The following is a 121896-nucleotide window of genomic DNA, read 5'->3' on the forward strand; positions in this document are numbered from 1 at the left end:
AAATGAGCTCCCAAGCCACAAAAAGACAGAGGAACCTTAAATGCATATTGCTAGGTCAAAGAAGCCAGTCGGAAAAGACAATCTGCTAGACGATTCCAACTATGTGTCATCATGGAAAAGGTAAAACTATAGAGACAATAAAAAGATGAGTGGTTGCCAGAGGTTATGGGAGAGGGAGAGATGAATAAATGTACACAGAGGATTTTTTAGGGCAGTGAAGCTATTCTGTATGATATTGTAATGGTGGATACATGTAGTACCTTTGTCAAAATCCATGGAATGTACAAAGCAAAGAGTGAACCCACTATAGACTTAAGTCAATAATAATGTGTCAATATTGGCTCATCAATTGTAACAAATGTACCATAGGAATGCAAGATATTAATAATAGAGGAAACTGAGGGGACAGTAGATAGAGGTGGCGTATGGGAAATCTCTGTACTTTTTGCTCAAGTTTTCTGTAAATGTAAAACTGGTCTTAAAAATTGTCTATTAATTTTTAAAGTCCTATAAAATTAGAAAAATAGGTAAAGGTTAAGAATTAGATTATTCAAATAAAAGTATCAATATAAGTGGCTGATAAACATAAAAATCTTGAATGTTATTAGTATTACAAATGATGCAAATACACACACACACACACACATGCACACACACACACAAAAAGGGTGGGGGGAGAGTTCCCTGGTGGCCTAGTGGTTAGGATTCAGTGCTTTCACTGCAGAGGCCCAGGTTCGATCCCTAGCTGGAGAACTGAGATCTCTCAAGCCATGTGGCATGGCCAAAAAAAAAAAAAGATGCAAATACAAATGACTGTGAAATACCATTTCTCCTATTAACTTTAAAAAAGTATCTTAAGTACAATGAGAGTTGTACTTTTGTACATAGTTGGTAGAAATGAAAACTCATGACAGCCTTTCTGGAAAGCAATTTGGCAAGAATCTCAAACATGTTTATTTTCCTTGACTCAATAGTTCTACCCTAGGAATCTAACTTCAAAAGTATGTGTGTACAATTTTATAATAATGAAAAATCAGAACAACAAAGAAATGATTAAATAAATTGTTGGACACTCATATGACATGAGTCATCATATTTTATTGCACAGCCAATACAATTATGATTTTGAAGAATATTTAATAATGGAAAAATGTCCAACCCAATATTTCTAAACAGGAATATCCTCATTGATTTTTCTATGTTGTTTAAAAGTTAAACTAATGCCAATAAGTGGAGCAATAAAGCTTTCATAAGTTTTAATAAGTGGATCAATAAAGTTTTGTAACATGCCTTTTTCATCTAATAATATATATGATGGGATTCCTTCCATGAAAGGATACATGCATATAGATTATCTACATCTACCTTTCACCGTTTCAAAATAGTTTCATAGTATTTCATTGTGTGGAAGTATTTCATGCTTCATAAATCACTTTTTATTTACAGTATTCCATTGAATGGATGTAGCAGTAAAATAGTACCACAGAAAACACTTTTCAGGGAGCTGCTGGTTGATTTTGTGTATGTCAGTCTGTCCATCTGTATGCATGCAAGATTTTTTAGAAGTATATACACCAAAATGTTAACAATAATAGTGGGATTAGGGAGAACTTAAAGTTTTTCCTTATACTCAGTTGTATTTCCCCAGCTATTCTACAAAAATATATATAACTTTTCTAGTAAAGGAAAAATTTTAATGAGGTTTCTCTACCTAGTCGACTAAAAAAAATTGCAGGCATTAAATATCAGCTTTAGCATCAAGATCATTAGTAAGGTGCTCTGTTGGGGCAGCTCCACTTGGCAGACTCATCCTTTTCCTGGGCTTTGCTAAGCCTGGCATCCTCCGGACTGTTCTTCCACTCGGGATGTCCCCTCCTCACCCCCCATTCTGCTTCTCTAAACCCCGTCCCTCCTTCAAAGCCCAACTCACCTCCTACTTCCTCCAGGCAGCCTGTTGGGATTATTCTAGCCTTATGTGTGTCTTGTTTCCTGGTTTCTTTTCTCTTCATTCCAACCTACCATAAGCACACCAAGGATAAAACTCTTGATCCTACCTATTTGTATCCTTCACAGTGCCTAGTATTGGATTGGACATGTAGTAGACATAATAAATATCTGTTTGTTCTTAAATGAGATAATAAAAGTGAAAACACCCAGCACAATGCCTACCACATTGTAGATAACTGAAAAATGTTTGTTGTACCTGAAAGGATAATTTCTCAACTCAAAATTAACAGATCAGGGAAGGAATATTCAACCACTCAATGGCAGATAAGGCAAGAGCAAGAACCCTAAGGAAGAGCCACAGCCCTCCCACCTATGATGGCTATTAAAGCATACATTTTGCGAATTACCTGGCGGTCCAGTGGTGAGGACTTGCTGCTTTCACTGCTGGGGCCTGGGCTCAATCCCTGGTTGGGGAACTAAGATCTCACAAGCCCCTCAGCACCGCCAAAAAAATAAATTAATTAAAATAAATAAACATATAAATAAAGCTTATGCTTTGAAGGAATGTGAACACGTAGACATAGAATGAAAATAAACACTTTCAACTCACTAACAGCCAGTAGGGACGTTTTAGATTAATTCAGTCTTCACACAAAAAACATCTTCAAACTACCTTAGATTGAAAGGACATCTTTGATCATTTTAATCAGTTTGTTTGCCAACACAGTGTTTAATCTGCTCTGTAGACATTTGCATTTTACCTGTCCTTCTCTCCATATGCGCTAACTGCCTCCCAAGAAGATAGCTAAAAGTTGCTTTTATCATAGAGATTTTAAAAATATCTTTCACGTCTTTTTGGTTAAATTTTCAACAAGCCCAGCAGGATCCACCTATGTGGCATATTTTAGGGACATTTCTGCCCAATTCATAAGTTTGCCCACCTGCTCTAAAACCAGAAAGACTTTGCTCAGGAATCAAAGTAATTTATTCTGTACTTAGACAAGACTTAAAAGACACATCCCCAGAGAAAACCAAAGCATTTATTTAAATCCACTCGAAAATATTCTCTTCCCAGGTGCTCTCATCTGTACTCAATTTCTTCATCACTATCCATACAGAAATAACACAAATTTATATCTCCAGCCCAAGCCTCTGTCTCCTCAGGCTTCAAACCTGATTATACAACTGGCAAGTTTGCCCTCTTGGGATTCTCAAAGGTGCCCAAGCTTAATGAATTCATGCTCTCACCATTCCCCATACCCACCAATACTCCTAACCTGGTTTCCTTCCTTGATTCTTACCTCAGTGAACTTGTCATCCAGTGGAACCAACCTGAAAGCCAGAAGTCATCCACAACACCTCCTAACTAGTCTACTTGTAGCCCTTCTAACCCCAGTCAAACTTATTCACCATATTACAGCAAAAGCAAAAATGTGATATAGACTGTATCCCTTGACCCTTCACTATTACAGAGCCTTTGTATATACTATTTTCTTGACTTGAATCACTCTTTCCTGCTTGATTACTCCAACTCCTTCACATTTCTGTTCAAGCATCACTTTACATGGAAGCTTCCCTTGGCTTTTATGACCAAATCCAATCCCCCGTCTCCTAGCACTTTATACATCTCCTTCACAGCACTCCTCAAATTGTTATCTCACATTTACTTGTTTACTATATTGTGTCCCTCACCAGTCTAAGCCATAAAGGCATGAATTTGTCTAATTTTTTCTCCCTATTATATTCAAACACCTAGTATAGTGTCAGGTACATAGTAGTTTCTCATGAATATTCACTGGGTAAATAAATGCATAAACTAAAATATAAATAACCAACATCAAATCCCTTCCCCAAAAATAAGTTTTTATGACAGATACCAACCAGAAGTAGAATAAAGCATTTCCCTGAATGAAAGAACAAATGAAAAAAAAATGAGTGGCACATAATAGGTACACAATTTTGTAAAAATTCACCTACTCTAAAACTCTCATAGAGCCAATACCTACATTCTGTTCCTTTATGTATTTATGGCGAGCAGGACCAAAGCAATGCAATTTGCTTCCAGGATGGTAATAATGAAGTGTTTTTATCTGTCTGTTTCTGCTTCCTGAACACGCTCTGCTTTGTGTAAATTTACTGTGACTACACAAGACATATCAGGCCAAATGCAAGAAAGAGTTGCAAGGATTTCTGCTTTGCAAGTTGGGCAGAATGCCTGGAAGGGACAAAATTTAGGTCTTCCTGTTAAATGGATACCCAGCTGCCTAGTCTTAAGACTCAGATAAAGAATATCTACTAGAAAGAGAATCATCTCTAAATATGGGCCAGAGAATTCAAGATTTCAAGTTTAGCTTCCTCAATCTGTGAGTGAGACACTCAAAGGGACAGAAGATGAAGTGCCTCTGTGAGTTCAGTTAAGGACACATCCCAATAAGGAAAAGCTGTGGGGTTTATGATTGTTTTATAAAACAGTGTGAAGAGAATTGTTTGGCACTCGTTTGCACATGACAGACTCACAATAATTCATTTCTTTAAATATGAAGCCCCAAATCACGCCATCTAAAATTATGTTTCCTACTAACATTGCTTAGTAACTACACAGAGGAATGAGCACTGGCCTGGAGGCAGCACCCACAGATCTCCTGAGATAATGACACACTCTTCCATTTACAAGAATCCTGCACAAGACACTTGGGTTCTTGTCCCATTTCTCTGGCATTAATTAGCTCTGTGGCTCTCACACAGTCTCAGTTCTTCACGTATAAAATTAGAAGGTTGTATTTTTTAAGTCTTTAAAGTCCCTTCCAGTTCTAAATTCTTTGATTTGTGCCTGAATCTCTGCCAGTGGATAGGAGTATTAAGTCACCGACCTGGTCTTCGGAGTAGCAGGAGCATTGCAGAGGCTCCCTGCTCTTTGGAATGGTTGGTTCATAGGAGGAATTTATACCACCAGGGCAAAGTGAGCAGAAGAGAAATCTGTTCTTTCTTCACAGGGGCATAAGCAGCCCTCCAAGTTGGGCTGACTGCAGGGCTCAGGTGGGAGAAAGGAGAAGGCAGGGCAAAGCCGCCATGATGGTGAAGAGGCAGTTTTGCCCCCAGATGGCACTGGCCAGATCAGATGTCCCTTAATCACTACTCTGATCTCAGACACCAGCCACTGGCCTCACAGGCCTCCCCTTCTGCAGCTGTGCCTCCCAGGACTCAACCGAAGACTATCAAGACTTGTCATATTGTCATGTTTATTGAGCAGCCCTCCCTGCATTAAAAAAAAAAAAAAAAAATGTATTCTCTCCAGTAGCCCTCTGGCAGGGTTATGCCACAACAGAAGGTATCTGAGGCAAAGAGAAATAGCTGTACAAGAAGGACTTTTTCAAAGAGGAGGCATAAATTCAAGCTACCTCAATCACTTTGTGTTTCTGTCCCCAGGAGAGAAGAGGGACATTCCTTCCCCCCACCCCCCAGATTGAGTCTTGTCCCATTCAAAGCTTTACCATGGGCAGGAAGACCACTGTCAACTTCTAGGTCTATAGGAAAGTTTTGTTTTTTTCAACTAACCTACCAGAAGAAAATTCTAAGTTCAATTTCTTTGCTTTGTTTTATAGATGATAAATATACTGCCTTGCTTAGGATACATTTTTTGAAATGTTACCCAAAATAGTATATGTCAAAATAATTTTCAAATTTCATTCTTATAACTATATAATCTGAAATGTAGCAAGATGTTGTCAAAGTATAATTTGCTTAAGAATAATATTGTAAATTGAGATTTGTTCTTAGCTGTACTATACATTTGTCACTTCTTGGCTAAACTTTTTTTTAACCCTCTTCTGAATTATGTTTCTCAACTCCCTTCTGTTTTATTTGAATCAAAACGACTTTCATCTTAAACAGATATGACAAAAGGAATTTCTCTGTTCTGAAAAGTCTACAATACAAGCTCATTCTTTTACCACCCAGTCCTGAAACCTTACCTTGAGTATTTTTAGCCTAAGCCAATCTTTCAGTATTTACTTTATGTATGTAAATAACACATGTTCCTTTTAGAAATGCTACTTACATTCCAAAAAAGCTGTGACTCTGATTGCCCACCGCTGTCATTCAAGTCTTAAGGGTTCTAATTCAAGTTCCTGGGTGACTGGAGACACCACCCTCATCCTATTGGATTCATTATGAATAACACAAGGATAATGACACTTGTAATTACTGACAGACAGCTTGCTACCCTCTTTGAAGTTCCCCAAAGCAAGATGCCCCAAATGTATGCTCATACTTGTTTGTTAGTTGGTCAGATTGCAAAGCAAACCTTGGCTTACTCAAAACAAAATGGCATTTTTTTTCATTATTTAACTTGAGTTACAACGTTTCTAAGTTAAACACAGAGTATAAATACTCATACACATAAATACATGAGCTGTTTGCATGAAGGTGCCCTCATAAATAGAAGTCAACCTGTAACAAATTCTGTTTTAGTAGAATTATTACTAATGTTGAAAATAGTCAAATCCCACCAAATAAAAATAGATTATTTCCCTTATAAGGCAAATACATTGTGTGTTTCAGTGCTGATGATTCAAAAATGATCATTTCAGATTGCTTATCTTAAGATTTTGGAGAATCTAATGTCTAAAGTTCTGTCTGCTCTCTGGCTTTCTCATCTCCCTTACATTACAGGTTAAATCTCATAATGTTGTTTTGAAAGCTTTTGTCCGCCTTCCTTCTGACTCCACATCCTATTTTTATATAGTAAATTTGTTGACAATTTGACACCCCAAAGTCTACGGCCATTTTCATCTGTCTGCATAGTAACTACACATTCAGCACAATGTAAAACGTTAGACCAAAGATAAAAATATATAGCCAAGAAGAAATTGTTTTCGAAGTACTGACTCTCTGAGCCAGTCTAGTATGTTTGCTATGGATTCCATCATCAAATCTTTATAATGGAATTAACTGTGCTTTTTAAATCACCAATTTTGGAGAAATTATATGAAGCTGATATACAAAACTGTACATTCTCCTGAACGATTGCTTAAGATGTAGGCAAAATAAGATGTAGGCAAAATAAAGGCAAAATAATTGCCTAGGCTATACTCCAAAGGGAAGGCAAATTATGAGGTCAGGTGTGGCTTCCCCATGACTTGAGCAAAACTATTTCTTCCATGAAGGAAGTAATTTCCCTTCCCAGCAAGAAACTCACCGCAACTCCCCTGAGTCACCTGCAAACTGTGTTGTTATAGATTGACATCAACTCACAGCCACAATCATAGTCCCATAATTTTTCAGTGTAAACATTTAAAGCCATGATGATCTCATGGACCTGCACATTGCTTTGATAGTTAAAGATGACAGACTCCATATGATATTTAACCAAGTGACAGCAACCCTGTAGCTGCCTACCTAGAAGGCTGACCACCACAGCACAATGACTTACATGTTTATATGTCGGTTTCCCCAGCACCCGTCATTATAATGTTCAGGTGTTGTAACACATCAAACATTACAACAGAAGAGACTGCCAAAGGCTTACCCAAACTACAAAGCCACGCTCTTGTTGGTGAATGATTCAGATAATTACAATGAAAATAACATCAACAAGGTTCATAAACTGAAACTAGTATTAAAGAAAACAAGTGAAGTTTTACTGCGTGGAAAAAGAACATAAGATCCTGGCTTAGAATCGTACAATCCTATAGTTGGAAAGCGGCTTAGAGGTCATCTAGCTCAGCCACCCACCTGATGCAGAGATTTCTTCTACAACATTCTTAACAACGGGCCATTCAGCCTCTCCTTTTTCATGTCCAGAGCCCAAGGGTGCACTATTGCTACTGAGTCAGAATTTGCCTTGCTGAAACTTCCACTCATTGATTCTCTTTTCTAGAGCTTTTAAATCAATTCTGCCACTCCCTATACCAGTTAGTTGGCTTTTTAAAATACATAATAATAAAAATAAAAGTAAACATTTATTGAGTACTTACTATGTGCCAGGCATTGTACCGGTATTTTATATGAACTAAATTATTTATTTAGAGATTATGAGTGTAAACTCTGGAGCCAGACTGTCTGAGTTAGAATTCTGGCTCCACCATTTACTAGCTGTATGACGTTAGAAAAGTCACTCAACCTCTCTCTGTGCTTTGGTTCCTCAACTATAAAATAGGAATAATAATAATAATAATGCCTACATGATAGGGTTGTTATGAAAACTAAATGTTAGTATACATAGTGTTTAGAACAGTGCCTAGTACACGATAAAGACTGTAAAAATATTGTGCTACTCATTGTTATCATTTCTATTATAATCCCATTTTATAGATGAGCAGACTGAGGTTTAGTAAAGAGGTTAGGCAACTTAAGTAACAATTATTGTTAAATCACATCTGGAATCAATTCATTATCCACTGTTTTTGCTATTGCTTGTGTGTTTGCTATTCCATTTAGCTTTGCGTAGTTTTAAATAGATTCAATTCTGGGAACTCTTTTCTGTTCTAAGAGTTTGGAACCAATAGTATGGCTTCTCCAAAAGAAGTACTTTTTTTTTTTTAATTTATTTATTTTTGGCTGTGTTGGGTCTTCGTTGCTGCACACGGGCTTTCTCTAGTTGCAGCAAGCAGGGGCTACTCTTCATTGCGGTGCGCGGGCTTCTCATTGCTGTGGCTTCTCTTGTTGCGGAGCACGGGCTCTAGGCACGCGGGCTTCAGTAGTTGTGGCTTGTGGGCTCAGTAGTTGTGGCTCGCGGGCTCTAGAACACAGTCTCAGTAGTTGTGGTGCACGGGCTTAGTTGCTCTGAGGCATGTGGGATCTTCCCAGACCAGGGCTCGAACCCGTGTCCCCTGCATTGGCAGGCAGATTCTTAACCACTGTGCCACCAGGGAGGTCCCAAGAGGCACTTCTAATACTATATTCTCCCATGAAACAAAATCATCCAGTGTTAACTGAGAGATGGTAAAAGTGCTTTTGGAAAACAATATTACAAAATGTATCGAGAATCATAAAAATTGTTCAAAAAGACTTTGATTCAATAATCCTACTCCTGGAAAGTTATTCCAGGGAAATAATTCAACAAAACAAGTAAGCTGCTTACTTCTGAATCTTTCTTATAGCATTACCAGCTCCATCCCCTGAAAAGATATTAGGAGTAAACATTAGGGGTATAGTTAGATAAATTATGATAAATAAACATGAAGGAAAATTATGTAGTTAATTAAATAATCATTATAACAAATTAAAGCTTGGAAAGAAGTTTATGGCATAATATTAAATGGGAAGAAAAAAGTATTAAATGGGGAAAGAACCCAAAATTGAGTTATAATTGAATTATCACTATTAAAATACGTACACTTGAATATAAAACTGGGAGAAAATAGCCCACAAATGAAAATAATTCTGTTAAAATGGTACAACCACTGGTTCTCTTCAAAAAGAAAATTTTAAAAATATTTATACAATAGAATACTATACAGTCGTGAAAATTAACAAACTACATGGACCAATATGAATAAATCTTGAGAAAAAAGTTTCAGAAAGATACATATGACATAATTCCATTTATACAAAGTTTTAGAAACTTATAAATGCCATACCATATATTATTTAAGTTTACAAACATACATACACATGTGGTAAAAGTTTAAATATTTGGATTGGAACAATAAACACCACATTTAGGCTAGTGATTACCTCTGAGGCTTGGGAGGGAAATGTGACCAGGGAGAGATTCACAGGGAGAGATTACTTCTTAAGCTGGTTGGAGAGTAAACTGGTTATTTAACAATATTATCTTCTACCGGTGGTCCTCGACTCATCTGAGGAGTTCATTAAAAATACGGTTGGGGGCTTCCCTGGTGGCACAGTGGTTGAGAATCTGCCTGCCAATGCAGGGCACACGGGTTCGAGCCCTGGTCTGGGAAGATCCCACATGCCGCGGAGCAACTGGGCCCGTGAGCCACAGTTACTGAGCCTGCGCGTCTGGAGCCTGTACTCTGCAACAAAAGAGGCCGCGATAGTGAGAGGCCCGCGCACCGCGATGAAGAGTGGCCCCCACTCGCCGCAACTAGAGAAAGCCCTCGCACAGAAACGAAGACCCAACACAGCCATAAGTAAATAAATAAATTAATTAAAAAAAAAAAAAATACGGTTGCCGGGCTTCCCTGGTGGCACAGTGGTTAAGAATCCGCCTGCCAATGCAGGAGACACAGATAGATAGATCTATCTATCTATCTATGTGTGTGTATATATATATATTTATGTATATTTATATATAACTGAATTGCTGTGCTGTATACCTGAAACTAACATGACATGTTAAATCAACTATACTTCAATTAAAAATAATAATAAAAAATTTAAAAAATTTTTAAAGAAATAAGAAAGTAAATAAAATCAATCACCAAAAGGAAAAAAAAAAAGAATCCACCTGCCAATGCAGGAGACACAGGTTCGAGCCCTGGCCCGGGAAGATCCCACATGCTGCGGAGCAATTAAGCCCGTGCGCCACAACTACTGAGCCTGCGCTCTAGAGCCCACGAGCCACAACTACTGAGCCCACGTGCCACAACTACTGAAGCCCACGCGCCTAGAGCCCGTGCTCCGCAACAAGAGAAGCCACCGCAATGAGAAGCCCGCGCACCGCAATGAAGAGTAGCCCCCGCTCGCGGCAACTAGAGAAAGCCCGCGCGCAGCAACGAACACTCAACACAGCCAAAAATAAATTTATAAAAAAAAAAAATAGGGTTGCCGGGGCCCCACCTTACAGATTCACATTCAGCTGGTTTAGAGTGAGGCCTGGGCCTCAGTAATTTGAAAAGCTCCCAGGTGATTCTAATGAGCACCCAGTTCTCTCCCACTCAACGAGAGATGAGAACTAATGTATTTTTTGTATAGCTAAAATAGTTAATAATGATTAAAACTGATCTTCAATGTTGATATATTGTTCTAGCAATAAAAATATGAGATTTTAAAAATATGCATCTTGGACTCCGCTTGATTCGTAAAATTAAAGAACCCTGCAGCTCTCCCAGCCCAGGTACCTGTGGGCACTCTGTTATCCACAGTACAAAGAACCCAGCATGTGCATTATGCAAGAATGGAAACCAAGCCCAAACAGATCAGGGAAACAGTACTGTTCAAACTGTCATGCCAGCGACAGACAACACAACTGAAAACGACACCCCACAGTATTGTTTTCCCTGCAGAGCGAATTTCACAAGAGCTCCCTTGTAGAGAGCGACTTCTATGCCTGCGGCCTCCTCCTCCTCTGGGCCTCTCTCTGACTGTAATAAAGGAAAGAAGAGACAGAAGCCAATCTGTTATGTCTCTGCAAGGCAGGCTTGTCAGATTTCCATGAGGCCAGGCCAGCAGGTACAGTGGCAGAATCACCCTGTGGGCCAACAAGGAAGATAACCAATTGCCCTCTAAGGCAGTCAGCCCGGAGGAGGGTCTTCAAGTCAAGCGCAGAAGCCAAAGGAAGCTGCAGAGGCCAAGTTTTGGCCTCAGGTTAGCTAGATGGGGAAGAAGGTGCCCTGAAGTGTTGAGGGCAGCTCTACCCCACCCACTCCCCAGCCTCCCCATCTTCTTTGTCCCTTTCCAGAAGTCCCTGGGCTTGGACCTCCATCCTTTTTCCAGGTTTTCTTTAGAGACCAGAGAGGGGTGTGTGAAGAAGAGGATCTTAGAGTACAGCAGTAATTTTGTGGCAGAAAAGAATAATGAAATAAATGAAATGTAGGCATATTAAGGTAAGAGCCAAATTCATAGAATAACGCCTATAGACTGAACTGTGGTTCCTTAGCAACCTAAAATCAGTGCTCTTAAAGAGAAAAGAAATACCCTCTTTGGTTAAATAAATAAATAAATAAAAACAGTAACTCACTATCGAACTATTTATTGCACAATCTGTCATCAGTGGAACCTAAGTTCTAACAGGACATTTGTCACTTGAGGTCCTTGTGGTCCAGGATCCCAGCATCCCAGACTGCAAGAATATTTTTACTAAGGGACCTGAAAATCCCTCTGAGTCACAAAGGGTTAAGCATGGGATTAAAAAGGAAGAAGAGACAGAAGGAATGAAAACAGCATTGTTGAAATTTATTTTTATTAAAGAACCCAAGATTTTAAAATGAGGATATTTCAATTAAGTATTCTGGCTAAGAGAGGCTAAGGAGTGGCATCTTAAAAGCAGTGACTTCCTTAGAAAAGGGAATTTGTGTCAGTGAGTGTGGATTTTATGGTCCGTTTGTAGGAAGAAGTTCATTTATAAAGGCTCAGAAATGAGACTTCTCAATTTTCTCTAGACTGGAGGAACAGTGATTAATTCTGAGACGTTACAGATGGATGTGCGTGTAAACAAACGTGGGCTGAAGCAGGAAGATTAAGGAATGCTACCACTGCTATTATGCCTGGCATACAATTTTTTTTTTAAATTTATTTCTCCAGACCTAATCATCCTAGCATCAGAAACAAAAGCTGAGGGATTGAGCTCTGTTCCAAGAACAGTTTTGATAATATTAATTATGTTGCGAAACAAATACAGAAATAATAAAAATAAATCAAGCCATAGTTCAGTTCCAGTGAAAAAGCAGTGTCTGCCAAAAAGGCCCTAATAACAAGGGAGAAATGATTTTCAAGCTTCTAAAAGAAGTCTAGCCGTGAAGACTAAATAAGAAAAATTAAAACCTCTGGAAAGGAAAGAAAATAAAGCAATTTGCTATTTTAAAAAGTATTGTAGTTACTTTAAAAGGAAAAAAAAATAACTTTAATGACCATCGTGTACTAGTGATTCTCTGGAACTATGTGACAAAGTTATCCAACAAGAATTTGCTCGCACTTAATTAGTCATTTGTGCAGTCATCAAGCAAGGAATGCCAAGACTTTCGCACAATCTCATGTCTTCAGTGGCAAAGACCAGTCAGACAAGTTTCCAGATAGAAATAAAAATAAATGCAAAAAAAGTAGAGACCAGGAATACATGGAGAAGATAGGGCTTGTCAAGAAAGAGAAGACATATACTTCTTGGTCCCTTGTGAATTAAAAACCCACAGTCCAATTAAAAACTCAAGTTAATTTAAAATTCAACAAATCAAGCAAATAAATTAAAAACTCAGCACAAACTCTTCATTATCATTTAGGTACCTAAATGTACTACTTCATCAAATCATTCTGGATTATAAACATGACAGTAATAGTTTATACATATGAGTTTCTTTCACATCAAGATGTAAAATGGTTAGCTCATTAATCTTACACCACTGTGAGGAAAACTGAAAAAGTGATGGCAGCCTCATCAGTAAGTATAAACACACTAGAATATTATTTTCTAAACTGGGTCACAGGTCTTTGGTCAAAGACCAGGTTCAAGTTGTTTGTCTTCCTGCAAGGACATTGAAAGCATCTCTTGAGTAATCATTATAATGCGGACTTCTCCAGCCTAGGGATGTCGACAGGTAAAGATGATACATTAGGGGCTTCCCTGGTGGCGCAGTGGTTGAGAATCTGCCTGCCAATGCAGGGGACACGGGTTCGAGCCCTGGTCTGGGAAGATCCCACATGCCGCGGAGCAACTAGGCCCGTGAGCCACAACTACTGAGCCTGCGCGTCTGGAGCCTGTGCTCCGCAACAAGAGAGGCCGCGATACTGAGAGGCCCGCGCACCGCGATGAAGAGTGGCCCCCGCTTGCCGCAACTAGAGAAAGCCCTCGCACAGAAGTGAAGACCCAACACAGCCAAAAATAAATAAATAAATTAATTAATTAATTAAAAAAAAAAAAAGATGATACATTAATACCCATTTTATATTGGATCACTCCATCTCAGGTCCCATTCTGAGATTCTTTCCTCCCCGTATTGCTTGGCGGTTGTATCCCAGTGGTGGTGTCTACTGCAACAAAGCTGTAGCTCTACCGTCTTCATTCATTCACTCAGCCCTTCATTCATTCACATATTCATTGATTCTTGATTTTAAGCACTGGCGTGAGGGGACATTAACCACACACCTTTAATCATTTCATACAGCAAACACAGTTTCAATTCAAGCTCCCTAATCTCCAATCTCAACTAGATGATCACCCCCAAACCATTTCTATATCCAAATCCTAGAGATCTCACAGTATTAACCTTCACAAACATTTCTGTTTCAGGCATTGGGCTGGCACTGGAGATACGGCTGACATCATGCCCGGCTCAGGTCTCCATCCTCAGAATTATAGAGTCGGGCGAGTATCTGCTTGGCCAAAGGTAGGAACAGGATGGAGTTAGAGAATTCTGATTTCGCAAGACTCTTAAGCTGGGAGAGACCTAGAAAAGGATCCAGGATGTAGACATCCCTAAATATTCTAATTTAGCAAAGCTAAAAACTATCACTCCACTAGATACTCATAGTGTGCCTTTCAGAAATAATACTTAATAATAACTGAACACCCAAATACATAAATGGCTCCTGATTTACACGCATCCAATACTGATTCTGCCCCTAATATAAAGAGGAACACTCTACAGACACGTTGAAACATCTGCAATCAGGTTAACTGTGACTTCACGGAGAGATGGGATAACTTGTCTATGATTACACTGCTAGGAAGTGGGGAGGACAGGATTCCAGCCCTGCTGGTCTAGCCCCGGGCCCGTACCCTTAACCACCACTCTGGATGAGCTTTTGATGCAACTAGTTTCACTTGTCCTCCCGTTCTGGAACCCTTTGCAATGTAATGACAGTAATTTATTTGGAGGAGTCGTCGTCTGTGATTTAAAGTAAATATTCTTGACTGAGAATCCTGTTCTTGCCCCAGCTCTGCTAATGAGCCCCATGAACAAGGGCGAGTATCTTTCACCTCACTACCTCTCAGTTCCCTCATCGAAAAAATGCTGACATGGAATGAATGGTCTCAAAAGACTTTTTCATTCCTAAAATGCAAAGTTTTAAGAAAAATATATTTAAAATTAAGAGTATATATTTTAAACTAAGATGTAGGTCATAATTTAAATTATCAGTCTATAATGATATGTTTGAACTTGAGTATACCGTAAGGAAAATTCCATAGGATTTTTGTTTGTTTTGTGGAGAGCTTTATAACACTGTATTTTGATAAAATCTCAACTTTAAAATGATTTTATTTCACTTACCCTTTTCCAGGATAAATCCAGCTCTGGCAGTGCCTTGACTCATGAAGCTCCTCTCTGGAGGCGGAGTAGAAATAGGCAGTTTCTGCACTGGCATCTGGATACCTCACTTGACATTATGACATGTCGGTAGTGGTGACAGCCAGTGTTGATGGGAAAGGAGAATAACGGAATGCAGGAAGGTAGGAGTGAGACAGGTGGTGGCAGAGGAGACGGTGGGACCCTCCTGGCAGGGTGATACCTCCAGCTGTCTAAGCTCATCATCAGTGTTGACTTTGCATAAGGGAAACAAGCTTCGTATTTATTAGTACGTAAGTGGTTGCCAAGTTATACACAACTTGTACTAACACACTCAGCCCTTCATCTGACCTTAATAACCCCTTCTTCCTTCTTGCGCCAGCTCTTGCCTCCACCTGCCTGAATCCCTGCCTTGACACTAGCTGAGAGTTGGGGGAAGGGCTGCTTGGGTAAGAGTGAGAACAGAATGGGATTACAAAAAGAATTCTTATTCCTTGAGCCTCTTAAGCTAGGAAAGACCAAGAAAAAGGATCCAAGATGATGACTTGTCTAAATATTCTCAGTTGTGTAAAGTTGGACCACACTAATATGCATAAAATACATAAATAGTAAGAACGTGCTGTATAAAGAAATAAATAAAATTTAAAAAACCCAAAAAGTTGGACCCTGAAACTGTACTAGAAACCCATAGCATGTAGAGCTAATATTTATTGAGAGCTTACTAAGTGCCAAGCACTATTTTATTTTATTTTATTTTATTTTAGGCCATGTGGCACGCGGGATCTTAGTTCCCTGACCAGAGATCAAACCCGAACCCCCTGCAGTGAAAGCGCAGTCTTAACCGCTGGACCGCCAGGGAAGTCCCCCAAACACCATTTTAAAGAGCTTATATGTATCAACCCATCATTACCCCAAAGCTGTGAAAAAGAAATTAATATCCCTGTTTTACAGATGAAGAATATAGGCACTGAGAAGTTAGATGACAACTGTGTTACAGACTCAGGTGATCTGGTTCCAGAAAAAATACTGCTAACTGCCACCCTATGCTGCCTTGGTGTAGAAATTGTTCCCTGGAAATCCAGAATCCATCTTACAGATAAGGAAACCAAGATCAGCGATGTTATGAGGCTTACTCACATCCACACACCTAGTTAAAGGAATAGCCAAGAAAATCCTAAAACTCCCAACTTCTAGAACAGTAACTCTTCTCCCATCTTTTGCTGACTCTGACGGGGCTGGGAGTTGGGGATATCAGAAGGAAGTGTCTTGAGTTTCTTATTCTTGCTTCATATAGAAGCTGTTCCATGCCCTTGCCAGTTCTGTTGCTCTTTTCTGAGAGGTTCTGCCTTTCCTGAGATGCAGCACCCAAAAACATACTCTGGCTGAAAATCTCCATTAGCAAAGGCCCACTGTCCTTCGGAAGACAGTTTATTACCGAACCAGGTTTGCCCAAAGCACAGCAAGCCAAATGCTAAGATGCTGAGGTTTGCAGCAGAGAAAAGGTTTATTCACAAGGTAACCAAGCAAGGCGACGGGAGAGCAAGTCTCAAATCTGCCTTCCTGAAGGCAAGGGGCTCAGAATATTTATGGGATAAGGAAGCGGCATGATCTGAGGTGTGGGGAAAGATGACTGGAGTCAAGAAAAGGTGAAGTGACTGGTGTTCTGTGCAGGCCTATCTGAGTTACGTGCTTCTTCATGGGATGCCTGTTCGGAAAATGGCAGCGTTAGCATGATCTGAGGGTGGGGTTTTTGGACCTCTGACATCAAAAGATCATCCATTGGACACTTAGGCAGACCCAGATGAATGGTTGGCAGTCTTGAGCTGTTTGATCTGGGCAAGAGTAGCTCCATGTTCCTGAAAAACAACTTAAGTAACCATTACTATAGCAACCCACACTTTAGAGGCATTATCTATAGAGGGCAGTTAAAGGAGATTTGTGGTACATTGTCTAAGCTACATGAAGCTTGGAGAGTATGCAATCTGCAAGAACATTTCAGGCGAGTTTGATCAGTGAAGGCAAAGTTACAGGATTATTTATTCAGCAAGTTATGGTTTAAAGGATCTAACTAATGACTGCCCTCGGTTTCAAGTTTACACACTTTTTAAAAGAACCAAAAGAACATTCACCCTCAAGGACAACAACTGCTACCGTGAGCAGAACGTGCCCCAACTTTGATGAGGTTTTCTTTTTTCAAAGTATCACACACACACATGCACACGCGTGTGCACACACACACACACACACACACAGAGTAAAGGCTCATGACCCCTGACCCAGACTGACAAGGGCCTAATCCCAGCTCTACCACTTACTTACCATTGGGGGAGCTAAGCAAAGTTACTTAGTCTTTCTGTGCCTCAGCTTCTACTTCTGAAAAATGAAGCTAATAAGCCTCACAGCATCATTGTGAGGACCTGTTGTGAGGTACTACTTAAGCATTTGTTAGCTGTTTAGGTAACATTAGTTCTGCACAATTAACCCACCCTGAAAGATTATTTATAAATGTCTTGCTAAGGAAACTTTAAAAATCTCTTAAGTCCAATCAATGTGTGGCAGTTATATGTTTGAGTTAGTCCAGGACAGCCTGGTGTGAGCTTCAGTATTCCAGGATCTGGACTCCCAATGTAACCTGAAGATATATCCTTCATTATTCTAGATCATCCTGGAGGTGAATATTAAATCACACACGCACACACACACGATACCTTCTAAGGAAATAATAATTTTCAAAAGTAGTATACTTAAAGTATATTAAGAGAACTAAATAGCCCTTTCTACATAAGGTGATCAGCTCAGAGGCTCAAATCCACAGTGGACATGGCACACCACATTACTGCTTAGCCATATTAACATGCTTTGTGCTTGTTTTAAGCTTCTAAACTCACCTAGCTCATTATCCTGTACACAAGCCAGGCCAAGACTCTAAAATTGCAGCCTTTTTTTTTCTTCAAGCAAGATTAGATTCCGCAGCAAGATATCCCTCATGCCCTGTGTTAATTCCTTCAAAGGAATGATTGCAAACATGAGTCTGCATTATTTCCTGTGCTGTACCCTGGCCCCAAGGAGTCAGGGAGCGGGGGTGAAAGATTTTTTTCTCCAAGTTTTGGGAATTTCAACATTATTGTGTGTCTTTAGAAATTTTTCAGCATGTTTTGTTTTAATCAAATAAAACATTTATGGACATGTACATTGTTTTGTGTATTGTTTGATATACTGACACGTAAAATGTGTCAAACAAAATCATGATTAAACCCATTGACTCAGAGGTGTTTAACCCTCTCAATGAATTTACATCTATTTGTTTCAAATGCTTCATTTTCCTGATTAGACAGTAAAAATAATTTGAGAAATTATCAAACTCAGTCAACACTTGAAATGTATAGCATAGGTCTTCTAAAAATGAAACTATCTATTTACCAGTTGAGAACCATATTATGGTTAAATCAAATAAGAGATAGGAAGCTGCAGTCGAAGTTATTACATTCCATATTCTTGGGTAGTAATTTAAATTTAAATACATTTTATTTAAATCAATTCCACCTTAACTTACGTGCATCGATGCAATCATTATGAATAGTAGATGGAGCAGATTTAGATAAATAACACTCAGAGATTAGTAGGATGAATAAAAAACTGTCATCTTGCTCCGATTAGTCAAAGAAAACATTAAGGAATAAGTAACAATTTGGGGATGTCTGTGATATGAAAAGTGACTTTGTGACTTCATGGAAGGGACATAATGAAAAGAAGGTTTTGCAAACTAATTTTTGTCCAATCAACGCAACCAGATTTTCCAGACTTTATATCGATTCAGTTTACTTGGTGCTAATCAACTTAAACTTTTTAAATGAGGGTATATAAGAGGAAATCCAAATATAAATTTCTAGGATGTCAAATGAATTATTAATCAGCATTATAAAATTTCAGCTTGTTTCCACTTCATCAGCCTATTTTTCAAGTTCATGTTTATCTTACAGTATGCTTCAGGTTTTTATTCTAAGAAGCCACATCGTCAAAATCAATAATGAATTCTTATGAAATAGTCATATGAAGTTCTGACTCGTAGAAAATATTCAGAGAGAAATTATTTTGGCATAAAGAAATCATTCTTTGGAGGCAACAGAAATTCAGATTTCCACTGTGCCACAAGCTACAGACTGAAAATGGATATTTATTAAATTAAAATAATATAATGGCATTTTTCTTTATGATCAGCACCAGAATCTTATTTCATCGAATTTACTTTCATTCTCTTGCCTGCCTGTGACCTTATCATTCTCTGATGGCAGAGACAGTCCTTTGTTTGTTCTGGGTGTAGCCTCATCCATGTTGGGTAGAATAGCAACACAAAGCAGGATGCACGTGTATGACCAAAACAGAGGAATGCCAGGAATTTTAGGGGTTTTATTCTCAGTGGTGCTTCATATTAATTTCCTGTGATTTATGTTTTAATCCTTAATTGCTCCATTTTGAAACCAGCCACCAGCTGTAGATAACGCAGTTCACAGCCACCGGATTAGTCAGTCTCACACTCCTGAAGCCATTGTGCACATTTGCCAACCGCATTCAGAGCAGAAGCCACCACAAGGTCACAACAGGCAGATGGCTGGGTAAAGAAAGTTGGTTTAGAGCTGCGTTTCTCAAAGCGTGATCCCTGGACCAGCAGCTTCAGCATTACTTTGTTAGAAATGCAGATTCTTGAGCCCCACCCCAGGTCTAGTGAATCAGAAATTCTGAAAGTGGGACCCTGCAATGTGAATTGTAACAATCCCTCTAGGTGATTTTGATACACACTAAAGTTTTTGAACCATTGGGGAATTCCCTGGCTGTCCAGTGGTTAAGACTCCACACTTCCACTGCAGGGGGGCACGGGTTTGATCCCTGGTCGGGGAACTAAGATCTCACAAGCCGAGTGGACAAAAAAAAAGTTTGAGAACCACTGGATTAGAGTGATTCCCCAACGTCATGATTTTTTTTAAATGTATATGATTTTATCACAAAGCTTCAGGAAGGCCCAAGATATTGTTCACATTACATTGTCTTGTATCCAGCTATGAAAAATTAGGAGAAATGAAAATTGGAGATTTATGGGTAGTCTAAAGAACACAATATTTTAAAACACAACCAACTTTATATTTATAGGGGTGGAGTTTGGGTGGAGAAAGGGCGTGAATCCCCTTTCCAACACCTACAACCCACTGAGGCAAAGTCTCTCAAGGAAACTGCTTCCCAGAGTCCCCCGAGATAGGGCTACCATCTCCTGGCAACAAAAGAAACTTGGGTGTGAGGGCAGGAGCTCAGGCCGTGGGAGACTTGGATTGCCATCATCAGAGTGACCTATAACACTGACTCATTTTTTTCATTTATTCATTCATTCCCTAAATATTGAATAGAAAACCTGAGCTCATTGGGGCCTGGTAAAAATCCTTGCCCTCACAGAGTTTATGTCATTTCTGAACCGTGCCAGGAAGAGTCAGGACTGGCCAACCAAGGCAGCTTAAATTGGTGGGCACACATTTTGAGTGGATCTAGGACACCTACCGCTCTCCCCACTATCATTCTTTTCCTCACTCTTATCCTTTCCTGGGATCTCCCAAGAGGTTATAAGTGCCAGCCTCCAACACGGAGTTTTGCATACCTAATGTTTACTATTGCATTTAGAGAATCAATGAATTTATCAAAACTTCAACTGCTAGGAATGAATTTAAGAATGAATAAATGAAAAAATAAATGAGTCCTTCTACTCTTTCTTTCTCAGACATTTTTATTTTTAAAATTGTTCCTTGCCTGGGTATAGTCTCTTGCTCTTGTTGGGGTTTTGTTGTTATTTTATTTTTTCAAATGAACATAGTGTTGCTTTTATGGAAGTATTTTATGGCAATATAAATTCATAGCCCTACTTTTTCTAAAAATAAATTTAGGCCTTACAGTAACTTCCAGTGAGAGATGCATATAGAACACATTTATTGGGATGGAAATATAATACCAAAGTCATAAAAAGGAGGAGGAAACATATACTCTAGCCCCAAAGGCTAACATGGTAACTGTGCATGATTATTAATTCTATTTTTGCCAACCAGAGAAAGAAGAGCTATGCAATGTATTGCTCTTAGAAAGGCAAATTTGGAAGGCAGTTTTTTAGAAGGGATTTTTCCCCTAGTACTAAACTCTAAAATAAAATAAACCCATCATGCAATGTCTTATGTCGGAGACACTGCTAGATGTTTTAGTCAACAACTTCAAAAGCTTTATAGCAAATCTGGTCTTTGCACTCTCTAAAAGATAAACAGTAATGGTGATTCTGGAGAAGACTAAGTTAATGTCACATAAATATATAGCTCTACCACGATCTAATGTGATACCAGGACAGATCTTAAAAGTCACCAAAAAATAGATGGATAACATGTCCCTTAATCTTTACTAAATGTCACTTTTCTCTGCTTAGCTTTTGAAAAAAGGAAAGTAATTGACAGTTCAAGGTCATTCTCCAACCAGAATGTAGTGTTAGGATTTTACGTTGTTGACTGATATAAGATACATAAATCTTGTACATCAAGCAAGCAGGTAGCAAGGCTGACATTCTATTAAGCAAGTTGAAAATGCTGCCCTAGGTAGTCCCCTGGGGGCCTAGAGGTTAGGATTCTGGGCTTTCACTGCCATGGCCCAGGTTCAATCCCTGGTTAGGGGACCAAGATCCCGTAATGCACACGGCCAAAAAAAAAAAAAGAAAATCCTGCCCCAAACTCTCTGTTCTGAGGGAAGATGGACTGTAGAATACCTGAGCCAAAGCCCGAATTTTCCCTGACGAAACCATTGCCTCTATTCTAGCACCTGGGTGAGCTCCCTGGAGAAACATACAAATCTGCAGAATTGCGTGGGACTCATCTTCCTAGCAAGCATGCTTGGGCACAGACTGGTATACATAAGCTTGACCTGGAAAATTTTCAGAGTAGGTATCATCAGTTTTGCCACTCAGCCATAGAAAAAGTCCAGTAATGTTCCTGTGGAACATTTGATTCTGAACAGCATAATTTCCTGACATGCCTGCCAGAATGAATTAGCTACAAAATGTACAGCCAGGCACCTGCATAACTTGACCCTCTGCACGGAGCTGTTTGAATTCTGGTGATGGCCATGGAAGGCAGCAATTGGAACTTGAGCCATTCTTTGGGGTAGAAGTTGGATAATAGAAACGACTGCTTATAAAGACTCCTCCCATAATACGTGTTATTAAAACTATATCATATACCACTTATATGTGGAATCTAAAATATGACACAAATGAACCTATCTAAGAAACAGAAACAGACTCACGGACATAGAGAACAGACTTGTGGGAAATTCCCTGACAGTCCAGTGGTTAGGACTCCAAGCTTTCACTAATGTGGGCCTGAGTTCGATCCCTGGTTGGGGAACTAAGATCCTGCAAGCCATGCAGTGTGGCCAGGGGAAAAATAAACTAGAGAACAGACTTGTGGTTGCCAAGGGGGAGGGGGTTGGGGGAGGGCTGGAGTGGAAGGTTGGGATTAGCAGATGTAAGCTATTATATATAGAATGGATAAACAACAAGGTATAGCATAGAGAACTATATTCAATATCCTGTGATAAACCATAATGGAAAAGAATATTAAAAAAAAGAATGTGTATATATATAAAACTGAATCACTTTGCCGTACAGCAGGAATTAACACAACATTGTAAATCAACTATACTTCAATTTAAAAAATTATATCATAAGCATACAGAGGCTTCATCTGTATGATTTGCTATGGCAAAAGGGCTTGGTTCCAGCAAGAAAAAGTAGCTTCCTTGAGAGTGCTGTTTGCTCTCATCATCTTTTCTTGGGTCCCTTAAATTTTGAAAGGCCATCAAAAGAAGGTTATTTAAAGTCTTGGGATCCATGTTAAGCCCTGTGAAGGCCAACAGTAAGGATTGTCCAGTGAGTGAACAGGTTCAAACTGGTTTGCAAGGCAATGAGATTTCCCCTTTTTTCAGTGGTAATTCACAAGATCTCCAGGTTCTGGGCAGCTATTGCCTGTGTTCAACCGCTTTGTCTCAAGGTGCCTTCTTGAGCCATAAGAGAAACTCTCACGCTTGCTGCATAAGACAGGAGGGTAACAGAGGTCATGGTCCTTCAGCTGGTGTACAGTCCCCTGGTGGGCTCAGCCATATCCCAGTCCAAGCGTGCCTCTCTGCAAATGCTGAGAGACTGGGAGACACTTACACCTGATAAACCTGCTCAAGAGAGGTGCCCCCTGGTGTTTACCCCAAGCCTATTGTGAGACAAGGCTTTACAAGCCTGGCTCCTATCTGAATTTTGTCCATAAAATCAAAAATTGAATAGATTTCAGAGAATGTTGTAACAGTCATTTTCTTAGCCAAAACACAAAAGGAATCCCCTGCTCTTCCCCAGAGCTACAGGGTGGAGGGGGATAAATCTCTGTAATTCACCTCTGACTCATTATTATTAATTTTAATCCAGTTTTCCGTATTTCTCCCCAGCTCCTTTTTGGGAAAAGGAAGTTAATTGTTTTGTTGTTCCTATAGTTGCTATGTTTAAAAATTTGTTGTTAGTTGTGTTATTTTAAATACTTGCCTAATTTGGGTCCATCTCTTTTGTCCATTGATTAATTTACATTAATTTTTGAATAGGCACAAAAGTCAAAGGTACAAAACAATGTAATAAAAATGTTTTCTTCTTATCCAACTCTCCCAAATATCTAGTTTTGATCTCCAGTAGTAGCTGTCGTTATCAGTTTCCTTATGTATCTGTCTTAAAGATTTTTCTATGAATATACGTTGTTTTTTAAAAACAACAAAAAAAGCATACTAATTAATAGCACATTTTTCTGCATCCTGATTCTTTTTACTCAACAGTATATCTTGACAATCACTTTATATTAATACAAACAAATCTGCTTCATTCATTTTAACAGTGACATAGCATTTCATCTCATGGTCCAGAGAGGACTGTAGTTAGGGACTAACCAAATATATTATCAAACTTCTTTATCTTTGCTAATTTGATAGGTGACAAATATTTTATCTTTATAATTCTAATGAAAAATTTACTCCTCCTTTCCCACTTTTATACCTCTTATATCTTTTCTTTTTTCTCATTGGCTACTAATTCCAGAACAACATTAAATAATCATGGTGAGTATGGATGTCCTTGACTTGTCCTTGACTTTCATGGGAAGGAGCTTGATGTTTCCCATTAAGCATGATTCTAGCTCTTGGGTTGAGATATAGGTACTTTGCCATGTTAAGGAGTTATCCATTTATTTCTATGTTATTAAGAGGTTTATTTTTATTTATGTATTTTACCAAGAATGAAGCTTGAAGTTTTTCAAACGCCTTTCAACATCTAATTTCACTTTTTCAATCCTTCTCACCAACTCAGCAGTGTATTCTATCATTCCGTTATTCAGTACTTTACTTGTCCTTGGCCATCCAATTAGCAATTGCCTCACCCTCATACACACTGTAGTGGATACTGTGGTCTTCCACCCAGATCCCTTCACCGTCCCTGCAGGTGCTAAAGGCTCACACCTGCATTCCTCCCTGGGAATTTCCCTAGGTAACAGGCACGGCTCCACCTTAGACAAAGGTTGTAATCTATCTGGCTGATACATGGGTGCAAAGGGCTACCCCTTGACCTCAGTTTGGGGATGACTCTGAAAAACCATCCCAGGTCCAGAACTCCTGATAGAATAGTCTGACGCCTTGGGTTGCACCTGCATCGTGAGTCAGCTTCTCCCTCTGTCAGAGTCCTGCCTCCCTCGCTTCCTTAAAGCTGTATTTCCTGAGTGAAATCCTTAATAAACGTTCTGCATGTGACTCTTCGTCTCAGAATCTGTTTCCAGGGACCCAGTCGAAGATACACAGAAACCTGTGAACCCTTTTGTTATAGACATTTTCCATGTGTCCCTACAGATCTCCGCTCTCTTCCACCTGGCTTTCTGCCCCTTGCAGCTCACTTGTGTGAATTACATTAGCAGGACTCTTGTGCCCCTGTCTTCATGTTGGATTTAGTCAGCAGAGTGCCACCGCAGAAGATCCAAGGGAGAGAGGACAGTAAGGTGGGATATTTATTCCCTGATAGAGGTTGGCTGGGTTATTTGATTGATTGAAAGTCAATGCTGCTCTCCGATTGGCTTGGTCTACATGACTCTGTCCTTCCATGTTCTGGCAGCATCTGCCTCTTTTGTTCTCTCAGACCCAGGGAAGGTAAAAGCTATTGCTACTATCACTTGTGGTTCTCCTCCCCAGCCACACGTGTTTAACTAGCCTCCCTTATAAATAAATGCTCCTCAAATTATCCAGGTTTGATTAATCAATTTCCCTTAGGGACTAAGATTAATACAGACCCATCAGGTGTAAGGAGAAAGCTGGATTCCCCCGTTGCTTCCTGCCTATACTGGCAAAGTTTTAGCACAGGACAGAGGAAGAGGATGCAATGAAATAATAATAATAATACTAGCTAATATCTACTGAGTACTTACTATGTGCCAGGCACTGTCAAAAAACAAATCCAGATTTAGTTAAGGAGAGACTTCATGTGAAAGGATTATTTCAGGGATGGGAGGTGGCGGGCGAAGGGGCTATGGCAATAGGAGGAGGTGTCTCATGTAATGGGGAGAACACTCTGATAATGAGACCTGCAAGGACCTCAGAGGTTAGGTAAAATGGGTTATTCTTTTATAGGGAGGACTACACAAGGCTAGAAAGAATGTAAAGCGGGATAGTGGGATGAAAGTGTTGGGGTGGCCGATCTGATAGTAGTTCAGAGAATGTTTTACCCCGAGGTCAACCTACTTTCAGGAGAAGCTGTTAAGGAGGGGCTGCATGCCACCTTAAGCTGAGGACGAGTCAAAGTACAGGGGCTTGAGGGAAGGAGAGAATCCTAACCAAAGTTTGTTTAACAAATATTTTGTTCCGATTCATCAGTGGGGACAAAACAGTTCAGCTCATCATTTATGAGTCAAAGAATAGGAATTTGGAGGGTCCCTGTCTGGCCTTTATCAGGGGTAAACAAGGGAGCACCCATGAGTCTTATGTAAGTCATATGGGGAAGGATGGGTCTTTGCAGTAAACCATTTTCCAGAACACAAAGGGTGGGGTGGGGGGGTGGTTTCTTTAACCATAGCTATTTTCCAGGATCACAGGGCTCAAGGTAAAATTCAACACTGTCAGCACTAATCTAAGAGCTTTACATGCATTCTCTTATTTAATCCTCTCCACATCTCTACTTGTTAAGTATAGTAGTACGGTTAAGAGGGTGCCAATAACACAAACTTAGACAAGTTACTTCAGTTTCATCTCTGTCAAAGGGATTAATAACAGTTCTGACCTCATAGGGTTGTTGTGAGGGTTAAACAAAGTAATACACACATAGATGCTTCTGGGGTAGAGCAAGTGTTCACTATACCACATTAACTATTATTACTATAATTATCCCCATTTTTCAAATGAAGAGAGGGTAGGTAATTTATCCAACTAAGTAGAGATTAAAACCCCCCCAAATTACACACTTTTATCCTCTCTCCTCTACTGCACTCCCCATGTGGGGAAAAAAAAAAAGATAAGGTGGGAGAAATGTTAGACAAAGTTGTCATAGATTTTCCAGTTACTGCCTACAATTCAAGAAGGAACAGAAGCACTTTTTTACTTTTCTCTAACCTGAGGGATTTTGAGGCGGTAGCAGAAAGAAAACACTCTTACCTCTTAGAATTGTCATCATGCTGCTAGCAGAGTCTGTGATCACCCCAGGCTGGTACTGGGGCTACAGCCAAGAGCCCCTCCCTCCCTTCCAAGTTATCAAGCCCTCCAGAGTATCCCCATTCTAACTGGCGCTGTCCTTTATTTCTAGATGCAAGAAGGCTGTAAAATTCTGGAAAACTGTTGTGATTTATTTTCTGCTAGACCAATTAGCAAAAGCTCTCTACATACTTTATCATTTTGGTGGTTGTTTTGTTGTTATAATATCAGTAACCTTTAATAATTTTGTTTCTTCTCTCTTGCTCTACCTTATTTTCTAGGGGGAATAAGTAGGAATATCAATTATCCTTCTCCCTCCTCCTGGATCTGACCAAGTTCTGGAAAATCTAGAGCCTGAAATGTTGGTTGGATTTTGATAAGGATAGGGGATTATTGCTAACTTCTTAGGCATGATCACTGGCATACCTATTTTATTTGATATCTGGAGCTGATCATTTTTAAACTCCTAACTCTCTATACAACAAAAATGTTTCAGTAATCATCATGAAATCAAATTGATCATAATGGCCAGAAAAAGCAACAGTGTATTTTTCATTTATTGAACTTTGTATGTACAAAACATGTCAGTAAAATAAAGAAATAACAAAACAAAGATTACATACCCAAAAATGTAACAAATTAATCCTATTTAATTACATTAATTTTAAGGGAAAAAATTATACCAACATATTGGTCTTTCACAGTAATGAATGATAACATTACATTACCCCAAAACTGGATTAGCCTCTTGGTGGGTGTGGAGCCAAAAGACTCATCCAAGCCAAAGACTGAGAGAAGGAAGGAAGGACATAGCAGGTAAGGAGAACACTGGGGATCTTTCCCAAAGCAGTGCCTCCCAGAATAGCAAAACTGGGTAAATTTTAAGCTAAGGCTATACACATATTCATGAAGGGCCTTGGGCGGTCTATAGAGTCCAAGCTTTAGTGGATTGAAGTTCCCAGGGTCAGAAAAGGTCAAACATCATCATCCCTTAGGTTCCAGCTGACCTGGTGATTGAGCACTTCAAGCTAATCTTTACCGTTGAAACAGAACTGGGAGCCTTTACAACTAATAATATTGTCTTTGCTGTTGCTACTTCTTTTGCCTAATAACAGTAGTTTGTTTCTGCATTCTTTTATCCCCTTAAGATCATTAATTACTGAGATCTGTTCAAGGGCAAGCATTGTGACCAGGCTTAGATAACACAATGACTTAGGCTAAAAATGGTTTCTCTTATGTCAAGAAAGCCGTGCCTGGTTTTCTTTCTCCAGGAACCCCCTATTTTATCTACTTACAATTAGAGATTAACTGCAATTAAATAAGAAGCATTCCAACTAAAATAGTTTCATGTATGAACTAAAACTCGTTAGTTTTCTGCTCAGGAGTTCCAACCTGCTCCAAGTCACGAGTTTTAGTGTCTGTCCCAAACCCTTTATGAGATCAAGTCTTTATGAAATTAGACCTAACCCATATCTGAATTCTGTCCACAAAACTAAAAGTTGTTTAGGTATTAGAAAATGTAAAATTACCAAACAAAAATATTTCACCTCCCTGTTCAAACTGTTTCACTGTTTTAAGTTTTAAACCCAAATAACGACTCCAAGCAGTCACACAGAATGACGGAATTGTAGTAACTCAAGTTCTCTTTATCTTTACAGTCATTATGCCATCATTGTTCATCTACTGTCTAGATGCAGAAGTATTAGTACCACTGGGGTCTCAGACACGAGCTGTGTCTCCCTCATCCACAACCCACCCCATATAGCTCAATAATTCAAAACCTTTAGGAATTTACAAAATGAATGCTTGTAGTTCAGGGCCAACTGTGTAACTAACAATTCTCTAACTGCCATTAGAATACAATGTTTATTTAAATATAAGCAATAAAAGGTGCTAATTTGAAGTTTATATGTATTATTCAACACTATAAAGCAATTTTTTACAACTAAACAAAAAAATTTTTTTAGGGAGAAGTATTTTATCACTGACATCGTTTAGAATTGCCAGTGCATGGTCAGTTTTTTGTTTTGTTTTGTTTTTAATTTATTTATTTAGTTTTTGGCTGTGTTGGGTCTTCTTTGCTGCACGCGGGCTTTCTCTAGTTGTGGCGAGTGGAGGCTACTCTTCCTTGCGGTGCGCGGGATTCTCATTGTGGTGGCTTCTCTTGTTGCAGAGCACAGGCTCTAGGCGCATGGGCTTCAGTAGTTGTGGCACGCGGGCTCAGTAGCTCCGCGGCATGTGGGATCTTCCCAGACCAGGGCTTGAACCCATGTCCCCTGCATTGGCAGGTGGATTCTCAACCACTGCGTCACCAGGGAAGCCCTGTGCTATTAATTTTTAAAATGTCTCAAAGTGGGGTTTTTTGACCAACATTTTAGGATTTAAATACTAGGCAAGGAATGAATAAGAAAAAAAATAACATATAAATAAAGGAGCATAGTTTTCAGGAAGTTGAGAGCTGTAGTCTATTATTAGGGAGTCTTGGTTCCATGTTTATGTTAAATCTAACCACAAAGACAGGGCTATATGAAACCTCAACAAATTGATTTTAAGTCAGTGGAAAGCTAAGTGATAAAATTTTGCAACTTTGTTCAGAGTTAAAACAAAGGGAGAGAGAATTTCCTGGCATCATGCCACAAAAACTTGATTCGACTTTTTTTTTTTAAATAAATTTATTTATTTATTTTTGGCCACGTTGGGTCTTCATTGCTGTGTGTGGGCTTTCTCTAGTTGCTGCGAGTGGGGGCTACTCTTCGCTGCGGTGTGCAGGCTTCTCATTGTAATGGCTTCTCTTGTTGCAGATCATGGGCTCTAGGTGCACGGGCTTCAGTAGTTGTGGCATGTGGGCTCAGTAGTTGTGGCGCACGAGCTTAGTTGCTCCACGGCACATGGGATCTTCCTGGACCAGGTCTCGAACCCGTGTCCCCTGCATTGGCAGGGGAATTCTTAACCACTGTGCCACCAGGGAAGTCCAGGACTCACACATCTTGCTTTCTACTCCCAACTCAGCCACATAGAATTTGTATGGCTTTCTCACCTGTAAAATGAGCATGAAAATACTGACCTCATGTTTTCATAAAGATTAGCAATACAGTGCACAAAACCTCTAGGCCAGGGAATTCCCTGGTAGTCCAGTGGTTAAGACTCTGAACTTCCACAACAGGGGCATGGGTTCGATCCCTGGTCAGAGAACTAAGATCCCACATGATCCGCGGTGTGACCAAAACAAACAAACAAAAATCTCTAGGCCAGTGTCTGGTTCACAGTGGGCAATAAAATATTATGCATACCTGGGAATTCCCTGACAGCCGGTGGTTGGGACTGAGCGCTCTCACTGCCGGGGCCCCAGGTTCGATCCCTGGTTGGGGAACTAAGATCCTGCAAGCTGCATGGTGTGGCAAAAAAAAAAAAAAAAATGTATATCTGTTTATTTTTAATTATTTCAGCAGGATAAAAGAAGGATGGAAAAAAGAGGAAGGATAGTGTTTGGAAAGTTTTTCATATAGCAGAGGAAATAGACTATTCTAAGCCTGTCTAGATGGCGGACAGAAGTTGTAAGAAAGCATATCTCTGCCCTTAGGAAAAAGTGTTTATTTTGTGATTGAGTAGGCAAAGAGTGGAAAAGTTGCTTAATAAAATATTGAGCTCCTTATCACTGGCCACCTTTGAAGACTGAGAAGTCACATAGTAAGGATGTTGTAAATTAGATTCATAGTGGTAGAAGATCCCTTCCAAATCCTGGGTTTTGTGATCTGGTATCACAGACGTACCTCCTCTCCACCTATACCACATTTCAGAGGTTCAAAGCCCATAAAAGTGAAGAATTACTGGGTACTGAACTTTTACCCATAAAGCCCTTGCTTACCTCCCAAACTGGGGAGAAGAGGACCATTTACAGACCATGCCTACCAACTAAGAAGAGTTGGTGGAGTTAATCTAACCATTTGTTTCTTTTGTTCAAAAACATTCAGAAGCGTGCCTCGAACTATTGTATTTAACTTTCTCTCTCCTCCTGGTCCATTCTTTCCTTCCGCTCACCGCAGGCCAGGGGTCCCCTTCTACCTCTGAACCATCCCCAACATTCTACTGTAAGTCAGGACACTTTCATCTTCCCCTAACTTTGCCACCTAATCACAGATACAACTTCTGACAGCCCATTTTCCTCTACAACTTCTAGTTAAAATTACCAAGATGGTAGTTTCACATATTAAAATAGAATAAAAATGTTAAGAATCAGTTGAGAAATATGAAGACTTAAAGAGGATATGACTGCCATGTTTGTGGTCATGAAGTTTTGGAAACAAACAAGAATTCATCAAATTTCACATTATGAAATAAGTTATGTCTCATTGAGCCTGAAGTAGTTCATTTTATGTCTAAAAACTTCTCAGGACGGCTTTATGCAAAGACGGACGGATGACTGTGATGTAGACATCTTCTATATCTCTCCCCTTCCTGTAACCCCAGACCACTGGCCTCCCTTCTCCAGGAAGCGGACCTCTATGAACTGCCACCATGAACTCTCCTACCCTCTGGCTTCCTGTTGGGTTTGACCAATGCAGAGCACTGGCAAGAGATAAAGGAAGGGAAGAAAGCATGGCCTGGGTATTAATCTCCTGCCCCAGCCCCCATGTGGGGGTCACTAGAGGCTGGGTGCCTCCTTCCACCAAAGATCTCAACTCCTGTCAACTGGTCCTCTCCACACAGCCCTCTCTCCATCTCCAGTTCTAGGAACCAATCCCGCCTCTTGCCATTAGGGATGGCTCTGCTACTAGTATCTATGTCTTGTGTTTCCCTACACCTGTCTTACACCTTTGTTCATCCTCCCTTCCTTAAACTCTTCTTGAATGATCCCAAGTTGAATATGTAATGTTTTTCATATCAGAACCTTAACTAATATAACAACCATCTCTATTGCTGAGTATCATCAATATGGTACTCACCCAGTTTGAATCTTTTACCAGTGAGACACTGTGCTGAGTTGGATATATGATAGGGCATGGAAGAGAGTGCAAAAATAAGGGTGAGGCCTAATACATGTTTAGCACAAAGCTTGACATACTCCTGCTGGAATGTGGAAAAGCTTGGCCTCTTGAGTTTATGAGTGAGCACATACAGAGCAATAAATTCATCCTCAAGGCTGAAGGGTAACCAGGGGAAAGCATATTTAGTACGGACACTTTTATGGACAAGGCTATACTGTAGCAGTGATTGATTGTAATCATCGCTGGCTTGCTTAGCGTTCATTTAGCCTTTTAATTGTTTCAAACATATCACGAAAACTTGTAATATTTGAAATAGTGTCTTGAACTCAAAAATATCAAGAATCTCTGGGTTTAGTGTTTAAGTCTTGGGTAATACTTATTGCATAAGGTCTTCATAGAAATTAGGATTAAAATGCAAATTCATTTGGAAGAAGTAACACTAAGGGATTAAATGCATAAGGTAATGTTTCTCAAGTTTAAGAGTACATAGGATTACCTCAGAAGCTTGTTAAAAATATAGATGGCTGGCCCCTACCAAAGATAGTTTTTTTTCATTCAGATGTGACCTGAGAGTTGCATGTTCAATAAGCTCTCCAGAAAATTCTGATACAGACCACATGTATTAGGTATCTATTGCTGCATAAGAGATTACCCAAATTTAGCAACTTGAAACTACACACGTTTATTATCTCACACGGTTTCTGAGGGTCAGAAATTCTGGAGGGACCTAGCTGCATGTTATTGCCTCGGGGTCTCTCATGAGGGTGCAGTTAAACCGTTAGCAGAGGCTACAGTCATCTCAAGGCTCAACGAGGTTGGAGAATCTGACTTTCAAGTTCACTTACGTGGTTGTTGGCCAGAGCCTTCATTTCCCTGCCATGTGGGCCTCTCCATAGGGCTGCTCACAACCTGACCACATACTTCCCTCACAGTGGGTGACTAGAGATAGAGACAGCCCAGGATGGAACCCTCAGTCTTTAATAACTTAATTTTGGAAGAGACATATCATTACTTTTGCCATATCCTATGGGCCCCACAGACCAGTCCTCAGAGAATGTCAGAGGGGACTAGACTAGGGTGTGAATACCAGGAAGTGAGGATAAATGGGAGCTGCCTTGGAGGCTGGCTACCATACTACATTTTGGGTAATGCTGGCGAAAGTGACTAATATCATCTACAAGCTGCTTCTTTATACAGATTTAGATAGAACCGATGATCCAGTAAGAAAATAAAACACAGATCCTGACCAACCCAGCGCCGGGTCAGCCCCTGTGAACCTAGACTCCAGGACCCACCGATCAGGCAGCTGAGCAGTATGCCCAGTGTCAACTGTCACACTTGATGCTAATGCCTGGTATCTTGTCTCCTGTTGGCCTGGTCCCTTTTTTGTCTCCCATTTTCCTGTCTTGAGTTTCTGGTCGTGGAGTCTGACATTGCTGATCTGGACTTGCTGCCCTGACCTGCAGAACCTCTCTCACTTCTCACTCCTGCTCTCACTCCGCACCCAGAACTGATCTCTCTGGATCTGACCTCTGTCCTGCCTGCCTTAGGCACCTGCATGGAGACTTCCTCCTGGTCTAGCTGAAGTATCTCTCACCTCACACCATCTGGCCTGGCCTGACACAATCTGTCTTGATGTAGAATATATCTACTGCTTCCCTCAGCTTCCCTTTTGGTGCAAAATTGAATGCAGTCAGTCTCTACCATTAAATACATTCCATTTATATAAAAGGGTATTTTGTTGTCTATGTACTGTCTGTATATTTTAAAATATTTTCTGTCCTACGTTTTTTATTACTCTATTCATTCAGTTGTTCGTTTGTTCTTTCATTCAATCACTCAGTGATTCCAACTGATATTCTTTGTCTACCACATGCACATTTTCCCCTGCTTGAAACCTCCCATCCCTGTTCACACATGCCGTTCCTCGCCATCCAGAGTGGAGTCTATTTCCTCTCTCCTTGAATCTGGCTGGCCTGTGACTTGCTCTCACGAACAGAATGTGGCAAAAGTGCACCCTGCTGGCCAAAGGCCTGGGCCTTAAGAAATCTGACAACCTCAGCTTTTGCTCTCTTGAGGGCCCCAAGCCACTATGTAAAAAATTTCAACCTCCCCATTGGAGAAAAAATGAGGCAGCTGAGGCACCAGACATGTGAGTCAAGCATCATAGATCCTCAAGCCCCAGTTACACCTTCCCAGCCAACACCACTTGGAGCAGATACCAGCAGTCTCCACCCAGGCCTGCCCACACTGCAGAATCGGAACAAAGGAATGGTTTTATTGTTTTAAGCCACTAGGTTTTGGGGTAGTTTGCAGTGCAGCAGTAGATAACATACATTAACAAACATGAAACTTCGAAATAAACAAATACGAAAAGTAAACTAACACGAAAAGTATACCAGGGGCAGAAAAGGCAACTTCTGGACTTATCACCTACTCTCAGGACTGAATGGTATTGCATTTGATTTTTTTTTTTTAAAGTTAATGGTTTCAGTAAAGCAGAAGACTCAGAGTCCAGTTTATAGGGAATTAAGGAAAAAACAATTAGTGAAAAAGTAAAAACATGCAGGTCTGGAGAAATCATTCCAGAAATTAGAGCAACACAGTGGTTTTCACCCTGCCTGTATTTTAAAATCACCTGGGGAACTTTTTTTTTCTTTTCTTTTTTTTTCCTTTGGCTGCGTTGGGTCTTTGTTGCTGCGCGCGGGCTTTCTCCAGTTGGGGCGAGAGGAGGCTACTCTTTGTTGCAGTGCGCGGGCTTCTGGGCTTCTTATTGTGGTGGCTTCTCTTGTTGCGGAGCACGGGCTCTAGGCACGCGGGCTTCAGTAGCTGTGGCTCGCAGGCTCTAGAGCGCAGGCTCAGTAGTTGCGGCTCGCGGGCTCTAGAGAGCAGGCTCAGTAGTTGTGGCGCACAGGCTCTAGAGCGCAGGCTCAGTAGTTGTGGCGCACAGGCTTAGTTGCTCCGTGGCATCTCCGTGGGATCTTCCCAGACCAGGGCTCGAGCCTGTGTCCCCTGCATTAGCAGGCAGATTCTTCATCACTGCGGCACCAGGGAAGCCCCACCTGGGGAACTATTGAAAGTGAAGATTCCTGGGTCCCATGCTTTAAGATCCTGATTTCAATAATTTGGGGTGGGGTCACGGATATTGTTCTGAGATGGTGCTGAGGTTTGGAAGAGATTGTGAAGAATAAAAATAAACTTGTAGTTGAAAGATCCAACATGGCAAATAAAGATTTTTGGGAGATTGGATTATGTTGGAAGTTTTAGGAAAAATAGCTGGTGAAGAGAGTAGATTTGAAGAGAAAGGGAATAATTGAAAGAATTGCAAAGAGAGAAAAGGCTCAAGCACACAGGATGTCTTGATTGGATGGGTTTCTAAAGAACTTCCAAATGTTGCCTGAAGTCTCAAGAATGAAACATTGCATGCATATAAAAACATGTGAAAGAGTGTAAGTCAAATCGGAACATGGAATCTTTTAAGAGTGCGGTTTAGAGGGTACTTTCACTTACTTGATTTTATTTTTCCACAGTGAGAATATTACTTTTAATAATTAGACACACACACGCACAAAAAAGAAAAAGATTAAAAAAGCAGCTGAGAGAACTTTTCATTAAGCACCTTTTAACAATCATTCTGTACCTATTAAATTTTTTAAAGTATGTTCAAATGTGTAAACCCAACATTTTTAGATCTAAGATAAATTGATATAATACTGGAATATGAACTTAGAATCACAAAACTATTCATACCTTTTGGCCTAATTCCACTTTAGGATTATACCTCAAGGAAATGACCAGAAAGAAAAGAAGTAGCTTGCACAAAGATGGTCATAGAAATGTTATTTATAATACTGGAAAGTTGGAAAAATCTCAAAACTTCAACAATAGTGGTAAGGCTAAGTAAACTGCAGTGCATTATCAAGATGGAAACTATGGAACACTGACTAGTGTGTGGGCCAAGTGGATACACAGAAATGTTAACTGGTGTTAAATAAAAAGACAACACCAAAATCCCTTTGCAGGGATCAGAAAATAACATGGAGGGTGCAAATAGTTATAACTTAATATCCTTTCTCCATAAAATTGTTTAAAATCTGGATTTTTTAATGAGGGAGAGGCATAACCTAAGACTTGCCTACCTTGCTTCTTCTCTTAACTTCCAGTGCCTGAGTACACCAGTGATTTTGTCCCACTGCAGCAATGGAGTTTAACACCCACAAAAATAACTGGACACATAAGTACTGGGGCACTTGTTTTTAATCAGGGACACTAAGTCAGTGTTTTGAAAAAATGGGTACAGCAAAGGATATACCAGAAAAAAATGGCAATTGGAGATTTATAGAAGACACTCTTTTCCTTTCCTTTTCAATGCCAACCAAGTGATGGCATATACTGATGTGGTTATTTTCATTATAACCAGAGGGAAAGACCAATCAAAATGGAATGTTTAAGTTTTTAAAAAATATGAACTATCTCAAGCATACCAAGAAGCACAGAGAGTCATACAATAAATAGCCATGTAGTCAACACTGAGATTGAGCCAATGTGAATATCTGGAAATCTTCTTTGTATTCTTCCCCAGTCCTATTCATCTCCTTGTCTTCTCAAAGGTAAAACTATTTGGATATTATTGGTGTGTGTCCTGCCCTTGCATTTTAAAATACTTTTACCACATGAGTATAGATCTATAAATAATATAGAATGTCATTTTGCTTATTTAAAAATTGAAATGGGGGACTTCCTTGGTGGTCCAGTGGTTAAAACTTTGCCTTCCAATGCAGGGGGTACAGGTTCGATCCCTGGTCGGGGAACTGAGATCCCACATGCCTCATGGCCAAAAAACCAAAACATAAAACAGAAGCAATATTGTAACAAATTCAATAAAGACTTTAAAAATGGTACACATCAAAAAAAATATTTAAAGAAATAAAAAATAAATTGAAATGGCAAAAATGTATAAAAAAGAAAAAAACAACTAAAAAAGGAAAAAGAGAAAAACAAAAACAAATTAAAAAATAAAAAAAAATTGAAATGGCATCATCACGTATATACCCAACTGCAAATTCTTTTCTTCATTTAGCATTGCTTTTGCAATATATCTATGTTAATGTGTGTAAGGGTAATTAATTTTGCTTTAATGACTGCATGGTAGTTTTTAAAATTATTAATTTTATAATGAAGTTGTTTTAACACAGAAAAAATAAATATAATAAACTTTCATGTACTCAAGACAACATTTCATTATATAATAGCATTGTGCTATAATGCCATGTTAGTTCAGATCTTTTTTAAAGAAACCAAACTTCCAGATATAATTGTAGCCTCTGAGCCCCTTTCCCTGATCCTAGTTCCCACCCTCCCTTCCTAGACACTATGACGAATTTAGTGGTTATGATCCTGATGAATATTTTATTACTTTTCCTATATATTCATGATCCATAAACAAAATATAGTTGGGTTTTGAATGTTTTTAAATTTTACAGAAATGACAGGCATGCTTTTTTCTGCACATGCTTTTTTCATGTAACATCATGTTTCTGAGCTTTAACCATGCTGACAGACGGTGACTCTAGTTCTTGACAGATGTGGTGTTAGTTATTCATTGTCATTGCTGTATGTTTTCTCATCATGTAGCTATTCTACATATATTTATTGATTATTGTATGATGAAGATTTAGGTTGTTTCCAGGGTTTTTTTGTTTTGTTTTCTGGTTTTTTGTTTTTCTGTTTTTTTACTCTTATAAATACTACCACTAGGAACCTCGTGGAAGAGACATGGAGAGGCACAGCCCAGATCCTCTTCCAAGGAACGGCTCGTTGCCTCACCTGCTGAGAGAGTTGCCAGTGTACAATCTTCATTCAGTCTTCACCTTTAGGGAATTATTTCAGCTTCATCCAGGGTTATATACCCTTCCAGGGACAACCCACATCCAACAACTGGGTGAATGCATAAACACCTGGCCCACTGCGGGAGCACCTCAGCTACAATGATCTCCATGGACTCAGGGGTATCAGGCCCCCACCACAGCTTGAGACCTCCTTCTCCTTACTCCTGCTCCCTCCTCTTTCTTTCTGAAGGTCTTGATCCCAAGGGTGTGTCCTAGTAAACAACCTGCATGTTAAACGCTGCCAACGTTAACAGATTAAAGAAGAAAAATATGATTATCTCAATGCATGCCACAAGCTACTCTGTGGGAGAGAGTCCCAGTGGAGGAGTACAGAAGCCCAGACATGTGAGGGAAGCAGCCATATTGGACACCCAGCCTGCTCAAGCCTCAAAAAGAGAGAACCATCAAGCTAAGACCAATCAACCTGCAGTAACATGAGAGATAATAATAAATTGTTTTAAATCGTTAAGTTTGGGGGTGGTTTATTACAGAGTGATATATAAGGAGATCATAGCAATAGAAGACAACTTCCTTAATATGATAATGTATAGCTACCGAAAGCTAGGAAAAATATCCTAAGAATGATAAATCTTTAGTTTCATTCCCATGAACATCCAAAAGATTAATAAATACCAGAACTGTTTCCAACAGATATTGTTTCAGAGGCCTTAGCTATAAGATGTATGGTGGGCAGAATAATGCCCCGCCCCCCAAAGATATCCACATGATAATCTTCAAAACTGTGACTATGTGAGGTTACCTGGCAAAGGGGAATTAAGGTTGCAGATGGAATTAAGGTTGCTAATCAGCAGACATAAAAATTATCCTGGATTATCCTTGTGGTCCGATATAATCACAAAGGTCCTTAAAAATGGAAGAGGGAGGTAGAAGTCAAGAGTCAAAGGAGATGTGACAAGAGAAGCAGGATCTGCCTCTGAGAAGAAATGTCATGTGCTGTGGGAAGAATTTGGCCCACTATTGCTGGCTTACAAGATGGAAGGAGAGGCTAGACACCTGTGAATGTGGGCAGCCCCTAGAAGCTGGAAAGGGCTAGGAAATGGATTCTGCCCTGGAGCCTCTAGAAGAAACGCAGCCCCACAGACAACTTGACTTTAGCCCAGTGAGACTCACTTCAGACCTCTGACCTCTAGAATCTTAAGATAATAAATTTGAGTTGTTTTAAGTCATTAACTTGGTGGTAATTTGTTGAAGCAGCCATAGAAAACTAATACAAACCATATATATATAAAAGAAGTAGAAGGATAGGAAAGTAAGTATGTATTTGGGAGAGGTATGTTGTTCTCGCTCTCAAACATTTTTTGGAAATGGCAGTTACTGTTTCAGGTTCTAGTTTAATTTATTATGTAAAACTCACCCAGGTTATCTGCATCAAGTGATATGAATACAGGACTGGGTCTACGCAATGAGGAAGAACTCAAACCCCATTTAGTATTTAGCTTTGAATTTACCTTAGATCCTGAAAAATCATTTCAAACAAGATAATGAAGCCATACCTTGAAGATCTTCCTCAAGAGAGTCTGGAAATCTACTTCTGTTTCTAATTTCTAAAAAATTATTTGTGATGATCCACTCAAACTGAAGCCAATTACCAGAATGTGAGCACCACATTGTACTCTATTTGTGCACTCGATGTGTCATGAATCAATGAATGAATAGTACCAAGTTTTTGTAAAGCACAGATGGTGTTTGTGGCAGCCATGAGAACGTGCATCTCAGATCTCCAAGCGTAATCCTGACAGCCCGGGTTGCTGCATTATGAATCCACCACATTTCCTCCAGGCTGCTCCCAGCCACTGACTGAGGAGATGGGGAGTATGGCAGGCCTGTTGCTGTGAAACACGAAACTCCTCTGACAGGTAACTTTGGCTTAAGGATTCCCCATTGACCTACAGAAAACACTCTAAACTGCACTGCACTTCAAGATGCTTTCTATTGAAACTTCCTTTCTTCCCCACTCCTTCACCACCACCAGTTCTCCCCTTTGCTCTGGCTCCCTCCCCATTTTTCCCTTAGAGGTGTTTCCCTCCAAATTCTCTTACACATCTAATCCCATCATTCTATCTGCTTATTGGAGGATCTTAATACTGTGGTTAAGGGTATGGGTTTCAAAGGATTCCCTAGATGGGACATTGAGAACAAAAGAGAAACAATTCAGTAGTTGCTCAAAGATTTAGGACATAAAGATATAGGATTAGGATTTACCTCAAGGATGTGAGTGATGACAACTTAAATCTGGTTCTGAAGGGACTGATAACATACATTATTATGTAAATATACACAATGGAATTCTTTTTTTTTCTGGTTTTCACTTTTTATTGTACTTGCATTTAAATTACCATTAATACTAAGCATAAGTATATGCTCATCTTATGTCCAGATTTTTGAAATTACAGATAAATGGATGGATATCTTAAAGGATATTATACATTGTAGAGTATATTAAACAATTGCAGAATAAGGGTGTCTCTATACTCTGACACATTTGGTGGTACAACTCCATAGGGGCAGGAAGATAAATATGAGACTTCAGCCTGCAATTGGAGGAAAAATCTGTTCAGGACTGAGTGAGGAGCTTCTTGCACAATGGAATTCTTTTAAAAACAGTATCAAAGATGTATACTTATTAACATTTTCAGGAGACATTATTACGTGAAAAAGATAGTTTACAAAGTAGTATTTACAGTGGGATCTCGCTTTTGTAAATAAGTATAGAAAAAAAGTATAAAAATATCCATACCAAGGTTTTAAAAGTGGTATCTCTAGGTAGTATTTAAAGTTTCTTGTTTTGGTTTATCTGCAGTTTTAAATTTGTCTACAATGAACATGGGTTGCTTTTGTAATAATACCTAAGAAAGTTTTTTTAAGGTTGAAAGAAATATTGAAGTCCTTAATGAAGCATGCTACTCTTAGGTACTGTCAAACATTGAAAGCAGATTTGTATCAGATGTAAATTTTGTTCACCTTCTCAGCTCCCCTCAATTGCTTTTCTTTCTTTTTGCCACTGAGAGGCCCTGGCAAAAGGTGAGAGTCCTCTTTCTAAAATTTTCACTGGGGGTGAGTTGGGACAACGTACCAGTGGACATGTACCAGTGGCTGGTGCGAAGATTTAGGCATTTGAAATGTAAGGGTAACGATAATATATAAGGATAATGGAAGTGGAGGGTTGTTATGAGATTGGGCTGTCATCCTAAGACTGATAATGCAAAAGCTGTGGGTAACTAACATTGTTTATAGACTTGAAGGTCACTCTCTCAGGACGAGAGAATTTAACATCCAAGCTAAGACCCTAGTGGATGTTGAAAACTTGCCATGAGGGTGACTCCTAGAAACCTGGAAAAAGCAATGAGCCTCCCAGATCCTGAATTGAAATGCTTGAATTGCCATGGTGTACAAAAGAGGAAGGGAATAAAAGACTCAGGGAAGTGGGAATGCTGGAATGGGTATGTTATGTGAGGCCAGAACAAATATGTTTCCCAGCAAGGTCCCAAGAATATGCCATTCACCAAGGGTGTTTGTTAGAAATGTGTTGGTGAGAGGGGCCCCAGCATCCCCATGAAGTTCATTGTGGCTCTCCTTTGTAGGCCAGGGTTAAAGGCAGGAGAAGTGGTCACAGAATTTGGCTCATTGATAGCAATGGGGATGAGAAGGCCCTGGAGCAATAGAGGCCATTGATAGCATTTCACCATCAGAAGTCAGAGGGTCACAATGTCCACAGTTATGGGATGGTTAATAAACCACAGCATCCCGAGGGGCAAAATAGCTGAGCAGCCAATAGACACTGCTTAATATACATAGTCAAAATAGAGCCAGAATGGACGAGCGGGAGGTTGAGGGAAGTACTCAAAGTAGTCTCTTGCCCAGTTTTCAGTTTTCAGACCTGGTACCATTGACTGAAGAGATGACTGAGTCCCAGTGCAAAGAACTCTGCAATACATAATGATTTCCCCAGTGCTTCCCCAAAGGGATCTAGGCTGTGTACTTGAGTGACTGTTCACTGGGGAAAGGGAAATTCTCAGACATTTCAAGGACTACTGAGGACAGGGTCTAAGTTGACAACCAGAGACTTCATCGTGGGCTCTGTGGACCAGGTAATAAGTGGAGTCTTGACCAAAGTCTGGGTCCACCAGGTCTGTTAAGTCACCTGGTACCCATTTCCCTGGTCCCCAAATACATATTGGGATTGACATATGTGGCAGTTGGAGTCACCCATACACTGAGTCTGTTGATGAGAGCTATCATAGCAGGGAAGTTCAAGTGGAAGCATCTGAAACTGCCTACCTCCCACCAAGATAGTGAATCAAAAGCACTATAACCCTGGAGGGGATAGCAGAGATTAATGCCACTCTTAAAGATGTAGGCATGGTTGTCCCTAGAATAGCTCTGTTTAATATGCTGGTCTGGTCCTTGCAGAATCCAGATGGATTCTAAAGACTATTGCTAGCTCAACCAAGAAACAGTCCTGATCACAGCTGCCCAGCCAGATGTAGTTTCTTTGCTACAGCAGATAGTATGGTCTCTGGTACTCAATATGCAGCCATTGATTTGGCGAATGTGTACTTTTCTATCCTAGTCAGGAAAGAAGATCAGAAACACTTTGCTCCAGGGCCATGTTAACTCTCCCACCATCTGCCATAATTTAGCCTGAAGACATCTGGACCACCTGGACATATCACAGAATATCATATTGATACATTACACTGATGACATCATGGTGATCTGGCAGGATGAGTAAGAGGGTGCTGGCATGCTGGAGACATATGCACTCCAGAGGGAGGGAGACAAACTCTACAAAAATTCAGGCACTTGCCAACTCTGTAAAGTTTCTGCACATCCTATGGTCAGGCGTATGTCAGGACATTCCCTTCAAAGTAAAGGACAGATTGGTGCATGATGCAGCCACTACCACAATGAAGGAAGCACAATGACTGTTAAGCCTCCTTGGGCTTTGGATGCAACACATTCCACACCTAGGAAAACTGCTCCAGCTCATATATCAGGCAATGTGGAAGGTGCCAGCTTTGAGTAGGGCTCAAAGTAGAGAATGGCTCTGCAGCAGGTCCTCACTGCAGAACAAGCAACCCTGCCGCTTAGAACAAAAATTCCAGCACACCCTATGGTATTCGAGATGGCAGTAGTAGTAAAAGATATGGTGTGAAGTTTTCAGCAAGTCCCAGTGGGAGAATCACAACCCAGTCTCCTGGGGTTATGGAACAAGGTCAAAATGTAGATTTTTGTAGCTTTACTTATTCCCAGGGAGTATTTATACTCTCAAGAGATCTTGCTTGACAATCAGATATAGCCCTAAATAAAGAATTGTAAAGTACTACAGTAACCTGCCATGGGAATTTCAGTTTGTTTTTTTTATTTCTAGGATAACAGTTACTAAGATAGAGGAGAATAGAGGAGACCAGAAACATTGAAACAACTTTTTTGACAAAACACAGTTGCCAGAGTATTGGGGGAAAATACTTAACACCTGTGTGAACACAAACAATTTTTCTCTAGCACTATAAGACATAAGACATGTTGTGGATAAATATTGCAATTTTAATATACATGTAAATAAAAATACTTCCCATAAACATATTCTTTTGGCATTCATTCTTAGTATTTATACTTATCTATAATGTATTATAAGAAGAGAGCTACAATTATCTCATCACTTTTTATCAGAAAAACTGTTAGTAGTAACTTTTCCACAGAAAAGAGTAAAATTTTCTATAACGTGCTATTGTTTGCTTAGCTGGTGATACAGATTTGCAATGGCTTTTCTCTCTTTCTTCCTGCCTTTCAAAAGGTGTTATTTCTGATTTGCATTTGAGAGTTGCCACAAGTTCAGTTACAAGCTTTGAAAATTTATGGTTCACATAAAGAACTGTAAAAAGGTTTAAAAACCAGTCCTTTTCCCTTTTCGCTCATCCTGCCCTGCCCAAAGTGCCCCCAATTTTTTTTTGGTCAGAGCAGATCTACAGGTCTAAAATGTCCAGCTGAGTGACAGGACTAAAGCTTTTGGCTGTTTATTCAGATGTCAGGACAATACTGAAGTAAGTATGGCTAACAATGCCAGGTTAATCCAAACGGTCTCGCATGTATTTTAGAAATATGGATAAAAGTAACAAATAATTCCCATTGTACTTTACTGTGAATGCAGAATACCTGCAATATGAATTGGATACTAGCAGGAAAAAAGAATGCCAATAATATAAACTAGATTATAAGATCCACTAGGCAATTTTAAGAATGTGTTTCATCATAGTTCAGTATGAACAGAATTCTTCAGATTTACATGATTTTTTTTTTTTTGGTATGTGCATTCTGGTAACTCATAATTGAATACTGTTTCAAAAGACTCAAGTCAGTGATCTCACAACGAGGTTCACAGAACAGCACACAATGATGAATCCTGAAGCAATAAAACACTGATGAACCCAGATGTAAACATTCATACTATTGGGACATGACTGAATTTTCATTTAATTTTATTTTGTTTTGGAGTTCTACTGGGTTGTCTTCAGACACCTTCCTTTCATATCTTAAACTGTATCGCAAGGGTACTAGGAGAGAACCCAATAGTCTAGGGGATCCCAATAAAGTTTAGCACATAGTTCACATAACGTTACGGACTACTTTCTGAATATAGGAGTTACCCCTCCGGGCGGATGGAGGAAAATTTACACCTGAGGGTACATTTGAATGACTGGAGTTCAAAAATTCTCAGCTCCTCCACCTTCGTTCCTCTTTTCCTGGGTTCGGAGGCCACCTGTCCCGCAGGGTACACCTGCCTCTCTCTCTGCATGCGGGTCACTGGCTCCAGACCGCCGGAGAAAGAGGCTGAGTCGGAGGAAGGAAAGACTCAGGCGCGCGGCCGCGAGAAGGCGGGGGCGGGAGACGCAGAGGGGCGGGGCCGACGCGCGCGAGCGGGGTGTGCGCGCCTCCGCCGCCGCGTCACCAGCGTGCGGCACGTGCCCGTGTTTACGTCCCTCGTGGAGCCGCGACGTCAGCAGCCGAATGGCAACATTGTGGCGATACTGAGGCGCAGAGTTTAGGAGACGCGTCCCTCCGTCACGCCGGCTCCAGTGGGTCGGGAAGAAGAGGAGGAGGGGCGGGGAGATCGGTCCGGGCGAGCGGCGGAGGCTCACAAGCCCCCGGTCCCGACCACCTACCCGCCTGCCCGGCGCCAGGCAACCCGCGCCTCACCTCCGGAGCGCCGCAGACGCAGCACCGCGGCCTCGCTCGGGGGGCGGCCCGGGCGGGCGCGAGGCGCTGCCGCAGCGCAGGGCTTGTAAACAGATCCGGCCGCACGTGACCATGTGAACTACCTGCTCCTGCGACGCGTATTGTCTTTCCCGCGAGCCGCACCACAAAGGAGCGCGGCGGGTGCGAGTGCGAAGAGCCGGGCGAGCGAGCGGGGAGAGCCGGCCGGCGCGCTAAGATGGCTGAAGGCTCCCGGCGAGGGTGAGCTGAGGGCGCGGTGCAGTCAGCCGGTGAGTCCTCGGGCGGGCAGGGCCGGCGGCGCCTTCCCCGCGGCCTGGCGCCGGAGCCACCATGTCGTTCGCGCTCGAGGAGACGCTCGAGTCGGACTGGGTGGCCGTGCGGCCCCATGTGTTCGACGAGCGCGAGAAGCACAAGTTCGTCTTCATCGTAGCCTGGAACGAGATTGAGGGCAAGTTTGCCATAACCTGCCACAACCGGACGGCCCAGAGGCAGAGGAGCGGCACCCGGGAGCAGGCGGGGGCGCGAGGGGGCGCTGAGCCTGGCGCACCCGCGTCCGACGGGACCCGGGGGCCGGGCAGCCCGGCGGGCAAGGGTCGCCCCGAGGCCACTGCCTCAGCGACTCTGGGCAGGAGCCCCGGGTCCCGGAGGCGCCTGGCCTGGGCGGAGGGAGGCTCTCCGCGGAGCGCGTGCAGCCTTCGGGGGGACCCACTGCTGCGGAGTTCGGCCGGCAAAGGGGCGGAGAGCCCTCTCCGGAGCCCAGTGCGGGCCAACTCCAGCCCGGTCCGGAGGACATCTGGAGGCAGGGATGTGGCGGGGGCCGCCGCTGCGGCAGCCCCGCCGGCGCCCAAGGAGGCCCCGGTGTCGTCGGTGCGGGTAGTGAGCGCCTGCGGGACGGTCACCGAGGAGATCGAGGTGCTGGAAATGGTGAGGGAGGACGACGCGGACCCGGCGGCGCTGGCGCTCTCGGACGCTGGGCAGCCGCAGCCCGCCGCCGAGCTGGAGTCCCCGGCCGAGGAGTGCAGCTGGGCCGGGCTCTTTTCCTTCCAGGATCTGCGCGCGGTGCACCAGCAGCTGTGCTCCGTGAACTCGCAGCTGGAGCCGTGCCTGCCTGTGTTCCCCGAGGAGCCCTCGGGCATGTGGACGGTGCTGTTCGGGGGCGCCCCGGAGATGACCGAGCAAGAGATCGACACGCTGTGTTACCAGCTACAGGTTTACCTGGGTCATGGCCTGGACACCTGTGGCTGGAAGATCCTCTCCCAGGTACTCTTCACCGAGACCGATGACCCGGAGGAGTATTACGAAAGCCTTAGCGAGCTGCGGCAGAAGGGCTACGAAGAAGTGCTTCAGCGGGCCAGGAAGCGCATCCAGGAGGTAAGAACGTAGTCTGGGCTCCACTCATCGCTTTTGGTTCCTCCTCACTGCCGGAGGCTGGAGCCTCGGTCTAGGCTGTGCGCATTTGGGGCGCTTGTGTTTCTAGTTAGACAAGGGAAAAGGAATGGTTCCTGACCTATCTCTCCCCCTTTATTCCTTTCAGTAGTGGGGAAAACCGTGGCTTTCCTTAATTTGCCCTCTGAAGGAACTTTGATAAGTCTTTAGATTTCCGCCTCCCACTTATCACATAGATTCTATAAAGTGCTCTGTTTGCTACTAAGTACTGGTAATAAGATTAAAGCCGTTTAGCAGAAAGCTGTCCCATAAATATAAGCTAAATGAGCGTTTCTCTTTGTCCCTGAAGTTGTTTCCAGCAATAATTACCCAGATTATTAACCTTACTTTCCTGGGGTCATGTTCATTTATTCAAAATGGTTTGTCTTATGGAGTAAAAACGGTCAGTTTTTTGTCTCCATATGTGATTTGGCAACTTAGGCAAATTTAAAAATCATTGTCCTCCAGATGAGTGGCCTGTCCAAATGAAAAAGCCCCTACTGACAATTGGATGCAAATGGACTTTGAAAGGTTTTATACACACTCTAGGAATGTAGCAAGTCTTTAAAGAGGGCTCATGTTTCAGTCTTGTTTTAGGCAGAAAAAAGGCCCTGGGCAGGAATGTTTATTATGCTTTTGGACTTGAGGAGTAAAAGTAGTGCAAACACTTTTTCAAACGAATCTTTAAAATAACAGGAAACAATGGGAAAAGGTCTGAATGGTTATACACAGGGAGCTCTACGATGTGGAAAAGATACGTATAATTTGAGGTCATGTGTACTTATCAGCTTCTGCCGAAAAAACTACTAAAGAAGTACTCTCGTTTTCAAAGCAATTTATTATTTTTAGTATTAGTATCAGTTGAGGTTGGAGTTGAGGTGGGGAAATGCCCCCTTTTATCATGTTTATATTGCTCACATTGTGTTGTCATCTGTCAGCCTTGCCTATGTTTATGTACTACTTGAATCCTGCTATTAGTGCTACAAAGCTGGAGCCTTCTGGTTTCTTCATAGAATATTACGAGGTCTTTGTTAGACTTAAGGATTTAGGAAATAATACTTTATCACTTATCCCACAGTGCTCTCTTAAAACTTAGAGTGAATCTAGGTTTTGACTTCTGTTAGTTTACTTTATGTTAAACATCACCCATCATAGTATGATCCTGTAGTTCCAGGAATCTCTTTTTATTTCCCTTTTTATCATTTTACTTCTGGAGTCTGTGTTCTACCTTGAATCCTTTCTGGAAGGAAGTGACAAATCTTAAAATGGTCACATTCTCTTTAGAGTTTTAATAGTGACCGGTATTTCTTTTAAACTGCAAGGACAAAGTTAGTGCTTCTTTCACTTATTCATTTTACAGGTATATATTATCCTTTTTTTTAAACTTTCTATTTTTTAATCCCTGAATGATGTAGGTATGTCTGCTTTTAACTTTACTGATACTCAGAAAAAATAATTCTTTCTGGTTATTTCATTCAAACTGGGTCAAAAACGAAGGCTGCTGAAAAATATAGTTAAAGTTTTCTAGAACTCATGTACTTTTTTGAAAAAGAGTATTTTTCCTAATTAAGGTTATATTGACCATAATGTTTTATTCTCTTCAACAGAGAAAATTTAAACTTTTAAGGAGTATTTTGTTTTGGGAAAAACTCTAAATGAAGTCTATTATAAATGCATTGAACATTAAATACACAAATTTTTGGTTCTTCGCTTAGTTGAACAGTATTTGAAAAATAGCTATCAAGGACAAAAAATAGTTTCAGTTAAAATGCCCACCCTGATTTCTACTGGAAGGTTATTTTGGAAGAAATTAAGCTCAGTAGGGGGAAAGGATTGCATGATTAATTAGTGATGTCTGCCATGTGCGTGACAGTGGGAGTGTATAGCGTAACTGCCATATATTTTTTTCTTCCCCATCTGCTTAAATCTTTTGCTGTCTTAATAGTTTGCAGTACCATTTTTTTAGGTAAAATCGTTGTAGAAGTTGTGTCATTTTTGTTTTATCAATTCTATTGAGTTAGTAATTATGTCTAAATCTTTTTTTTTTTTTTAATTCCCAGTTCCACAATTCTTGTGGAATTGGCTATAGGTTTTTAAAAACTAGGTATATGTGGTAAATCAAACATATTCTTAGGTATGTGTTGCTGGAAAATTTGATCCTTTGGTCATGTTTTTCCTTTAATTTCTCTGAATCTGTTTTCCGGTTCTTTTTTCTACAGTCTTCCTTTTCCTATCCATTTAAAGGTTTCAGTTTAGAGACCACACCTATTTGTGCAAAATGGTCAGTAAATTGTGGAAGGAGGGTTTTTTTTTTTTTTTAAATAGACTGTACAACGAGACTGTAAACTTCTCAAGGTCACCAGCCTTGACAGTATCATGGAATTCTCCTCTTTGCTACCCCTAGTTCAGGGCCACACATCTTGTGAGCACTCTTAATAATAGTGGACAAAGGACACCAATTGTTTGTTGTTGTTGTTGTTTTTTAGTGTTGCAGGAATTTAAAAGATTTAGAAGTGTCATTTTAATGTAAAGTTGTGAGTAAATAAAAATTTTGAGCTGATAAATGTAAATTCCTCAAGGGACCATACTGTTTAAAAACTAGGAGAAAAATTTCTTAAAACTGTAAATACTGTACGTAACTTCCTAAATAAGGAGTTGTTATCTGGGGTTGGTGAATTTCCTATAAATTGAGGGGAGCTATAGATGGACTTTAATGTAGAGTACCTTAAGTAGAATGCATAGGCGCCTGTATATGCATAGGCATAGTCACAGTTTTGGAGGGAAAGGCTTAAAGGTGTTCTTCAAAAAGAGCCTTAAAACCACAATTATGAATTATCTGCTTTGTAAGCTTAGGACATAACCTCTATTGGAATTTAATTTTTGGAATATATTTATGATTTAATGGGGTTATAAGAAGCAGTCCTATATCTGTCTTGTGGAGTATTGAAGAATTAAACCTTAAGTTTTCTGCCAGAAGTTTTTGTTAATGGTTTACAAATTTGGTCAAATGACTAGTTTGTGAGGTGGTACAATTTATACAATACTAATGAAATTATTTTTAGATAACATAAGAATTGTAGATTGTATACTACTTAGGGCTTTAATCTTGAGTACAAATGAAATGTGAAATTTATTACATGGTAGGCTTGTCTTGGACTTTTACAAGGATTTACTGTAAGTAGTGCTATTTATATAGCAAGCACTAAATCCCTGAATGAATCAAGTGCCACCAAGACCTCTTGGAATGGTTTCAGTAGTAGCCTTGGTTGTTGGTTAAAGCTAAGTATCATATTATAAGCCATACTGTGGTTTACCTTTGATGACGTGGATTTTGTAAATAATGGTTTCAGTATAAGGACAACTATTGAAATGATTGTGGTCCTTTAGATAGTAAACCTTAACTATGATGGTAGGCTTGATTAAAATCTAAAAATCATTGTTCACTTTGGAATTTATGATGTTTATAAAACTGCTCAATTCTAACTTTTCCAGTTGAAACCACTGAGAGAAGCATGTGTTTTCAAAAGTGCCATGTAAGGCACACAGTAGACAGAGCGTACTCTGTTTGGAGTCAGAAAAATCTGGGCTTGAATTAGTACTCATCACTTCTGTGACCTGTTTAGTTATTTAACCTCTTTAAAACAGAGAAATGGGGAAAATGCTTAAAGGATTTCTGAAGACTTAAAGACATGAAAAAGTACCTAACAATGTGTTTGGCACTTATAAAGGAGGCTTCCAGAAAGTGTTGTTTCAAGGCAATGTAAATATTGGCACTACTTAAGTATTGGGGCGCTTCACATTACCTGTCCCCTTTCATCCTCCACTCTATCTTTTGAGACAAGTGGCGTTTTATACATATTTTACTGAAGCAGAAGTTGAGATTTGGCCAATTTTAAACTGCTGAGGAGTGACTAAACTCAGAGATTCAAACTTGATTTGTCCTAATCCAAACATAGGCCTTTTCTGCACATGCCTTGTTTCCCTGATGACATTAGAAAGGATGTCAGTCTCCGCTCCTGAGAATGAGAGGGTGGCATCAGTAATTTAAAATCTAGTCAGGTCAATAATGAACTTTTAAATTAAGGTAACTTGTTTGTTTTACTTCAAATTAATCATGATAGGCATAGTGTAGGGCATAGTCCACACGTTGTGTTTTAGAAGAAGTAGGTTGCCTAGGGTGCAAGGATGGGTTTATGTTAGACAAGAGTGCCCAATCACTGTTTTCCTTTGTATTTTAAAATGACTATAAACAACTCCTGACTTGAGTTGTTTAAGAGAAGGGGCAAGGAGCTCTGTGAAGATTGTTTATTTATCACCCCTCTTCCCAATTATGACTTTACTAATTTTCCTGGAAAACTAAGATTAGCTATAAAACTCCAGAGCACTGCTGAAGCCCCAACTACACACAGTCCCCGACTTAATGTGGTTCAGCTTTAAGATGATGTGAAAGTGGTACGCATTCAGTAGGAACCATATTTCAAATTTTGATCTTTTCTGGGTACCTTACTCTTGTAACACTGGGCAGCACACTGCAGCTCCCAGTCAGCCACAGGATCACGAGGGTAAAGAACCGTTCTGTGCCCATACAACCTTTCTGTTTTCACTTTCAGTACAGTATTCAATCAATTACATGAGATATTTAACACTTTATTATAAAATAAGCTTTTGTTAGATGATTTTTACCCAAGTGTAGGCTAATGTGAGTGTTCTGAGCATATTTAAGGTAGGCTAGGCTAAGCTGTAAAGTTCAGTGGGTTAGGTGTATTAAATGCAGTTCTGACTTACAATACTTTCAACTTATGATGGGTTTATCGGGCAGTAACCCCAGTGTAAGTCAAGGAAGATCTGTGTATACATTAGAGAAATGACAGTTGTTTAGGCGTCCTAGGATGCTGGTCTTTGGGCCAGTGAGCCACAACGCATGATTAGGTATAAATAGTAGAAGCAGTCTCGGGAAGGACATAATATACTTAGTTGCAGAGGAGAGAGCTGTTCTGCCTGGATATTTCCATAAACATGGTGCAAACTGCTCTTTTACTGTAAAACAGTTAAGGGATAATGAAGCTAAATGAATTTTGTGGGATTCTTGAAAGTTGTGATGAAAGACAACGTTATTTTAGCAGCTGGAAACTGTTAAAATAATGACTTAGATATTTATCTCTTTCTTCAGTCCTATGTCCCAATAAACTTTTGGCCATTTGTCATATTACTGAAGAAAAAAAAAAGGTAGGTGTAGAAAAAAAGTTGAATATATGTTTCTCAGTTAGTGTTTCTGTAAAACAGAAACATGGAGGCTGGTGGCAGGATGGCAGCTTTCCTGATAAATAATTTATGTGGTGGTTTCTCTGCTTGCCATTTAACATCACATGATTCCTGGCCCACCAGATATTTCACAGACATGTTTCCTCCTTGCTAAAACAAGACCAACTTGGACAAATACTTTCATAATGTGAGTACTATTGTGTGTGTGTGTGTATGTGTGTGTGTGTATGTGTTGAAGGGAGAAGGTGAGTGGGAGGTTTGGTTTGTCAAACATAACAGTTGTTGTGGTTGAATTAGCAATCTTCATTCCCAAAATCTTAACATGTAACTTTAGTCTCACTGTTCTCCGTTGCTGCTTTATTTGGCCTTTTATTGATTGTAGAATATTGTTGGAAGTGGTACTTGAAGGCACAGGGTGGCTTTCCATTGATGGTTAGATGTATGTGTGCTTATTTTTTTGTAATGGGAAATTTCCCTGTGGCTCTTTTTACTACTCATTAATAGGCCAAGATCTGCTCCTCTGAATCTACCCAGTTTCCTTAGTTGTCATAGGAGAAAAATTAAGCTGTATGGGTGAGAGGCATAGGCAATGAAGACTGAACAATAGTTCTTGGTGCTACTTGTTTTTTGATAGAGGTGGTGAAGTTCATTTGGCTTTTCAGTCTTGTAGGGGACTGTTAATACCAAGTAGACTTAACGCAGAGTATCTAAGTTACTAAAACTGCATAGGAGCAGAGAAGGATTCATTCAGCAAAAAGCTAGAAATTGAGTTGTTTTCTTAAGTGTGGGGAATTGCCCTTATGCTTGTCCTTGAATTTTAAATTTTATATAGTTATAGTTGCATATAATAGACTTTTCAGACTATAGTGAAGGTTTTGTATAATAGGCTATGAAATAAAAATAGGCCTTGTGAGCTAGACATTTTATAGAGAGTGGTTTTAAGGATAAATGAAGTTCATTTAATGATTTGGGGCTTTATTGTAACTTGTAAGGGTACAGTGAGGGTGATGGCTTGGGGCTTAGTTTATTCAACAAATATTATTAGTGCAATGAAGTAATATAGGCACAGGGAGAATACAGTGATAAACAAGAATGGTCATTTTCTTCAGGAAAAAAATTTTAATTAAAATTGGTTACCAAGTCATCCTGCTGCTAACAATTAGTTGAGGTAGGGTACTTTTTAAGAAATGTCTCACTACACTATCTTAATTAGTGCCTAGTGGAAAGAAAACTTATTGAACATGGCTCAGGAAAATCTGTGTTTTTGTCATAATTGTGATACTAGTTGCTTGACCTTATGCTGTCACTTACCCTCTGTGGGCGTTAATCTCATGTTTGCAGAATGAAATTACAGTCTTCTCTTCCATAAGGATCCGGGGCAGTTGACAAGCACAGTGTGGCAACTGTTGGGACCTGAGCCGCTTGTTTTATGTGCTTGTATCCAGGTTTGGGTCCCTCTGTAGTAAGGTGACTGTCTAAGACATAGCACTTCTAATGTTGCTAGAGTTTCTTCAGGCTTTGAAAAAGCTCTGATTCGTTTTTGAGTACACGAGGGCACTGAAGCAGGCAGGAGTGGTGTTTCTGCCTGTTTTTTGTATTCGTTTGCTAGTCCTCACTTTGTTCATTACCATTACTTGAGGGGTTTTTTTGTGTGTGTGCTTTTCCCTGTGAACTTTATTGTTATAACTGCTTTCCCATCACTTTTTTGATAACTTGCTAAAGTTACACTTACAAAACCAATGTTTAATTACTAAAATTACTTCTGAAAGCCATTCTTCCTCTTCACCTTGCTATCTGAGTCTGTTCCCTCTTTACTGACTCTTAACAGGGTAATAACTGGGGCAACCAATATGTAGAGATGTATGTGAGGCTCTAGTTTTTTTTAGATTGATTAATTAGTTAATTTATTTGTTTGGCTGCGTTGGGTTTTCATTGCTGTGCACAGGCTTTCTCTAGTTGCGGCGAGCAGGGGCTACTCTTCGTTGCGCTGTATGGGCTTCTCATTCTGCTGGCTTCTCGTTGTGGAGCATGGGCTCTAGGCGGGTGGGCTTCAGTAGTTGCAGCATGTGTGCTCAGTAGTTGAGCATGCAAGGTCAGTAGTTGTGGCGCACGGTCTTGGTTGCTCTGTGGCATGTGGGATCTTCCCGGAACAGGGCTCGAACCCATGTCCCCTGCATTGGCAGGCAGATTCTCAACCACTGTGCGACCAGGAAAGTCCTGAGGCTCTAGTTTTTAATGATCACAATAACTAACTTTTATTGAATGCTTCCTGTGGGTCAAGCACTGTGGAGGGGTATTTAAATACTGATACATTACGTTAGCATGTTGATAGGAGTTAAGAGGTAGGGTTCAAGTGAGTTTGAGTCCTGGCTCCTCCACTGAATAGCTTTATGTATTTGGGCCCACCTAATTCTCTCAGTGCCTTAGCTTCCTCATCTGTAAAATGAGGAGAATAATACTGCTGCCTCATAGAGTGATTTAAAAGTAGCTTTTATGTAAGGTACTTAGAACAGTGCCATTTACTCAATAAACACTTGATAAATGTTAACTCTTATTAATATTAATCTTCATATCAACCTAAGAGATAGGGACTTTACAGTAGAGGAAACAGGTTCAAAGAGATTAGATAAACTTGCCTAAGATAACTTATCTGTGTAAGAGAACCAGATTCAAATCCATGCCTGATTCCAGCTGGTTTTCTTAACCACTAGACTATCTTCACCCCTGTAGAAAGGGAGTAAGGCTAACTGATAAACTTAGCCTTTGTCAAATTGAAATACATGGTTAATGTCTCATCGTTGGACAGAAACATTAACAGTGTCTGGCTGATGACTTTTTTTGGGCCTTTGTCAAATTGAAATACATGGTTAATGTCTCATCATTGGACAGAAACATTAACAGTGTTTGACTGATGACTGTTTTTGGAAAACCTTGATTATGTACATATACTGTAATCAACAATGTTGTCTGTCATTGGAGAACATTGTAATCCCAGAGGAGGTGAATTTAAATTTGTGCATGTATGATACATAAAACTCTAATGTGAGACAGAATGCGTATGTCTTTCTTATACAGACTCATAAAAATAATTTTCCTGTAACCACAGGAAGAATAAATGTTACACTGATGTTTAAATATCTGTTGTAAGTTCTGTTCTATATTAAGCTAGCTAAGTGTGAGTTGGTTTAGATGGTGTGATAATAGCTTACTTTCAAGAAAATTTATTTTCTCCTCTAAACATTTCCTGATACTTTTTCCCCCCACAGTAGAAATAGGGAATTTGGTGTATTCTAAGGTAAGACCTGAAATCTACCTCGTTTCTCATGCTATTTATTCCCATTTCGAACAATTGGTACATAACTTTGAATAGTTAATATTGTACTCCCCTTCCCCTCATAACTATACTAAATAATTATCTTATTTTTCTGGCTAGGCAGAGGAGGAAGGCAGTTAAGGATGTTAACTCTCTTGATTTATTTTCAGTTGGAAATCCTGCCTCCTTTTTTTCCCTTTTATATTAGGTGGTGTGAATTTGGGTATTGGGGTTGCCAGGTGAAAATGAAAGGTTATGACAAGTAGGGTTAGAGAAAGGGAGTTTGGGATTGACATGTACACACTGCTATATTTAATATAGATAACCAACAGAGATCTACTGTATAACACAGGGAACTCTGCTCAGTACTCTATAATAACCTAAATGGGAAAAGAATTTGAAGAATAGATACATGTACTATATGTATAACTGAATCACTTTGCTGTACACCCGAAACTAACACAACATTGTTAATCAGCCATACTCCAACATAAAATAAAAATTAAAAAAAAAAAAAGAAATGGAGGATTAAGAGAGGAAGGGACAAGAATTAACTTTAGCAATATCTGAACATGCATTATTTTGGTAGAAGGAAATTATGTGCCAGCTCACAGTGAAGCCTGTCGAGGTGCTTGATTTTTGTCAACAGTGTGTTAAAAGGTCTCTGGCTCCCTGGAGGGCCTTGGAGTTGGCTCTTGAGCAGGTTTTACTCTATACGTTGAGTCTTATGAGACCTAAAACTTGAAGGAAAAAAACCCTATTATTTATTTATTTTTATTGAGGTATAATTGGTTTTCAATATTATATTAGTTTCAGGTGTACAACATAGTGATTCAAAATTTTTGTAGATTATACTCCATCTAAAGTTACTGTAGGACTTCCCTGGTTGCACAGTGGTTAAGAATCTGCCTGCCAGTGCAGGGGACATAGGTTCGATCCCTGGTCCGAGAAGATCCCACAGGCCGTGGAGCAACTAAGCCCATGCACCACAACTACTGAGCCTGCGCTCTAGAGCCTGCGAGCCACAACTACTGAGCCCGTGTGCCACAACTATTGAGGCCCGCGCACCTAGAGCCCGTGCTCCGCAACAAGAGAAGCCGCCGCAATGAGAAGCCAGTGCACCGCAACGAAGAGTAGCCCCCGCTCACCACAACTAGAGAAAGCCCGCGCACAGCAACGAAGACCCAATGCAGCCAAAAATAAATAAATAAATTTATATATAAAACAAAAATTTACTGTAAAATATTAGCTATATTCCCTTTGCTGTACAGTATATCCTTGTAGCTTATTTACTTTATACGTAATACTTTGTCCCTTTTAATCCCCTTACCTCTATTTCCCATCCCCCTTTCCCTCTCCCCACTGGTAACCACTAGTTTGTTCTCTATATCTCTGAGTCTGTTTCTTTTTTTTGTTATGTTCATTCCTTTGTTTTATTTTTTAGACGCCATATATATGTGATATCATACTGTGTTTGTCTTCTCTGAGTTGTTTTACTAAGCATAATACCCTCCAGGTCCATCCATGTTGTTGCAAATGGCAAAATTTCATTTTTTGTAATGGCTGAGTATTATTCCATTGTATATATATTTCATCGTATTTTCAGTCTTCCTAGACCCAGAAGATTGGTATCATTCACGTAAGGGAAAGGTGATAGACTGGTTATGAGTAGGGACACATAAGATAGTGGTTAAGAGCTTGAGTTAAGCTGCGGAGGATTCACTTCTATCTTTCACCAGCTACCTAACTTTAGGCAAGTTCTGGTTCTTTGCCTCTGGTTCTTTGTAAAATGGCATAATAGTTATACCTGCATCACTGTGTTATATGTACATACTGATTTGTAAATGCGTACTGATTCAGAAATGTTAAATATGAATTTTAGAACTGAAGAACTATGGGGTCATTCATGCATTGGTTACTGTTTTCTCATGTTGCTCCTACACCCACTTTAGTTTAATCTCACTATTTCATCCTTGGACTATTTCAAGGATGAAAATATTGAAACTGTTCAATATTTTGAATAGTTTGGATGGATGGACTATTTCATCTCACTATTTCATCCTTAGCTCTCCTTCAGTGTCTTCCTTGCATTGTAGCCTTTGTATACCTTGCTCCCAAACTATTTTATGATGCGGACCATTTTTAAAGTCTTTATTGAATTTGTTACAATGTTGCTTCTGTTTTATGTTTTGGTTTTTTGGCCCGGCGGCATGTGGGATCCTAGCTCCCCGACCAGGGATCGAACCCGCACCCCCGGCATTGGAAGGCAAAGTCTTAACCACTGGACCACCAGGGAAGTCCCCCAAACTATTTTAAAGCATTACTTTGCATATCTTCATACCCAACTCTTTAGCTGTAACATACACACACCAAACCAAACTCTTCCATTGCTTACCATTGTCCTGTGAACAGATTCCAAATTCCTGACATTCAGAGTCATGCATATTTTGGTTAGCTTGCCAGTCTCTTATCTCTTTCTCTGCTCTCCGTGAACCTTTCATTATTCTAGTCAAGCCCTTTTACCCATTATTCACTGAACTCACTGTACACCATGCTCCATTGTATAGGACACCCACCCCACCCATGTTGTCCTTTTTTTGTCTAAGTTCCACCCTTCTTTCCAGGGCCAGGTCAGGTGCCCTTCCTGAAGAAAGTCATTTCTGACCACTGTCAGAAACCAGAGGACTTGCTGTCAGAAATTCAGAGATCAGAGAGGCCTTATGTTACATACGGTTCATATCATCCATAACTGCTGCCCTGGTTTTTCTCCTTATGGACCCCTTTTACCCTTTAAAATGCATTTAACCAGGAGACAGAGATGGGTTTTGTTGTTATTCTTTTCTAATGCCTGAATTCCCCAGTGTTTCTGTACACAGCAGGTGCTCGGTAGATGTTCTTTGATATGTTATAAAGCTGGTTTCTGTGTATGATATGTATACATGTACCTAACATTTTAATTAAAGGTGTCTCCTCCCCAGGAGTAAAATGAAATCAAATCTGCCACTCACCTATGAAGTAAAGAATCTGAAAACCAATTTTTAAAATATCAGAATGGGTCATTACTGTCAGTAGTCCTGACACTTTCTAAAATTGGATTTCAGCATTAACAGTTGTTGACAATTAATCAGTGATTAACATAGAAATAACAAAAATGATTCAAACAAGAACAGAGTTGAGCAGTGCTTTGTGAATGTGGAAAATGTGTGTGGCATTGGTCCTTACTTGACAGTTGGGGAAACAAGTCACCTAGACCTAAGGGCAGTTCCTAGGGCCACAGATCCAATTTCATTGCTGGGATAGGCCTCTCCCATCTGAGCACCTCATTGCTAGTCTTGAGTCACCCTTTTCCACAAACAGATAATTGTTTGCATGTCTTAATAATTAATGATGATATTATTTGTAGATTTTTATGTTGCTTCTTAAACATCTTTTTTTTTTGGCTCTGTTGGGTCTTCGTTGCTGGGCGCGGGCTTTCTCTAGTTACTGCGAGCGGGGGCTACTCTTCGTTGCGGTGCGCGCGCTTCTCATTGCGTTGGCTTCTCTTGCTGCGGAGCACGGGTTCTAGGCGCGAGGGCTTCAGTAGTTGTGGCTCGCGGGCCCCTAGAGCTCATGGGGGACGTCAGTAGTTGCGGAGCATGGGCTCAGTAGTTGTGGCGCACGGACTTAGTTGCTCTGTGGCATGTGGGATCTTCCTGGACCAGGGATCGAACCCGTGTTCCCTGCATTGGCAGGCGGATTCTTAACCACTGCACCACCAGGGAAGTCCTAAACATCTTTTTTTTTTTTTTTTCCCCCGGCTGTACTGCGAGGCATGTGGGATCTTAGTTCCCAGACCAGAGATCAAACCTGCGCCCTGTGCAGTGGAAGCACAGAGTCTTTAATCACTGGACCACCAGGGAAGTCCCTTAACATCTTAATTAAGGGAAAAAAATGAGGCACTCTGTGGGGTTTGACACATTCAAGTAGGAAGAAAGTTATAAAACTCTGCTCGGGAGAGAGTTTAGCTTCTAAATTTTATACCTAGGACTTCAGAAATTATTCTAGGATCTTCAAGGATAGTGGCAGTCCTATAATCGTGAAGTCAGAAAGAGGACTGTAGAACTAACTCTGATTGGCACGGTACAGGATGGGGACTCCACAGTTAAGCACAGGAGGTGCATTCTTTTTCTCTCCTGTATTTGTAACTTTTCACTGGGTTAGAAGCCAAGTTGAATAGGACTAGGGAAGGGAGTAAATGGCACAAGGTAGTTTTGTACTTTCTCTGTTGCAGTGGTTATGGGGAGTCTTGAAAGAAATTATTTAAAAGCTGTTGTCACTGCCTCCTTTAACAGCCTGATGAAAGTTGTGGGTCCTTGCCCTAGAGAAATTTTGCAATAAGCAGAGCTTTGTTTCAAAAATCAGTGTAGGTTAAAAGCTTAGTTTTTATCAGGGTAGATCAGGGGAGGCAAAAAAGGTGTCCATTAGGAAAGCTAGAAAGAAGGGTAGGGGAGAAGTGTTCTACTTATTAGGCTAATATATTTAATTAATGCTTTATGTAATTCTGCTTCATTTCTTTTAAGTGAATCAGTAGAGCACAATAACTTTCTAAAATTGCATCAGAGATGTGTCAGATTTGGAAACAAATAATTCAGCTCTTTACTTTCAGCCCCCGTTCCCGCCTGTCCTCCTTTCCTCTGCATCCTGTAGTGAGCATCTCTATATTGTATTGGGTGCAGTTGAGCCCTTCTGAAATCATCCTTTGCAGGCATGTTGTATTCTCAGATCCATCTGCATTCTGACCCGTTTGTGTCCGTCAATGAATCTTCTCAAATTAGCAAACAGCATTTTCTCCATTTTAAATTCAGGCCTTCCCTGTACATCCCAAACATCCTTAATCCTAAGCAAGCTGTCTCTCTTTCCAATTTCTTTGTACTCTTTCTTGTGTGTATTATTTATAGCACCTTTTACATTTCACAGTTCATAACCTGCAAATAGCCACAGTTCAGTTTATTTAGTCCCTGGATTTAGTCAGCCTTGGTTAGCAAAATAGAAAATTAAATACGTTACTATAACAGGTTGTGATTATATTTTACAGTTGAATTCTTTTATCAGAGATTATAGGAAATGGTTTAGACTAAACAGTCTAATGCTTAGTAAATTGCATCTTTTGACATTTAAAAATACATTTCCTTTAAGATTATTTTCGGATCCATAGATTAAAATAGATTGCCAATTGAAGCTATAATTGGTTTTTAGGTAATCGAATGTTAGAAAAACATGAAACTTTATAGCAAAGAAGACAAATTAATAAATTAGCAGTGTTAGGTGAGATGCCTTGAGCTTCTCTGCAGGAGTATTAAGTTTAGTTGGTTCATAATAGCTTCGCAGAAGTACTGCTCTGTTGATCAAAGGCATTTGGGAAATAAATAAATGTTAATATTTGAATAGAATAACTGATTTTCTTTCTTGTGGTTGCATGTCTGTGTAGAGTCTTATTATGATTTAATTAACAAGCATATAGTGACTTGATGTTTTTGTGTTGGTACAAAATAGTATCTAAACTGTTTGGTGCGTTATATTTACTTCAGTGTCTCTGTAAGAAGAGCTCAAAGAAGCTTAGTATTTGAGGATTGTCTTACTGATGAATCCTGTCATTTGAGTGCTTGTAAATGGCTCGGGGAAATTTATTATTGAGAGACGTTGCTACCATGTTGGGTTTTTTCTCATTCTTTTAACAGTTTTGCTATTCCTAGGACTCGGTAGAAAATCAACGTAAATGTTCCATTTTCAAGTGGAATAAAAAATAAAGGGCTTCTGTGAATGTACATTTTCTTGCAAGGAGAGAATTATTGCCTTTATTAAAACTATAAAAAGATAGTTTAGGGAATTCCCTGGAGGTCCAGTGGCTAGGACTCCGTGCTTTCACTGCTGAGGGTTCGGGTTCGATCTCTGATGGGGGGACGAAGATCCCACAAGCTGCAAGGCGTGGCCAAAAAAAAAAAAAGTTCATAATTCATTGTAAAGATTACCATTGTTTTGCTGCTATTATACACTCACCTCACCCCCACCCCCCCATTTTCTTGTCCTGTTCTTCCTTAATCTGGTTACTTTATTTCTGATGTGCTGCAGCGTTGGTGTTAAGCTATGGTGGAGGTGAGCACCTTTGCCACGAGTTAGAACTGATTTCTGGGACTTGAGAAGAGTGTCGTGATTAGAAATTGATTATTCACACAGCTGCTATTACTTTCATAATCCTCCTTTTCAATTGTAGCTTAAAATAGATGACTTAACACATGACTTAGCTACTTATGAATAATAAGTAGGTGAGCAAAGGAAGAGAAGCGTGTATCATTTTTATATTTCTCATACTTTAGTAAAAAGTTATTTGTGTAGTTTTGGATATTGGGGCAAGGAGGATAATTTAATTTTCCTTTTTTGATGTGTAAGCCAGGATACTTTTGGGGTGGGAGAGTAAAGAAGAAATAGAGTATACGACTTACCTTTTAAAAAAAGAGTGTATTTACTTGATAGATCATGGTTGAAAAGTGGAATGTAAACCCAACTCCTTCCCCCATCTCCTCATCTCTTCAGAGGCACCTCAGAGGCAGTCACCCGTAAGTTTCTTGTGTGTCTTGCAGATTCAGTTACATGTACAAAGACACAGAGTATATATATGTCCTATTTTCCGTCTTTAAACAACTCAAATGGTAGCATGTTATATACATCTTGTTTTTTTTTTTTCTCTTAATAAACAGTATTTCTTCCAGTTGCTAGATAATGCTCCATTGAATCGATTTGGTTTGATATGTAGGTTTTTCCTGATCTTTTGCTGTTGAAATAGCATATCTTTTCGTACATGTGCATGTATATCTACAGGATAAAATTCTGTAAGAGGAATTGCTGGGTCAAAGAGAAATATGCATTTTGTTAAAATTGCTTTCTGTAGAGGATGTATCAATTTACACTTTTTCAAACAAAAGGAGGAGGTTGCTATATGTTTCTGTATCCTTTTAAACACAAGACTGTATTTTCAAAACCTTTTGATCTTATCCATGAAAAGTTTCAGTTTGTGATTTATTTTGAGGTATGAATGAGTCTTCATTTGGTCAGAAGTAATTTCTGTGAACTCACTGATTCCATTTTTTAACTATTTGTTGTTTGGTTTGTTTTGATCTTGGAAATTGTCTATATTGCAAATATTTTTCACATTGTTATTTGTTTCTTGATTTAGTTTTTTTTGTCTGTAGCCAGATGATTTTGTTGTTTGCATTTAAATTGTTGACACTGCTTTAATTTATTTTGGTGTAAGGAATAATGTGGGAATCCAACTTTTTTTTATTCCTGACTAAATGACAATTATCACAAACATTTCTTGAATGATTCATGCTTATTGTGCAGTAAACTTTCATATATCTGAACACTTGACTACTTCATTGTACTTGGTGCTTATATTAGATATTTATACTACCTGGTAGGCCATTGCCTTTCTCCACAATTACTCTTTATAAAAAATTTGGGGCGGGGGGGGACTTCACTGGCGGTACAGTGGTTAAGACTCCATGCTTCCAATGCAGGGGGCACGGGTTTGATCCCTGGTTGGGGAACTGTTAGATCCCACATGCCTCACAGCACAGCCAAAACAAAAATTATTTTTTTTGCTATTTTATTCTCTTATTTTTCCATGTAAACTTTATTTTTTAACATCGTTACTTGAGTATAATTGCTTTACAATGGTGTGTTAGTTTCTGTTATTCACTGCTTTAACAAAGTGAATCAGCTATACATATACATACATCTCCATATCTCCTCCCTCTTACATCTCCTTCACACCCTCCCTATCCCACACCTCTAGGTGGACACAAAGCACCGAGCTGATCTCCCTGTACTATGCGGCTGCTTCCCACTAGCTATCTATTTTACATTTGGTAGTGTATATATGTCCATGCCACTCTCTCACTTTGTCCCAGCTTACCCTCCCTCCTCCCTGTGTCCTCATGTCCATTCTCTATGTCTGCGTCTTTATTCTTGTCCTGCCCCTAGGTTCTTCAGAACCTTTTTTTTTAGATTCCATATATATGTGTTAGCATACTGTATTTGTTTTTCTCTTTCTGACTTACTTCACTCTGTATGACAGACTCTAGGTCCATCCACCTTGCTACAAATGACCCAATTTCGTTTCTTTTTATGGCTGAGTAATATTCCATTGTATATATGTGCCACATCTTCTTTATTCATTCACCTGTTGATGGACACTTAGGTTGCTTCCATGTCCTGGCTATTGTAAATAGAGCTGCAATGAACATTGTGGTACATGACTCTTTTTGAATTATGGTTTTCTCAGGGTATATGCCCAGTAGTGGGATTGCTAGGTCATATGGTAGTTCTATTTATAGTTTTTTGAGGAACCTCCATGCTGTTCTCCATAGTGGCTGTATCAATTTACATTCCCACCAACAGTGCAAGAGGGTTCCCTTTTCTCCACATCCTCTCCAGCATTTATTGTTTGTAGATTTTTTGATGATGACCATTCTGACTGGTGTGAGGTGATACCTCATTGTAGTTTTGATTTGCATTTCTCTAATGATTAGTGATGTTGAGCATCCTTTCATGTGTTTGTTAGCAATCTGTATATCTTTTTTGGAGAAATGTCTATTTAGGTCTTCTGCCCATTTGGATTGGGTTGTTTGTTTGATATTGAGCTGCATGAGCTGCCTGTTTATTTTGGAGATTAATCCTGTGTCAGTTGCTTCATTTGCAAATATTTTCTCCCATTCTGAGGGTTGTCTTTTCATCTTGTTTATGGTTAACTGTGCAAAAGCTTTTAAGTTTCATTAGTTCCCATTTGTTTATTTTTGTTTTTATTTCCATTTCTCTAGGAGATGGGTCAAAAAGGGTCTTGGTGTGATTTATGTCATAGAGTGTTCTGCTTATGTTTTCCTCTAAGAGTTTTATAGTATCTGGCCTTACATTTAGGTCTTTAATCCATTTTGAGTTTATTTTCGTGTATGGTGTTAGGAAGTGTTCTAATTTCATTCTTTTACATGTAGCTGTCCCGTTTTCCCAGCACCACCTATTGAAGAGGCTGTCTTTTCTCCTTTGTATATTCTTGCCTCCTTTATCAAAGGTAAGGTGACCATATGTGTGTGGGTTTATCTGTGGGCTTTCTATCCTGTTCCACTGATCTATATTTCTGGTTTTGTTCCAGTACCATACTGTCTTGATTACTGTCACTTTGTAGTGTAGTCTGAATTCCGGGAGCCTGATTCCTCCAGCTCCATTTTTCTTTCTCAAGATTGCTTTGGCTATTCGGGGTCTTTTGTGTTTCCATACAAATTGTGAATTTTTTTGTTCTAGTTCTGTGAAAAATGCCATTGGTCGTTTGATACGCATTGCACTGAGTCTGTAGATTGCTTTGGGTAGTATAGTCATTTTCACAATGTTGATTTTTCCAATCCAAGAACACAGTATATATCTCCATATGTTTGTATCACCTTTAATTTCTTTCATCAGTCTCTTATAGTTTTCTGCATATAGGTCTTTTGTTTCCTTAGGTAGGTTTATTTCTAGATTTTTTATTCTTTTTGTTGCAGTGGTAAATGGGAGTGTTTCTTTAATTTCTCTTTGAAATTTTTCATCATTAGTGTATAAGAATGCAAGAGATTTCTGTGCATTAATTTTGTATCCTGCTACTTTACCAAATGCATTGATTAACTCTAGTAGTTTTCTGGTAGCATCCTTAGGATTCTCTACGTATAGTATCATGTCATCTGTGAACAGTGACAGTTTTACTTCTTTTCTGATTTGGATTCCTTTTATTTCTTTTTCTTCTCTGATTGCTGTGGCTAAAACTTCCAGAACTATGTTGAATAATAGTGGTGAGAATGGGCAACCTCGTCTTGTTCCTGATGGTTTCAGTTTTTCACCATTGAGAATGATGTTGGCTGTGGGTTTGTCATATATGGCCTTTTTTATGTTGAGGTAAGTTCCCTCTATGTCTACTTTCTGGAGGGTTTTTATCATAAATGGGTGTTGAATTTTGTCGAAAGCTTTTTCTGCATCTATTGAGATGATCATATGGTTTTTCTCCTTCAATTTGTTAATATGGTGTATCACATTGATTGATTTGCATATATTGAAGAATCCTTGCATTCCTGGGATAAACCCCACTTGATCATGGTGTATGATCCTTTTAATGTGCTGTTGGATTCTGTTTGCTAGTATTTTGTTGAGGATTTTTGCATCTATGTTCATCAATGATATTGGCCTGTAGTTTTCTTCCTTTGTGACATCTTTGTCTGGTTTTGGTATCAGGGTGATGGTGGCCTTGTAGAATGAGTTTGGGAGTGTTCCTCCCTCTGCTATACTTTGGAAGAGTTTTGAGAAGAATAGCTGTTAGCTCTTCTCTAAATGCTAGAATTCGCCTGTGAAGCCATCTGGTCCTGGGCTTTTGTTTGTTGGAAGATTTTTAATGACAGTTTCAATTTCAGTGCTTGTGATTGGTCTGTTTATATTTTCTATTTCTTCCTGGTTCAGTCTCGGCAGGTTGTGCATTTCTAAGAATGTGTCCATTTCTTCCAGGTTGTCCATTTTATTGGCATATTGTTGCTTGTAGTAATCTCTCATGATCCTTCGTATTTCTGCAGTGTCAGTTGTTACTTCTCCTTTTTCATTATTGATTTGAGGCTTCTCCGTTTTTTTCTTGATGAGTCTGGCTAATGGTTTATCAATTTTGTTTATCTTCTCAAAGAACCAGCTTTTAGTTTTATTGATTTTTGCTATCGTTTCCTTCATTTCTTTTTCATTTATTTCTGATCTCATCTTTATGATTTCTTTCCTTCTGCTAACTTTGGGGGTTTTTTTTTGTTCTTCTTTCTCTAATTGCTTTAGGTGTAAGGTTAGGTTGTTTATTTGAGATGTTTCTTGTTTCTTAAGGTAGGATTGTATTGCTATAAACTTCCCTCTTAGAACTGCTTTTGCTGCATCCCATAGGTGTTGGGTCGTCGTGTTTTCATTGCCATTTCTTTTTAGGAATTTTTTGATTTCCTCAGTCATCTTTTGGTTATTAAGAAGTGTATTGTTTAGCCTCCATGTGTTTATTTTTTACAGGTGTTTTCCTGTAATTGATATCTAGTCTCATAGCGTTTTGGTCGGAAAAGACACTTGACACGATTTCAATTTTCTTCAATTTACCACGGCTTGATTTGTGACCCAAGATATGATCTATCCTGGAGAGTGTTCCATGAGCACTTGAGAGGAAAGTGTATTCTGTTGTTTTGGGATGGAATGTCCTATAAATATCAATTAAGTCCATCTTGTTTAATGTGTCATTTAAAGCTTGTGTTTCCTTATTTATTTTCATTTTGGGTGATCTGTCCATTGGTGAAAGTGGGGTGTTAAAGTCCCCTACTATGATTGTGTTACTGTCGATTTCCCCTTTTATGGCTGTTAGCATTTGCCGTATGTATCGAGGTGCTCCTATGTTGGGTGCATAAATATTTACAATTGTTATATTTCTTGGATTGATCCCTTGATCATTATGTAGTGTCCTTCTTTGTCTCTTGTAATAGTCTTTATTTTAAAGTCTGTTTTGTCTGATAAGACAATTGCTACTCCAGCTTTCTTTTGATTTCCATTTGCATGGAATATCTTTTTCCATCCCCTCACTTTCAGTCTGTATGGGTCCTTGGGTCTGAAGTGGGTCTCTTGTAGACAGCATATGTATGGGTCTTGTTTTTGTTTCCATTCAGCCAGCCTGTGTCTTTTGGTTGGAGCATTTAATCCATTTACATTTAAGGTAATTATAGATATGTATGTTTCTATTACCATTTTCTTAATTGTTTTGGGTTTGTTATTGTAAGTCTTTTCTTTCTCTTGTGTTTCCTGCCTAGAGAATTTCCTTTAGCATTTGTTGTGGAGCTGGGTTGGTGGTGCTGAGTTCTCTTAGCTTTTGTTTATCTGTAAAGGTTTTAATTTCTCCATCGAATCTGAATGAGATCCTTGCTGGGTAGAGTAATCTTTGTTGTAGGTTTTTCCCTTTCGTCACTTTAAATATGTCCTGCCACTCCCTTCTGGCTTGCAGAGTTTCTGTTGAAAGATCAGCTGTTAACCTTTTGGGGATTCCCTTGTATGTTAATTATTGCTTTTCCCTTGCTGCTTTTAATATTTTTCTCTGTATTTAATTTTTGATGGTTTGATTATTATGTGTCTTGGCGTGTTTCTCCTTGGATTTATCCTGTATGGGACTCTCTGTGCTTCTTGGACTTGATTATTTCCTTACCCATATTAGGGAAGTTTTCAACTATAATCTCTTCAAATATTTTCTCAGTCCCTTTCTTTTTCTCTTCTTCTTTTTGGGACCCCAATAATTGGAATGTTGGTGTGTTTAATGTTTTCCCAGAGGTCTCTGAGATTGGCCTCAATTCTTTTCATTCTTTTCTCTTTATTTTGTTCTGTGGTAGTTATTTTCATTATTTTATCTTCCAGGTCACTTATCCGTTCTTCTGCCTCAGTTATTCTTCTATTGATTCCTTTTAGAGAAAATTTTTAATTTCATTTATTGTGTTGTTCATCATTGTTTGCTCTTTAGTTCTTCTAGGCCCTTGTTAAACATTTCTTGTGTTTTCTCCATTCTATTTCCAAGATTTTGGATCATTACCGTCATTACTCTGAATTCTTTTTCAGGTAGACTGCCTATTTCCTCTTCATTTGTTCGGTCTGGTGGGTTTTTACCTTGCTCCTTCATCTACTGCGTATTTCTCTGTTTTCTCATTTTGCTTAACTTACTGTGTTGGGGTCTGTGTTTCCCAGGCTGCAGGTTCGTAGTTCCCATTGATTTTGGTGTCTGCTCCCAGAGGGTAAGGTTGGTTCAGTGGGTTGTGTAGACTTCCTGGTGTAGGGGACTGGTGCCTGTGTTCTGGTGGATGAGGCTGGATGTTGTCTTTCTGGTGGGCAAGACCACGTCTGGTGGTGTGTTTTGGGGTGTCTGTGAACTTATTATGATTTTAGGCAGCCTCTCTGCTAATGAATGGGGTTCTGTTTCTGTCTTGCTAGTTGTTTGGCATAGGGTGTCCAGCACTGTAGCTTGCTGGTCGTTGAGTGGAGCTGGGTCTTAGCGTTGAGATGGAGATCTCTGGGAGAGCTTTTGCCGTTCGATATTATGTGCGGCCGGGAGGTCTCTGGTGAACCATAGTCCTGAACTTGGCTCTCCCACCTCAGAGGCTCAGGCCTGACACCCGGCCAGAGCACCAAGACCCTGTCAGCCACATGGCTCAGAAGAAAAGGGAGACAAAAAAGAAAGAAAGAAAATTAAATAATTAATTAAATAAAATCATTAAAATAGAAAAAATTATTATTATTATTATTTTTTTAAACATCTTTATTGAAGTATAATTGCTTTACAATGGTGTGCTAGCTTCTGCTTTACAACAAAGTGAATCAGTTACACATATACATATGTTGCCATATCTCTTCCCTCTTGCATCTCCCTCCCTCCCACCCTCCCTATCCCACCCCTCTAGGTGGTCACAAAGCACCGAGCTGATCTCCCTGTGCTATGCGGCTGCTTCCCACTAGTTATCTATTTTACATTTGGTAGTGTATATATGTCCATGACACTCTCTCACCCTGTCACATCTCACCCCTCCCCCTCCCCATATCCTCAAGTCCATTCTCTAGTAGGTCTGTGTCTTTATTCCCATCTTGCCACTACGTTCTTCATGACCTCTTTTTTTTTTTTTTTCCCTTAGATTCCATATATATGTGTTAGCATACTGTATTTGTTTTTCTCTTTCTGACTTACTTCACTCTGTATGACAGACTCTAACTCCATCCACCTCATTACAAACACCTCCATTTCATTTCTTTTTATGGCTGAGTAATATTCCATTGTATATATGTGCCACATCTTCTTTATCCATTCATCCGATGATGGACACCTAGGTTGCTTCCATGTCCTGGCTATTGTAAACAGAGCTGCAATGAATATTTTGGTACATGACTCTTTCTGAATTATGGTTTTCTCAGGGTATATGCCCAGTAGTGGGATTGCTGGGTCATATGGTAGTTCTATTTTTAGTTTTTTAAGGAACCTCCATACTGTTCTCCATAGTGGCTGTATCAATTTACATTCCCACCAACAGTGCAAGAGTGTTCCCTTTTCTCCACACCCTCTCCAGCATTTATTGTTTCTAGATTTTTTGATGATGGCCATTCTGACCGGTGTGAGATGATACCTCATTGTAGTTTTGATTTGCATTTCTCTAATGATTAAAGATGTTGAGCATTCTTTCATGTGTCTGTTGGCAATCTGTATCTCTTCTTTGGAGAAATGTCTATTTAGGTCTTCTGCCCATTTTTGGATTGGGTTGTTTGTTTTTTTGTTATTGAGCTGCATGAGCTGCTTGTAAATCTTGGAGGTTAATCCTTTGTCCGTTGCTTCATTTGCAAATATTTTCTCCCATTCTGAGGGTTGTCTTTTGGTCTTGTTTATGGTTTCCTTTGCTGTGCAAAAGCTTTTAAGTTTCATTAGGTCCCATTTGTTTATTTGTGTTTTTATTTCCATTTCTCTAGGACCTGGGTCAAAAAGGATCTTGCTGTGACTTATGTCATACAGTGTTCTGCCTATGTTTTCCTCTAAGAGTTTGATAGTGTCTGGCCTTACACTTAGGTCTTTAATCCATTTTGAGTTTATTTTTGTGTATGGTGTTAGGGAGTGTTCTAATTTCATACTTTTACATGTACCTGTCCAATTTTCCCAGCACCACTTATTGAAGAGGCTGTCTTTTCTCCACTGTATATGCTTGCCTCCTTTATCAAAGATAAGGTGACCATATGTGCGTGGGCTTATCTCTGGGCTTTCTATCCTGTTCCATTGATCTATATTTCTGTTTTTGTGCCAGTACCAAACTGTCTTGATTACTGTAGCTTTGTAATATAGTCTGAAGTCAGGGAGCCTGATTCCTCCAGCTCCATTTTTCGTTCTCAAGATTGCTTTGGCTATTCGGGGTCTTTTGTGTTTCCATACAAATTGTGAAATTTTTTGTTCTAGTTCTGTGAAAAATGCCAGTGGTAGTTTGATAGGGATTGCATTGAATCTGTAGATTGCTTTGGGTAGCAGAGTCATTTTCACAATGTTGATTCTTCCGATCCAAGAACATGGTATATCTCTCCATCTATTTGTATCATCTTTAATTTCTTTCATCAGTGTCCTATAATTTTCTGCATACAGGTCTTTTGTCTCCTTAGGTAGGTTTATTCCTAGGTATTTTATTCTTTTTGTTGCAATGGTAAACGGGAGTGTTTTCTTAATTTCACTTTCAGATTTTTCATCATTAGTATACAGGAATGCAAGAGATTTCTGTGCATTAATTTTGTATCCTGCTACTTTACCAAATTCATTGATTAGCTCTAGTAGTTTTCTGGTAGCATCTTTTGGATTCTCTATGTATAGTATCATGTCATCTGCAAACAGTGACAGCTTTACTTCTTCTTTTCCGATTTGGATTCCTTTTATTTCTTTTTCGTCTCTGATTGCTGTGGCTAACACTTCCAAAACTATGTTGAATAATAGTGGTGAGAGTGGGCAACCTTGTCTTGTTCCTGATCTTAGTGGAAATGGTTTCAGTTTTTCACCATTGAGGACAATGTTGGCTGTGGGTTTGTCATATACGGCCTTTATTATGTTGAGGAAAGTTCCCTCTATGCCTACTTTCTGCAGGACTTTTATCATAAATGGGTGTTGAATTTTGTCGAAAGCTTTCTCTGCATCTATTGAGATGATCATATGGTTTTTCTCCTTCAATTTGTTAATATGATGTATCACGTTGATTGATTTGCATATATTGAAGAATCCTTGCATTCCTGGAATAAACCCCACTTGATCATGGTGTATGATCCTTTTAATGTGCTGTTGGATTCTGTTTGCTAGTATTTTGTTGAGGATTTTTGCATCTATGTTCATCAGTGATATTGGCCTGTAGTTTTCTTTCTTTGTGACATCTTTGCCTGGTTTTGGTATCAGGGTGATGGTGGCCTCGTAGAATGAGTTGGGGAGTGTTCCTCCCTCTGCAATATTTTGGAAGAGTTTGAGAAGGATAGGTGTTAGCTCTTCTCTAAATGTTTGATAGAATTCGCCTGTGAAGCCATCTGGTCCTGGGCTTTTGTGTGTTGGAAGATTTTTAATCACAGTTTCAATTTCAGTGCTTGTGATTGGTCTGTTCATATTTTCTATTTCTTCCTGGTTCAGTCTCGGCAGGTTGTGCATTTCTACGAATCTGTCCATTTCTTCCAGGTTGTCCATTTTATTAGCATAGAGTTGCTTGTAGTAATCTCTTATGATCGTTTGTATTTCTGCAGTGTCAGTGGTTACTTCTCCTTTTTCATTTCTAATTCTATTAATTTGAGTCTTCTCCTTTTTTCTCTTGATGAGTCTGGCTAATGGTTTATCAATTTTGTTTATCTTCTCAAAGAACCAGCTTTTAGTTTCATTGATTTTTGCTATTGTTTCCTTCATTTCTTTTTCATTTATTTCTGATCTGATCTTTATGATTTCTTTCCTTCTGCTAGCTTTGGGGTTTTTTTGTTCTTCTTTCTCTAATTGCTTTAGGTGCAAGGTTAGGTTGTTTATTCGAGATGTTTCCTGTTTCTTGATGTAGGCTTGTATTGCTATAAACTTCCCTCTTAGAACTGCTTTTGCTGCATCCCATAGGTTTTGGATCGTCGTGTCTCCATTGTCATTTGTTTCTAGGTATTTTTTGATTTCCCCTTTGATTTCTTCAGTGATCACTTCGTTATTAAGTAGTGTATTGTGTAGCCTCCATGTGTTTGTATTTTTTACAGATCTTTTCCTGTAATTGATATCTAGTCTCATAGCGTTGTGGTCGGAAAAGATACTTGATACGATTTCAATTTTTTTAAATTTACCAAGGCTTGATTTGTGACCCAAGATATGATCTATCCTGGAGAATGTTCCATGAGCACTTGAGAAAAATGTGTATTCTGTTGTTTTTGGGTGGAATGTCCTATAAATATCAATTAAGTCCATCTTGTTTAATGTATCATTTAAAGCTTGTGTTTCCTTATTTATTTTCATTTTGGATGATCTGTTCATTGGTGAAAGTGGGGTGTTAAAGTCCCCTACTATGATTGTGTTACTGTCGATTTCCCCTTTTATGGCTGTTAGTATTTGCCTTATGTATTGAGGTGCTCCTATGTTGGGTGCATAAATATTTACAATTGTTATACCTTCCTCTTGGATCGATCCCTTGATCATTATATAGTGTCCGTCTTTGTCTCTTGTAATTGTCTTTATTTTAAAGTCTATTTTGTCTGATATGAGAATTGCTACTCCAGCTTTCTTTTGATTTCCATTTGCATGGAATATCTTTTTCCATCCCCTCACTTTCAGTCTGTATGTGTCTCTAGGTCTGAAGTGGGTCTCTTGTAGACAGCATATATATGGGTCTTGTTTTTGTATCCATTCAGCCAGTCTGTGTCTTTTGGTGGGAGCATTTAATCCATTTACATTTAAGGTAATTATCGATATGTATGTTCCTATTCCCATTTTCTTAAATGTTTTGGGTTTGTTATTGTAGGTGTTTTCCTTCTCTTGTGTTTCTTGCCTAGAGAAGTTCCTTTAGCATTTGTTGTAAAGCTGGTTTGGTGGTGCTGAACTCTCTCAGCTTTTGCTTGTCTGTAAAGGTTTTAATTTCTCCATCAAATCTGAATGAGATCCTTGCTGGGCACAGTAATCTTGGTTGTAGGTTTTTCTCCTTCATCACTTTAAGTATATCCTGCCACTCCCTTCTGGCTTGCAGCGTTTCTGCTGAAAGATCAGCTGTTAACCTTATGGGGATGCCCTTGTGTGTTATCTGTTGTTTTTCCCTTGCTGCTTTTAATATGTTTTCTTTATATTTAATTTTTGATAGTTTGATTAATATGTGTCTTGGTGTGTTTCTCCTTGGATTTATCCTGTATGGGACTCTTTGTGCTTCCAGGACTTGATTAACTATTTCCTTTCCCATATTAGGGAAGTTTTCAACTATAATCTCTTCAAATATTTTCTCAGTCCCTTTCTTTTTCTCTTCTTCTTCTGGGACCCCTATAATTCGAATGTTGGTGCGTTTAATGTTGTCCCAGAGGTCTCTGAGACTGTCCTCAGTTCTTTTCATTCTTTTTTCTTTATTCTGGTCTGCAGTAGTTATTGCCACCATTTTATCTTCCAGGTCACTTATCCGTTCTTCTGCCTCAGTTATTCTGCTATTGATCCCATCTAGAGTATTTTTAATTTCATTTATTGTGCTTGTCATCGTTTCTTGGTTCCTCTTTAGTTCTTCTATGTCCTTGTTAAATGTTTCTTGCATTTTGTCTATTCTATTTCCAAGACTTTGGATCATCCTTACTATCATTATTCTGAATTCTTTTTCAGGTAGACTACCTATTTCCTCTTCATTTGTTAGGTCTGGTGTGTTTTGACCCTGCTCCTTCATCTGCTGTGTGTTTTTCTGTCTTCTCATTTTGCTTATCTTACTGTGTTTGGGGTCTCCTTTTCACAGGCTGCAGGTTCGTAGTTCCCATTGTTTTTGGTATCTGTCCCCAGTGGCTAAGGTTGGTTCAGTGGGTTGTGTAGGTTTCCTGGTGGAGGGAACTAGTGCCTGTGTTCTGGTGGATGAGGCTGGATGTTGTCTTTCTGGTGGGTTCGTCCACGTCTGGTGGTGTGTTTTGGGGTGTCTGTGGCCTTATTATGATTTTAGGCAGCCTCTCTGTTAATGGATGGGGCTGTTCCTCTCTTGCTAGTTGTTTGGCATAGGGTGTCCAGCACTGTAGCTTGCTGGTCGTTGAGTGAAGCTGGGTCTTGATGTTGAGATGGAGATCTGTGAGAGATTTTCGCCGTTTAGTATTACGTGGAGCTGGGAGGTCTCTTGTGGACCAGTGTCCTGAAGTTGGCTCTCCCACCTCAGAGGCACAGCCCTGATGCCTGGCTGGAGCACCAAGAGCCTTTCATCCACACAGCTCAGAATAAAAGGGAGAAAAAATGGAAAGAAAGAAAAAAAGAGGATAAAATAAAATAAAATAAAGCAATTATAATAAAAAATAAGAAAAAAAATTATTAAGAGTAAATTTATTAAGAAAAAAAATTTTTTTTTAATTTTTAAAAATAGATTTATTAATTTTTTATACTAAAAATAAGAAAAAAATTTTTTAGAAAAAATTTATTAAGAAAAAAAATTTTTTAATTTTTTAAAATAAAAAATGTGAAAAACTTATTAAAAATTTTTTTTAAAAATAGAAAATAAGGAAAAAATTATTAAGAAAACATTTATTAGGGAAAAAAAAATTTTTAAGCCAAAAAAAAAAAAAAAAAAAAAAAAAAACGGACGGACCTAACCCTAGGACTAACGGTGAGAGCAAAGCTATACAGACAAAATCTCACCCAGAAGCATACACATCTACACTCACAAAAAAAAGGAAAAGGGGAAAAGTTAATATATCCTGCTCCCAAAGTCCATCTCCTAAATTTGGGATGATTCGTTGTCTATTCAGGTATTCAACAGATGCAGGCACATCAAGTTGTTTGTGGAGCTTTAATCCGCTGCTTCTGAGGCTGCTGGGAGAGATTTCCCTTTCTCTTCTTTGTTCGTACAGCTCCCGGGCTTCAGCTTTGGATTTGGACCCGCCTCTGCATGTAGGTCGCCTGAGGGCGTCTGTTCCCCGCCCAGACAGAACGGGGTTAAAGGAGCAGCTGCTTCGGGGGCTCTGGCTCAGTCAGGCTGGGGGGAGGGAGCAGTACGGAGGAGGCGGGACGAGCCTGCGGCGGCAGAAGCCGGCGTGACGTTGCAGCAGCCTGAGGCGCGCCGTGCGCTCTCCCGGGGAAGTTGTCCCCGGATTACGGGAGCCTGGCCGTGGCGGGCTGCACAGGCTCCCGGGAGGGGCGGTGTGGAGAATGACCTGCGCTCGCCCACAGGCTGTTTGGTGGCGGCAGCAGCAGCCCTAGCGTCTCATGCCCGTCTCTGGGGTCCGCGCTGATAGCCGCGGCTCGCGCCCGTCTCTGGAGCTCGTTTAAGTGGCGCTCTGAATCCCCTCTCCTTGCACGCCGCGAAACAAAGAGGCAAGAAAAAGTCTCCTGCCTCTTCGGCAGCTGCAGACTTTTTCTCGTGCACCCTCCCGGCTAGTTGTGGTGCGCTAGACCCTTCAGGCTGTGTTCACGCAGCCAACCCCAGTCCTCTCCCTGGGATCCGACCGAAGCCCGCGCCTCAGCTCCCAGCCCCCGCCCGCCCCGGCGGGTGAGCAGACAAGCCTCTCGGGCTGGTGAGTGCTGCTCGGCGCCGAGCCTCTGTGCGGGAATCTCTCCGTTTTTCCCTCTGCGTCCCTGTTGCTGTGGGATCCGCGCTGATAGCCGCGGCTCGCGCCCGTCTCTGGAGCTCGTTTAGGCGGCGCTCTGAATCCCCTCTCCTTGCGCTCCGCGAAACAAAGAGGCAAGAAAAACTCTCCTGCCTCTTTGGCAGCTGCAGTCTTTTTCCCGGACTCCCTCCCGGCTAGCACCGAAGCCCGAGCCCCAGCTCCCAGGCCCCGCCCGCCCCGGCGGCTGAGCAGACAAGCCTCTCGGGCTGGTGAGTGCTGGTCGGCACCGCTCCTCTGTGCGGGAATCTCCGCTTTGCCCTCCGCACCAATGCGGCTGCGCTCTCCTCCGTGGCTCCGAAGCTTCCCCCCTCTGCCACCCGCAGTCTCTGCCCACGAAGGGGCTTCCTAGTGTGTGGAAACCTTTCCTCCTTCACAGCTCCCTCCCACTGGTGCAGGTCCCGTCCCTATTCTTTTGTCTCTGTTATTTCTTTTTTCTTTTGCCCTACCCAAGGACGTGGGGATTTTCTTGCCTTTTGGGAGGTCTGACGTCTTCTGCCAGCGTTCAGTGGGTGTTCTGTAGGAGCAGTTCCACGTGTAGATGTATTTCTCATGTATCTGTGGGGAGGAAGGTGATCTCCGCGTCTTACTCTTCCGCCATCTTGCCCCCAGAAAACCAGGCAAATTTTTGATTCTTACTTAGTTGCAATGAAATTTCCAGGAATGAAGCAATAGGCAGGTGAATGGTCTCCAATTCAAAGCCAGGCGTTTGTCAAGCTCTTGCTAGTTCTTGTTTTCCTGGTTTCCCTGGAGGGAGAACCAGGAGGTGGTGCCGGGCTCCGTCCCTACTGCTTCCCCGTGCGGACCGGTGCACACACGTCCTCTCGCTGCCTCTGCTCTTGGAGGGGCAGCCTGCAACACAAAAGGGGTGTGTGGGTGTGGGTGTGTGGGAGGTTTTCCAGGGCCACCAGCTGGTCCCAGCTGGCCGCCCCCACCCTACACACACCCCTTCGGGCACTGAGCCCCCCTCTCAGTTGAGCACCACCCTGGGGGGGGGCTTGCCCCGGGCGCAGTCTCAAGTTGCCGCTGCCAAGCGCTGCTGCCGCCGCTGCAGGAGGAGGAGGTGGAAAGACACTGGGGGCAGTACTCTGTCTAGAGAAAAAATTATTTTTAAAAAAGTAATAGAAAACAGGAAGCGAGCAAGTAAACCAAAAAACAAATCCACCAATGATAACAAGCGCTAAAAACTATACTGAAAAGAAACAATGGACAGTCAGAACCCTAGGACAAATAGCAAAAGCAAAGGTATAGAGAGAAAATCACACAAAGAAACATACACATACATACTCACAAAAAGAGAAAAAAGAAAAATTTATATATATATATATATAAAAATTAAAAAAGGAAGAGAGCAACGAAATCAGTGAACAAATCTACCAATGATAATAAGCTGTAACTACTAAAGTAAGATAAACATATAACCAGAAACAAATTAGATGCAGAAAGCAAACCCCAAGTCTACAGTTGCTCCCAAAGTCCACCGCCTAAATTTTGGGATGATTTGTTGTCCATTCACGTATTCCACAGATGCAGGCTACATCAAGTTGATTGTGGAGATTTAATCCGCTGCTCCTGAGGCTGCTGGGAGAAATTTCCCTTTCTCTTCTTTGTTCACTTAGCTCCTGCGGTTCAGCTTTGGATTTGGTCCCACCTCTGTGGGTAGGTCACCTGAGGGTGTCTTTTGGGAAGTCTGAGGTCTTCTGGCAGCGTTCAGTAGGTGTTCTGTAGGAGTTGTCCCATATGTAGATGTAGTTTTGATGTGTTTGTGAGGAGGAAGGTGATCTCCACATCTTACTCCTCTGCCATCTTGAAGGCACCCCCTCCATGTGAACTTTAAAATTGGCCTTTTCTTGTGCCATGAAAGTGTGAAGAGGTTGTTTTATTACCATGTGAAATTTATAGATTAGTGAGAATTGATATTTTTATTTTTACTCTTCCATTTATTTACTTAGTTTTTTTGTACCTTAACATTTTATTTACATGGGTCTTAAAAGGTTTAAGTTTATTCCTAGGTATTTTTCTTGTTTTGTTGCAGATGGAATCCTGGCTGGTTGTTTTGTATTTAATATGAAAGGGGCTGTTGGTTTCTGTGTGTAAATTATAACACCTTACTGAATTCTGTTTCTCTTGTGATTTTTCAGTTTATTCTAAATTGGGATTCTCGATTGCTAGTTTTTAAATTAATAGATAGAATTCTATCAAAAGAACTGGAATATTTTCATGATCATTTCACTGTTTCTTTGTAGTAGTAAAAGGCTAAATTATAATTTTTAAAAAACAAGTAAACACATCAGAATGAAGGGAGTTAATTTAATGATTTTAATGGCCATCGCTTTTATTTTTTGTTTGTTTTTTTATTTTTTGTTTATTCTTATTTATTTATTTAATGTATTTGCCAGGGGTGGGGAGTGGGTTATTGCTTTTAAACATCCAGTTTCATTGAATGGCCCATGTATTAGAGGTAACATCCTGGCCAGGGCTGGAGGTAAGGCCAGGCTGACTTTGTCTCTTTGTACCCATCTTCTATTTTTTTTTTTTAAACAGGATTTTCTTTTTCTTTCTGTTTTTTTGTTTTTTGTTTTTTTGGCCACTTTGGGTCTTTGTTGCTGCATGCGGGCTTTTTCTCTAGTTGCGGTGAGCAGAGGCTACTCTTGGTTGCAGTGCACGGGCTTCTCATTGCAGTGGCTTGTTGCGGAGCATGGGCTCTAGGTGCTCGGGCTTCAGTAGTTGCAGCATGTGGGCTTCAGTAGTTGCACCATGCGGGCTTCAGTAGTTGCAGCACGCGGGCTTCAGTAGTTGTGGCTCACGGGCTCTAGAGCATAGGCTCAGTAGTTGTAGCATACGGGCTTAGTTGCTCCACGGCATGTGGGATCTTCCTGGACCAGGGATTGAACCCGTGTCCCCTGCGTTGGCAGGCGGAATCTTAACCACTGCACCACCAGGGAAAGTCCCTGTACTTGTCTTCTAAAGATGAAGATCATTCTGGGGTTGGCTTCAGTAGTAACTTTTTTTCTTAGATAAGCTAAAAATGCTTTAATAGGGAACTGAACCATGAGAAATGGGAGTTTTGGCTTAATTTTAATTGAGCTAAAATAAGATAATACTTAACTAGTAAGAGAAAGAGTGAGAGGGGAAAATGATTTTAGATCCAGGAGAAAAATGTTACATACCATAATTCTACAGTTCTCAGTTTGAAAATTCAGTTTGAAAATGGACTACATAATTTGTATAATTTACAGAGATTTTTGCCTCATGTTGTAGTTAATGTGGCCACATAAGGTGTTTACTGAAGCAGTGCTTCTGAAACTTTGCTGTGCATACTCATCACTCATTCTGATTCTGGGGGTCTGGAGTGGGCTCTGAGGTTCTATATTTCTAACAAGTAATCAGATGATGCTGATCGCAGACCATGCTTCAAGTAACCAGGTACTAAATGACCATGACTTTAATATGGTTATTTAGATAAGTTTAACTTTGTAAACTAAAAATCAAACAGGTCCCATTGATCAAATGTATCATTCTTTTTTTCTACTTCATCATTGGTTTCACTGCTTATTAGAATGTGCTGCCTTTACAGTCTCAATGTGATGTCCTGCTCACTAGTGTGTACCCCCTACCCCAGGGGGCATGGTGACACTCTGCCACCCCCGTCCTCCCATCCAGGATTCAAATATGTGACGCGTTTATTCATGTGATTTCTCCAGACTGGGTTGCTCTTCTTCACCTGTCTAGCACTTCCCATCCTTCGAGACCCAGTTCAAATCCTAGCTTTAGAACATCTTCTTCAGCTGCTTGAGCCCACTATGAACCGTGATTGTCTTCTACAATCAGTATTTTACTTACATGTCTGTTTGTTTCCGTAGTTAGATTGTAGACTTCTTAAAGATAAGGTTTATCTTGGACATTTTGCATTCCCTTCATGACCTCTCCTAATGGATATCTAAAAAACACTTTGGACACAGTGTCTCTGAATCCATAATTTTTGCCTCTAAAAACCTGTTTCTATTCCTGTGTTCTTTGTATCAATGAATACCAAAGACCTTAGAGTAAAGAGAAAATCCACTCTTTCATCAAGTCCTGTTAATTTTATTTCCAAAGCATTTCTTAAATCTTTGCTTTTCTCTTCCTCCAATCTAGGCTTACATGGACTGACCCAGGAGATTATGAACTGATCTATCTGCATCCACTCTGGTGCCCCTTCTCACCACTGTAGTATAACTCAGGTCCATCATGTATGTTAGTGTCTCCAGAATTGTCTTTCATTATGTTCCCTTTCTCTGTTTACTCCAGTTTGTAAACCTTATTTTATGGTATCCAGGGATATGCCCTTCTGTCTTTCTGACTCAGTCTTCCCTTTACACTTTGCCTAGTTTATCCCTTTTTATTCTTCAGAATAAAAGTCAAGATTCCCTTACTTGGGAAAGTATTTATTCCCTAATGCTTCCCTGGAACCAGAGAGGTTTTTGAAGGAAAAACAAAACAACAACAATCCTTTTATGGCATCTCTTTGCTTTCGGCATAAAGCAAGATCCCACTTGGTCTGGCCTTCTGTCTGCATCTGTAAATTATTTATGTGTTATCTGTTGTTAAAATCTCTGATGTTTGAATTGATTCTCTTTCTTCTAGTGGACCTCTATTAAAAACAAACAACAAACAAAACCAACCTACCGAAAACTACTTGTTAACAAAGCAGAAAGATATTGTTTGATTGGTCTGATCACCTTAGAACAGTAGGGCTTAACAGGGATGAAAATCAGTGTTAATTGGATATTACGGATTTATTTTTAATGATTCTCGGTTTTATTTAAAAAATAAAAAGCATGCATACAGTGAAATATAAAACTATGTCTTTAAATAGGTTTGCTATCATTTAAAAGTTATTAGACTGTTTTATCACTTTCAGGTTTATAGAAAAATTGAGTAGAAAAGCATTGTGCTTTTGTGTTATATCTAAAAAGTCATCAAACCCAAGCTTACCTAGATTTTCCCCTGTGTTATTTTCTAAGAGTTTTATAACTTTGCATCTTACATTTAGGTCTGTGATCCATTTTGAGTTAATTTTTGTGGAAGGTGTAAGGTCTGTAGATTTCTTTTTCTTTCTTTCGTATGCGAATGTCCCTTTGTTTCGGCACTATTTGTTGAAAAGGCTGATCTCTTCATTGAATTCCCTTTGCTCTTTTGTCAAAAGATTACTTAACTATTTGTGTGTGGGTTTACTTTTGGAATCTCTTCCATTGATCTATTCTTTTACCAATACCACACTGTCTTGATTACTGTAGATTTATAGTAACTAGTGAAGTTGAATGGAGGGTGTCAGTCTTATAACTTTGTTCGTCAATATTGTGTTGGTTATTCTGGATCTTTCGCCTTTCCATATAAACTTGAGAATTCATTTGTTGATATCCACAAAATAACTTGCTGAGACTTTAAATGGCATTGCATTGATCCTATAGATAAAGTTTGGAAGAACTGACACCTTGACAATACTGAGTTTTCCAATCCATATGTGGAATACTTCCATTTAATTTGGGTCTTTGAGTTCTTTCATCAGAGTTGTGTAATTTTCCTCATAGATCCTGTACATAATTAGATTTATACCTGTGTATTTCATTTTTTGAATACTTGTATGCAGAAATGTGGATTGGGAGGGAGGGTTGTCTGTAAAGTTATATGCTGATTTTTAACTAGGCAGGGGTTGGCGCCCCTAACCCCGTATTACAGTTGTTCAAGGGTCAACTGTAATATGTACAACACAATATGATAACCAAAGCAAGAAGCTGGGAAAGAGGATAGTAGTGGAAACTTTAGGTATGAGAAAGAATAGCAGAATTTTGTGCTTTTGAGGAGATGAGACTGTCACCAAGTAAATGGACACCAAGAATAAGTATATAAAATAGTGTCCTGGGAGTTCCTGGCGGTCCAGTGGTAAGGACTCGGTACTTTCACTGCCGTGGGCCTGGGTTCAATCCCTGGGGACTAAGATCCCGCAAGCCATGCAGCATGGCCAAAAATGAATAAATAAAAATAAAATAGTGTCTGCCACATGGTTCATTCAAAGGTTCTTTAAATTTCAGCTTAAGCTTCCGTGGATAGCCTTTTCTCTCTAACCTGCTCTGAACTAGGTCATAGTTTTTCAGCATCTCCCCACCTCTTATTCTTTCTCTTGGCACCCATTGTTTCATTGTGTTACTTTTATTCTTTACTTTTTAAAAAGTAATAATTTTCATAGCATTTATCACAGTTTGTAATTTTTTAAAACTTTATTTAGTTTGTTTATTTACTACACAGTAAACTCCATGAAGAAAGGAACCATGTTTTTTTTAAAATTGAGTTTAATTTATTTTTTTATACAACAGGTTCTTATTAGTTACCTATTTTATACATATTAGCGTATATATGTCAGTCCCAGTCTCCCAGTTCATCCCACCCCGCACCCCCACTTTCCTCCCTTGGTGTCCATACGTTTGTTCTCTGCATCTGTCTCTCTATTTCTGCTTTGCAAACCGAAGAAAGGAACCATGTTTTTGTATGCCCAGTGCCTAACATGTATTAAGATGCTCAGTCCTAACTTGTTGAGAAATGAATGAATATCTTTATAAACATACATATACACGTGAGTACCAAGGAATGCAAAGTAAGAAAGTTATAAAAATCTATTATAGTCAGTCTTAAACTCTTCAATAGAGTTGAAGGGTGTTTTCACCTAGATTTTGAAGGAAGTGATAGGCATGAGTTGAAGTTTTCGAGGGAATGTTCCAAATTTGGAGGAGGAAAAGAGTGGCAAGATTATTTGGGAAAATTAGTAGAATAATGTTGGCAAGTGTTGATAACTACTTTGTAGATTAGCAATGATTATATAAATATGGAGAAAGCTACTAGATGCTGGGAAAAAAATTTTAAGAGTTAAGGGTAGGCAGATAGTATGGAATTCCAGAAAATGCAGAGAACAGGAGTAATATGGTGACAGTAGTTAGAAAAGGATGCTTTAGGCAGTGGTCTTGTAGTAAGACACCTAAGGCATGGAGATAAGTGATGAAAGCAGTTAGTGCTCCTCATTCTCTTTAATTCTGCATTTCAGAGTTCCAAGGTCCTGAGGTGATAGGGAGTTTGCAAGTTTTATAGGCTATTACAGTTGGATTTCTTTGTAGTGAAATTTTCTTGTTCCACAGCTCTTGGATAAGCACAAGAATACAGAGAGCATGATAGAGCTTCTGGACTTATATCAGATGGAGGATGAAGCCTACAGCAGCCTTGCAGAAGCCACAACTGAACTCTATCAGTATTTACTACAGCCATTCCGAGACATGCGAGAACTTGCCATGCTACGAAGACAGCAGATCAAGGTATTTTTTTTTAAATCTAAATAGTAACCTGCCTGTTTCATAGTTCTCAGCGTGGCTGGCTATACATTTTAATTATTAGAGGAGCTTTTATAAATGTAGATATCTGATCCATTGTCCCCAGAGATTCTAGTTTGGTAGTTTTGTGATACATAGAGCCTGAACACCTCATTTTAAAAGCATCTGAAAAGGTGACTTTGCTGAGTAGCCAGGGCTGAGAAAAACCTAGGAAATTTGTATTGTAAGTACATTGAGATTCCCATTTTTCCCCCTTTCCTGTGCTTTTTTTCCCCCTCTCCATCTACTCCGGTCTCCCTTTTAATGTTTTGGGTATTATCTAGTCTTAGACTTCTTTAGCAGGAGTTTTGAGAACATTTGTTTTGGGAAGACCTTGTTTTGCAAGTTACAAGGCATTAATGGTACAGCTTTAAAATTCATGACATTTGACTTTTGTGTGTAAAATATATATTACATTTTTTGAGGCAAGTGTTAAGGGTTTGGTTTTATAGCTGACCTCAAATCAGTGTTGCTGTGTTTAATTCACATGGAAATATTGCTGAACTAGGATATTAAAAAACTTTGTGCATTAATGCGTGAATTTGGAACATTATTTATGAAATTTATATCTGGGAAGTTGCCACTTATTCTGAAAACTTTATGCTTGGGGGCAAGAATGAGTAGTATAATATTTGAAAAATTATTACAAGGTAAAGCATGTCTGTGTGTCTTTTTCTCTTTACTAATGAGTCAAGATATGGAGCAACACAGACTGTCACATAATTGACACACTCTCCTTTATTAATACTTTTGAAAAATATTGGGTTGTTAAGTCAGTTTTATCATAAACTTGGCATTTTGGGTAAAATGGTAACTAGTAACTAAGAATTTTTAGACACTACAGTTTCCTCCAATTTTAAAAAATGAACTATAGATATTTGTCCATTGAAAACTTGACTGGAAGGCTAGGGATGAACTGGATGATATACATGGAGGCCCCATCTACTTCTAAACTAGGCTGCAGTGTTTAGCTGAGATAATCTATATACAGCTTAACACTGATTATCAGAATCTATGTGAATTTTTGCTTTCATATTATATCATGGTTTGTATTGAGTATTAACATTAGCAAATGGATTGAACCTTCTTGTCAGGCTGTATCGTCCACTAGCGTCACTTATTACTCCATTTTTTTCCCCTGGGAAGCAGAGTATAGGTGAGGAGGAACAGACAACATATTTCTTAAACTGTTAACATTTTCAAAGGTAAAAATCATATTTTACTGCATTGCCCCTCAAATGCCCCATCAACTATGATGATGAGCTAGTAAGAGAACATGAACAAATTTGTGCCAAAAAATTCTACAACTTAGATGAAATGGATACACTCCTTAAAGAAATACAAATTGTCAAAATAGAGTCAAGAAAAAATAGAAAAAATTTGGTAGCTCTATATTAACAAAGTTGAATTCATAATTTAAAACCTTCTCACAAAGAAAACTCCAGGGCCAGGTAAAGGATCATTGGAGGATTTAAAAGAGGGAACACTTCCCAACTCATTTTTGAGGCCAGCATTATCCAAATCAAACGACATTATAGAAAAAAAAAAAAACGACAGATAAACATCCCTCATGAATGTAGATGCAATAATCCTTAACATAATATTGAAAAATAGGATTCAATAATATACTGTGATTAGGGTTTATCTTAGAAAGGCAAGATTGGTTTAACATTACAAAAACTAATCAATGTAACTCACCATATTATTGATAAAGGAAAAAAAATCAACATGTCTGGGTGCAGAAATGCACTTGATAAAAAGTTCATTGCCCATCCATGGTAAAATCTCAGCAACCTAGGAAGAGAAGGAAACTTCTTTGAGCTGATAAAGGGTATGTATGGAAAGCCTATCTAACATCATACATGATGGTGAATGACTGAATTCTTCCCCCACTAAGATTGGCAACTAGGTAAGATTGTCTGCTCCCACAACTTTAATTCAGTATTTCTCTGGAGTTTGTCGCCAGTTCAATAAGGCAAGAAAAAAATAAAAGGCATATATAGGGCTTCCCTGGTGGCGCAGTGGTTGAGAATCTGCCTGCCAATGCAGGGGACACGGGTTCAAGCCCTGGTCTGGGAAGATCCCACATGCCGCGGAGCAACTAGGCCCGTGAGCCACAGTTACTGAGCCTGCGCGTCTGGAGCCTGTGCTCCGCAATAAGAGAGGCCGCGATAGTGAGAGGCCCGCGCACCGCGATGAAGAGCGGCCCCCACTTGCCGCAACTAGAGAAAGCCCTCGCACAGAAACGAAGACCCAACACAACCAAAAATAAATAAATAAATAAATAAATAAATAAAGTTTTTTAAAAAAGGGCATATATAAATTAGAAAAAAAGTAAAGCTTTCTTTATTTGTAGATCATGTGATCGCAGATATAAAAAAAATTAAGAATCTAAAAAAGCTACTGGAAGTAATCTGTAAGTTTAGTTACAAGGTCAGTATTAAAGATTCAATTGCATTTTCTATCTTCCAGAAATGAAGTTGAAATCAAGATTTTTTAAATGCCTTTTACATTAGCATCTCTGAACATGAAATGTTTAGGGATAAATTTTATAAAATATATGAAAGGACTATATACTGAAAAATTATAAGACTTTGCTGAGAAAAATTAAAGCATACCTAAATAAATGGGAGATAGACCATGTTAATAGATTGGAAGATAATCTATTAACAGTAATCAATAATGTTTAGATGTCAGTTCTCAACTGATCTGTAGATTCAAATTAATATTCCAGTAGGGTGTTTTTGTTTTTTTTAAACTAACCAGCAGATTATAAAATAGCTAGAGAAATCCAGACATTGTGGTGATAGTATAGGATAGATGTGTAAATGAATGGAACTAAACAGAATCCAGAAATAAACCTGTGGTTATATAGTCAATTAGTTTTCTGCAAAGATGACAAGGCAATTCAGTGGGGGGAAAGAATAGTCTTATCAACAAATGGTGCTAGAAGCGGATACCCATATAGAAATAATGATGTCCAGGCTTCCTTATCTTATACCGTACACAAAAATTAATTTGAAATACATCTTAGACCCAAACATAAAGCTCATAGTATAAAACTTTTATAACAAAACTAGGAAGTTTTTACAATCTTTCAGAAGGAAAGGCAAAGGTTTTTTAGATAGGATGCAGAAAACTTCAGCCAAAAACTAAAAAAAAAAAAAAGGTAAAATTGGACTTCACTAAAATTAAAATTAAATACTTTTGCTATTTTAAAGATTAAGAAAATGAGGAGGCAGGCCACACACTGAGAGAAAATAACTTGTAGTACATCTGAAAAAGGAACTGTACAACTCAGTAAGACAAAACCCCAAAATTTTCAATATGAGTTAATATTTAAAAAGACACAAAGAAATGGCTAATAATCACTTGTGAAGATGCTCAACATACTCATCTAGGAAATCCAAATTGGTACCACAGTGAGATACTATTACACACCCATTGAAGTGAGTACAGTGAAAAAATTCTGGCCCTCCCAAGGGCTAGTGAGGATGTAGAGTAACTGGAATTTTCATACATTGCTAACAGAATTTTAAAGTGGTACAACCACTTTGGAAAACAGGCACTTTCTTCAAAAGTTAAACATATATGGTTGATCTTTGAACAACCCTTGGGTGTGGTTCCAGGACCCGGACCCGCCAATGATACCAAAATTTTCAGATGCTTAAGTCCCAAAGTGGCTTTCCAGATCGTGGTTCCCCATCCGTGGATTCAACCAACAGCAGATCTTGTAGCACTGTAATATTTATGGGGAAAAAAATCTGCATGTAAGTGGACTCATGCAGTTCAAATCCATGTTGTGCAAGGGTCAACTGTACAATACCTTACAACTCAGCTGTTTGTCTCTTAGTTACTTATACAAGAGAAATGAAAACATCTGTTCACAAAAAAGACTTACATACCAGTGTTCGTGCCAACTGTATTCCCAGTAGCCCCAAACTGGGACAACCCAAATTACCATCCACAGGTGAATGGATAAACAAAATGTGATATTTCCATATAGTAGAATAATATTCAGCAAAGCAAAGGAATTAACCATTGATAGACACAACAACACAGACACATGTCAAAGTCATGCTAAGTTGAAGCCACATACAGGAGGGTATATACCCTCCTGTATATGTGTGAAGTTATGGATGGCAAAGTAGTACGAGAATATTTTGGAGGTGACGGAAATGTTTTGTATCATGATTGTAGCGGTTGTTTCTTGGGTGTATACAGCAATCAAAACTCATCAAATTGAGCACTTTAGATGGATTCACTTGAACACAGTGTATGTAAATTAAATCCTGATTAAATAGCTTATAAAAAATTGTGCTGAGCAAAAGATGCCAGACAAAGAGTATAAACTGTGCCTCCATTTACATGGAATTCTAGAAGATTGTCCTAAACAGCTGTTGCCTGGGGTGGGGCCGGGGAGATCCACTGAGAGGAAGCAGATGTAACAGAATCCTTTGGGGAGATTGATGTGCTTTAAATCTTGATTATGGTGCCTGTTATCACGGGTATATATATTTGTCAAAATTTACACTTAAAACAGGTACATTTTGTTGTATGTAACTTATAAGTCAGATGATTTTTTAAAAGAAAAATGAGCAGTATGTACAAGTTTACGTAGAGACGCAAAATGAGGTGATCACCATTGCCTGAAGATATATGGAAAAGGGGATTATCAAGCTTCACCACTGAAGAATAAGGATTCAGTAGGAAGTGAGTACGTATGTCTGTATTGGAGATTGGAATTGAGACTATTCCAGATAGATATATAAAAACAGGAATGGTATAGTGAACAGGCATAATACTAGGGCTTTTAGTCACAATAAGTTACTCAAACATTACTGAATCACCAACCCAGCACCATGAGTGGAGGCCAATAAGTGGCATGGCTGGGATTGAAACACATGTTTGACTGCAAAGCCTGCTCTTTTAGTTATACCACAGGGTGTGAATTGTTTGATATGCCTCAGTCTAAGGATTTGTAGGAGAGGAATGATGGTCAGGGGCTAGAATGCTATCTCATCCTATGGAATTTGACTTTTATTCTTTAGCCTCTTTAAAATACACACCCCTTTCGGAAGCTCCCGGACTCTAATGCACTGGTTCTTAAAATGTGACCCCCAGACGAGGAGCATCAGTATCACCTAGAACCTTGTTAGAAATACATATTCTTAGGCCTCACCTCAGATCTCCTTTGCTGAAACTCTAGGGAGAAGCTCAGCAATCTTTGTTTTAACAAGTCTTCCCGGTATTTCTGATATGAAGTTTGAGAACCACGTGTCTAATAAAATTTGAAACAGCTAAGGGATGGAGCACACTAAATTCAAAGTTACATTCTCTCTGGGCCCCAGTTTTTTCATCCATAAAATGAGATTTAAACTAGATGATCCTTGGGGAATTCCCTGGTGGTCCAGTGGTTAGGACTTTCACTGCCAGGGCCCAGGTTCAATCCCTAGTCAGTGAACTAAGATCCTGCAGGCTGCGTGGCGTGACCAAAAAAAAAAGCTTAAGTAAATAAATAAAAATAAACTAGATGATCCTCTCTAGATTTTTAGGCCCAGTGTCTTAATGAGTCAGGGTTAGTTAGCGAGTTGACCTACTGGTAGTCTTCCTGGATTAACTATAAGCACTTCAGACACATTGTCCAACTTATTTCTAATGACTTGCTGAAAGTACATAAGCTAGAAACTAGAAGACACCCTCAGCTTTTCCCTCCCCTTTGTAGCCAGTCATGTCATTTGCAATTCAGCTGTCTTCTAGTTGAAACTTGAATGTACTCTTCTTCCTCCACCCTTCCCCAGGACCAAGCAAATCTAAAGGTGTCTTTGTGTGAAATAGAAAAAGTCACCCACCTCCACCCTTATTCCAGCAGACAAATGGGCATATGCAGCAGTACGCATGGCTTGGCAAACCCCCTGGTTTTGTGCAGGGTGCAATTTTTACACCATTGGACCACTATATACTTTACCACGCACACTGTGAAATATATAGTGCTACCACTATACATTAAGGTACTTATCTCTTACCTCAACTATTTTTTCCTTTGGTTTCCTTGTCTTTAGATGTCTCTTACCTTCAAAAAATGCCTCATTTCACACTCTTTCCTGGGAATAGTACACTTAATATTTGCTTTGAATGTAAAAATGCATGAAATAGATGATGCCAAGTCTAATCATGTCATTCTCTTAATCAAGAGTCACCTTCAGATGACTCCTGGGCCTGGAAAATTCACATTAAGGTCTCTACTACATCAGTATATTGACAAGTTTATCTTGACATTTGTTTCACCTAAGAATTGGATTTTTTTTTAATTACAATCTCAGCAATAGACAGAAGTAACACTTCAGCTTCTCATCTAAAACCCAGTATCCAAGCTAGTGATGTACTTTATAAGTAATTCCTTGCCAAGAAATTTGTGTTTATAAACTAGTCTCACTATCCTAGCTACCTAAACTGACACATTTTTTTCCATCTTAAAAACAGACACTGTTTTCTTTCTAGCCCTAAAATTGAAAACAGAGGTGTCATTGTTTTTAGCACATGATCCAGCTGACCAGTGGTGTACATCTTCAAATTTGCCAAGTTAGGAAGTGAACTCAGTATCCTAGCTTAATGTCTTAGGTACAGTAAACTGTAATCATGTTTTTAAACAGTTGGCTGCAGCATTAGCTACTGAGTTTCAGAAGTCATGTAAAAAACCAGCATTTAAAAAGCATAGCATGTTTGTTTTCTGTATATTTGAATATACATGTACAATGAAGGTAAAAATAATCCAACAACAAAGAACAAGTTATCGCCAAATAATTACCACCAGATTTTTTATATTGTTTTTTCTCTTCAAAAAGCCATAATGCAAGGTTTCTCATTTCTGTACAGTGTTTAACTATGCAAGTGAAAAGGGTTTCTATCTTCATGATCTGAGTTAAGATTTTTGAATTTTGAGCACTGCCTGTTCTGGTTATTACATTTCTATTCCATAGTTGTGTCTGTTGGTCTGACCAGAAGATCAAATTAGTTATTTCAACAGAGGGAATTTTAAGAACCAGGTATAAAGTTGTTAACAAGGTAGATAAGAAGGCAACTCTAAGATATCAGAGTTAATTGCAAAAGCAGCCGCCACTCCTAGGATCGGGGGTTACAAAGGGAAGAGGTGGTAATTATTAAAGGATAGGTCCTGTGGAGCTGACCTCTGAGAAAGAAGACATTGCTCTTCTAGTGCTGGTGTGTCTGATCTCAATGGAGAAAACCAGATCTCTGGGGATAGGGCACTGGTGGACAGGTGCTGGTTTGTCTTGGGCACACAAATGAGGTCAGTTCTGCGAAGGTTAAAAAACTGCAAACTCGATTTTGTTAACTCCTTTAAGAAGGTACTGCAGATGCTGGGATGAAGAAGCGAGTCTGGGATGACGATCACAGGAACAGCAAACAGGAAAGTCAAGTGATACAGATAGGAAGAAGCAGATCTTCTCTTCCCTTCAACTCTGAAATCTCCTCCACCCCTTTCTGTTGGCAAAGGCTGAATGTGGTTTTCAGAGCCTGAACCCTAGCATCACAAGGCAGAAGGTTGAACTTGGGAGTTGATAGAATCTAAATACATTTTGACTTTCAAAGTCAGGGGAAAAACTTAGCTAACCTAGCTTATGGTCTTAGGTATGATAAACATACGAAGTTTAATCATGTCATTGAAAAGGACTTCCATCATAACGTGCCGAGTAAGAATTTAAATTTTTGCTACAATTTATTAAACTTATCATAATACCAATTTATTAAATTTCTTTTTCATACTTGTGAACACTAATCTTTTGCTTTTTAACTTGTTTTAAAAATCAGAGGTAATCACAACAAATGAAAGCACAAAACCATGATGGTTTTATTACAGAAAACAAGTTTTCTAAAACCTTAAATGTAAACTGAAGTCTAAATATGCCACTCATTGCTGAGAATCCCTCAGTGGTTTCCAGTTACCTGTCATATGCAGTACAAACTCCTCAGCCTCCTCATAGTGATCATAACCTACTTTTCTAGTCTTATCTCCCACTACCTTCATCTGTTTTACCTAAACTCCAGCTAGGCTGGACTGCTCTCTGTCCTTTACCATGCATTGAACTTACTTGCCTCAAGGCTTTTGTTCAGGTTAATTCTTACCTACAGCATCCCTTTTGGGTGGTTCTCTTTTCCCATATGCTCCCCATGTAACTGTCAAAATCCTACCCCTCCTTCAAAGCCCTCTGCAATTAATGGGCCTCAATAAAGTTTGTCCTGATCTAAACAGCTAAATGTGTTCAAAGATTATGGTATCATAAAATACTTTCCAGAAAAGGTTTTAATCAATTTATAGTTCCACCAGCAGTATATTATGTGTGCCTGTTTCACCGTGACTTCACTAACCTTGGTTAGTATTGTTTTTAATATTTGCTTAATGAGTCTTCCTACGATAAATGGTTTGTTACCCTACCATCTAAAAATAGCTGTCTTGTGTCTTCTCTCCTCCCGTCTCCTCTACCAATTTATTTTTAACTGGATTCTTTCTTTTTTTAATTTTTATATTATTTTGGATTATAGTTGATTTACAGTGTTTTGTTACTTTCAGGTGTACAGCAAAGTGATTCAGTTATACATGTACATAATTCTTTTTCAGATTCTTTTCATAACTGGGTTCTTTCTTCACAGGGGAAGACATAGGTTCTCCCTCTCAACCTGCTCTGTGATCTCCCATTAAAATAAAGCAGAGTGCCTACCCTTAAGCCTTATCCTCTTCTCCACCCTTTTTTCCCCTCTATTCACTCACACAGATTTCTCAAAAGAGTATTATACATGTGTCTACATTTCTCTCCTCATTAAAAACATGTATGGAAGTGAATTTTTATTCACTCATTCAGGAAATATTGTAGGTTACCTAGTTCATGCCTGGCAGTGTGCTAGTGAAAAGCAAGCAAGCAGAGATAAAAACCACTTGTGCATTCTCTGCCCTCATGGAACATTCAGAGCAGAAAGCAGGTGATATAAAATAATATAAAGTATGATTGTGATAAGACTTAAGAATGAAGGCTATTTGTTAGATTGAAGAGCTTATACTGCCTATAATGGTGAGTCAGGGACGACATCCATGAACCAGTAATTGGACTGAGGTCTGAAGATATGGTGGGAATTAATAGGCAAAAGGAATTTGCCTGTACTGCAGAACTGTTGTCGCCAAGTTCATGCTGTTAGGCCCATGGGTACTTGTTGTGTATCTGCTTGACCCCTAAGCAGTGTTTGATAGTGTTGATTTCTCCTCCATTGAATCTTGCTACTTATATGATTACAGTTCCTTACATGAACTCATTCACTCTCATTGCTTTAAATGTCTTCTAGTGTGTCAGGGGTACCCAAGCTTATATCTCTGGACATGACTTGCAAAGTTAAACTTAGCATGCAAAATGAAATCCTTGGCAATTCCATGTACATATTTTTTCCCAGTAACCCTAGGATCATTCTTGACCTCTTCGTCTACCTTGCCACTGTCCCCTTAACATTGCTAATTAATTGTTCTGTGTGTGCTGAGCACTACAGTGAGTGCTCATACGTTTTTCCCTCTTTCTGGAAGACTTCATTTGCTTAAGGAGCAGTATATTGTTGCTTCAAGACTAAATCAACTGTTATAGACTGTTCCTTTGATTTCTATTTATTGTACTGTTTAGAGACTATGACCTGCATTATTTCTACTTTTGAAATTCATTATAATTTTTTAGTGGTGTATGATAAATTACTTGATCAGTTTTTTTTTTAAGTGTGCCAGGGGTGGGTTAACATTTTTCTCTATAATATTTTTTCCCCATCATCCTAATATGGTGTTATTGTTTAAGTTTTAAGTCTCTTTCTCAGTATGTGGTAAAGCAGTACAGAGGGTCTATTGCTGTTCTTCCTGGACTGTACCTTTCTTCCATATTAACATACTGGTTTAGCACTTTTCTATACTTTAATATTGATATTGTTACTTCTGTGACATTCACTTGGCACACCTCTGTCCATCATTTGATTTTCAACTTTCCTTTGTCCTTTTGTTTTAGTTGTGACTCTTATAAATAATACATAGCCAGTTTTTCTGTTACTTATATCCAGAATCCTTCAGTAGGCAGATAGGCTGATTTTTATATATTGTCAATCTTATTTTATTTATTTATGTCAATGATTAAATAAGCATTTTATTGGCACAGATAATTCTTAACCTGAAAATATAATTATCATAAAGGAGGAAATAAATTTCTCATCCCAGCACTTGAAAATAATCAGTCTTAAACATTTTGTTATATGTCATTTACTTATATATAGAAGAGGGAAGGATGAAGAAGATAGAGGAGGAAGGGGGAACAAATTTCTGCATCAACTGTCTTCAACATTATTGTTAATTTAATTGTTTTGTAAATTGATAGCTTCTACTGCAGAGCAGGGAAAAACAAGTATTCTTTCTTTTAGTACCAAGCACAATGCCTGATATATAAACGTTCAGTAAATGTTAAAAGAGAGAAAGAAATGATCTTTTCCATTTTTCTTTTTTCTCTCTATAGATTTCTATAGAGAATGATTACCTGGGTCCCCGAAGAATTGAAAGTCTACAAAAAGAAGATGCTGATTGGCAGCGGAAAGCTCATATGGCTGTGCTGTCCATTCAAGATCTTACTGTCAAATATTTTGAAATAACAGCTAAAGCTCAAAAAGGTGAGTTTCCCAGTAGAATTATTTTTGTTAGGTATTTTCAAAATGGATGGAGGTATTTTCAAAAATGAGTGGTTTAAGTATTTTATGTTCAAAATAGTTATATAGAAAAGAATTAAAGACCACTCATAATCCTAGCAGTTAAAGAAGACCACTATTAACAAGTTAAGATATATCCTTTCAGTCTTTTCTAGGCATATGTGTTTACATATAGCCCACCTTTAAAAAAATTAAAAGTGATGGGTATTAGTATAGCATAATTCAATTCTGACAATAATCGTTCACAGTTACAGACGTCATAGCTTAAAGGCCCAGTCACCAACAAGACTCCCTGCCCTTCAGACACTACTTGCAAATTTGGGGTGTCCTTAGGCCATCTGTACGTCTAACCAACTGGCTACAAATTTGGGGTTCCTATAGCCCTTTTAGGTTCAAAAATTCACTACAGTGACTCGCAGAACTCAGGAAAACACATACTTACCATTACAATTTATAAAGGATACAAATCAAGCCAAATGAAGAGATACATCTGGCAAGGTCTGTCTGGCAAGGTCCATTCCTTCCAACTCCCTTCCATAGGAGGCCACAGAAATCGTTCCACCACTCCCTGAGAAGCAGTTTAAATTATTCATTATTTTAATAATCTCTCTGTATACCTGGCATTAAAGTAGTTATTCAAGTTATTCTTTCAGCAAATCCACGTTTCCTTAAAAGTTTCACTCGAAGCAATTGTGCTGAATGAGAATAATTTCCTTGATTCTTCAGCCTCATTTGGCATTGTCATTTTAAAAAAAAACAGAAAAACCAGTTTAATAGATGAAAAGTAGTACCATGTTTTTAAAATTTGCATTTCTTTGGTTATTACTGAGTGTTCATCTTTTTTGTTTTCATGTAATAATTGGTATTTGCATATCCTTCCTTTTTTCCCAGTTACTGTCTTCTGCCTGTTTTTCTATTGGGCTGTTTTCCCCCTATTGATCTATATAAGATCTCCTTGTATTATCTATATATTAGAAGAGGAGTAAAATAGACCTTTATTTCCTTCCTTATGCAAAGCCAGGTGTAGCCCAATTTTACTGCTTAGTTTTTAAAAACATCTTAAATGGGCCCTTTTCTGACAGGTATATGTATGTTAGAACATTAAGGTTTTTAAAACAAATTTAACATGATTCCTTGTAAACACCAGGACTGTTGCCTTCAGAGCTTTTTTACATATAATGATCACCATAGGGTGTTATTACATGGTTGTTATCCTGTTAATGTTATCAGTCATCTTAGCAAGAATCTTTATTCTTGCCAGCAGAGGGAGAGAAGAATCTGTTTTCGAGGTGTTCCAATATTGTTCTAGGGGTATTCCGAGCATTCTGTATTCATAATTTTCTACATTATCTTCATATTCCTGAGCTGTTGGAAAATAACTCCAGGTGAAGTGAGCAGCAATTAGGCAGAAGAATACATTCTATCTAAAGATGTTGGAAGACAAAGTATTGACTAGCTCTTGTGGTAGGTAACAACCTGAGACTGAATTAGGACAGGGAACTGCTCCACAGACACAGTCCTTAAGTGGGAAGCAAGAGATAAGGCTCCAGACTAGTTTTGATTATGCAGAATGTTTGACTATATGCTGTGATTACAAGTTCAGGTAAAAATGATAGAAGCAGCAGACTAGGTATTTAAGCAACTTGGGTACTAATATAACTCTCCTTTTATAGGTGTGTAACCTTGGTCTTAAGTCACCAAGTTTCACATATCTGTGTTGAAGGTGTTGATAATGCATACCATGCCTATTCTATAGGATTGCTGGGCAGATAAATAGAACACTTGGAAAAAGCACTTTGAAATTAACACAACATCGTATAAATATGAGTGATTGTGGTCGCGTGTGCATGAGGGAGAGAAGAAACAAAACAGACCATGTATTTGATTAATATTGCCATGTGAAGTGAGAGAAACATTTGAATATCTATTATTCTCTCATTTAATTTCCACAAATCTTCCGAGGAGGTACTGTATTTCCTTATGTTTATCATTCAAGGGAATTTAGCCCAAGAACAGTTAAGTTTCTTCTGAAAGTTACATGTTGATGGGTAGAAGTGGGAATTTAACTCCAAGCTGTCTAACTCCAAACCCCCTGCTGTTATTTTTTCCCCTGCAGTGCACTACTGTATTGATCTTATGGTTGCATAAATATTATCATACATTTTTAAAAGATAGAGATTTAAAATGGCAGAATCATTTGATATGTAAGCAACAGAAGTAGTTATTATTTGTTAGAAACCCTAAAATAAAGGATCAGATCAATATTCAAATATGTTAGCATTTAAAGGCCAAAGAAAAACCAGAGAAACCAAAAGAACTATATTGAGAGGAGATTCTGAGTAAGTAGATTGCTCATTTGTCATAAGAACTCAACAGATTTTTAAGACTAAATCAAGAAATGGTAACGTTCTTGAATGGAGGTAACTACCCAGGAGCAGGTTCCAAGTTGGTTGCATTTAGGCATTGGGACTAAGGGTGGGGGGAGAGCTGAGCATGAGAAACTGCTCTTTTCCACTATCAGCCTCTCTGTACAGTTTTAATTTTCAAGTATGTACTCGTATTATTGTAAAAAAATGAAAATTCTGAGACAAATGTTGCTGAGATACTTCTTGCAAAGAGGGTTATGATATAGTAGCATTACACAAGTATTAATCACTTACCTCTGAACGTAGTAAAGAAACTACTAGAGAATGTACACTGATCTAAAGACTACATTAGGTACTGCGTAATCAGATTGCCTGACTCTTTTATGATAGTTAAAGCATGTCTGACCTATTAGGCATAAGGGTCATAAGGATGGTTGGGTTCATTTGTATAAGGACCCAAGATGAGCCAGCACCATGCTATTATCAGTGATAAACTTCTTTAACTGGAAGATACTAGGTGTTTGATTGTCAAGAAATGTTTCTTGAATGAGGCCTCTATTGTGGCAAACTAAAAAGTTCTTCCTTTTTTTGTGTGGTGGCAAGAAGTTGGGTGTCTTCCTTGTGGCTTAGTTAGTTAAGCCCAGCACTAACTGATTCTGCTCCAGCACTAACCTTAGCAGAATCAGCTCCATGCTAATGTCTAGGATTTATTTCATCCTATGTCATATCGTTAAAATACTTTTGGAGAACTCAGAAGTACATGAATTTAAATAATTTTTAAATACCCTTTAATAGTTATGGTTCTGATTTCAATTAACATACCTAGGAAAAAGTATAAACCGTCACATAATAAAGTTTTATAGAAACTTAGAAATTTAATAACACTGGACAATGTGAAAAGAGTATTTTTTTAAGTAAGTTTTAAAATTAACCTGAAAACTCAGTTTCATCTTCAGAAAGTTATTTCTGAGAATGATTATTTAAAATTCTTACTGGAGACATTAGAGAGAATCTAAGATACTGTTGAATTATATTTTAGAGCTGTTACAGGTAATTTATCATGAGGGTAGGATTTGTGTGTTTATCTTTGAGTGTGTGATCAGTGGAATCTAAGACTTTCAATTCTTTAGTATCAAGTTGTTTCATGTCTTAATGTCTTTTTAAAAATTATCAATAGCTGTGTATGATCGAATGCGAGCAGATCAGAAGAAATTTGGTAAAGCATCATGGGCAGCAGCCGCTGAACGTATGGAAAAACTCCAGTATGCAGTTTCTAAGGAGACTCTGCAGATGATGAGAGCTAAAGAGATCTGTTTGGAACAGAGGAAACATGCACTAAAAGAAGAGGTAACAAAAGCCATGAGGAAAATATATTTAAAAATTTTTTTAAATAAGATGTGCTATTTGACTTTATTTTTGGTATAAGACTTAAATTTTTCTGACTACAGGCAGTTGTTAATTTTGCACTATCTCCATGAGATGATGATAACTTTCACAATGGGGCCTCTGATAGAAGAGTTAGAGTTATGGCATTTTCACAGCATGCCAGCATGACTGTAGGCAGCAACTGTTAAAAGAAAAAGGAGCACTCATTTCCTATCTCCCCTTCAGTCCTCCCCACACCTAGGCAACTATTTTCTGTCTCTATAGATTTACTATTCTGGACATTTCATATAAATGGAATCATAAAAGATGCGATTTTTTTAATGCTTTTTCCCCCACGTAGTGTAATGTTTTCAAGGTACATCCATATTGTAGCATGCATCACTACTTAATTTACTTTTTTTGGCCAAATGATACACACCACATTTTATGCATTCATCAGTTGATGAACTTTTGGGTTCTTTCTACTTTTGGAGCTTTACGAATAAAGCTGCTATGAACATCCATGTGCAAGGTTTTCATTTATCTTGGCGTGAAATGCTATTTAACCTATTGAGGAACTGTCAGACTGTTTTCCAAAGCAGCTGTACCATTTACATTCCCACCAGCAGTGTACAAAGGATAGAATTTCTCCACATCTTTCTTTACATTATCACTAAACACTGTCTTTTTTATTATAGCCATCCTGGTGGGTGTGAAGTGGTATCTCGTGGCTTTGATTTGCCTTTCTCTGATGGCATTTATGTCCAGTATCTTTCCATTGGCCACTTATATATCTTCTTTGGAGAAGTGTCTATTCAGGTCATTTGCCCATTAAAAATTGTTTTTTTTTGTGGGGGAGCTGTGCTGCTAGGCTTGCGGGATCCACTGGACTGCCGGGGAACTCCCTAAAATTGGGTTTTTTTAAATCACTGAATTGAAAGAGTTCTTTACATATTCCAGATACAAGTCTTATCAAATATATGATTTGCAAATATTTGCTCCCATTCTGTGGCTTGACCATATTGGCTTCTAAATACATTGAGTATGTATTTGTGAAAGTTGTATATTCTCTAGAGAAGAACAAAATGTCATCACTGCTTTTATTAATACAGCTTTATGTAAAATATATTGTTCTACGAATGTGCATATGCATGTCTAACTCTTGTTTAAAAAATAGTGTATGAGGTAATCTATAATATTTTAAGGGTACGATCTAGAAAGATCTTTTTAATGGATTTTAAGTTATGGATTTAGATTTGTTAATGGATTTATTTTTCCCTTACATTTTCTGATTTGCTACTATTGTTAAAGGAAAAATTAGAACTTGTTCTGAACTTTTCCACACTATTCAGAATCTCTTCACAGATTTCAGCTCCATCTCTTCTTCACCTGAGGCATTTCCACTCTAATCTTCTTTTTTAGTTAGCTTTCTCCTTTATGTTACTAGGTATCTGGAATTTTCTTAAGGTCTTGAACTTTAAAACTTGAAATGCTAGCATTTTATTGACTGAAATAGAGTGCCACTGTCTTCATCAGATTGACTAGCTTTATTCTAACCAGGATGAATTGTATTGACAACATAGGGTGCCTAAAAGAGCTGCTGAGGTAAGATTTATAACCATGTGCTATTGCAAGAACATTTCTTACTGGAATTGGTCTCCTGTGGTAGAGGAAGGATGAGGCTGAAATGGGCCAGGGAGTCTGGCATGTTTATCTGTGGGGTCATTTTCCCTGGGGTTATCCTTAATAGTACCTTAATAGTCTGTTTTTGAATGTTCTCGATTGTGTTTGAATTCTTCAAAGGATTTGGTAAAGCTGTCAGTTAGTCATTCTTGCCAGGTTTATGCCTGTTGAGTGATACAATATGTGCATTGTGCTTTTTATATATATCTGTGATGACGACTGCACTAGTTTTATTAGCATTAATTTAACATGACCACATGACTCATGAGAAACAGACCAAATGGGATTTATTAAGCCCAGCCGCAACAAATCCCTTGCTTTATAGTACAGTACTACTCTGTGGTTTAAATTATGGGGAGACTTTTGTTCTTTAAAAAAAATGTTGATATGTCACATCTCCTTAGGTTATTTTAAAAACAAAAACGTCTTCCTGATGTGACAGTGGTATTTGCCATGGTATAATGCTAAACATCAAACAATTTGTAAAGTAACGCTGAAACGTTAAATATCACCCAGGCAAGCAAAATTCTATTTGACTTAAAAATTTTTTAACCACACTTAGGAGTAAGTACTATTCCTTTTTAACCGAGTCTTGATTATCGTCATTCTCACCTCTTTTAAGTCACAGACTCTTGTCCCTTTATGAATTTGAAAGCTAGGAACACTGTACTCAGAGAAAAATATACATGTACACACAGCTTTATACACAAATTTAGTAGGTTCTTAAATTATCTGTACATGAGTCTCTGATCCCACATTGTCTGCTGGTGTTCAGTTGCTTCATGGATTTATCCTGTCTGATTAGTTAGTATTCATTTCTAATCATAACTTAATTTCTTGTTCTCTCAAACTAGATATGTTCTTATTTTTATTTTCAATGCAGATGCAGAGTTTGCAGGGCGGTACAGAAGCCATCGCTCAATTGGATCAATTAGAAGCTGATTATTATGATCTGCAACTTCAGTTGTATGAAGTGCAGTTTGAAGTCTTAAAGTGTGAAGAGTTACTGTTGACAGCACAACTGGAAAGCATCAAAAGACTTATATCGGGTATGATGTGTCTATAATACATAAGTCCACAAAAATACATTTGAATGAATGATGGAATTTCCCCATGTATTTGTTTGCATACATAGGGAAAATGTACATGGACACCAGTTTTATTTCTTCTGTTGAGGCTAAGAAAACTTAATGTAAAGTCAAACAAGTGATTTAGTAGATGTAGCAGTGCAACTATGTTATTCCTTCCTACTTACTTTGTAAGTAACTTGCTTTGTTGCTTCAGCCAGAATCTGTATTCTCAAATATTTTATTTGGGAGACAAGGTTCTTGGCATTTTACATTGAGCACTTAACTATGTGCCAGACACTGGCACACACGTTCCCCCTAAGAGGTATATTTCCTAATCACTATTTTACAAAGGGGTAATGGCTTTGCCTGAGGTTATAGAATCAGTGAGTGGATCAGAGCCCTGTTCTGTCTGGCTCCGTAGCCCATGCTCTTAACCACTACCCCTTGTTGCTGTTTTGTAACAGAAAAGAGAGATGAAGTGGTATACTATGACACTTATGAAAGCATGGAGGCCATGCTGGAGAAGGAAGAGATGGCAGCGTCTGTGCATTTACAGAGAGAAGAGCTACAGAAACTTCAGCAGAAAGCACGCCAGCTAGAGGCAAGACGTGGACGGGTTTCAGCCAAGAAAGCATACCTCAGAAATAAAAAGGTATAATAGGTTACATATTTATTGAATATAACCTTAATTTTACATCTTGCTTTTATTCATTACTTAATCTTTGACCCATATCCAATAATTCTAACCCAATTTGTCACTAATGCACATACCTTTTAAAACTGAGTAAGAGTTATGTCTTCTCAATACTTGGGCCATTATATTGACATTATATTGTTGTCTGAGCATTACCCTCTTAAACACATTGGAACAGCCAGTGGTGATATGCTGTTTGCCTCAGCCACCCAAAGGTGACTCTGATCATGACTACAGGATTCCATGTAATGCAATTCCCGGCTCCTTTTTATTTTAAGGAGGCCAGGGATGCTCTACAATTAAGTTGACTGGTTCTGACCTCAGTCTTCAAGGAAATTTTTATTTATGTATAAAAGTGTGTACCAATTTAATCTATATTCTTCACTCTTCATTCTTATATTAAACTAAATCTGAGGTAGGGAAACTCAGCCCTGTAGCTTCTGCCCATTTACACCGCAGCCTCTGATCTGCTGTGACCTATCGCAGCACACAGCCAAGGGTCTCTGAATGGTCTTACCCCCTGTCCTCCCCTCTCCCTGCCCCCAGACCCCCAAATCCAACAGCTTAGGTGACAGAACTGCAGAGGGAAGGAGGAATGACAAAAGAAGGCTGGAAAGAGAGGAACTTAGAAACACTGTTCTGAGAAGAAAGATCAATCATACTTTACCAAAGATCAGAATGGCTCTCTTTGTAACAGCAGCCTACATTCCTTGTTGTCTGCATGTCAGCATCCCCAGGGTCACAGGCTCCGTGGTTAATCTGGCACCCACACTAGAATTTCATACCCAGGGGTAGTTCTCTGGCTATAAGTAAATCATGCCCTGCTTCTCCTCTTGAAAGAACAAAGATGGTCTCTGGCTGTGCCATGAGGACTTGAGGTCTATGCTTTGTGATTAAACTTTTTAAGAAGAATAATAGAAATAACATCGTTCTTTATGTATATTATCTTCTTTTATTCTCCCAGTAGCCAAAAAGCATTCTGATACTTGATTTGGTGGCAAACCCAGACCTGAACATTTCTTTGTCCTACTTACTTTGACTATTCATCTGTTTCGCTGCAAAAACATCAGTAATACTTATTATGGGGTGTTGCGTCAGATCCTGCTGGAGTTACTGGGCAATAGACGGTGTATGCAACATATCACCTTTCTAAAATTAAAAAAAAAATTAATTTTGAAACACATCTGAGTTCTGTTCTTGATAAGGAATTGTAGACTTGTATCCTCATTTTATAACCAAGGGAACTAAGGCTTCCAGTCGTTAAATAAATTACCTAAGGAAAAGCAGCTAGTATGGGTCAAAGTAGGATACTATCCTAGGTCTGTGTGACTTGAAAGCCTGAGCCATTATATCACTACATCATGCCACTTTTCCCCCTTGGAGACTGCCTTGGACAGGTTCAATCCATGATCAATACTTGTTAGGCAGTAGAGTCAACGCAGTGTGGGTAAAGATAGGAAGGAGATAAAAGAGCTGCTTTAAAATACAGCTTCCTGGCCTGAAAGGTTATTCATGTATGACTTAACGAGGTTATAAGACTAATCTTTTGGTATAGCTTTGAGAGTGTTAGAAACTAATGTTTATCTGGAGGACTTCTCCGGAAGGACCCAGAGAAAATGAAGACTTAGCATGGTGCCACTAGGAAGTTGCCAGATGATAGGGTATGTGTAAAGAGCACATATCTCTTAATATTATTTTCATGTAAATCTCTAGCATACTATTATTGTACTTTCTAGTGTTTAAGGTCTCTTTTTAGCTCTGAAGTCTATGATCAGAAGATTCAGATTTCATGATATTGTTTAAACCAATCCGGGCAAAATCATGTTCTTTACTTCATCAGAGAGCACTTAAGAAACAGAGTTTAAGTCAAGAGTTATGTGTCCTTTTTTGCTCAGACTAGTTAAAAGAGTACAATAATACTTAGAATCTTCTGGCCACAGTCTTCAGATTTGAAAGAAACTTTTGAGATTATCTAGGTACACCCCCCTTCCACTCTACCATGCCCCATTCCTTCCCTTCCAAAAAAAGGGAGAAATCAGGAATTCTACAGATGTTAAGTAGTTTAATAGAAGAGTCTTTTAAGATCCTAATTATTTGGCTTATGCTGCTTTGATATTCCGGATGAGAAACCAGAGGTGGCTTACTTGCTGTGTAGGTATATGTTAAGATTAAACTTTATCAAATTGAATTAGATTTTGAGTCTTTCAAGTTTCACTTATATTAAAACACATTTCATGTATTTATAGGAAATTTGTATTGCAAAACACAAAGAAAAATTCCAACAGCGCCTTCGGAGTGAAGATGAATACAGAACCCACCACACAGTACAACTAGTAAGTTTGCACTCTGGAAGACTTAGAATAAAACTTCGAATTTTACATATCTCAAAGTGAATAAAATCTGTAGAGAATAAGAAAATGTTATAGCTAGATGTTAGCATTAAGTCACTGTACAGCCATTCCTCAGTGTCCATGGGGAAATTGGTTCCAGGACACCTGCCCTTCCAACTCCCCCAACCTCCCCACCAAAATCTCCAGTCCCTTATATACAATAGCATAGTACTTGCATGTAACTTGTGCACATCCTCCTATATTCTTCATCTCTAGATTACTTATAATACCTTATATAATGTAAATGCTATGTAAGTAGTTGCCAGTAGGCAAATTCTTCGAGTTTTGCTTTTTGGAACCTTCTGTGGTTTTTTTGCCCCCTGAGTATTTTCAATCCGAGGTTGTTTGAATCCAAGGATATGGAACCCACAGGTTCGGAGGCCCAATTGTGTATATACTTCCTTATAGCACAGCTTCCTCTACCAGTGCAGTCCCACACAAGAGTGGTATATTTGTTACAGTCTGAACCAACATTGGCACATCATTACCACCCAAAGTCCACAGTTCATCCTTAGTGCTGTACATTCTATTGGTTTTGCCAAATATATAATGACATGAATCCACCATTATAGTATCATACAGAATATTTTCACTGCCCTAAAAATTCCCTGTGCTCCACCTTTTCATACCCCTCTCTCCACAAACTCCTGGCAACCACTGATCTTTTGTTTTGCCTTTCCCCCGAACGTTTAATTGGAACAATATATGTAGCTGTTTCATATTGGCTTATGTAACTTGTAATTTGCACTTAAGGTTCCTCTTTGTATTTGCATGGCATGGTAGATTATTTCTTAGCACTGAATAATACTCCATTGTCTGGATATACCACAGTTTATTTGTCCATTCACCTGGTGAAGACATCTTGCTTCCAAGTTTTGACACTTATGAATAAAGCTGATAATGTGGGAAGGTTTTTGAGTGCACATTAAGTTTTCAGCTCTTTTGGGTAAATAGCAAAGAGCATGATTGCTGGATCTTAAGGGAAGAGTATGCTTACCTTGTAGGAAACTGCCAAATTGTCTTCCAAAGTGGCTGTACCATTTTACATTCTCACTAGCAATGAATTTAGAGTTCCTTTTGCTCCATATCCTCCATTTAATGTTGTCAGTGTTTTGGAATTTAGCCATTCTAATAAGTGTGTAGTGGTACCTCATAGTTGTTTTAGTTTGCAGTTCCCTAATGGTGTAGGATGTTGGGCATGTTCTCACAAGGCTTATCTACCATCTGTACCTCTTCTTTAGTAAGTGTTAGATGTTTTGTTCATTTTTAATTAGGTTATTTGTTTTCTTATTGTGGATAATAGCCCCTTTCAGATATGTCTGTTGCAAATACTTGCTCCTAATCTATGGCTTGCCTTTTCATTCTTTGACATTATCTCGAAGAGCAGAGTGTTTTTTTTGTTTGTTTGTTTTAATATTATTATTATTTTTTTATACAGCAGGTTCTTATAAGTCATCTGTTTTATACATATTAGTGTATATATGTCAATCCCAATCTCCCAATTCATCCCCCTCCCGTGCTGCTTTCCCCCCATGGTGTCCATACGTTTGTTCTCTACATCTGTGTCTCTATTTCTGCCTTGCAAACTGGTTCATCTGTACCATTTTTCTCGATTCCACATATACGCGTTAATATACGGTATTTGTTTTTCTCTTTCTGACTTACCACACTCTGTATGACAGTCTCTAGGTACATCCACATCTCTACAAATGACCCAATTTCGTTCCTTTTTATGGCTGAGTAATAGTCCCTTGTATATATGTACCACATATTCTTTATCCATTCATCTGTCGATGGGCATTTAGGTTGCTTCCATGACCTGGCTATTGTAAATAGTGCTGCAATGAATACTGGGGTGCATGTGTTTTTTTGAATTATGGTTTTCTCTGGGTATGTGCCCAGTATATGCTGGGTGATATGGTAATTCTATTTTTAGTTTTTTAAGGAACCTCCATACTGTTCTCCACAGTGGCTGTATCCATTTACATTCCTACCAGCAGTGCAAGAGGGTTCCCTTTTTTCCACACCCTCTCCAGCATTTGTTGTTTGTAGATTTTCTGATGATGCCCATTCTAACTGGTGTGAGGTGATATCTCATTGTAGTTTTGATTTGCATTTCTCTAATAATTAGTGATGTTGAGCAGCTTTTCATGTGCCTCTTGGCCATCTGTATATCTTCTTTGGAGAAATGTCTATTTAGGTCTTCTGCCCATTTTTTGATTGGGTTTGTTTTTTTAATATTGAACTGCATGAGCTGCTTGTATATTTTGGAGATTAATCCTTTGTCCGTTGATTCGTTTGCAAATATTTTCTCCCATTCTGAGGGTTGTCTTTTCATCTTGTTTGTAGTTTCCTTTGCTGTGCAAAAGCTATTAAGTTTCATTAGGTCCCATTTGTTTATTTTTGTTTTTATTTCCATTACTCTAGGAGGTAGGTCAAAAAAGATATTGCTGTGATTTATGTCAAAGGGTGTTCTTCCTATGTTTTCCTCTAGGAGTTTTATAGTGTCTGGTCTTACATTTAGGTCTTTAATCCATTTTGAGTTTATTGTTGTGTATGGTGTCAGAGAGTGTTCTACTTTCATTCTTTTACATGTAGCTGTCCAGTTTTCCCAGCACCACTTACTGAAGAGGCTGTCTTTTCTCCATTGTATATCCTTGCCTCCTTTGTCATAGATTAGTTGACCATAGATGCGTGGGTTTATCACTGGGCTTTCTGTCCTGTTCCATTGATCTATATATCTGTTTTTGTGCCAGTACCATATTGTCTTGATTACTGTAGCTTTGTAGTATAGTCTGAAGTCAGGGAGTCTGATTCCTCCAGCTCCGTTTTCTCCCCTCAAGATTGCTTTGGCTGTTCGGGGTCTTTTGTGTCTCCATAGATTTTAAGATTTTTGTGTTCTATTTCTGTAAAAAGTGCCATTGGTAATTTGATAGGGATTGCACTGAATCTGTAGGTGCTTTGGGTAGTATAGTCATTTTCACAATATTGATTCTTCCAATCCACGAACATGATATATCTCTCCATCTGTTTGTGTCATCTTTGATTTCTTTCATCGGTGTCTTATAGTTTCCTGAGTACAGGTCTTTTACCTTCTTAGGTAGGTTTATTCCTAGGTATTTTATTCTTTTTGTGGCAGTGGTGAATGGAATTGTTTCCTTGATTTCTCTTTCTGATCTTTTGTTGTTAGCGTATAGGAATGCAAGAGATTTCTGTGCATTAATTTTGTATCCTGCAACTTTATACCAAATTCATTGATGAGCTCTAGTAGTCTTCTGGTGGCATCTTTAGAATTCTCTATGTATAGTATCATGTCATCTGCAAACAGTGACAGTTTTACTTCTTCTTTTCCAATTTGTATTCCTTTTATTTCTTTTTCTTCTCTGATTGCCGTGGCTAGGACTTCCAAAACTATGTTGAATAATAGTGGTGAGAGTGGACATCCTTGTCTCGTTCCTGATCTTAGAGGAAATGCTTTCAGTTTTTCACCATTGAGAATGATGTTTGCTGTGGGTTTGTCATATATGGCCTTTATTATGTTGAGGTAGGTTCCCTCTATGCCCACTTTCTGGAGAGTTTTTATCATAAAAGGGTGTTGAGTTTTGTCAAAAGCTTTTTCTGCATCTGTTGAGGTGATCATATGCTTTTTATTCTTCCATTTGTTAATATGGTGTATCACATTGATTGATTTGTGTATATTGGAGAATCCTTGCATCCCTGGGGTAAATCCCACTTGATCATGGTGTATGATCCTTTTAATGTGTTGTTGGATTCTGTTTGCTAGTATTTTGTTGAGGACTTTTGCATCTATATTCATCAGTGATATTGGTCTGTAATTTTCTTTTTTTGTAGTATCTTTCTCTGGTTTTGGTATCAGGGTGATGGTGGCCTTGTAGAATGAGTTTGGGAGTGTTCCTTCTTCTGCAATTTTTTGGAAGACTTTGAGAAGGATGGGTGTTAGCTCTTCTCTAAATATTTGATAGAATTCACCTGTGAAGCCATCTGGTCCTGGACTTTTGTTTGTTGGAAGATTTTTAATCACAGTTTCAATTTCATTCCTTGTGATTGGTCTGTTCATATTTTCTATTTCTTCCTGGTTCAGTCTTGGAAGGTTATACCTTTCTAAGAATTTGTCCATTTCTTCCAGGTTGTCCATTTTGTTGGCATAGAGTTGCTTGTAGTAGTCTCTTAGGATGCTTTGTATTTCTGTGGTGTCTGTTGTACTTCTCCTTTTTCATTTCTAATTTTATTGATTTGAGTCCTCTCCCTCTTTTTCTTGATGAGTCTGGCTAAAGGCTTATCAATTTTGTTTTTCTCAAAGAACCAGCTTTTAGTTTTATTGATCTTTGCTATTGTTTTCTTTGTTTCTATTTCATTTATTTCTGCTCTGATCTTTATGATTTCTTTCCTTCTACTAACTTTGGGTTTGTTTGTTCTTCTTTCTCTAGTTCCTTTAGGTGTAAGGTTAGATTGCTTATTTGAGATTTTTCTTGTTTCTTAAGGTAGGATTGTATTGCTATAAACTTTCCTCTTAGAACTGCTTTTGCTGCATCCCATAGGTTTTGGATCATTGTGTTTTCATTGTCATTTGTCCCTAGGTATTTTTTGATTTCCTCTTTGATTTCTTCAGTGATCGCTTGGTTATTTAGTAACGTATTGTTTAGCCTCCATGTATTTGTGTTTTTTACAGTTTTTTCCCTGTAATTTATTTCTAATCTCATAGCATTGTGGTCAGAAACGATGCTTGATATGATTTCAATTTTCTTAAATTTACCGAGGCTTGATTTGTGACCCAAGATGTGATCTATCCTGGAGAGTGTTACGTGTACACTTGAGAAGAAAGTGTAATCTGTTATCAGATGGAAAGTCCTATAAATGTCAATTAAATCTGTCTGGTCTGTTGTGTCATTTAAAGCTTCTGTTTCCTTATTAAGTTTCTGTCTGGATGATCTGTCCAGTGGTGTAAGTGAGGTGTTAAAGTCCTCACTATTATTGTGTTACTGTTGATTTCCTCTTCTATAGCTGTTAGCGTTTTCCTTATGTATTGAGGTGTTCCTATGTTGGGTGCATATGTATTTATAATTGTTATATCTTCTTCTTGGATTGATCTTTTGATCATTATGTAGTGTCCTTCCTTGTCTCTTGTAATAGTCTTTATTTTAAAGTCTATTTTATCTGATATGAGTATTGCTACTCCAGCTTTCTTTTGATTTCCATTTGCATGGAATATGTTTTTCCATCCCCTCACTTTCAGTCTGTATGTGTCCCTAGGTCTGAAGTGGGTCTCTTGTAGACAACATATATACAGGTCTTGTCTTTGTATCCATTCAGCCAGCCTGTGTCTTTTGGTTGGAGCATTTAATGCATTCACATTTAAGGTAATTATCGATACGTATGTTCATATTACCATTTTCTTAATTGTTTTGGGTTCGTTTTATAGGTCCTTTTCTTGTGTTTTCCACTTAGAGAAGTTCCTTTAGCATTTTTTGTAGAGCTGGTTTGGTGGTGCTAGATTCTCTTAGCTTTTGCTTGTCTGTAAAGCTTTTGATTTCTCCGTCAAATCTGAATGAGATCTTTTCTGGGTAGAGTAATCTTGATTGTAGGTTCTTCCCTTTCATCACTTTAAATATATCGGGCCACTCCCTCTGGCCTGTAGAGTTTCTGCTGAGAAATCAGCTGTTAAGCTTATGGGATTCCCTTGTATGTTATTTGTCGTTTTTCCCTTGTTTCTTTTAATAATTTTTCTTTGTCTTTAATTTTTGTCAATTTGATTACTATGTGTCTTGGCGTGTTTCTCCTTGAATTTATCCTGCCTGGGACTCGTTGTGCTTCCTGGATTTGGGTGGCTGTTTCCTTTCCCATGTTAGGGAAGTTTTCGACTATGATCTCTTCAAATATTTTCTCGGGTTCTTTCTCTCTCTCTTCTCCTTCTGGGACCCCTATAATGAGAATGTTGGTGCGTTTAATGTTGTCCCAGAGGTCTCTTAGGCGGTCTTCATTTCTTTTCATTCTTTTTTCTTTATTCTGTTCCGCGGCAGTGAATTCCACCATTCTGTCTCCCAGGTCACTTATCCATTCTTCTGCCTCAGTTATTCTGCTATTGATTCCTTCTAGTGTATTTTTCATTTCAGTTTTTGTATTCTTGGTTTGTTCTTTAATTCTTCTAGGTCTTCGTTAAATATTTTTTGCATCTTCTCTAACTTTGCCTCCATTCTTTTTCTGAGGTCCTGGATCATCTTCATTATCATTATTCTGAATTCTTTTTCTGGGAGGTTGCCTAGCGCCACTTCATTTAGTTGATTTTCTGGGGTTTTATCTTGTTCCTTCATCTGGTACATAGTCCTCTGCCTTTTCATTTTGTGTATCTTTCTGTGAATGTGGTTTTCATTCCACAGGCTGCAGGATTATAGTTCTTCTTGCTTCTGCTGTCTGCCTTCTCAATAATTGATATGTTAATAGTATTGAGTCTTCCTATACATGAACAAGGAATATCTCTTTATTTAGTTCTTCTTTGATTTCTAAGAGTTATAGCTTGCCTCATTGATCTTGTTCACATTTTATTAGATTTATACCTAAATTTATCTATCTGCTTTTTGGGGTGTGGTAATGTAAATAGTTTTGTAGGGGTAATATAAAAGGTTCATAATTCCAGTGTTTCATTGCCGTTACGTTAGAAAGCAGTTGGCTTTTATATGTCAACCCTGTACCTTGCAATCTTGTTATAATTGTGTATTAGTTCTAGTAGCTTTTTTGGTGGTTCTTTGAGATTTTCTATAGACAATCAGGTCATATGCAAATAAAGGCAGTTTAGTTCTTTTGTAGCCGTCTGTATACCTTTTATTTGCTCTTCTTATTGTGTTAGCTAGGATTTCCAGTAGGGTGTTGAAAAAGAGTGGTGGGAGGAGACTTCTTTGTCTTTTCCTGGTCTTAAGAAAGCTTCTAATTTGTTGTGATTAAGAATGATGTTAGCTGCTGTAGGGGTTTTGATGTTATCCTTCAAGCTCATTTCGGCACATATTAGCTAAAACTCTTGAATTTAAACACGTAAGAGTAGCCAAACTACCCGTAAACTGTAAGATTCATCTTAAATCAACAGCAAATTTATTGTATTTTTATTGTTCAGTACTGTTTTCATGGGCCAGGAACTGCTTTGTAAGGAAAGTCAGACTGTGGGCCAGCTTAAGAGTTAGATGAATAAGAATGCCTCCTACTCTCACCATCGGCCCCTGCGCTGTCAGCTTTAAACTCCACACTTAGAATGCGTTCCTTATTGCGTGAAGGTTTTGGATTCTGATAAAATGCCAATATTTTTATGGATGGAGGAACTAATTAGCCTTTTAGAATGAATGAGTATCAAATCCTTTCTCAAAGAGTTTTACGTGGCAAAGATGAGTAAAAAGAGGAAGTTGATATTTGGGGAAATCTCAAAGATGAATGTCATTTGCCTTATAATTTTGCCTATTTACCGACTTTGGGTGGAATACCTCACTGTAGGAGAATGAATCCATTAATCATCAATTCTTCTTAACATGCAAAGCTAGAGGAAAATGAAAGTTGGCTTAGATCAAATCTGGTTTTAAACCACCTTTATCACACACACAAGTGTACAGCTCATAAGTTTTCATTTTCACTAGATGAACATATGCATACAGCTAGCACCCAGCTTGTTAAACAGTGTTAACAGAAACTCAAAGCCCCTTGTGTCACCATCTAGTAAGTATTCCCTACCCACCCCGCCTCCACAAAAGGGTAAATTATCTTTGTTAAATAACTTTGCCCTAGCTAGCCAGAGGGGGAGAGGTGATATTCACCCCAGGCCTGTTACTCACTAGGCTCTTAAATACAGTACTGTGCTCTATGAAAAGTCCATACAAACCCATCAGTTCATGCCTGAACATGTCTGAAACTTTCTCTTTCCATTTGGGATCTTTTACATAATAGTATGATCTGACTCTGGTTATACCGGCTGACAGACCAGCAAAATGATGGATCAGTTTTATTTCTGAACTTCACATTCAGCTATTTGTATATTATGTTTAGAGATGCAGATTCAGAGTTTGAAAACGCTGAATATCTCTTAGACAACTAATTTTTTTCTCAAGTACTAAGCACTATATTCATTAGATAAAACACTCTAAGTATAGAAAAATCTCTTCATCTCTGAGCCAGTGCTACTTGATAGGCCTTAGAAGACCCTTTGTCCCTGAGTATCCCATGGCATGTATCCCAGTGTGGGAAAGTACAAGCTCACTCCCAATTCCAGGTGGTTACCAGATGTAAATATGAGATTTTTTCAGTTCCTTCCTTTTGTTGGCTCAGCTATTTGAATGGAACTGAGTATGCAGTAGGGGTGAGGAGTTGGGATAAGTTCTTGCCTCACTGTGTCCTTGAGCCATTCTGGGCTTTCCTTTGTAAAGGACAGAATCTACATGGGACCTTTATTTCTTTTAATGAAGAGCTCAGGTCATATCTTCTTTAATTTCCCATCTGGAAACCTTTAGGATTATATATAGCAATCTGGGACTGTTACTGAGAGATACCTAACTTTTTATCTACTAATAAATGGCCTTTGTGACCTCTTAAGACTCCCCAAGTGAGAGCTCTCCAAAGGGAAAAGGTCTTCTTGACCTGCCATAAGAAGAGATGGAAGAATGTTCATCTTTACTCACCCTTGGCACACCCCTGCACCCTAACCATGAGTTCCATGGGCTGATTTATATACAAAGGATTCAACCCACCTCACCAAGAGATAGAAAGTGGAACCGATCTGTATTGTATGTGATAGTTACATCTCTCTGGGGACGTGGTTGGCCATCGTGGCACTCTTCAGTGCATTCCCTATTTGGTAACTACCTATCTGTCACCGGACCCTCAGTAGTGAGGTTGTCAAAAGCACTACTCCCACTCTTTATCCTCCTGCCAAGAATTCCACTTTCTTTCCTTTAGAAAGGGCAATTCGTGTTTAACTTGGCCAACATTGGGTGGGTGGTGATACTGTTAATCCAGTTTGGGAATACAAAATCAAAGAGGTTTGGGATTGGGGAATGGGAAGGAAAAAAATTGAATGAGGTATTAAAACACACACTTAGATTTGTGGCAAGAGGAACAGGTTCAGTAATAGTAGACATTATCTGCAGAACATCAGGCTTAACCCGTATATAATATCTAAATTACCAAACAAGTGGTTGTTTTTTGTTTTTAAGGTCAACTATTTGAGTTAGCAGAATATAGCAGTTACAAGTATTGCATAATAAAATTGTTCAAGCCAGAACCCCAAAAATGAAACATTTTTCAGTTCAGAGAAAATATTTACTTTACAGAGTAAACGTCTTTTAATTGGTAGGTCATGCAGAAAGTGAAACAACAATATCATTTCAATTAAAACTGATAGTGTTTCATGCCACAAAACATTGCTTAATACATCATTCTTTGGAGTAATCCAGCTTACATATTGGGAGAACTCTCTTTTTTTCTATTAATGATAAAATATAATGGGACACATCGTAATGGAATTACTCTTTTTTTTTTTTTTACCAGAAAAGAGAAAAATTACATGATGAAGAAGAAAGAAAAAGTGCCTGGGTTAGCCAAGAAAGACAAAGAACACTGGATAGACTTCGAACCTTTAAACAGGTAGTAAAAGTATGGTCAATTTATTATTTTTCATTGCTTTTTAAACAGAGCCACATATATACTCCTATTGTAAGATTTCTTTTATGAGAAAAACTTGATTTTCCCTTTATTATCTAGAAAACAATTTTAGTTATGGCAGTCCTTGGCTTACCACTTCAATGATAGAAGAGGAATGGTCAGGGCCTCTGGGAAGCCTGGATTCCTCTTGAATTTAATAAAGTTAGTTCACAACTGACTATCCATTTTAAGCACCAACTTGTTATTAATTCTGTGTACATCAACACTGTGGTAATAATCTGACCAATGGCAGAATTAGAGGGTGCATCAACATACGTGAGAAATGCTTCAGCAGTTCTCTTGCCAGGCTTATCCATGACTCTGGACACTGATATCACAGCAGCTAAGCATTTCCTTGGAATGTGCTTAAACTAGGTAGTTCTGGTTCTTAGCAGCACTCAAGAGCCTTACTTCTACTCTTTATTCTGAGGGGTCTCCTTATAGGTGAAGGGAGCTTTTGATCAAGTGAAAGAGTAGGGGTGGGTGGGAATGGGGTCCTTAACACAAGGATAAGCTTTGTGTTAAGAAAGTGTTGTCTGCCAAATGTGTTAATGCTAGGTTTTACCATAGTAAAAGAATGAGAGTTCTGTGTGTCAGTACTCCAAAAAATTTTATTCGTTCTCCTTCTATTCTATCATAAAATGCATATATTGTTTTCAGAGCTTTAAAAAATGCCATGTTACCCTTTGAAGAACATTAATGTTTTAATTTTTTATCTGTAAGCATTTGAAAATACATGTAAGAATCTAAGAATAGTTTTTTAGCTTTCTGCATACCAATAGCATATATATGTTTGACATCATTTGTTTTGTATTTTACACTGCTGCTATTTTTCCATTTAAATTAGTACTTTTATTCACTAAGGATCTTTCTTTAATCATTTGGTAATTCTGAACAGTTGATCTCTTAAGTGGATAAGAGGATTTGATGATAAGCAAATAATAAAGAATTTGGTGATAATTATTTGTAAGGTATTACATTTTGGTATTTTGGTTTTCAGTATATTTTCCCTGAAAAATCACAAAAGCTTTAAAATAAAATCTTGCATTGGAGGGAGAAAATAAACAGCCATTTGTTCATAAATTATAATCTAACCAGTTATAATAACTTCTGATTTCTTAGAGATACCCAGGCCAGGTCATACTTAAATCAACCAGATTGCGACTGGCTCATGCAAGAAGAAGTGCAGCCAGTCCCGTGTCCTGTGAAGACCAGTGCGACCCTCTGCCAGGAGCGCTACAGGTAGAAGAGAAAAGTGAGGGAGTGGAGGAAGGAAGGGGCAAGCTCGGGTCATCACAGACAACAGAAGCCCAAAACCTCACACAGCTTGAAGACAATTCATCAGCACAACTTGAAGCTACTTTGTTACCTCCTGGTGGTGTTACCTCTGAACTGCCTCCCGCTGTATCTCCTCCACTTCTGAGCAAGATTGACCCTAAACCAGGTTCTGCCACAGCAGATCCACTCCCCCCACCTCTTCCTCCGGCACCTCCCCCGCCACCTCCTCCTCCCCCACCGCCACCGCCTCTGCCTGTCGGTAAGGACGGCGCCCCAGAGACACTGGAGAAAGGTCTGCCTAGAGTGGAGGGGAACGAGAAGAGGATCCCAAAGTCAGCTAGTGCCCCCTCAGCACACCTCTTCGACAGCAGCCAGCTCGTCAGTGCCAGGAAGAAGCTCAAAAAGACTGCTGAAGGTTTGCAGAGGAAGAGAGGTGAGTTAAAAAAAAAAAAAGATTTTTGAGTTCATCTGTTGACTGAGGCATGTAGTTAAAGGACTGTTTATTTCCTAGGACATTACAAAGCTTTAAACATTTTATTTTTGGACATTATTTGCTAGCAAACAGGTTTTCAGGGTCTCAGCATGGCAGAATTCTTACCAACCCATGTTTGTAAATGTGTACAGACACAAATATGGACCTGCTTGAGCTCTTAGGGATGCTTTTTAAATTATATCTTTTGACTTGATCTATTTGGTAACATGTATTAGGTGGCTCCTTTTGTGTTAGAATATGATTTTAAATCTCAGAAATACAAGAAAAGGGAAGCTATCTGGTCAGGAGAACATTGGCAAAACCATGTAACATTTGGCTACATATTTATTGAGGACCCTGGCATATCTTGTATAAAGAAGCAAAGAAGAATAGGGAGTAATATGTATAATTTATTGCATGTCAGATATGCCTTAATAAAGATGTTTTTGAAACAGCAAATAATTTTGGCCCTTAGGAGCTTTAGCATTCACGGAGAGAGCATTTTATTTGTATATTACGTTTTAATCTGAGAGACCATCCTATAAAATATTTCTTACCATAGCCCAAGTAGAATTTCATATGTAAAGCACTTATTAAAGAAAAACACACACACACACAGTCACCATAATGAACCAGAATTTAATTTTTTAAAATTAAATGTGCAGTCCAGTCACTGTCTGAATTTAGATTGGACTTTTGCATTATGGAAACTCTTTAGGAGTCTCACCCATAATAATACTAAAGATCACCCCCCAGCCCCCAATCTGCTCACTTCTCTCACATGGGAAATGATAGGAATACCAGTAATGCCTGACATGGAATTTGGGTCTTGGGATTTTTTTTTTTTTTTAAACAAGCATAATTAGTATCCCCTGTGTTCTGGCAATGTTCTGTCCATGCTTCATGGTCCCTTCTGTAGATGTGTTTTTAGCATCCTGGGCTATCACAGTCCTAAAGTCTGGAGGTTACACAGTTCCTGACTCTAAGTGCAATCATAATTGTTCTCTTTCATTTTCTAAAGTGAGCTCACCCATGGATGAGGTGCTAGCTTCCTTGAAGCGTGGTAGTTTTCATCTGAGAAAGGTTGAACAGCGAACTCTGCCTCCTTTTCCTGATGAAGATGATAATAATATCTTGGCACAGATAAGGAAAGGGGTAAAATTGAAGAAGGTACAGAAGGAAGTCTTGAGAGAATCCTTCACGCTTCTGCCCGACACGGACCCTCTAACACGGAGCATCCATGAAGCTCTTAGAAGAATCAAAGAAGCATCCCCTGAGTCAGAGGATGAAGAGGAGGCTTTGCCTTGCACAGACTGGGAAAACTAACAAGTAAATGGTCTTACTTTTCTTCAGTAGTGTTCAGTAATACAGCTTTTGTATTGGATGATGAGGTCTGTTATATTCATTGAATCTGAGGTTCATTATTTATTATACAGCTCAGTTATAGCCTAGATCATAACTTCAGGTTTTACTTCTGTAGTTTCTGGAAACATAACAAAAAAAGTACTTTACAGAGATGTTCCTGGGTAAATGCTGTGTTTTTTTATATCCTGCTCATTAAAAATTTCTTCAGTACAAGCTATATCCCAAGTAAAAAGGATAGTCTTATTCTAGTAAAGTGACAGTCTTATTCTAGCTTTAAAAAAACAGAAAAGGCTTTTTCTAACTTAGGTATTTCAGTTGCAAACTGTTATGCGTATTGAATTTTGATGCTTTGTTAGCTGCCCACAAGGGAATCTAGAAAAGTCATTGCATTGTCGGATTATTTAGCTTTCTAAGCCTTCAAAGTTTATCATTTAGGGCTTATTGTAATTACTGCATTGTCTAGATAAAATGGCAGCTGACATATATAAAATGGCAGCTGACATAATATACATATCTTATTGAGTACCCTGTGGGAATTGGTACACATTTGGCATTCTCCCAAGGTAATACAGAGTTGTCCCCCACTACGCTTTAATAAGCTAATTTATATAGTTATGTGGCACAAATTATGCTAAATACATAGAATTGGTAAAGATAACACATGCTATAAATCAAATAGTATATCGAATTGCTGATGACCATAACTGAAATAATATTTGTGCAGAATATAAAGTATGCAAATATATTCTATTAATCATTATGCTCTCTTGATGGAATATGTATCTATGGGCTTTACTAAAGGGGGAAGTAGGTGGGAGTAGGTAAAGGAAGAATCACTGTGCCTGATCATAAGAACTACCAGGGGGAGCTTATTAAAAATGCATATTCATGGCCTTCACTCCCAAAGATTCTGAAAGAATAGAACTGATATATATGTAGGCATACATCTGGATTTTAAAGACTTATTACAAAAAGATAAAACAAAACCCAGAAACTGTGTCATTAGTTTTTAAAATATTGATTAAATGTTGGAAGATACTATTTTGGATATATCAGAATATTACTAAAAACAGTTTTTACCCTTTTGGGCATGGGTCCATCAGGAAAATGTGCCGATTCCACACTCCCCAACTCCACCCCTCCCCACCAGCATCTGCACTGTAGCTTAACAGAAAGCATGAAAAATCTTGATAAGTGGTTGGGTGTTAACTTTAATGTGCTCTAACCAACATTTGATAGTAACACTGTCTGCCATGGCCATGGGTCTTGGGACTGTTGGCACCCTTTTTTCCTGTTAGTTGTAGAGGCCTTAATTATCGGTCACTTACTGTTTTTGGATCCCCAAATAATTTCAAACTATTTGTGCTTGTACATATGTACACCGTGCTTTGTAGAGGAATGTAAATGTGTCCACTCAAGTGTGTGAGTGTGTCTAGAGACTCAGGTGTGCCTGACTGGGAATCTTTCCCACACTGGATGACTGTAGATTGTGTCCCACTTCACAGTGCTTGCTACCTCTTGCCTTGTCCCCTTCAGCATGTAGCTTCTCAGTAAACCCCTAAACCTATGCCAAAAACTACCATGTTGGCACTGATTAGGTAATCCCAGTGCTGGACCTTCACATAAGCATGCATTTCGTATATTCAAGTAGCTGGGATGTTATTTATAGCTTTTGGCTGCTAATTTAACCTTATGTCAGGTGTTAAGAATATGTCCATAATGAATACCACTCTGAAAATTGCCTAAAACCTTCCCTTTTTTTGGCTGATTGTTCATGGCTGGTGTATGTAGTATAATGTTGAGAGGAACAATGGAATACTGCCAGAAAATGCATGCACTGGGATAGTGGCAAAGTCACTGAAGACTAAACGTATCCTACGCCAGAAGCAAACCACAGACTAGTTGTGATCCCTGCCAGCTGAGCAGCCATAGATAAAGAGCTATCTATCACTGCCTGTGTGTGGTCTTAGGGAGTCTTTTTTTAATATTTTATTTATTTATTTATTTATTTATTGGGCTGTGCTGGGTCTTAGTTGCGGCATGCGGGATCTAGTTCCCTGACCAGGGGTTGAGCCCGGGCCCCCTGCACTGGGAGCATGGAGTCTTAACCACTGAACCACCAGGGAAGTCCCTAGGAAGTCATTTTTAAAGGCTCTGAACTTTTAGACCCTTTTCTACAGATGGCTAAAAAGGCTGTAATTTGTATTTCCTATTAATTGGTTTCTTTCTTATAGATTCAAAATAATTAATCTAATTACATACTTGTTTTTGAAGAACTAATTTCTTAAAACTTCATGAAATAAAAACTGAAGGTCCTGGACATGTTCAGCCTCATCCTCTAAAAACTCATCTCAGACCTAGCCGTAGGTAATAGTGTCTTTGAAGGGGATTTCTACACATAAGGAAATATATATAATTGTATAGACTTATTATTTCTAACTTGTTTCCTGTGGGGTCCTTCTTAAACTCATAAGTAACTATAATGATGGTGTCCAACAGAAATATAATGTGAGCCACATTAAAAAAGTTAAAAGTGATGGGTGAAATTGATTCTAGTAATATTTTACTAAATGATACATCCAAAAGAGTATCTTGTCAATATCAAATTCCACAATGTAGTTTACTTTTTTTTTTTTTTGGGTACTGAGTCTTCAAAATCCAGTGAGTATTTTACACTTACTAGTAGCACCATCTCAATTTGGATGCCAAGTATTCATTGGTTAAATTGAATAGTCGTACCAAAACAACCAAGTTGTGCTTAATGGAAAAGTATTTTTTACAAAGTTTTAGATTTTAATTTAAGTCAAATTCAAATCAGTTTCTCAGTCACGCTAGACATATTTCAAGTGCTCAAAAGCCACATGTCAGCTTTTATCTGACAAGTAGGCCATATATATGTTTCTCCTGTGCTGTGGGTCAGTGCATGGATCTCGAACACAACTATTTTGAATTTTACAAAGTCCTCGTAAAATCATCCATTTAAAGACAGTACTAGCTCTGTCCTCTAAATCTCAATTATAATGACAGCTCTCTCTGGTGTATTTTAAACTTGCCATTTGATAGTTCTTATTATACTGGCAGTTTTGAGGCAAAGATTTTAGATTGTATTTATCTTTTTAGTGTATAGTTTTGACATAAAATGTTAAGAGTAAAAGGAAGAAAAGTGAAAGTGAATCTAACATACAACCTTTTTAAAAAACTCTTTTCCCCAGCTTTATTGAGAATAATTGGCGTACATCACTGTATAAGTTTAAGGCGTACAGCATGATGGTTTGATTTACATATATTGTGAAATGATTACCACAGTAGGTTCAGCCAACATCCATCTTAAAGAAAAGAAAGAAAAAGGAGAGAAAAAAAACATTTTCCTGTGATGAGAACTCTTTAGGATTTACTCTCTTAGCTACTTTCCTGTATATCACACAGCAGTGTTAACTATAGTCATCTTGACACATGACCTTTTAACAGTGATCAAAATCAAAATCCATGTTCAAATTTTGTTTTAATTTTTTTTAAGAATACAAACATACCCTTTTGTAAGATTTTTTTATACATCATCTATATAAAAAGGTCATTTGAAAGAAAAAACCATCAGTGTTCATACTGGATTTTGTGAAAGGTGTGAGGGAATATATATACATACTGTCTTTAATAGGCTGTCCTTTTTAACATACAGTATTACTTTTGTTTGTAAACAGGTGACTCAACAGAACGAAAAAAATACCTACAGTTGAACATCGGCTCTTACAAAATTGTAAACATGGTTCCACAATTGGATTCCATTAGATCCAAAGTGTATTGGCTCAGTGGTGTGAAAAAGGAAGCACAATTGTCAAGTTATCACTTTTCCAGTCATTCCAGCAGATGGTGGTTAACATGAGTTTTAGATGTGCAATGTTCCTGACTGCAACGGAGAAAAGGCCTTGTGAAGATTTCTGTTTTTTAAGCACCTTCCCCACCTGTCTACCCATTTACATCCTTGTAGTGGCCAGTAAAGCTAGGGGTCGTTATGAGTTGGAAGAACACTGGGTTGACAGATCTACTGTGAGCTGCGTTGAGATTCCTTTGAAATCCATCGTTCAGTGCACTGAATAGTCGTCTGCCCAAAATACAGAGCTTCTTCCATATCAGCTTAAGTAGTGTGACATTCTGAAAAAGAAGTTAATCATGATAGCTATAGGGCAGGAATTGGAAGAAATCAGATGGAAATGCACTGATAATTCCCACATTACTCATCTCCAAAGGAATTTTCATAAAGATGTTCTACAACATCTGAAAAGATACATAACCATGGAGATACACCTATAAATGTGTTTACCACAACGTGATGCATTTAACATGGCCTATTTTTAGAAGCCCACACACTTACAATTTGTAAGGTTTCAGAGTAAAAATTTCCATGCTTTTAAATAGCCCTTCATAACTGTGAATTTATAATAGTTTGAATTTTATGTGCAGCATTGTTTATGAGAAGCAATACTTTGTAATTTGATATTTCAAATTATTTTTAGTCTTTTTGTTTGAACTATTGCTTGATTACTATAACTCAACATGACTTTCCTATTGAGAATCAAAAATCAGGATTCAATAGTAGGGATGCAGATCTTAAGTCTTTTTTAACATGCACCATTTGTTTTTATTTTTATGCTCCACAATGGAAAAAAAAAAAACATGCTCTGCAAATGTACAGAGAGTAGACAGGCAGAAAAGCCTCTTTGGCTGGCATTTCACTATCTTCACATGCTTGGAGTTGAATTTTGGGAGAGAGCCTTTGTTATCGTCACTAAATTCTTAAACATGTGTATGTAGCTCTAGGTGCTGATTTTGCTGTAATGGAGTCCTGAAGAATGCATGGAGCCGATACGAATTCTCAGCAGGACTGTTGTGGGCTTGAATGAAGGTAGATATGTTGGACCCAGTTTACAGTACTCTGTAGAGTGTAATTCTGTGTAAGACAGGTCTTGACCATTATATGAATGGCTGACATACCAAAATGAACTTTATTTCTTATGAGGCAGTTCTCTGGCCTAGACCCAGAAAGCAGTCCTGAAGTAAAAGCCCTCAAATGTATCTGAATTAGTGATCCTGAAGGAAAAAAATGCTCACACCTTTGTTACTTGAAAATGTTATTTCCTTTAAAATAATTATGGAGAAAATTTTCTGGCAACAGGTTATATAAAACAAAATCTGCTTAAATGTTGACTACGTTTATTGATGAGAATATGAGCATTTTCACAATATATTGGCTTTATTCTAGCATCATTCTTACATCTTGTCTGAGAATATTAGAAATACAGATCTAATATAAAGTTAATCTCAATCCCCTGATTACAGTGGGGATGGGTTGTAGATTTTTGTAACACACCTTCAGTAACGCATTGAAACATGCCTTTTAACCTAAAGAATGATTGATTTGATATATTTGAAAAAAATTTTTAAAGCAAATTTGCAAATCTTAAATCATGTATCGATTTTATGCCTTTGGATGCTTGTTCATAACAGTTTTTTCAGTTTTGTTTCATTTATTGACATTTAGAAAAATACAGGAGGATCTTATGTCATTATTGACAGCAGAAGCACTGGAACCTTAATATGTCTAGAGGAAATTGCTACCCACTTAGTGTTATAGCTGGGATTCCATTAAGAGACAATGCTCACTTTTAAAGGGTCCTATAATCTGTTTTCCTGAGCCACGTTGTAATAAGTCTCTAGCAAAGAATGCAGGGTGTTCAGATCTGCATGAATCCTTCAGGAGTGCATCCACAGCTGGAAGCGTACCCCACCACAGCACTCCTTGAAGGTTGTCCTCACACTTGTAGAGCCTCACTAGCAACCCCTATGCTCATTCTCTGGTAGCAACTTTCTCTCCAACACATCCACTTCCCTTCCTCTGGATTCAGGTTCCTCCTTCCACAAAATTACATGTTAACTGTAGGTCATCAACCTTTGGAGTTCTCACAAATATTAGAATTTCAGATAACTACAGTCCATGTGTCCAGTTGAATCTACATGTTAATTAAAAAGCCGTTTCAGAGCCCAACAAAAATTATATAAGCACGGTTTCCTTCTTAACCTT

At 38.8% G+C, this 121896-nt stretch overlaps 1 protein-coding gene across 3 annotated transcripts; it reads left to right on the forward strand.

Annotated features, from left to right (window-relative positions):
* The first annotated feature begins 44683 nt into the window (after positions 1-44683).
* JMY (junction mediating and regulatory protein, p53 cofactor) lies at positions 44684-120242 on the forward strand. 3 transcript variants are annotated; one of them, XM_061187936.1, is made up of 11 exons: positions 44684-46314; positions 82486-82659; positions 93261-93411; positions 96991-97160; positions 99745-99910; positions 100396-100583; positions 102872-102958; positions 112553-112657; positions 113828-114416; positions 115477-115784; positions 119519-120242. In XM_061187936.1, the coding sequence occupies exons 1-10, from the start codon at positions 45274-45276 to the stop codon at positions 115779-115781; spliced, it is 2976 nt and encodes a 991-aa protein (XP_061043919.1). In that variant the 5' UTR covers positions 44684-45273; the 3' UTR covers positions 115782-115784; positions 119519-120242. The 3 variants fall into 3 exon arrangements, with proteins under 3 accessions (XP_061043919.1, XP_061043920.1, XP_061043921.1); XM_061187937.1 differs by having other exon boundaries at positions 112553-112648; XM_061187938.1 differs by lacking the exon at positions 102872-102958.
* The last annotated feature ends 1654 nt before the right edge of the window (positions 120243-121896 follow it).

Source organism: Eubalaena glacialis, chromosome 4, assembly GCF_028564815.1.
Source record: "Eubalaena glacialis isolate mEubGla1 chromosome 4, mEubGla1.1.hap2.+ XY, whole genome shotgun sequence".
Lineage (NCBI taxonomy): Eukaryota > Metazoa > Chordata > Mammalia > Artiodactyla > Balaenidae > Eubalaena > Eubalaena glacialis.

Excerpts from the sequence above, each read along its gene's own strand:
- JMY (XM_061187936.1), top strand. The coding sequence starts at position 45,274 with ATGTCGTTCGCGCTCGAGGAGACGCTCGAGTCGGACTGGGTGGCCGTG. Across the intron at positions 46,315-82,485 it reads CCAGGAAGCGCATCCAGGAG|CTCTTGGATAAGCACAAGAA; the intron begins GTAAGAACGTAG and ends CTTGTTCCACAG. Across the intron at positions 114,417-115,476 it reads AGGTTTGCAGAGGAAGAGAG|TGAGCTCACCCATGGATGAG; the intron begins GTGAGTTAAAAA and ends CATTTTCTAAAG.